The sequence below is a fragment of the Pempheris klunzingeri genome, chromosome 2, assembly GCF_042242105.1.
Source record: "Pempheris klunzingeri isolate RE-2024b chromosome 2, fPemKlu1.hap1, whole genome shotgun sequence".
Classification (NCBI taxonomy): domain Eukaryota; kingdom Metazoa; phylum Chordata; class Actinopteri; order Acropomatiformes; family Pempheridae; genus Pempheris; species Pempheris klunzingeri.
In genome coordinates, this window is record NC_092013.1 from 22,489,934 (window position 1) to 22,634,112 (window position 144,179).

At 41.3% G+C, this 144,179-nt stretch overlaps 4 protein-coding genes across 14 annotated transcripts in view; 3 read left to right on the forward strand and 1 right to left on the reverse strand.

Annotated features, from left to right (window-relative positions):
• The first annotated feature begins 1,396 nt into the window (after positions 1–1,396).
• Positions 1,397–4,794, forward strand: LOC139210371 (uncharacterized). The gene is made up of 5 exons (XM_070840409.1): positions 1,397–1,597; positions 2,396–2,584; positions 3,082–3,383; positions 3,651–3,778; positions 4,327–4,794. Exons 1-5 carry the CDS (start codon positions 1,465–1,467, stop codon positions 4,532–4,534), a joined length of 960 nt encoding a protein of 319 aa, XP_070696510.1. The 5' UTR covers positions 1,397–1,464; the 3' UTR covers positions 4,535–4,794.
• Positions 4,795–11,423: 6,629 nt separating this feature from the next.
• On the reverse strand, positions 11,424–27,563 carry dennd6aa (DENN/MADD domain containing 6Aa). The gene is made up of 19 exons (XM_070840340.1): positions 27,206–27,563; positions 25,640–25,678; positions 25,370–25,412; positions 20,791–20,903; positions 20,572–20,652; positions 19,968–20,073; positions 18,357–18,436; positions 17,862–17,921; positions 17,630–17,685; positions 16,620–16,742; positions 16,378–16,473; positions 15,912–16,006; positions 15,593–15,658; positions 15,172–15,236; positions 14,160–14,249; positions 13,201–13,364; positions 12,883–12,985; positions 12,468–12,542; positions 11,424–11,946 (listed from the first exon to the last, which is right to left on the reverse strand). The coding sequence occupies exons 1-19, from the start codon at positions 27,434–27,436 to the stop codon at positions 11,815–11,817; spliced, it is 1,818 nt and encodes a 605-aa protein (XP_070696441.1). The 5' UTR covers positions 27,437–27,563; the 3' UTR covers positions 11,424–11,814.
• A 4,771-nt stretch (positions 27,564–32,334) lies between these two features.
• slmapa (sarcolemma associated protein a) lies at positions 32,335–87,331 on the forward strand. 10 transcript variants are annotated; one of them, XM_070840246.1, is made up of 26 exons: positions 32,335–34,129; positions 51,721–51,868; positions 53,357–53,429; positions 62,883–62,919; positions 65,074–65,136; positions 65,563–65,658; positions 66,350–66,421; positions 66,555–66,695; positions 66,812–66,949; positions 67,397–67,565; positions 67,798–67,848; positions 69,498–69,644; positions 71,617–71,682; positions 74,087–74,146; positions 74,413–74,487; positions 75,637–75,717; positions 76,259–76,318; positions 76,726–76,851; positions 77,187–77,261; positions 77,372–77,472; positions 78,299–78,503; positions 78,774–78,891; positions 80,570–80,741; positions 80,846–80,980; positions 83,063–83,150; positions 87,067–87,331. In XM_070840246.1, exons 1-25 carry the CDS (start codon positions 33,932–33,934, stop codon positions 83,144–83,146), a joined length of 2,691 nt encoding a protein of 896 aa, XP_070696347.1. In that variant the 5' UTR covers positions 32,335–33,931; the 3' UTR covers positions 83,147–83,150; positions 87,067–87,331. The 10 variants fall into 10 exon arrangements, with proteins under 10 accessions (XP_070696347.1, XP_070696340.1, XP_070696361.1 ...); XM_070840239.1 differs by lacking the exon at positions 83,063–83,150; XM_070840260.1 differs by lacking the exon at positions 83,063–83,150 and having other exon boundaries at positions 69,498–69,614.
• An 8,294-nt stretch (positions 87,332–95,625) lies between these two features.
• Positions 95,626–144,179, forward strand: part of flnbl (filamin B, like) — a 62,701-nt gene continuing 14,147 nt past the window's right edge. For both annotated transcript variants that reach the window (XM_070840207.1, XM_070840217.1), the window contains exons 1-32: positions 95,626–95,945; positions 118,675–118,784; positions 118,921–119,056; positions 119,483–119,580; positions 120,874–121,021; positions 122,288–122,406; positions 122,607–122,681; positions 123,176–123,338; positions 124,470–124,670; positions 124,795–124,932; positions 125,744–125,870; positions 127,779–127,915; positions 128,484–128,677; positions 129,258–129,371; positions 129,656–129,799; positions 134,285–134,408; positions 135,919–136,079; positions 136,251–136,341; positions 136,455–136,609; positions 136,835–136,952; positions 137,192–137,271; positions 137,438–137,623; positions 138,008–138,322; positions 138,521–138,626; positions 139,489–139,689; positions 140,215–140,388; positions 140,534–140,696; positions 140,844–141,004; positions 142,480–142,771; positions 143,094–143,247; positions 143,376–143,565; positions 143,670–143,917. In XM_070840207.1, the coding sequence (XP_070696308.1) occupies positions 95,654–95,945; positions 118,675–118,784; positions 118,921–119,056; positions 119,483–119,580; positions 120,874–121,021; positions 122,288–122,406; positions 122,607–122,681; positions 123,176–123,338; positions 124,470–124,670; positions 124,795–124,932; positions 125,744–125,870; positions 127,779–127,915; positions 128,484–128,677; positions 129,258–129,371; positions 129,656–129,799; positions 134,285–134,408; positions 135,919–136,079; positions 136,251–136,341; positions 136,455–136,609; positions 136,835–136,952; positions 137,192–137,271; positions 137,438–137,623; positions 138,008–138,322; positions 138,521–138,626; positions 139,489–139,689; positions 140,215–140,388; positions 140,534–140,696; positions 140,844–141,004; positions 142,480–142,771; positions 143,094–143,247; positions 143,376–143,565; positions 143,670–143,917 (5,115 nt within the window). In that variant the 5' untranslated portion in view covers positions 95,626–95,653. The remainder of the gene's footprint in view (positions 95,946–118,674; positions 118,785–118,920; positions 119,057–119,482; positions 119,581–120,873; positions 121,022–122,287; positions 122,407–122,606; positions 122,682–123,175; positions 123,339–124,469; positions 124,671–124,794; positions 124,933–125,743; positions 125,871–127,778; positions 127,916–128,483; positions 128,678–129,257; positions 129,372–129,655; positions 129,800–134,284; positions 134,409–135,918; positions 136,080–136,250; positions 136,342–136,454; positions 136,610–136,834; positions 136,953–137,191; positions 137,272–137,437; positions 137,624–138,007; positions 138,323–138,520; positions 138,627–139,488; positions 139,690–140,214; positions 140,389–140,533; positions 140,697–140,843; positions 141,005–142,479; positions 142,772–143,093; positions 143,248–143,375; positions 143,566–143,669; positions 143,918–144,179) is intronic.

The following is a 144,179-nucleotide window of genomic DNA, read 5'->3' on the forward strand; positions in this document are numbered from 1 at the left end:
AATTCAATGTTGAATAAGAGAAAACATTTCATACACGTGGTAGTGGAGGGCTGTTACAAAAGACATTTTTTGGTTTAATTTGGCGGCCATGGGTCCAAATCCAGTTTTAATATTTCTGGTGATAGTCGCTAACATCTACATTCTTAAACATGTGTGTCAAATTATCACAAAGCTCAGTTGACATTTGAAATATGGCAGGTTTTTGGAAGTGAAAGCTGAGATTTACTGACACAGTGAGTTTTTATGTCTATTTAGTTCTGGGTTGTGATTGTGTGTGGTTTCTGTACATGTCTGTAAAAAGGGAAGTGGACACAGCAGCAGGTCATGAATCAAAACCATCCCAATCCCCCACAAACAACATCACTGCATTTTTAAATTCTTTTTAAATTTCCTTCTTTATTTTTTCTCCATTTAACTGTTTAATTCTATTTTGCAAAATGAAAAGTCTCTGGCCCCACAGAGAGCACACTGGTGTGTTTGTGCTTCTGGGAAATCACAGCAGAGTGAGACATCACAAAGCCCTCTTTGCTCCACACATCATTCTTGCTGAGTTGGTTTCCTGCATGTACGTTATTACAACACGGTCAGTGACGATTGTTCAATACTCTGTGAACTGTCTCTGAACTCTCAGTCTACTTCGAAGCTTTGTCTGGTTTATTGATGGGTCATAAATAATATCCACAATAAAAACAAGCAGATACAGTTTACAGCGCTTGTTAGTACATGAGAAACTTAGCTTAGGTATTCTGTGGCACAAAAAAAACCAACCACCCCATCCTCCTCCACGCGCAGACTTTCTCACTCTTTACACCACATTAGCATTTAGCATCTCATACAGGCCGAGAGTTCGCCAAAGGTGGTGACTACCTGGGGAGGAGAGCGGTCTGGTTTTCCTCTCACACTCGTTTACAGAACATGATGTATATACAGTCCATGCTTCAGACCCTCTCCATATATGCACATACACAGTGTGGTCTGAAAGGTCATTTCCCAGCCAGACAGCACAAACCAAACACTGGTTTGTATATGTTAATGTTACACTAGGCATGCTTCCTGTTGACCAAATACAGGTATATATGCAACCAACCTATTTGTATGTGTCTTTTAATACATTTGAAAAAAAAAAAGAATAAATAAAATGATATAAAATGAAATAAAAAAAAGTCACATCCCAGTTCGCACACATACATGTCAGAGAGACAAGTAAAAAATAAAAGTAGGCCATTGCAAGTAGTAGTCCTGCATTCAAAGTCTTACTTAAGTAAAAGCACTGGCCATTACCAGGATTATACGTAATGTAATACAATTCATGTTTTTTGTGTCACCACTAGTGGGTGAGTCATGGAGGAGTGTCTGAACACAGAAACGAAACCTAAAGCGGCTGCTGATCAGGAAGTGAAAGCAGCCTTTATGAGCTGAGGTGCAGCCTGCTCGGACACACAGTGCCTGCAGAGACAGCTGAGGATGAAGACGAGGAGCAAGATGCTTTATGTTGCCATGGTGATGGTATCATTGGCGGTCGCGAATTCAGAACTCGCATTGAGTCCTACCCAAAGACCAGAAAGTACTGCTGCAAAACAATGGCCGAGGACAACAGGTGCGTGCACACACACACACACACACACGCACGCACGCACGCACACACGCACACACACACACACACACACACACACACACACACACATCGCACAAATATCTGAAATAACTTCCTGCTAGAACACCTTTATTCAGAAGAACTCTCATGGTGTAACATGTTCAGCAGTGACACAACAAGTAGTGTGTGTGTGTGTGTGTGTGTGTGACAGATACTTCAATCAAGCTTTTGAGCTCTGGTACACACCGATTGGTTGTTGCAATTGATTGTAAAGGATCAGTTCACCTAAATTATGTAAAAACATCTCTTCAAGCAAGTAGATTTGTCTTTTTTTTTGGTTTGGAGAGAGGCTGTGTCCCACTTCCACACTCCATACTGACTGTATGCTTGTTAAACACTTTCATTATGCCATGCCTTCACCCTGAAAAAAAGACTTGATGGAAACCATTGCCTGACAATTCAAAGCACAAATTTATAAAATAAATTGTGAATGGTGGTAAAGCAGCACTAACACAAATGACTCAGAAGCAAGTTTAAAAAAACACTTAACATACCCTGCTTTGCTTTGCTTTTTGTTCAGCTGCATTCAAATGCTGCAATTTAATGGACGTATATGGATGTTAGTCATGGTTTTCAGTCAGTGTAAAGTGGTAAAGTAGATGGATTTCTCATGCACTAAAAGTGCTAAATGTTACCAGACAATCAACTGGACACAGTTCACTGTAGTCCAATGTTTAGTAGAAATGTGATGCATGAGGATTTTATTTAATGTGTGGTATCATTTCCTCTTTGTTTCTCCAGGACTTCCGGAGCAAAATCTGAGAGGGAAGATGTTCACTTTGTCTTATGATGGTGGAGGAATATCCTTCTTCCCCCCGTATTTTTCTCCTGCCTCATCATCCTCGCCTTACTCTACTTCCTACTACACAACCACCCGACCCTACCCCACCACCACATACCCCCACTGGACCACACCGCCTGTCACTAGAGGTGAGTACATTCACAAACTGCATAACCATAATTTCTTTCCTGTTAAGAGGCGATGCTATTAGTGGATACAATTTAGATTTTGGTAAAACAGGCAGAACAAGAATAGAATTCTGTACATTGTTCACTCAATTTCACATCTCTACAAATCTCTACAATGAGATTCTTTATGTTTTGCATGTGAAATTATTTTGGGTCTTTGTGGTCGACTTAAGTATTTGTGTGGCCATTTTTAAAAAATGTGTTGATTGAATGTGTCTCTGTGGTGATCCATCCTTCAGAAATCCATTCATGCTTCAAGCATCTTTAAAAGGAGACATAGCTGTCTCTCTCTACTAAATGTTTCACTTAACTTTATAATATATTAATATTATTATTGAACATTTATGAAAAATGTAGGCCTATGTCTTTTTTTTAAATTCATGTACCACAACAACCAAACAGCTGCTCATGTATGTGTTTGTTATCAACCTTCCCCATGCGAACGCTGATCCCTGCAGGTGTGTCCGTGTGCGTGCGTTTCCTGACCGACTATCAGCGAATGAACTACCCTACGATCTTCACACTCAGTCCATCCAGCACAAGCTCTCTGAAGCTGGGAATCAGTTTCCCTGGTCCATTTGTTCTGGGTTTAAACAGGTACAGTTACTATGACCTGTATATAAAACCTAACATAAGGTTCTGGTCAAACATTGAACCGGAGATCTGGACCAGAGTGTGCCTCACCGTGGACTCTGTGAAGAGAGTGGCTCAGGTGTTTAACGGCTCCAACATGAGCATCAGGAGGAGGATGCCCTTTCAGGTGAGGACAGAGGAGCAAATGCTGATGCTAATTTTACTTTGATTTGAACAGCTTAGCAAACTGGCGATGTGGGCAGCAATGTGGGCTCACTTAACAGAGAGATGAAGGCTGCAATGTGACATCTTCCATGTCTGAAAAGGGCTGTAATACAGCAAATACTTAAAGTACTTGTTGGATTTTGAATATAATCATCTTTAATCTTCATCATTGTCTCTAATATTGTCCATGTTTGTGTGTGTGTGTGTGTGTGTGTGTTTGTGTGTTCAGTATGTGTGGTCAGGTGACCCTGTGATTGAATTCTCAGGTTTTGATGGTCAGGTGACAGACGTCCAGGTGTGGGATTATCCTCTCAACTACAAAGAAATCTTCAACTACATGACCAACGGCATCTATGCGTATGTGTGTGTGTGTGTGTGTGTGTGTGTGTGTGTGTGAGATAGTTCTTTTACTTATCTATAGTCAGTTGCACCAGTAAGAATCAAGTCTGTTCATAAAGGTGCAACGGAAAAGCAAGTCCAAAAAGTACAGTAACAGTAAAATCTTGCATTTCATTATTTCATCATTTAATTTCCAACAAGTTTCATTCCTGTGTGCAATTTTAGCTCGCCAGCTAATGCAGTTATTAATGAGTCTTAAGTGTGTTGGAAGTGTGGGTCATATAATTTGTATAAATATATTGACATTTTTCAAAAAGGGTCAAAATATGTTTTAAAAAGGGTGACATGCAGTGACCACTACTATTTTTTAATGGATTATTTACATGGACACGCTGAAATTTAGATTCAGCCAGAACTGCACACAGCAATTGAACTTTTGTTTCCTTTGTTTATATTAGCTTTTTGCATCATGAAGTCTGTTTTGGAATGTGTGAATTTTCTATAGGATTAAATCGAGCATCAAATACCCTTTCATGCTGTTGTTGTTGTTGTGCTTGTGTTTTTAGGCCGTACAGAGGCTCCATTCTCACCTGGTCCTCAATCAGCTACTCGGATGGAGGAAACGTACTGTTGGAGGACGTCTATGAGGGGCGGGCTAGACAGCCAATCAGCAGCAGGAGGAGGGGGCGCCAGCCAAAGGGAGAGAAGAACACATGGGAGTTTGCCGATGAGGGGGAAAGGGAGAGGAAGGAGAAAAAGAGAGAGCAGCTTTAAAGGAACATTCAGAGGTATATGTATGAAAAACTGTACCCTCCATTCTTCATTTAATAATGAATGAATAAATGAATGATAAATGAAAATCCAATCACTGATTTACTCCAACCATGTGATTATATTTACTATAAATGAAAAACTAATGCCAGTAACAGAATTCATTTTGCTTTTCACTTTGACTTTATATTCTTCACTTTATTGTACTCGTGTCCTTGGTTTTGTATGTAATTAAAAAAACAATAAAGAGATGACAGACACAATATTGCTATTGATTGTACATTACATACAAATCACAAATTACTTACAAGTCACATAGCTGATTTCAGTTGTTTTGTAAAGATGTGCCGTCACTGATGATGTGGTTTTTATTGCTTTCTAAGGCCTCACTGTTCACAGTTATAACTGTTATAACATTGAGTTCGGTCCAAAATTAGCACTGTTAATTATAGAGGACTAAAGAGTCAAGGAAATAGTTATAAAGTGTTTGATTAATTAATTGGTTAATTGATTAAACTAATTGTAGAATAAGGATAAGCATTCATAAATCTGTTTAAAAATGAATGTATTAATCCATCAATAAATAGGGATCCCCCAACACTACACACAATATGAAATAGTTATTAAGTACATCATTTTGAAATATATTACTGAACTCATAAATAAATAATGGAACTTGAAAACCTATTTGAAAATGCAGTTTAAAAGGAGAAATAACTGGATTCCCAAATTAAATTAAGAGTAAAGATTTGCATTTCCTTTTCCTTTTCCTCATCCTATTAGGTAGTTATCATTTAGCTTTTACATGTAGCCTTGCTGTGACACCACCCAAACATTACTTTCTGTCCAACTACTTATGGTTTTAAAGATTTATTCCACCCAAATAGGACTTTCTGACCATGACTCTCTTCAGCATAGCAAAGCAAGAGTAGCATTTGCAGTCCCTAGATCTAAACCAGAGGTGAGACACAAGGCTATACGTACAGTCCACAGTAGTCTTAGGCAGGTGTGAAGAAATGCTGTAAAGTAAGAATGCTTTCAAAAATATAAAATCTAGTTAAATATCAATTTACAAAAAGTCAAATCAGTATTTAGTGTGACCACCCTTTGCCTTCAAAACAGCATCAAGGTACACTTGACACAAAGTCAATGATTTTGTAGGATCATAGTCAGGTGTATGATTAACCAATTATACCAAACAGGTGCTAAGGATCATCAGTTTCATATGTAGGTTGAAACACAGTCATTAACTGAACCAGAAACAGCTGTAGGAGGCTTAAAACTGGGTGAGGAACAGTCAAACTCTGCTCCAAGGTGTACAGTTCAGTTTCATGTCACTCTGTTGAAACAGATACAGATTAAACTGTTGGCCATTTTGGGAGATGCAGTTTGTGCTGCTGTTGCACTGTGCTGTGATATTGTGGCAGGCATTTGTCTTATTTTGTCTACCCCATTTAAATCAATGAGGGTAGGCTAAGTAACAGAAACACATCTGTATAATGCAGTGCAGTCTAATATCACCACTTTGAGACTCTGACTGACATACAGGCTTTTATCTATCAACCAAGGAAGGAAGGTGTGACTGAAGGCACAGGGGTGACAGAGTCAGCTGCACAGATCCATGGCATTGTTAACTCTGAGGTATCTATTAATTAAAAAGATGCCTAATCCCTAACACCTTTTCTCCATTACTCTGCCTGTAGGATCCCCCAACTTCGTGTTCTTAGGTCCGTCCATCCATCCATTGCATGACCCGGCAGTGACAATGTTTTTATGCAGTAGTGTCAGGCGAGATAGATATATCATCATGGTTTTGGTTAAATTTATATTCCAATTGTCGATTTGAAGTTGAAAATGAAAAAAGAACATAATGGATGGTATATTTGTTTATCCTGTTGTCAAATAAATTGAACCCATCTTTAAAGTGAGGGCAGTTCTCCCTAACTGAATCTACACGGCGTTGGATATACTGTAGAACTGACAGTTTGACGTCTGTGCTATAGTTTTCAGCATAAAAGGTAATAATGGCTGTTTAGCTGTGCACAGATTACATACAATCATGTCCTCTCCACGAAAAAAACCAGGTAAGAGAAGCCATTAAAATAGAAGTTGTTTGTTTAATGACAAAAATAACCAGCGTGGTCAAAGTAATGTCAGCCGTTACCATCAGTGCAGAAAACAGAAAATTATAATTTAAGAATACAATCGAGGACAAAGGCCTCACCAGAACCTGAAATTTAGCATTAAAAAAAATCCCCTCTGACCTTCTTCTCACAGCAGCCTTTTTGAATATGAATTCTTTTTTTATCAGAAACTACAGTAAATATATAAAGCAGGATAAAATGGTGTTATTTTAACTACTAAGAAGCTACTGTAACAACTAGCTGGGAAGCTAACTAGCTCGCTTAGCTTAATACAGCATGAGAACGCAGATAGCTAATGCTAACTCTTCCAAGCTAACACTCGCTAACATTAGCTACGGGCCAAAATATGAAGATATGAACAGATATTCTTTAGGTCTCTTTGTGTGTGACATGTTTTTAAACTTTAAAAACAACACGTGTGGAGTTGTGTGACGCAGACTCAGCTCTTCAGTCTTCTGGACAAAACCTCCCAAATGTTCAAAAAGGCAGCTGTGTGAATTTATTCGTACAATACTGGATCAAGCAAAAGCAAACACTGTCATGAAAGACACTCAGCAGTGAGTATATTCCAAAAAAGGTTCAAGTTACAATAAAGTTAACATAAGACCGTGATAAACTTTAAGCATTTGCTTACAAAAAAAAAAATAAAATAAATCCAACTTCAAGCCATCATATGAAAAAAGATAAATCATTTCCTGGTAATGCTCATCAGTACTTTAGTGAAAACTGTAGTTCTTCAGGCCGTCGGAGTGGTTTTAGTGTAGTGGTTATATGGCTTCAATAGAAACAAACACTGTGATCGTGTCAATGGAGAAAAAGATGTGAAGCTGTGCACCATAATGACTGTATGCTCATGTTTGCCAACGTTGACATTTTGAATTTGTCTTATTTTTCTTCCAGGCACTTATTGTAACGACGGGTCAAATATTTTGGCACTTTAACAGAAACATCTCTTTGCATATGTTTATCTGTCAATGTACTGCTCATCTTTTTTTTTTTTTTCCCCCCCATTCTGGCAGTGTTGGAAACTTACTGAGTTCATTTGTTCAAGTCGCCGTATTTAGTTACAAATTTGAGGTTCTTTCAGGGCCGTAAGTGGACATCTGTCAGATCACATAAATACCTCAGCCACTGGTTATGTACTGGGAGGCCCTCTGCAGAATATTTCTTCATTAAAACCAGTGATTGACAGACGGTAAAAACGCCAGCGAGATGTGTTCAGGGTCATGAATGAGAAATGTTAAAGCTTTCCACTCCCAAAGTGTCTGTTAACAAACAAATTACAAATTCAAAATGTCAAGGTGTTTCATCATCATTGTAATTAGTCAAAGAAATGTATATTATATGGAGTAATTCTTATTCATATATCTGTATTTAGTACATCTGTTGTAATAGCAAAATAATTATTGAACATATCACATCTGGGCCATCATTTCACTTTACACCATTATGTACAAAACTCTTCATTCTCTACAGAGTGGAATATGAGAATAGCCCTCCTTGAAAAAAATAAAAGTTGTTAAAATATATTTTTTTTTTTTTACAAATATAAAACTTACATGGTTGCCCAACAACCAGATGTCACAGGTTTTTCCAACCAGCACACATTTTTGTTATTCTTCTTCAGCATCTATACAACACGTGTTACATGATGGCTGAAAGGAAAATGACCAAAACACCAAAACACAATCCATTATCTGACAACAGGTCCATTTAACGTTTTTCATCAAATATTTGTGCAGTTATGTGTAACCACTAACTGCCACACAATACAAACTACAATAATAAGTTAAATGACCTGTTGTGCTGTTATTGCTGTCGTCATATGTGGTTTTGTGCATTTTTACATTGTTAGGCGTCCAGGTATGTTGTCATTCAACCATTTGACCCCCGCTTTGAGATGAATGCTTTTAATTTGAAGGACCATGCTGGTGACTTTGCATGTTTTGGCCCTTTAACTTTGAAATTTTAAACTTTAGCTGGCTCCTTAAATAGAACTTTTTTTTAAAGCTAATGGCTCTTGGAGGGAGAAAAATCTGTCTGAAGTGGAGTCATGTATTTTAAACACAATTCATAGTTAATGGGCTAAAACATGCAGCAAAACAATGCTTCGATAGGCCCAGCAGTGCTTATTGTCTATTCTAATCTCATTTCATTTTACAGCAGGACTCTGTGACGGTGTAGGTTTTGAGTTCGGCAAAGCATCTGCATCTGCAACAACGAAAACAGACTTCAGTCATGTTATTAGTCTGAAGGCAGCGCAGAGGCTCCTGAGCACGATGCTCTTCAGAGTTCAGAAGTGGTTCTTAAACAGTAAACTGAGTTTAGTGTAAGGTCAATTGTTTAGCCATGAGATGCAGTTAAAAAATAAGCACTGCTGTTATTATGTTTGGAAGAACTAGTCTTCACTCATTCAGACTGAGACCAAGTCAGTGAGTCTATTGTTCTGGTTTCATTCCTCTACAAGACGCCAGCATCGCTTTAACCTAAATCACAACGCTGCCGAAATATCAGTTAAAACGCCGCTAGCTGTAGTGTTGAGAAACACACACACAAACATACCGCCGCCGTCCAGCTTCCTAAACACTACCAGACTGTGAGGCCACCAATCATCTAAAGGAGCTCTCCTAAAAGCACACAGGTTAACACAGGTGTCTGGTTATCAGCTGTTAGCCACTGCTGTGGGACATTATCTGTTTTCATTATCTGTTGTAGAGGTGGGACTAGCATTAGAGCTGGGTTTTCACCGTCATACCCATCACTGAACTATGGAAGCACATTTCTGCCAGGGAAATAAAGTAGCTTAGAATGACAAAAGTCATAATGATAGTCCATAATACAGACTGTTTTAAGGCCTCATTATGACTCCGTAAATTATTTAAACTTGTTAAATTGATACAACAGAAGTCAAACTTATTCTTTTTTCTAAGTCAAAACTGTACAATTTATAAATCTAAATTTTGACATCAAAACTAAAACTAAAATTTGCAATAACTAAATATAACAATACACTATTAAATAGTGACTTTTTATGTCAAAAGTAAAAAAACTACTATGGATATTATGTTACCATTGCTACCTTTCCCCCCCCCTGGCAGAAATGGGCTTCAATACTTAACTTCATATTTGGATTTGCAATGTTTCACTTCTGGTAGATATTTTGAATTTCTACAAATACATTAGTGTTTAACTGTTGTCAGGAACGCACTGTACGAGCCATATTTAACACTTTCTCACTCTGATTACGGTGCAACGCTCACACTTGATTTTGTCACATGATGACATTATTTATGATTTAGCTCAGTCTTTCTGTGGTGACTTGGGGAAACAACGCTGAACCTGTTTGTTAAGCCAAAAAACTGCTGTGCCAGGCAACACAAGTTAGTCAGCAATAGTACCTGCTATTACTAAGCAACCAGAGGACAGGCCCTACCCGTTTGTTCACATTCAGAGGAATACATACCAGCACACATCCAGTCACAGCTGTGGCAGACACATCATGTGTGAGGTTAAGATATCAGTTGCTGACACTCACATGTGTGGATTTAAAATGAAAACTGTTGGCTCTGCATCGTTTATGTCAGGAAGTAGCCTTTACACCAGCCTTTACTCTACTTTGCTTTAGCATCACTGTCCCAAATACACGTACACGTGTTAAAGAGCTGCCCTTGAACTGGGAGTGTGTGGTCGTCTGTGTGCATGAATCGTGTTTTAGTGGCAAAGTTTAGACACCAAAGAAGTTTGACTTTAACCATAAAATCATTCCTCTTCATCTGAAACAAAAACCTCCTTTTACAAACTCACGCACAAAACTAATTATTGTAACTTAAAAGACTTAAAATTTAAATTAATTCAGTTCGATGAGTTTTGCACTGCGGACTGGATTTAGTCATTTAATACTTTAAACTACAAACTGTTACTGTCTAATTTTTACGTAGTATCTCATAACTTTTTGTAATCTTTTCAGCATTTTGAACATTTGTGACTGTTCTTCTTCCTTCCTTGGCAGACACGGGTCTCCACAGATTCACAGTCTAGCGGCTCAAAGACTTTCCTTAACACAGTCACTCAGGTTTTCACACAACAAAAGTCACGTGCGAGTTTTGGATTCAGTCTTGAGAAAATACAAATGCAATGGCAACCCCCGCATCTCAGGACAATAGTGAATGTTTCATTAGACCGTTATGATAGGCTACACAAAGATCACGTCACATGGATACTTGGATGTAAAAGGCTCCTGAGTACGTCAGGTAAGAGCCGTTTACTGCACTGACAGTTGTTACAGGATCACTGGTACTTAATGCTCTGTGTGTGTGTGTGTGTGTTTTATTGAATAACATTATAGTAAAATTTGATTATAAAGCACTGCTTGGCTCTGCTCTTTTCAGTTTGTGGTTTGTTTGCATAAAAGTGTGTGTGTGTGTGTGTGTGTGTGAGAGAGAGAGAAGGGCACACTGGTCCTGTTAGCAATGAAGTGCACTTCTTTTAAAAAGGTTTGTTAAAAATGGATGAAAAACTCCAAAGCCAGTTCCACCGGAGAGCAGCAGTCCATCGTCAAGTTAAAAAAGTAAAAATTAAAAACAGCTAGAGGTAAAAACGCTGAGGGTCAAAGGTCAGCTTGGTTCATCCTTCTGCTCTTTACCTCCGAGGTGATGACAAACCCTTGAGCACACAGGCCAGCACGGGCTCAGGTGCTGAGCTGCATGCTGGAAGAGCAAAGCTGTGCAGAACTGAAGTGTGCATCAACTGCTTCTTTCTTTACTTGAAGAAAAACCTCCTCCATAATTCGCCGTGTGAAACCCACTCTGAGGAGTTCATGTCGGGTAGCTCCGGCCTGCTGGCCTCCGGCTGGTCGTTTGAATACAGCACCATCACCGTTGGTCTGAATGCCACTGAGAACAGTGAAGGTTTGGGGAAAAACAGTAAATATAGCTGAAGTTGGATCAATCTTTTGGGAAATAAAAAAAAATGTGCCATGTGCTTTCCTTGTCAGACCAGATGAGGTCCTCATACTGGAACTTAGTCTGACTAAATGGGCGTCCCCCCATCTGGGGGCCAACTGGAAGGACACCAACTACACCCCCAAACTTTAAAACAAGCTCAAATTGGGGTTGGAGTTGCACACTGAGGGGTTAAAGGTCAGGGCGTGGAAGGCTTGTGGAGGATGCCCTGCAGGTCCTCTGGTAAGGCCAGGATGACGGCCTCGATGTGGGCCCTCAGCTTGGCCAGAGTCCCCGGACGCACTGGGAGCTGCTCCTTCTCCGCCTGATTCTGCACGAGGGAGTAGATTCAGCGTTCACATTTTGCTCGACTTCTGAACTAAGACTTTTTATTAGTTGCTCATGTAAGCCCCCTGTGACACATTCATATGAAGGAATGCATGTCAACATGTTGTGACTAGTAGAAGAAGTGGATTTAAACGATACGTCTTGTTCATTCGACCCTGGGTCATATTTTTGTCCTTCTGTGCAGCTGTACTGTACTGGTACCAGTGCTCCATTTTACTATTAGCAATAGTTGTGGCAGCGTGAGTCGTGATCCACATCACAGTAGCAGAAGAAGTAGCAACAGCAGTTCATAGTGATGGTCGGATCGGTACTCGTAGCAATATAAGTAAAAGTAATAGAAGCAGTATGTTGGTCTAGTAATAGTAACATTAGCGGTAGCAGCAGTATAGATACTAGTAGTTGCAGAGGCAGTATTAGAACAGTCTTCACAGTACTCGCAGTATAAGCAGGAATATTTTCAGGACTGATGCACAGTTTATGAGCCTTGGATGAGTTTGGACTGACCAGTTTGTCTTTCAGCTTCAGAACCAGATCAACTGTCTCCACCTCTGAGTGCTTCTGGACTCTCTGCTGCAGATCCTACAGACACAAACAGACAGACACAAACAAAGGATGAGAGATTTCTGAGCCTCATCATGAACTCTGAATGAAGTAGTTTGTTGTAGTTACTTTTCAGGTCAAGATTTTACATTTTTAAAGAAAGAAAGTTTATAAAATGATCAGTGAAACATCAGTAAAGATGATTTGAATGAAAGTATTTACTTTTGATGGTGCTTTTTTTTTTACTAATAATACTGCGTTTTGATTTAAGTGGGATCTTAAATGCATGACTTTTCCTCGTAATGGCGTGTATTTTCATAGTATTGGTGTTTCAGATTTACAGTCACTCTGACTGTACCCTCCCTCCCTCCCTTCTCACCTCCTCACATAGCGCCTCAAGGTGCAGAGCCTCCAGTTTCTGGGTCATCTCTCTCCTCCTGTTGCGGAACCAGCCGTCAAAGTTGGGGGACTTGAGGAAATGCCTTCAGACGCAGAGAAAGCCACAGGAGAGGCCACATGATGCTCAGAATCATGTGTGTTTTCCGCAACACTGAATCTTAAACTGATTAAGTCCAATCACTGATCTGTTCCTTCTGTTAACTGTTCTATCAATTCCACTTAACATTTCCTGTTGATATTTCCTTTTCTAAGCATACCAGCAGAAGGAAGGAAATGTCCCATTCGTGTGTGTGTGTACCTGTAGAGTCCTATCCAGTCTCCTTTGAGTCTGGATGTGAGCTGAGGTCCAGCTTTCTCCAGTGTCTTCATGAAGTCCTGCTGAATGAACGGTCGCAGTTGAGGAGGACTCTTCCATGGACTGATGGACTTCTGGAGAGGCATCAGACTGGCCACGTACCGCTCCTGTAACACACAATCACACACACACACACACATCCAGTTCAATTATTTCAGTGGCAGACAGATGAAAACATGAAACAGTTGATTTAGAACTGTGCTTCTTTAGAGGCACGGTACACACTAGACTGGGCACAAGTCAGTCAGAGGGATGATGACCTCTCTCACTCACTCTCTCTCGCACACACTCTCTCACACACACTCTCTCACACACTCTCTCACTCTCTCACACACACTCTCACACACACACACACACACTCTCCCACTCTCTCACACACTCTCCCACTCTCTCACACACTCTCTCACACTCTCTCTCACACTCTCTCTCACATACTCTCTCTCTCACACTCTCTCTCACACACACACACTCTCACACACACTCTCACACACACTCTCACACACACTCTCACACACACTCTCTCACACTCTCTCACACTCTCTCACACTCTCTCACACTCTCTCTCTCACATACTCTCTCTCCCACACACACACACACACACACACTCACACACACTCTCTCACACTCTCTCACACTCTCTCACACTCTCTCTCTCTCTCACTCACACACTCTCTCTCTCTCTCACTCACACACTCTCTCTCACACACTCTCTCTCTCACTCACACACTCTCTCTCACTCACACACTCTCTCTCACTCACACACTCTCTCTCACTCACACTCACACACACACTCTCACACACTCATACCCGTCCCTTTACCTCTCATAGTTTTTCAAGCAGATGTCATTGAGACATACAGACAGAATCTTAACAGCATCATGTGACTATCTTAAATAATTTACCAGTGGAATGATGAAGCTCTGTGTAAGCTCTAAGAAGTAGCGTCGAAGAATTGCATTTTGGGCCGCTGAGGGTCTCTTCTGTTGGACACCCTGAAAAACACACAGTCATAATTGAGAAGGACTTTCAAACATTAATCTGCTCTCATATTTGTGGGGGAACATTTTCACACATGTGTAGCAGCCAACCAGCAATGCTGGGGAGTAGCAATGCTAGTAGTTGTTGTTTCTCAATAGTAGTCTGGTGGCCAGCTATTTTCAAAAAACATGTCTTGTTGTCAGGAACGAGCTATTTTTTACAGTCAGAAGCCAGGTATCACAACCAAACGCTACATCACTATATTTTGACTGAAAGCTCACACATTGTATCTTTAAAGCTGCCATAACCCTGGCATGTAGTTCTATTTTTGAGGCTGTTCACTTCACCTATGGCGGCTCAGTAGTTATGCTGAAACTCCTTAATGTACAACTCCTCCAGCTCAACAAGAACCACAAAAGCAATGAAAAGGTCCAAAAACTGATACTAATCTCATATGCAATTTTCTATCACTTCATCGGCGCTGTTCTGAAAATTCAGCCAAGAAGTGGTTTAAAGTAACAATACTGTACATTTTCCTCTTTAATTTGGAACTTCCATACAAACAGAAACACTCGACTCACGTGAGGCAATACTTGAGTTAAAAGACTAAAGCCTCAAAACAGTAAAACGAACATTCTTTCAAAATGGAAACTTTCAGGTTTACAATGAGAATAATTCCAGGAGCCAAGGTTTTTAGGGTCGACAGGTGTAAATGAAGGTCTTCCTGACTTCAGTCAGTGGGATGTCTCCTGCTCCTGCTCTGTGTATTACAATTTCACTCCTGCAGCTGGATTCGGAGGACCGTGTGAGAATCGCGAGATAAAAATACTATGTGTCCTTTTAAGCATTATGGGCTGGAGGACCCAAGTGAGAGGCTCCTATCAGTCAATCAATAAAACAAGATGTGCAGAACATTGAGAGGAGACCCAGTCTTACCTTCTGAAGCTGTTTAATGATTTCTTCATCTTTGTTGAGATACTGCTTATATGCTGTGTACACACCTGCAAGACAGACACACACACACACACACACACACACACACACACACACACACACACACACACACACACACACACACACACACACACACACACACACACACACACACACACACACACACACACACACACACACACACACACACACACACACACACACACACACACACACACACACACACACACACACACTCTGATCAAGAAACAGAAGTTCATCCTGCTGACCATGTACAGCTGGTCAGATGGTGACTAAACAGTTCCCCCTTGTGGACAATCTGCATGAATGTAGTTTTGTCAGGTCTGTGAGGTGATTCACAAAAAAACTGAAATTAACACAAGAATGAGTACAAAACATTTACCAGGTTTAGAGTCCAGAGTTTTGAGGTTTTTCAGTTTCTTTACTTTCATCTGCTTGGCCATCTCTCCTAAGAGGAACAGAGCGATGGAAGGAGGAAAGATCAGATGTACAGTCCCAGCGGGTTCCACTTAAACGTTACCTGATGTTTGACTTACAGCTATAACATAATTCAAACAGACCCAAACCAAAAGTACAGTATGTGGACGGGGGCTTCCACACAGTTCTGGCCATGTAGTGTACACATCTGAGGTCATGACGTCACATTTGACTGAAGTCGAATACTTAAAATCTTCCCGACTAGTAGCAGTACTGTACGGTACCTGCTTGCTTCATGTCTCCGATGCGGATGATGTGTGGCCAGTGCTGCAGGGTTTTAGCAAAGAAGGGATTGGTCACTCCTAGAATGACTGACGGCCTGTAGAAAGAGAGAGACGGACCACATGTGACTTCACTTATCAACTTAAGCAAATACTAACAACTTTACAAAAAGTTACAGGAATGAGGAGCCATGTTCAGAAAGGAAAACTGAAGTTTTCTTGAGCAAGACACTAAATTTCAAACCTTCCCAGACAGCATTGCTGTGAAAACATCCATCAATCAAAAAATGGTTAAAATCCCCAGATCAGCAGAATGTGCCTAAGACACTCCCTCATCCTTTGACCACCACTGAAGTGCTGCTAAGTGAGGCGCTCAACAGGCAACAGATCACGACTGTACATCCAGCAGATGCAGATGGGAAGTCACTGATTTGCACAGTAACCCATGTGCTGCTTCGTCTTTACTCACGGAGCTTGTGTCCTGGTGGTGTACTCCTTAAACTCGCTGTCGTGGATGGTGAAGTATGGCCGGAAGTCGCTGCAGTAACGCAGAGGAGAGATACAGCTGCAGAGAGACCGAGACAGAGAGAGAAATCTTAATGTCAGCAGCCTGAATAACTTCTGCACGTCTATAGAACTGGTGCCGTCATTAAAAGTAAGGCTCCTGTGCCTGCTGGCACAATGAACTACAACCAACTGTCTCCAACTCACCTGACCAATGCCAACACTGTATCCGACGACTCAGCCGGCGACGGTGCCATGACGACAAGTGCCTCCCCTAGCAACACCAACTCCCACAGCATCTGGATGTGGAAGAAGACCGGGTAGAAACACCTAGAGAGAGACAGACAGACAGACAGAATGAGTGTGTAGTAAAGCTTAGGAGTGAATGGTGACATTACTGGAGGTTTTGCAAAGGTTATTTGAATAGATGTTGTTGTTGTGGACCATATTGTTGTTATTCTCTCATTTACCAGCAAAACGACACTGACAGAGCAAATATTTGTAAAAACACAATTTCTCTGCTTTGCTCCTTTTTGGACTGGGGATTGTCTGAAGGCATTAAAGACTGATCAGACTGTCTGAGTGAAAAGCAGAATTTCCTCACTTGTTTTTTTGTTTCCAAATACAGTGCTTTATTCTGCTCTGGTTTTCATTTAATACATCTGCTTTGATTATTTTCTTTCAGTTCTGTTTTTCTGCTCTTAAGAGTCCTCCTAGAGTCATCTGTGATTCCAGACAAAGGACAAAACAAACTAATGAATCTGAACATGAGCAGGAGGCGTTTTTTTGTTCTTTTTTTATCTGTATACAGAATATGCAAATTAACACAACAGGGTGACAGTGCCGCAGCAAAAACAGCAGAACTGACCTTTTAATGTTTACATGACTATTCATGTAGGCCAGACTGACCCTGTGGGTGAGTTCTGTGAATAAGGACGCTGACTGTACAAGTGAGTAATCACGTTTTAGAAACACAAATGGAAGTGAACTAAAGTGAAAGTTTTCTAGGAAAGATCAGTGTTTATTTTGTCCTGCACCAACTATTTCTGGCAGGTAATCTTTTGGGGAGATCGTGATTTTGTTCATCAGGCGTCAGCAGGTGAGAGAGTGCAGAGGAAAACTGCTTCAGTACCATCACTGACCTGCAGGGGGTGACAGTGTGTAACACAAGCATATCTATAGTGAGGGGGGTCAACATCGTGCCCTGCACGGCTCACCTGAAGAGGTCGACTTCATGGATGGTTGGGAGCACGATGGACACCTGACTGTCGCTCTGAAAAACAGACACACTATCCTTCATCCCAACAGTCACATGCTCAACTTATGTTCCTTAATACAAAATAGCAAAGGTTAAAAAAACACCACTATTTTACGTGTGTGTGTGTGTGTGTGTGTGTGTGTGTGTGTGTGTGTGTGTGTGTGTGTGTGTGTGTGTGTGTGTGTGTTTACCTGGGCGGACTGGACCAGCTGTGAGGTTCCCGGTTTGTCGTAACAGGTTGGGATGCGAACCTGCAGCAGCACACAGACTGAACATAGTCACAGTCTGAACACTAAAAACCCAACCCAACTTAATCCAGGTTATTACTCCCAATACGGATGTGCTCTGCTTCTGCTTGCTTTAATCAAAGACTGGACTAGTGTACTCGACATAGCTGGTTTTGTCCAGATGATTATTTGCGATTATTATTATTATTTGTGTGTGTGTCAATCTCAATCAATCAATCAATCTTTATTTATATAGCGCTGATTCATAACAGCATTATCTCAAGACGCTTTACATAAAGAGTAGGTCTAGACCAAACTCTTTAATAAGAGAGACCCAACGAGTCAGGAATTCAAAATTAAGACTTCAAGAATCCCCACATGAGCAAACATCAGATATTATATTAGGCAACAGTGGCAGGAAGAACTCCTGTGTGTGTGTGTGTGTGTGTGTGTGTATACCTTGATGACCACACCCATAATAGGCAGCGTGAGGATTCGTCCAGGATGGGGCGTCGGCCAGCGGTCTATGTCATTACAAGCTGTCGATCAAATGCACAAATAACCACTTTATAGCGAACAAAGAGTTCTCACTGAGGCCACACACAGCTTTACATGAAGTTCATCTAAACTCAGTTGCTGCTTTATTAGGTACACCGAGCTAGAAAGTAATACAGTCTAATACAACTGCCCTGCAATAAATCCTACTTTCATGTTATAATTTAAGCTACAATAGTTGTTTAACCGGAAATAAACAGATTCAGGCTCTGTTGAAAACAGTTTAGAGGTGTTGAGTGATAAAAAAAACCCCATTAAAATCCAAAGTAGAAGCACTTTTTGAGGAGTTTCAAGGTACCTAAACCAAAAATGGCCACACTCTAGTTATTATAATATAGTAGCAATAGTGGGATATATAGTAGTTGCATCATAGTTAATAGTTTATAGAATTCCTTTATACCCACAGCAATCAGTGTGTGATGTCACTTTATTTTACCAGCTGTTCATATTAACTTTGATTGACTGGATCGTTATCATTATCTGGTGTGAGACGGCAGGAGACGAACAAATATGACGACAGGATTGTTTCAATTCAAATATTAAAAGATTTTCAGTTTACATCAGTGATAATCTAGTGTTTCATCTATTCCAACTATGTTGGAAATCAAGTCTTTTTCAATGAGTACATTGAAATTCAGACGTATTCCTAACCTTGAAAACACATTAGTCAAAATGAAGCATTTTACAAACTTTCAAGAGTTTGTAAGAACCCTGCAGATAGTTTGGGTTTTATTTGTCCTGGTTTTGAGAAATCCTCCACCCTGATACAACCGAGGTGAACTGAATTTTTTTGTGCTGCTCGCAGTGTAAAAAAATGTCACCCTAATAACAGAAATACCATCCTTGACAACGATCCACAAAACATACTGGACGGTTTTCAGGGGGACTTTTTCTTCAGCAGAAATGATTTCTCTCATGGTTTGAGTTGCAGGGATTCTTTTTCTGAAAGCCGTGTTGCTGTTGGTTTTTCAGTTAAGTAACTCTTCAAGGCCATGAGCACTAGAAATTTAATTCCTTTCACCTCGATTGTACTGTGGTGGAGACGGAAACCATCAAGACAGATTTCTTAAAACCTGGACAGACAAAAGCAAAACTATCTGCACGGATAGATAACACCAAAGTTAAATAAAAACAAACATACGTTTTGTAATGCGGGTGAACTCTCCCACTGAGATGCTTCTAAAAATATGCACGGAGTCTGTGTTCTGAAGACCTGAGGCACCTATCAGTGGTTAGACGACATGACGCTGTCTGTACAGTGGCTGAGCATGTGATGCCATGTGTGTTAATATCATGATGGAGAGCCAGTGGAGGGAAACTAAAACTGGTGTAAAGTGTGTCCTGAGGCTTGTTTGTGTGATAGAGTTTTCTAAAGGCCTCTGTGCCTTGACTGCAGCTGGTCCAGTCTCTCTATGTGAGCGTTTGCAATACAAAAATTCATATTTTGGCAGTTACATATGGACAGGTGGAGGCAGACAGACAGGCAAACACAGAGAGACAGGTAATCAGACTGACCAGCCTCCAGACAGGGCTCCTGTTTCTCAAAGTATTCTGGAGCCATGATCTTCAACAGGGAGTGGAAGAAGGTCACATAGGGCAGCTTACTGATCAGGACCAGAGACTGGCAAAGAGACAGTGAGACACAGAGAGAGAATTCATATCTTTATATAATTTAATACTATTAAATATGACACCATGACATGTCATATTATTAGGAATATCCTGCACTATATCATTATTGATTAATGTCTTGATTATTTCTTTCAATTAGTCTATATAATGTAAGAAAATGCCAATTAATGTCCATCTCAATTTCCCAGCGCCCAGGGTGATGTCTTCTAATGTCTTATCTTATCCCGCCAAATATATTCAGTTTACAATCATATTAACAGAAAAAAGCAACAAAACCTCACATTTGAGAACCAGAGAACGTTGAGCACTTTTTCCTGATAATGATTTAAATTCATGCCGTTAACAAAAATCATTACAGACTGCACTATTATCTCACACTACTAATAAATGAGCAGATTTATGAGCATCGTGCTGTTCTGCATTGATGGTTCCATGTATGTTGTTAAGTTTTTGGTGCATTGACACTGAACTGCAGTTTGACACTGACCTTCTGGAAGTATCCTCTCTTCAGGGATTTATCTCGCACCTGACGGAAGTACACATAACCGTAGTAGTGGCCCTGTTCCCTCTGTAACACACACACACAATCAGAACTTAAATTCATATTGCTTAACCAGATAATTCAGATGTATATGTGGGTCTGTAGTGCTGTGTGTGTGTGTGTGTGTGTGTGTGTGTGTGTGTGTGTGTGTGTATCAGGCACAACCTTAAGACAGGGCGGGGCATCGCGGTCGGTGGTTTCCAGGAAGCAGCCAAGCGACGACTTCCTGTTAGAACCCTGACGAAAGCGGAAGCAGAACTGGGTGTCGCCGAGGCAACCTGAGAACACAGTAGAGTAATGGTGTGGTTACTATGGGAACACATGACCTGGCTTAGGAACTTTTTGCCCCTTAGCTGTAGCCTACTGTGCTACTGGGTTAGCTCACTGAACGAATCACTCACATGGACTAACATGCAAGCACGTGGCTGTCACGGCAACCAAAACAAAGAATAGAGCAGCTCTGATTACAAGTTAAATTAAATTGAGTTTCTTAAAAATATGGCTGGTATTTTGAGAGAAGTACAGACAGAGTGAACCACAAATATTTATGAACCTCTCAACAGTATCAAGTCCTGCTTGGTAGAAATAATCATTTCTTTAGTCTCATCAGCATCAAACCAGGAGAGCTTGGCTTTGGTCCAGACACTTAAGAGATCTGCTGTCTGAAGAAAGCCAACTGCCATGTCATGTATGTTAAACAAACACAATGACTTTGAACCTCAGCAACCTTAAATATGAAGCAAACCAAACCATTTTGTTGCTCTAGGACACAAACCCAGACAGTCTCCTAAGTAATAAATGAGGAATGTTTTCATGTACATATTCATAAACTAACCCTTTATAATGTTTTACTAACTTTTAATAAACTCTATTGCTACAGTTACTACTGCTACTCCACATGCCTTTAAGTTCTGCTATCGACTCAATCCAAGCTACTGAGTGTTTTTACCAGATGAATTTCAAACATTTTAAGAAACAGAGACTGTGACAGTTTTCAGATTTTCAGTGTGCATCAGTCTAGCTGTTCAGTGTCTTCCTGGTTTTTTGGACAAACAGGAAAAGGAAACGGAAAAAAAAGAGGAAATAGGAAGTGCCTATGAGTCACCGACCAGCCTTTAACCTCCTCATGACCTCCACACATCCTCCAGCAGACATGCCAGAGTGTGAGAGAGAGGATTAGATAATGATAGAAAGGGAGTTTAAGGCATTCAAGGCACACACACTTCAGCTCACACTCACACTTGTCATACTTTATGGAATTCCACTTCACAGGACACACACACACACACACACACACACACACACACACACACTTCCCAGGGCTCAGCCAAGACTCCATGACATCATGCAGTCACGTTGTGTTTGAGACCACCCAGTGTGAAGTGGGCCATTGGCAGCCGAGCCATAACTCTGATTCTCAGTCTGAATGGACTTAAATGAACTTAAACTCTCTTAATTTTGTCTCTATTTGCTTTAATTAGAGTGTGTGAGACGCTACATCTGATCATATGACCCTGTCAGCAGTGTTTGCCATGTTGAGGTTATTAAGAAAATGGAAGTAAAGTGAAGAAGCAATCAAAGGAATTTACTTTATCATCACAAAGTTTGAAAGAACTCTGGCCTGTTTTTCATGAACCATCAGATGTTGGTTTTGTTGTTTGATGTTTGCATTGTACTTTGGTGTCATTACCTGCATATCATTTTATAAATGAATTGATGCTTGATACACCCATTGGCCTTCAAAATGAAAATCACAATTTCCCAGAGCCCACAGTGACGTCTCCAAATGACTTGTTTCATTGTAGAAACAGTCAAAAATAAAAAACCCTGAGGATATTCGGTGTCCTTTCATATATGAATAGCAACACATGTTCACAAATAAGATAATAAGAGACTTTTTTCATGATTTTCATGAAAAAAGATTAGGTGGTTCAGCAAAATGAATTTTCTGTCAATCAAGTATTGATTAATTGATCTAGTTCTAGATACAACACTGATATTTTGCTTTTAAACTCTGACGTATTATCACCTCATGAAGTTGCTACGGCTAACCTGCACTATTTCCACGTACAGCACACACAAAGCAACATTACCGTCCTGTTTCGTGGCTCTGGTTTGGTCTCCACCAAGGAAAGTCTCTGCCACAATAGCAGCTAAATGCTCCCCTTTCTTTACCATCTAGTATCTGACTGTGTCTGTCTGCTGTTTAGTGCTGGGTTGGTCATGTACAATGATTTTTATCAGAGATCGTTTGCTGGAAACAGCTGCAGACTGAATCATACAGTAAATGTGTCGTACAAACAAAACTAGGAACTACATTAAGGCTACAAAGCTCGGTGGAGCTATAGAGTTGGTGAACCATCTGTGGGTTCAGTAGAACAAGCAAAATCTTTCACTTAAGACACAGTCATTTTAACTATTGTTAAAAGTCCATTTGTGCAGTTTAAAGTATTTGTATATTTGAGAAAAGTCTTTTTATATCGCTGATTGTATAGTGTTTAGATGCAACGCAACCGCCGTGTTTTGCTGCAAAAGATGGACAATAATCCAAAAGCAGTAGAAGATACTCATGGTAAAATTGATCTAATTGATTTTAAATGCTGTAGTGGTTCAGGCTCAGTTGGGTCAAAGATGTTCCATGTCTGCTGGCTTGAGACCAATTTAAAGACCTGATGAAAAGCGTGAGAATCCTTAGTTTTCTACTCTAATTCTGTCACTATTTTGCTCCTATTCCAGCCCCTAACACAGCTGCTACAGTTTCTCCACTCTCCATCTGATGTAAACACCGTCAGATTAAAGCTGAGAGACAGCATTTAAACCTCAGTCACTGTTTCACTTTGAATCTGGAGTACAGAGACAACACTACAAATCATGTGCCACTCCTCCTTTCAGAATACAGAGATTTATTATCTTTAATCAGCATCAAAGTGGATTAAATATTGCTAGCTCTGATCAAGATGTGAGACAGAATTTAACCGAGAGAGAGAGAGAGAGAGAGAGAGCTGCAGAGCTACAGAGTAATGCCTCACCCTCTGACACACACCTACAGTATATATATAGAGGCCCTGTAAGCATTTTGTCCTAATCCTGTCGTCATCCTGAGGGCAGCAGGCTCGTCAGCTCTAACGCCTGCTGACTCAGTCAACAAAAACACACACCTGCAGACAAACAACCACACTCGATTCTCACACACACACGCAATTCCACATAAGTGTTCGTATAAACCAATACCTACCCCACTCCATCTAAGGTCAATTTAGATTTTCAGTTCAAAATAGGCTTTATAGGCATGACATTTGATGTGTGTTCCCCAAGCATAACCACGACCATGAAAGACAACGCCAAGGACAGAAATCAAAAAGAAAGATAAGAAATCAACACATTGAATATCTTGAATTTCTTCTGTTTGTCCCACATTGTTAGTGGGGGCAACACAATATATTCCTGACATGACAGACAACAGAAGAAAATCTACTGGTAACAGAATAAAATAAAGAGATGAAAAAGACAAAAGGAGATGGTGGCAGTAAGTAGAATATGTTAAGTTCAGACTAGTGTTACACCAGGGTTCCTGACTGTAGTGAAACTAATGCTTCCAGGTTATGTTTCAGAATCAAAACAATCTTATTCAGAATCACAATGACACTTGTAATATGGCAAATTGCTAAAAATCCAGGCCTCCAGTGTGTCTGGAAAGGAACAGAAACATTTTAAAAATATGTGATACTGTAGTTTCTGTCAGAGTTTCTGTTTTTAGCAGCCTATGATGAACAAGATTTACCATAAGCCCAGGACTCTCAAGAGTTAGAGGTCACCAGCACGTCAGGAATCCAGAAAGGCGACGTACAACCCTCAACGCAGTGATTGGGTGTGGAGGTGTAACAGTAGGTGAGGCTTGAACCTCCCTCTCCAGCTCTTTCCCCATTCTACACACAACTTGTTAGTGACTTTATATATGTACAGTAGACTGAAGCACCATGCATGCCTTTATCCCCTTTTGTAGGCATTCATTTGTATCTCACTCATCTTGATTACAGTAAGTCTTTCGCCTACATGCAGATAAAGCAGAAACACTTTTGCTTTCAGATGCGTTCAGACACACTAGTTCCTTGGGAGCTTAATACAACAGCCCTGAAATAAATCCTACCTACACAAAAGGTTGTAATGCTTTTTTTCTTCTTCTTTTTTTTTTTTTTTAGAAAGGTGTTGATTCAATTTTACCATCATTTTGGAGGCACTAACACACACACATGTTTATGACGTTCACAAAGTTACAGGAATCATCTACTAACTAACAATCCAACATCCACACCCACTTCATGCAGCGACTGGCCAGCTATGTGGAGGTGAGATGGTAAGCAGGGTTTGGACTTCTCTCTCAAGCTCTTTTTTCAGTCCTTACACTATTTCTGCGACTATTTCAACCATTTCCAACATCTGCAACACTATGAATGTCTTCCGGGATGGAAAATAATGTGAACCATTATATCCGTATTCATATGATTAGAACGTCTCCTCCTCTCTGTGATGGCCAAGCTTTTAACTCCATCTCTGGTTGCCCTTTACAGCTATGACCACTTGTAATTTCCCACATAAGACATTGAGGGAAGTAAATCTTTTCTAACATAACCTGAGATTAAATCGGACACATCACCACATACAGTTATTAAGTAAAAGTCTTCACAGTGAGCTGACTGTTCTGCTGCATTTAGGAAAAGTTTAAAAGGCTGACACGGGAACTCACCTGAGTTGGAATCAGGAAAGGAAAGGTAGCAGATGCTCGTTTTCTAAAAAGGAGAAAAGATGTTTTTGTCCTCTTTATCATAAATAGCAAACAGCAAAATGACTATCGTTACAAACACATGAAAAATATTACAAATTCTACCCCACTTTTAGGGTCTTCTAGGATTTAATGTACATCTGATAACTTTATTCCCCCCGAAAATGTTACATATGTTAACATTAGACGCTTCTTTAACTCAGATAATCAAAGGTCAAAGTCAGTCTGACTCACCTCTTTCTCTGACAGTTTGGAATGATGAGGATAAATAACCTGGAAGAGAGATGAACAGAGTTACCACACAGCAGGAGCTCATCATCCCACATCTAATAACTGTGTTCAGCTGCTGGGAAGCAAAACATCAGCACTTGGACGACTTAACCTTAACATTTATCTGGCTCTCTCTAATAACAGTGGGTGCCTTACTTTCTGTGACTGCTATCTGCCACTTTGCTGTACTTGATAGTTAGCGGTCACCGCATTACAATATACACATTTCTTAGTTTCATGATAAATGCTAATAGACTGACTGTAAGTGACTGATGCACTGTACATTTTAGCATTAAAAAGAACATTCACATGTTAACTGAAATGTGTCCATCGATCAAAATATCCCAAACTGTTAAGTACTCAGAGGTCAAATGTCTGGGCAGATTCGTAGTCTTGTTAACTTTTAACTTTTAATTCTTTAAGCAGATTTTGGACACTGTAATACAGAGCTGTCAAACATACGGCCCGCGGGCTATAACCGGCCCACCAGAGGGTCCAATCTGGCCCGCGGGATGACTTTGCAAAGTGTAAAAATTACAGAGAAGACAAATTTCAGATCGTTCATAATGTTTTGTAAAAAGACAGTTCATTAAATGTGAACATTTTCAGATGTTCAGAATTTGGAGTCGTTGTTATTTAAAGGTTTTAATGCTGGGATTTGTACTGTTCCGGTCCACTTGAGATCAAATTGGGCTGTATGTGGCCCCTGAACTAAAATAAGTTTGACACACCGTAATAGGAGTGAATTTTGGAGCAGCAATTACAAGTCGATTAAGCAAAAGAGTCGATCAACAGAAAACTAATCAGCAACAACAGCAATTCTGATAATTATGTAAGTCAATAGTTTTTTTAGCACCTGGCAATTTCTGAATGGTTTTCACCATTTCCACCAGAGATAATCTGCCTGCACAGACTGATGCATCTCCAAAAGCATCATATTGAATCAAGTAAATAAAAAGGACAAATGGCCCCAATAAAAACTAAAAGCTATGTTGCTATACTCATTAGAGAAAGTGAAACATACAGTGCTGCAGGAGTCTAAACTCTACACATCCTTACTGACACCTGCAGTCAGTGTAATCTAAACTTGTGCTCAACTCATTGCTTCTGTATCTCAAAGAAATGTGAGAACAACAGGTGTTTGTTCAGAAGCTCTGGTGAAGTTTGAGGCTTAGAAGGTTCAGTGTGTGTCTCTGTCTGTTGCAGTAAAATGCCTCCATGTGAAATAGTAGACTAGTTGGGTTGTGTTGGGACAGACTAACTCCAAGAGGAAAACACATAACATTACAATACAGCTAACGAACTCGTTCTCCTACAGCGACAAAACCCCGCTGTTTTAGTGCCATTTGTGTGTGAACATGTCAGAACTAAACAAAGACCCCAAAAGGCAGCTTAATGACGAGGAGTGTGTGTCTGTGTCTGTGTGTGTGTCCAGGAATTAGTCTGAGCCTTCGATAAGTGCTAACTTAGGCATTTTCTAGCTACACTATGGAGGAGTTTTACAGGACCCAGCTGATCCTTCTGCCTCACCTCCACCGCCTGTCCCAGCTCCAGGTCGAAGCCGACCACACAGATGCAGTGCAGCCAGGCGGAGAAGCGGTCCCAGGGCAGCAGGAGAGCCTCCTCCGGCTCCTCGTCGCCTCCGGGCCCGGGGGGGAGAGTTATCTCCTCGGCCGGGGAGATGCTACTAGCGTCCTGATCGTCCAGATCCTCCGGCTCTTCGACCTGCTCCCCAAGCTCCTCCGGGCCTTGCAGAGCCATGGCGACGGCCCCACACGGACACTTAGACGCTCTGGAGAATGTTAACGGCTTTATAGATAAGTTTAGTGGAATATGCGGTCGCAATCCCCTCGGGTAACAACAACAGGAGGCGAGTAGCGGTGCAGAAGCTAACCTGTTAGCTAACACAGCAGAGGAGCAGGAGCGTACGCACGTCGTGGTGATAGAACGTGCAACGTCATCGCGTAAGGCCGAGCCTGGCACTGCGTTGTATTCAGGTAAAGATAGAACTCCGTGCTGCAGTGACACAGTACGTACTGTACGCAAACCTTCTTGTTTATACTGACGGCTGTGGAGGAGCGCGTTCAGCTGGAATTGAATAAAGGAGAAGATAGACATCATAAACCTGAAACTAATCAATTAAAATCACGAGAGGCTTAGTTAAACTTGTGACTTTTTAGGTCACACTAATAAAACAACACACACAAGTCAAAGTCAACATTATGAAAAAAAAAAAAAAAAATCGAAATTTGTACACACTATCATTAAAAAAAAGGTAGGTAGGTAGGTCCATTTTTTTTTGTCTTTTCAAGTCAAAACTGTGGAATACTAAATCAATATTTTGTCTTTCCTAATCAAAATTAAGATAGTCACAATTATGTATTCATAGTTTTGAGATATCAAGTAAGAATGGTTCAGCTCAAACTCCATCCACTGATATGTACTTGAAAATAAGTAAGTGGACCTTTTGTCTAACTACATAAAATTCGACGTGGAAACTAGAGTTAATAAGAAAATGGGAAACTTTCTGACAAATGTGCTGCACTTTTCTGCTGTATCTCCACGGTTCCCCTTCAAATCCTCAGCACAGAGTGTAACTCACTGAATGAATTACTTCTTCAATTACAGCCCAACTCTCAGTCTGAGTCAGGAACAAGGAAGTAAATCAGCTTTATCTAAATCCTTTAATAGCTCCATCACTGAGCAAGCAGATGGATAAAATAGAGTGGGGGGTGCTTACAGATGGATGGGAACACCCCAGGTTGACCAAAGTGACAGAAATCTACCTTATTATAGGTAAGCGAATAAAAAAAAACATTGCTTCAATCATTAAGATTTATTTCCATACATGCAACTAATAGTTGCTAAATGATTATTATGTATATATATAATATTATATATACTCTGGTCCTTAGAGCACCAATGTTCCATTTATGGTTGAATTGACAAAATAAGCTTGAACAGTATAAACACAAACATTTATGCATGTATCAATACATTTTAAACAAATGTAAAAAAAAAACTAACCAATAAATATGTAGTCCATATAGCAACTGGTCTGAACCTTTAGATTATGTCACATGATCGCCATTGTCAATGTTCAAATTTCCATTTTTTAAAGCAGTTTAAAGACTTCTGAAGCATTTTGGCGTAAATGTGGAATCAGTGGAACAACAAGCAAAAAAAAACATACTGCCAAATAATGAAATAAATATTAGTTAGAGTGCAATAATCAATGTAACAGAACTGCCCATCGCTTCATTAGGAAATGCCAAATATATCTATTGCCAAACTAATAATAGTAATATCACACCCAAAGAAGCCATGTTACCAAGTACTTTACATAAAGCTGGAACAAATCATTAGATAACAAGAGAGCAACATAAAGCAAACCACAATATTTATAAAGATATAACAAAAGTAGTTTAAGATTTAAATGGAGCTTATCCTTTAGTGCTTCTTACCAACACACAGACTCTCTATAACTGGACACTGTGATGCCAAACTGGGCTAAGAAGCTAAACACAGTAAGATGCTCTTAAATCTCAAATAAAAATCAGACTGTTAGCACAGCGACAGCTGGTCCCCTGCTTGCTCTGTGGGAGGGCTGGGCATGGCTGCATGGGACTTGGACCAGGATCTATACCATGGCCATGACCAAGACCTTGAACCAGGACACGGCTTGTGGTCCTGACACAAAGAGAAGCAACCAACACTCCGAGGCTGTGAAGGTCTGATGTAGTTCATTTACACCTTGGGTTGATCTTGACAGTCTTGTACTTTGTTCAGTCCTTGCTTTGTCCTTCGCTCTGGTATAACTGGAACAGACTGATAATCACCCTGATCTTTAAGTGAACCCTGCATCACTGCTCAGGCCTCTCAGGTCTAAGTCCTGCTAAGACCTCCAGCAGGACTACATGCTCATATGTACTGCGTTAAAGGACCTTGTTTGCACATAAATTGTGATATTATACCAAACCTCAGTGACACAGGATTGTAAACAAAGTACAGTATGAGCGGCACTGAAAAGAAAAAGACATATAATAGTAGTAGTAGTAGTGGCTCTAATGGAATATTTGGACATTTTGGGAAAATGGACTTGCCAATTTGTTCTCTTAGTGAGAGGCTTGATATCAATCTGAAACTACAGACAGCGTCATCTAGAAAGACTGAAAATAGTCCAAATGTAACAAAATCTGCCAACCAGCTCCTCTAATGCAGTAACTTCCCGACATGTTGTCATTACTATAAGGTTGTCAGGCTCCAGGTAACTGTTCACAGCCAAGAAATTGTTCAGCACTTAACTACTCGTAAAACTACAACAGGTATTTTTTTTTAACACTTTGCCCTTTGTATAGATTAAACCAACAAGATCTAACATGTTAATTAGTGAGCTTTAGATGTTCTGGTAGGATGATTTTGCCACAGACTTGCTGTTTCCCCCTGTCTCCACTCTTTATGTTAACTTAAGGTAACCATCTGCTGGCTGTAGCTTCATATTCATATGAAGGTCATATTGATCTTCATATAACTCTTGTCAAGAAAGGGACTATGCGTATTTCCTTTTATCCTTTCTATTTTCTAACTCTTCCTTTAAATGTCCACACACTGGAGAATGACATGGTATGAAGCCCAATATCAGTAAATTCAACTGATATCATTTCATCTATTTTTTGCAAAAATACATACAAATTCAAAACATACATAAATATGGAACCTAAAATATAAAACCAGTCACGTGAAATACATATAAAATGCTTTTAATGGTAATTCCAAACTGACACAGCATTTAATGATTTAAAGAAAAAAAGTGGTGTAGAGAAATTACTTAGATAAGAAAACATAATTCAACCATATGCTGTACCATAAGAATGAAAAAGAAAGTTAATTCACATGTGATTGACTGCACATTTGAATATTTAAATGCATGTTAAGACACAATGTGGATGGGGATTTTACGGCTTTTATTCCCAGGCTTTTTAGCGGTTCCTATGTCTTTTAAAGCAGCCTGTTTGACTCTCTTTAAGAACTGGCTCAATCACTTACTTTTCCATGAAGGAAAAAACTCACTATGGCAGTCATAGCTGGGGACTGTTATTTCTTTAACTTTCCTTCAAATGTCACCAAAATGTCTGCACATTTTCTTAAGACATGGATAAGTAATTGCTCTATTTCATTTGAAAATGAATGCAAAACGTGTGCAAGTCTAATACCACTCCAAACAGTTTTTCTTTATTTTGTCTTCGCTAACTTTGGTTCACCTGTGCATGACTCTACATGCAGTGAGAACAGATTTGGATGGACTAAACTGTACACATTACCAATACATTATAAATATTTGTTTGTTATATCCCCCTGTTAAATGAAGACTGAATTAAACCAAAATGAGCAGCAGTGATGCATTGTGGTGCTTTATCCTCCAGTACTTCACTGCACTACTGTCTCACCCAGCATTGATTTGGTCTCAGCTGTCGGTTCACCAGAACACAGCAGGGACATTTCTGGAGGCTTAAGCAGAATTTGATCTCCACCCACGTCACCGGACCTCACCATGCTGTCCCAGTCTGTAAATCCAGTCACCTGGATGAAACCGTAGGATGGAACTATGGAGTGATGTCATTTGGTGATTTTTTTTATTAATACACTGCAAGTGAGACTGAAAAGTTACAGTAGTGGTGTTACAAATATAGTCTAGAAGAAATAGATAGAAAACCAGTTTAAAGGTGTAATCCCCATGTTTCTTAAAGCAACCAGTGGAGCCCCACCTCTCTAAATGCCCTTTCCTTTAAAACCTTACTATAATCAAACTCACAGAATTTTGCCATCTTGGAGAAAAGAAAAGTATATTTTTTTCTGAATGTATAATTAGAAGTGTTTATTTAAAAACAAAAGTAATATTCCAGTGATATTATAGTATTGCTTTGAAAACGAAACCTTTACATTTGTGTAGCTCTAAGACCATCTGAATTGTCAAGTGTTTTCTACTTTTCATAATAAAGGCCTACTGTCTGTGATAAATGGTGATCTTTCTATATATTGTTGACTAAGTACCTAAATTAGGTTTATTTTCATTTAGGTCTACTATAGTAGGTAAATTGTGGGTGTTTATATAACAAGTTTTTTCATAAAGATGTGACTTACATAACAGTAGTAGTCAGAAGTACCATATTTCATCCAAGATACAACCTGCGCAGGTTTATGACATCCTGAAAAGAACTAATTTTAAAAACAAGTTACTTTCTAAATATCCAGATAAGGCTATATATATTATACTGTGGAACAGAAGTTCCACCATGAATACATGTAATGTTATGAACAACAACATTAAAAAAAAAATAGCCTACATCATAAATATTAATTTGGAGTCATCATTTTGACTGAAAACTTGATCATTTTGACCAAAATCTTGATTAGATAAATCATAATTATGTGTTCTTAACCTCATGCAATCTGCTTTTATTTATCTATTTTTTTAATTTCAAACGTTTCTCTTTTATGACAGAAACTGGCCTCCATAGTATTCTTTTAAAACCCCAAATGAACTGCATATATTTTACTTTGAAATGAAGACTCTTCTTTTCACATTGAACTGCTCTTATGTGCTGAGCGGTGAGCGGAGTTGATGTGAGTCGGGCCGTGAACGCACCCCGCCTGTCTGCTCTCTAGTTACAGTATGGCGGCCAGGACTTGCGGAGGAGGACAACTTCTTCTAGATTCCTTCCAGAAAACTGTAGGAAGGCGACGGCTGTAACTTATAACCATCACGACAAACACGACCTGGACTGAGATACACGACGACAGCGCAACTTGTGGCTTATACCGAGGTTTTTCCTGGAAGATAGTCGGGCCGGTGTGATGCGTGAGGACCCGCAGTCAAGAAACTCCCCTGATTTTTCCGCGTCTGTCTCTGCCCCGACTGTCAGTTAGCCGGCTAGCTGCTTGGTAGCTCACACCACCTTCATGCTAACGTTCGCTTGCAGGGCTCCGTAGTAGCCAAAAGACGGGCTAGCTTGCTGCTTTTATTTGCTCCAGGAGACAGGGATGGCATTTCACCTCCATTCGGTAAGCGAACTGGTTGAGAAGGGCGGGGAGAAAACATTTGAGGACCTGGATGATAAGTTTGTCAGCACTCATTAGCCTAGCCTAGCCTAGCCTGCTGGTACAACGCCAGAAAACGTTGGCCGAGAGTTAGCGGTTGTGCACTAGCGAGCTAGCCAATTAGCATTTTAGTTGCACAAGAAGACCTGCTAATCCCTCGTTCATCCCGGCTGAGTGTTTTGAAGCCTCTGCAGTAACTAATTCAGACGAAGAGTGGAGGCTGAACTGCTTTAGTCTGGCGGACCTACATCGAGCGGTAATTTTTAATAACTCAGGGGTGTTCTTGATGTTCAGTCTTGCTAGGTGTCGATAGCGGTGTTATAGGTGTTCTCTGGAGGGAGTGGTATCGTTAGGCAGCTAGCTAAGGTTTCCCTGTATCAGGGCAACAATGTCACTCAGATTATGACAGGCTGTAAAGGACGACTAAATTACAGATGACACATTACTAATCGCCAAACGTGTTCAAACCGACTGGCGTGTTGCACATTGGGGTGTGTGCCCGTTGTTAGCTTGCTGCAAGACAAGAATTAACACAATTGAAAGCGCGCAATAATGTGGTTTACTGCTCCCGATAGACATTAGATGGATAGCTTCCTTTATTGATAACTCATTCTTTATCAGTGGTTACAGTTATTGACGTTAGTCGCTGCTGTCTTTTGGGACTAAAGATCAAGTCTCTGGTGGTGACTGGGTTCCCTCTCCTGCTTTAGTGCTGGAGTAGTTTGATGGACGTGGGAGGCTGTTTGCCAGACTGTCAGTGCTATACTCAGTCATGTATGTCTTGACACACGGCACCCTGGTCTGTACATAGTGCCTGCTGTCAGATGTAAGGGTCGTTATGTAGCTCTGGTGGACAGTCAGTGAAGGGAATGTCCTGTCTTTTTTTATACCTGTTGGTTTGTTTTTTATTTTCATTTTTTTCAAACACAGGAGAGTCTTGTTGAATCGAAGTGGAAAAGCAATGCAGCCTGGGCTGTGTTCAGTGGACAATGTTTATTAGTTAGTACCTAGAAGCTAAGAGGACTAACAGTTCGGCCTACGTGTAGGCCACAGTTATTGTAGATTATTCTTTGGGGATTGTAACAGAAGCCTGCCACTCTGGATCAAGAAAACCTGTCCCTCGTGTCTGGTTGGAGTAATACTCTCAAGCCAAAATCAATGCCTTCAGCGCTGGCCGTGTTCGCCTGCCGACCCAACTCGCACCCCTTCCAGGAACGGCATGTTTACCTGGATGAGCCAGTCAAGATCGGCAGGTCGGTGGCTCGGTGTCGTCCGGCCCAGAACAATGCCACCTTCGACTGCAAGGTGCTGTCCAGGAATCATGCCCTGGTCTGGTTCGACCACAAGACCGGCAAGGTAGGAGAAGATGATGATAATGAGAAGCTGATTTTATAACTGTATTTCCCCCCTCAGGATAGACGTCACTCCAGGATTTTTGCATTTCTTCAGCTCTAAATAATTCTCAGTCCTATTTGAATTGCCTGCAGTGCTGCCACAAACATGCATGTACTGTTTTGTCCTGAGAGTGAACTCTGCTCAGACCTGAACAGATTCAGTTTGTTTAAGGGTCCGTTCAACACATCAAGCATGTTTGGAGTGAAACGTCAGACTCGGGAGTGTTGCCTCCAGTAGACGTATCCAGCACTCCAAGGGCAATACATTCGCTAATCTCAATTGAGCACAGGAAATGCTCCCAAAACTCGAGGGATTATGGGTAGAAAGACACAGATGCTCTTCCTCATGCAAACAAAGTTTAATAAAAGCAGAATGAAATGAAGTCTGGAAAGGTTATGGATTTGATTTCACCCTCTGCAAAAAATGACAAACGATTGTGCTGTGAGGCTTCTGTGTGCAAAATCTGCAATCTGTAAGTGGGTAGTATGAGCCTGAATGAACAAAATAGAACAAATACTGGCCCTTCTTACCCATGTCAAGGTAAACTGGAACTTTCCATACCTGGAGCCTTTCAGGGCCCGTTTAGGTTATGATCCAGGCTGTTGTTTTCTGTTTCCACTCTACTTAAACAACTGTGAAGTTTAGGGTGTATGTCATAATAAAACCAGTACATCTTGTCTGTTAGGGATATTGTCACAGATTTAAAAGATCAAGCTCCAGTGAAAAATAAAGCAAATTTTATGTTTTACATAAACTCTTATTTTGCTATTGGACATTTGGCTGCCATTTGTACTGAAGACAAGCCCCCATTTAATTATGAGTCCTGATTCATAAAACCCGTCTTGTTAATCTGCGCCATATGATTTCCCATTTTCTTAAACAAAGTCATCATTTAATTTTTGGAAACGCCTTCAAAATCTTAAGTTAAGCTAAAACAACAAAATCAAAGCATATCAAACAGAAATTTTGAAGACAAGGGTTAAACTTAGACTTAACAAAATTCAGTGCAGTGCAGATGTCCAGTGAGGAATGCCATTAGTCCAGGACTAGACTTAATCCTTATCTGGGAAAACTAAGCAGCAATTTCTTTAAAATCCACAGGTCTAAGATCTGAAGCAGATGGATCAAACCTGTGTGCTGTAGCATCTGTCGTTGCAAGGCTTCAGTGTGTCTGTAGTTTCTCTGTAGAACAGGTTGAACAGGCTGAGACAGCTACAGGATTACCCAACTATGTGGCATGTAGGGACTTTGAAATACCCTGTGTGTGTGTGTGTGTGTGTGTGTGTGTGCGCAGCATAAGCTATTTATGACACCAGTAGCGTCATCCTTTCCTTTCTTCAGGGATAAACATAAACACATGGCTTGACCAACATGCACACGCCAACATACAAGGATGCAAGGATAATTTATTATGCTCTCATAGCACGGTGTTATACAACAAGATGCAGTTATAGTCCCCTTTGTGCTGCTGCTGCTGCTGCTGAAGAAGAATAATTATTTTTTGTGGTGGAGAGTGGACGATGAATTAAGGACTCTTGAGGTAAGAAGCTGCTCCGTAGTCTGATTTTATTACAGCGAATACTTCTGTGTTTCTTGAACAGGCTGTGGCTGGGGTGGGAATGTTCTTTTAATATCCTTTGACTCTGTGGAGGCACCTCGCCTCCCCGATATCATTGATGCTCGGTAGATGGACACCAGTGATGAGCCCTCTAGTCCTGGGCAGAGCACATCCCATACCAACTTGTGATGTTTCCAGTTCAGAGTCTTTTTAAAGGTTGCTCTTTTGTAAAAGTTGACAGGAACTTGGCTTAGGACGTTTCCTTAAGAATTGCAGCCATTTCTGTGCTTTCTTAATCATGTTGGAGATGTGTGAAGGCCATGACAGGTTCTCTGGCTTGGTGTTTTGGCCACTTCGTGGTGGCACTTGTTAGCAACTGTTGCTTACTTAAACACTCGGCAGCGACATAGCAAAATACTCGTTCATTTGGAGTCCTTTTTCTGGCCACTTGACTAACACAAGTTCAATATTCAATCTCTTTTTAGTTCTGTTTTTGATCTCTACCGATTCCCAAGGTATATATCTGGCTCTCTAGCTGCTAAATGTTCCACTAGCTAGATGGTAACTTTGTCTGTCTGTTAGGTCCTGATTAGGTTGTGTGCATTGGGTTTTCAGATTTCTGAGGGGAGATGCAGATTCAGCTGATCACCTTTTCACATTGTTTTCACATCATTATATTTCTCCATTTTTTTGTTGCTGTTGTAAGCAGCTCCTTCATTTCTGTTAAGCATCACATTGTTGGGACAGTCATGTCCTTCAAAAAAAAAACTGAGGAATTTTTGTAACATATTGTGTCATTTTTAAGTGAAGCCCAGCTGATACATTGGCTGATCTCATTGGTTGATATTGACTTACTTCAGGTGTCTTGGCATCAGTGTGTTGGTGGATAAACTGATATGACAAAAATTGCAGCACAAAATGTATGTATTTAATTTTTATTCTTGAAAACGTAAAAGGCAGTGGCTCAGTATTCACTCTTTCTCTGTCATGCAAGCAACACACACACACACACACACACACACACACACACACACACACACACACACACACGTATGAAGGAATTAAGCACATAGATGTGGCTTGCCTAACCAATACCTCATAACTGCAGGTTCCTCTTAAGTGCAGTAAGAGCATTGTTTGTCACATGAGTCTGCAGTTTACGTTTGTTCAAAAACCAGCCAGCAGTTTCACTTTGCTTCGATATGCTGAAAAAGGGTTTGATGCAAGATTTCACCTTAATTGTGCTCCACTGTGACCGAGAGCATGGTGATCAGAGTACCACTCAGGAACCAAAAGGTAAAACTGTCAGTGAATACAGTTGTAAAATATGTTTTACTGCACATGCTGACTCTTTGTCTTTCTGACGGTTGTTGCTCAGCAGTTTTCACCTCCATCTTGCCTGTATGTGATAAGTGTGCACTGGAGAGAAACAGGTGTGATTGGTCGCATCCTGTGATTGATTAACCAATCAGTTGACTCAGTGATCCAGCAGATAGCTTCATTATTGATGTTATAGATCTGTACATCAGAGGGTCGGCTCCCACTGTAATACTGGAGGAGATTTCTCAAAGACTCCTCACTCTTCTAAGGGACTGACAGCGGAGCAGTTCAGTCAGTTTTATTGTTTTGCAGCCACACTAAAATGTGATTAAGGACTGAGATGTGTATAACTGTGATCATATGTTATGTTATGTACTGTAGCTTTGCTGATGTCACAGCCTCCCGCTGGGTCTGTTGCCTTGACACTGACTACTGTGAAGGAAGGATAAACTAATTGACAAGAGCACAGCTGGTGGGATGAATATCTGAGGGGCTCTTAGAGAAAATAATGAAGTGTGTTCTTATTATGCGGCAGCCAACATGGGAAGGTCAGATCAGACCCAGCTGCTTCTCTCTTAACCCTGGAGCTCCTGGGACCTCAGTTTAGGAAACTCTGTGCTGGAGGGGCTCAGATTCAACCAATCAGACCACCTGCAGTCCAACTAGGGGAACAGCTAGACAGTTTCCTCCATAACTTGAAAAACTGCTCCTGTGTGTGTGTGTGTGTGTGTGTGTGGTTTTTGTCGACAGGACTCGACTCATCGCATATTTTCCATTTATAGTTCTCTCTTTTGATCATTACGGCTACAGCAACCATATGTCAAGCCCAGCTGAAGTTTGTTTACATTCCATGAAAACAAGACTAAAGCTATATAATGTTGCAGATGTTGGATGCAAGCTTGTTTTTGATAACTTTCTCAACATGGAGACATTGAATGCATGTTGAACTGTACTTTAGGAGCAGGTTTAAAATATTTAGATCTTCAGTAACCAGTGGGCTTGCAGCTGAGAGTCACAGACAGGGTAGAGAAGTACCATATTGTTGATTTTGTCTTTTCATGGATTTCTAAGCAATAAGAAAACTTTACAATGACAGCAGACTGTTTAGAGCTTTGGTTTCTCTCAAGAAAAGGATTTTGTGGAAAAATATGTTCTATGACAATATAGAAAAAAAGTGCCCTTTTGCCATCTGTGCAGTAATGGCAGTAGTATCAACATATTTCAAACACCCAGCCCATCTAGACCTTTTTGATTTCCATTTGTTGTAGTGGCAAAACAATGTGTGGATATAATGACACCAATGAAGGTTTACCAGTTCCAAGGCCATCGTGCTGTGCATAGCAACTCACTCGATACTCATCAGGACACTTAATGAATCTGAGCCATCATTTATGTTATGCCCGTGCTTTTCCTGTAATGACCAGTCAACATGCATATTGTGAAAGTGACTGGAAATCTTACCTAAGAAGCATCCTTATACTTGAGACAGGGCATTCATGTAGCCATGAGTAACTGTCATTAAACTAACCAGGCTTTCAGCAAGCCACTCAGGAACCTCTAAACAGCCTGCCACTCAGTTGGTGGTCTGCTCTGGCAGATTAAAACAGATTAGGACTCTCAGTGGAGATCTCTGTAATACAGCTGTATCACTTAGAGTTATCAGTCATTCATTCATCCAGCGAGTGTGTACACTGAACCATAGCACATGCCAGTTGACTGGATCAGACCAGGTTTTCCTTCTGGAGGATGTGGTTCCAACACATCAGAGCAGTGTGTGGTTACTTCACCTACAGAGCCTGTAGAGAGTCTGTCTGTCTGTAAAAACAACCCTCTTCTGGTTTCTAAGCTACAACCAAGTTTTAGTACATGTTACATTAATTCAAGCTGCTGGGCAAATTCTAGTTTTGTTGAAACATTTGGCTGGGGACCAGGTTAGTATCTGATAGTTGGAAGGTAAAATGTTGGCTTGTCTGCTTTCCTGCTTCATTAATGGTCTGCTAGCGAGTGTCTACTGCTGCATCAGTGCTGCAGCTATGTGTGATTCGATGTTTGAGCTAAATTTGTCTTCTCTCGTCCTGCTTGTTTCCCTGCTGGCGGCCTATATGTCCCATGCAATACCTCACATCAGGATCCGCAGCACTTCTCTGCAGGCCATTGTCACGTTTGGTCAGTGCTCTGTGGAGGATTTAGAGTGTAGAAGTGAAAAGAATGCAGGGGAAACCCAGACTTTAATTATAGTATGAATGAATGGTTTAAGACCTTATCAGCTTGCAGCCTCATGGTTTGAACAGGTGTAAATACCAGAAGGCAAGTAGAAGCCTGTGCTGGGCTCCTCAGAGCGAATATCCCTCCTGCCAGGTAAAAGCAGTTTATACTACTAGTGTTTTTGTCATACTGTATAAAGGTTCTAATGTCAGTTATATGCTCTACTTAGTTGCACAGATGTCAGGATATGGTCTAAATCTTCCATTACGATCGTTGCAATTTTATATCTCAGGAAGTGTATTTATCACAGTAAAGTAATTGTTATATAAATTCAATAAAAAAAAAAACAGCAGTCAAAAAGGTTATCACAACAAGTTACTTGAGCACAAATTAAGGGATGTAGTTCAGAGATTAAGATATGTGGGCTGCATCTAAAATAATTTGGAGGAATTATGTATTGGTAATGAATTATTCAAACTTGATTTGTTGAAAAAGTTTCAGCCCTATTGGTGATAAGGAAACACTTGCCATGTTTTAATCTGCAACAGTTTGGCAGACCTTATTCAGAGTTGATTTCGGTAATAAATTCTGTTCTTGTGCTAACCCCAGGAAACACTTTAGCAGAATACCAAACAATTTCAATTTGTGGTGTGTAAAGCACTTTACAGCCTGATCTAGTAGCATGGGTACATAATTAGGCTTTGTGGATTTAAGGTCGAAGTAAATTTAAGGACTTGAATGGCAATTTGTGCAGCTGTCTGACCTGGGTGTTACAATCTTTTTAAAAGCGCAATTATTTTTCCAGGATGTTTCATCAAATGGATACACAGCAGGTGTTGTTTGTGCTGGGTGAAAGATTGTTATTGCCAGTCTAGTTGATAGGTTATAATGAGAACACATGCACACACACCCATCTGGCAGTAAATGAGTCATTAGATTGCTGTAGGCCTCAGGTGGAGCTAGATATACTCGAAATCCACTCCCTATACCTTTTTAGTGTAACTGCTTGACTACAATGCCCCCCCAAACAGTGGGCAAATCTTCCACAGAAATCACAGAATACATATGTGCATGAACGCACTGACAGTTAAACAAGTAATTTGTTTGGAAAATACAGTGCCACCGCAAACTATACATATTCACTGCTATATTCACACTGCAGCGCTTCGATTACTGTATGATACAGGCCACATCCTGTATCAGCTGGGGTATCGGCTATTCAGGCCAGGGGTTTAATACAGCATCATTCACCAGCCTCTTTAGTCTTTTTCTGCACTGGAGGGTAGGTAGTTTGTGATAAAGACTAACAGGAAGCTAATCAGTTAGTCAACCAGTCAGCCAGTGGAGAGCAGTGCTGACAGCAGAGCAGAGCTGTTGTCTGGTATCAGTATTCCACGGCATGGTAATGGCCTCAATCTGAATGCCAACACAGCACAGGAACGCGGTTATACAGACAGGACACAGCTCTGTAACTCGCCTTATATTTGAGTGTGTGTGAATAGAAGTCTGAAGGAATGAGACCCTGTTGGCAGGAAAGGCGCCCTGGCAAACTCCGCTCTGACATTGTGCATGTGTGTGTTCACTGATAGGAATACTGCATCCAGATCCTGCAGCAGGACACTGTGATGGAGCGTTGGAAGTAAAGGTGTGAGTGTTTGGGAATCTCACAGCTCGATGCGGAATCAATTCGCTATTCAAAACTGATTTTTGATTCAATAGGGAGGTACTATGCTACATTATACAAGAAGGACAAGAAACTATATTTAAAAAAAAGTTGAAGTCTCCAGCAGTTGAGAACAGCCTCTCTGCTGCAATGCTAGTACAGAGGAAAGCCATTGCTACCCACAACACAGTAAGGATGCAGGGCTTTTGAGATGAAACAAACCGTGGGCCTTCCCTCGACCAGAGCTGGCTCAACAGTGCTGAAGTTCAGTGCTCCACTAACCCTAATTATTAAGTTATTAAATCCAAAATGCACCCAAAATGCTCCTTTTTTGAGAACAACTAAATGACAACACTAACATAGAGCCTCACCTTTTTATTTTTTTAATATTACAGCAAAATGTCCTGCTCCTTCTGTGACTTTCAGTGAAGTCAACACAAGAGTGTGCTTCCTATGTGAAGGTCAGAGGTCGCAGTGCCTGGTCAATAGGTGGTGATGGAGGTATTTCAATTATAATGGTATTAATAATGGCATAGTATGTACAGTGAAAACCACTTACAGTGATCAACTGCTTATGTGGATCAAAAAGCTTGGGATAGAATCATTCCAGTACAAAAGCTGTTCAAATAATTCACTTATAATGATCAAGCTTACAGTGTTCATTTTAGGTCTTTTCATTCAGTTACACTTATGACTAACTTTGTCTCACAGTGACTTGTCTGCTATCGGCTGGCTACCTGAGGCTGGTACTGCGTGTCCATTAAAATCATGACGGGAAAAAGAGTCATTTTCTCTCAATGAAGAATGTAGTCCCCATTAAGCTTACGGCAAACTGCCAAAAGGATGCAGCAGGGAAACTTAGTGTTCCTCAGGCTGTCTTGTGTAGCCGACTCAAGCAACGAGAAACTGCCATGACTGCTAGTGATTGGGACAGACAATGAATGCACACAGCGAAAGCACCTGTGGTGGAAACTGCACTTGTTAAGTTGATTATGACGCCCAGTCACATAATGCACAACGTAATAAATAACAAAGCAGTCTATTTCATTTCATATTACTTTTAAAATGATGTAACAAATGTAAAAATGTCAATTAAATGGTAATCATGGAGAGATTTCCACTGTAGCATTGTGGGTCAGTGCCCGGCCCTATGAATGAACACAACTATAATTTTCCATATTACATTAGCCTGATGTGTCTGTGACCAGTTTTTCCTCCATTTTCTGTCCTCCTCTCCACCTCCTGTCAGAGGTGTGAGCGTTTGACCCTGACCCTTTTACTATCTTAAACTTGATACTTGAACTTGCTGAGCTAGAGGCAGGTTTCATAACTTGTTCATACATGATGCAAGTTAGACGTGCTGCTTTTTTTAGAGTGCGGGGGTGTTAAAGCCCATTTACTGTTTGCACATCTGTTGCATCACTCCATTCTACACCATCCATTACATGGAGCTCCATTTCTTCATATCTTGTTGGCTGTTAAATGAATGAAAGTAACCCATAAACCTTGAAAGAGATTAACATACCAGCCACAGCTAAGCATCATCCAGTCTTGAAGGAAGGTTGTCGTCAAAAAGCCACAAGAACTAAGGTGTTGGCTACTCATATTGACCAGGACAAACTCCAGTCGACAGGTGAACCAGTTTGTTCTACTATCAGGTGAAGAAACTCATCCTGAGCCTTCAGCTTTGGAAAACTTCCTCAGTCAGGAAGGAGAATGCTGTCGACACCATCTCCCTTCATGAGCTCATTGTTAAGTCACCACAAGCCACCAGAACACATGATGCTAATTCCTGACATGTGGCTCATATGTTTAGCTTCACTAGTCGAATTATGGCAAAGTTACTTCTCCTGACACTGCAGCATGCTCTTTGTTGTTGAACCGCAGAACACATTTCAAAAAGGCATTTCTTAACAAGCTGTGAGGAGATTCAAAAACCTCTGCATCATTTAATAATACATGTTTAAGTATTTAAAATGTATTAAGTGATTGGTCGTGTTGGCAGTAGGATATTAAATGGACACAGTGGTATATAGTGTTTTAAAAAAGTACCTAGTTTTAAAATAGTAGATGAAAGTCAAACTTCATGCCCAGATTTGAGACGCAGCAGAGAATGAATTGTCCTAGAAAAGGAAACTTTGTGGCCTTCCAAAGAACGCATTTTGTCCTTTATTCAGAGTCAGTCGAGCTGGCACTGAATGATTATTTTGTGGTCAAGTGTTTAGTCACATCTTACATCAGAAGTAAAAATATCAAATATCTTGTTTTGTGTGACCAACAGTCATAAACCCAAGACATTAAGTTTATGATCAGATGCTTTATCAATTACCTTAATCATTAATTGATGATAAATATTGATACATTTTTAGTCTACTGACCAATCTATTAATGAGCAAGTTTGTACTTTCAATAATTAACTCATCTATAAAATGAATGTACTTGACAATAAAATCAGGGATAATTTGTTGACAGGTATGTCTGGCAAGCTGTTAGTAATAATTGAATTAACCAAATAATAGATGGAAGGTGAGCGCCACTGTCCGTTGTGCTCTCTCTCTCTCTCTCTCTCTCTCTCTAGCCCCCTGTCTTCAGTAAAGACCACTGAAGTGACAGAGCTGAAAATAGGCTGCTGAAAATAGGCAGCTGAAATCTGTAGCCGAAACACACGCACACCAACACTCACCTTTCAAGGAAACGCACACACTGCGCTGCAGGAATATGCTCACATGCCGACTGATAAAACCCTCTTTCTGTTTGCCAGTAGCAGTAAACGGCCTCTTTTGGAAGTGGTGGCAGGAGTCCAGCCTTCGGTCCGCTGGCTCTCTGCACCGACACACACCGGGATCAACAAACTCTCCTGCTCTGTTTCTATCCACATAAACTGTAACCTGTAAATGCTCTGCCAGTTTTACGTACCGGTATCATGTATGAAAAACCACAAGAGTAAATGTAAAAAAAAAAAAAAAAATCAGAGACCTGCGCCCTGAGGATGAAGTGCTGAAGATGAAGACCGCTTTAACGGCGCGTCGTACCAAGCGATTCTTCACCATACGCAGTTTACTTAACTTTTTGCTCTGGCTTTGCTCATGTGGAAGCTGCCAAATATCACATAAGCACTGCAGCATTATACGGAGTGGTTCCATTATGTTTGAACTAGATGTCCCGACTGGTTCCTAAGAATTGGTGTTGTTCAATTGATCCATACATGTTTTAATGGATCATTATCGGCTGAAATAAAGTTGATCACCATCGGAGGCTTTCCTTTCTGTTTTTCCACCTCCAGTCTGCTGTTGCAACTCTGCTCTCCTCTACCTCAGCTGGGCTCTACAGTGCCGGCATTTGGCTGCAAATGACACTGAAAAGAGTGTGAGAGTGTGAATGTGAAAAAATATTTGGCTGAAGCGGTGAGTGACTCAGCGCTAATTATCATTGGTAAGGAGCAATGTACAAAACATTCATGCAGCAGCTTCTCATTTTTAACGCTGACCGTCACTTTCACTGGTTAAAATGCCGAATGCTGCAGGTCAGTCAGCGTTAATTCTATGAGCAACTTGAGGCCAAAAATGAACGTATTTGTCGTTGGGTTTGTGTGCTCTCTGCACGCTGATGTCAGTACCTCGCCACAGATCATTTGTGATGTCAGAAGCTCCAATCTGTAAGACCGCTGTACAACCACAGTGGACCGAGTGTCTTTATAGTTCCCAACAAAGTGACCAGGTATTGCTAGATACACCATATTAAAGAACACGGATTTGGAAAAAATACTTGCTTGGGACAAGCCTTGTTTGAACTGTCATCATGGAACTTTTCTAGAACAGAGACGTGTGTACGTGAAAACTAAAAATGCATTGTTTGAACAGATAGAGGAACCCAGCAATACAGCAGATTTCACATGTGAAAGGTGACAGTTATTCACTGCTGTTCTCTTCCTCTATTCTCTCTCTAGCCTAACAAGCCTCTGTCCCTCTTCTTTCTGCTCAACAGAATTATTGGAACAAGTTTATTTTACCAGCTGTGACTCGCGTCCTTCAGCGTGACCGGCTCATTCATTAAGAAAGTATGGAGAAAATCTCACGCCTCAGTTCCAGTCCAGTGGTGTGACCAATCCTTTGACATGCAGCCCCACACAGGGGCCTCTTCATACTTAAACTGTCAGTGATTATTAACACAAATTTCATGGCTTCTTCTTTGTTGACCTTCCACTTGACTTCAGGCTTCTGATGGTGACCCTTAGCTGCTCTTTCATCTGCACAGTACTAAAATATATTGAAATTCCACTACATTGCCTTCCACTATTCATATAGTAGAGTACTGATGCTTTGCTTCAGTGTTTTCAGATGGGACATGAGAGTTCAAAGAACATGTTAATCAAGTTGGTGGAAAATCTATGCTGACTGATTCTCAGCGTAATAGATGTCTGATAAGAATTTTGATAAATATGTTTTATCTTTCCTGACCAAAGGAAATCCTCTCCCTCTCTAAAATGATCTTTTATATGTAGGAGGGCTGCAGAGACAGGTCAGACCAGTTAAGACCTCCCAGTTGGTAATCACTGGTCAAAAATATGCATGTTTTAGTTGAAAAGGAAATACAGGATGTAGTACTTTCTTTAAAGATATTTATCACCTCCCTTAAAGATATTGACTGCCTAAAAGGATAGGAAGTTATTTTTCAAGTCTGTCTTAAACTAATTATTACATGCCCATATGCACATTGAAAGTTTTTGCTTGCTGCTCTTATTCCTCTTGTTCATACTCGCCCCTCCTAACATGCGTCCAGAGTAAATGTTAGGGAAAAGGAATTTTATCTGAGCTCAATATGAGGTTTTAGCAGTTTTAATTAATGATGTACTGTGGTGGAGAGATTGTAACACAGAGGGAATTTCCTTCCAGAAAAATGGTAACTTTGGAAGATGCACACTTGAGTTGTCTAACTCTGGACTGCTGAAGCCTTGTGTTAGCTGCACATAAACTTTGTATTTTTCCACCGAACAAGGACTGTCTTTCTCCAGTATATTAGGAAGGGATCTCATGTGGACAAGAGGATTGATTACAGCAAAGAAAAACAGTTTAAAGTATGGGCACCAGACTATTGTTTTAAGATGGACTTGAAAAATTGTGAACGAATCCTTTAAGGCTTCTTGTGATCGTGATTTTGTCTGTGTTCATTGCCCCACAATACTTTTTGTATTTATATATAATTGGGAGCAAGAAAAGAAACGATTGATTTGAATTCATCAAATCTGATTGTGTTCACTGCAGTAAACACAGTGCTGCTTATATGATTACAAATATTTCACACAAACTGGTGGCTTAATTCCTTATGTCCATCTGTTTAATTATATCCCATTATATCAATACTCCAAGTGCAGATGAGGACATATTCCTGCTAAATCAAAAACACAATGTCTGCACATGTAAGTAGTCATAGATGTATGATCCTTTTACATTTGGGCCAAACGGTCCAGTGAGCCTGATGCACAGATGTGCACCTTGGCAGCAGACCAACGGCAGCGTTGAGAAAAGCTGCTGGATGAAAAAATCCCCAAAGTTATCACAGTTGACCCTGATGGAGACATGAATGTGTGTACTGATGCAGCTAATAGTTCAGTGGATCACTAAAGTTGGTAGGATTCATCCTCTGAGGTCCACAAATGTAATACCTCAATGTTTGGATGGATTGCCATGAAATTTTAAAGTCTGAACCAATGTAGTGGACTACCTAACAAACTGGCATCCTTTCAGCATGGCTAAAAAGCGTACTGGCTAAAAAACAGCTAAACATACAACGTAGAATTTAACTCAACTAGTATCATTTAAAATAACAGATGGGGGAAAAGCACTTGTCTGCAGCCATCAATTTGTCTAGATCAGGCTTAAGTATCATGAATGTGTTGACTTTATGGCATAAGTACTAAAACTAAAAGACTCATTCTGTCATTCATTCTGTTTTTGTCTGAGTGTAGTAAAATAGGGATGCTTCCTCAAATGAGACCTTCTTGAAGAGTGAATGGGCAAAATAATGTCAAGTCTTGCTCTGAGGTGGAAGTATTTTAAGTGGCAGTCAAGCTTTTAGTGCAACTCCTACGAGTGATTCTCAGAGTCTTGATAAACACAGGCAGGTCCACAATTTCTGTCAGCTGACTACTACTATCTGTTTATCAAGAGTGTGTGTGTGCGTGCGTGCGTGTGTGTGCGCAGCATCCACCCAAACTGGTGTCATATGTCGACCTGCTGACTGGTTAAGTGGTTGTCGTGCCTGTTGGCTGCTAGCTGATGGTTTGCACTGTTTTCGGAGGCTGAGGGAAAATTAAAATCCATGGCATTCATTTAAGCTGACTCTAATGAGGGAGGAGAGATGGATAGAGAAAGGGAGGAGGAGGACAGTGAGGGATAAAGGGATGCAGTGTTTCCCCAAGAAATGCTCTGCTGTGGGTGGAAGTGGTGCAGGAATGTCGGTGGTGGCGAACGTCAGTCGAAAGTGGAAGTGGTGGAAAGTGTTGCATTTGTGCGATATTGTATGGAGTGGAACAGTTATCTCCCCATTTCATAATTGTTTTCAGAGCCTTCTTAGTACAAGAAGCTTACAAAATGTTCTTTTTTTTTTTTTTGTCATTCATGAGAGTGACAGTATCAGAGCCTCTCCGTAGCACTTGAACTCAGCATACCAGCATACTTAAAATAATGCATGTTACCATGTGTGCATAATGTATCTCAAACAATGTTGTTTTTCATGAAATTAATAAGAACCACTGGTTTATAGGGTGGTAAGATTATTGCGGTTGCATAATTGTTAATGGGGATGGAGATTAATCACTAATGGCTGTAGTAGAGAAACTGATGAACGTAGAGGCAGAAACACAGATGGACTGGAGAGAGACGGAAAGCAAAATGGACAGAAACAGACCAGTAAATATGTGTAGAGCTGCAAGGATGAATTGATTCATTGATTTACAAAAAGTTAAGGGGCAATTATTTTGATAAATGAATCAAAAATACCAAACATTTGTTGGTTCTGGTTTCTGAAAGATGAGAATTAGGTTTTGTGATGAGCATTTTCTGACATTTTACTGACCAAATGACAGTAGATTGATCAATAATGAATATAATTAGTTGTAGCTCTAAGTAATTTGCATGAGAGTAGTATAGGTAGACGTTGAGGATAAAATCTTCTCTCTAACATGTTCAGGAAGCACCTGTTTTGACCAAATAAATCTTCTGTTTGACGTTCAAACCACCAGCCACAGACTGTTAATGTAGTGTGACTTTTTCCTGCAGTCAGTCCTGAAATGAAACAATGGAGCCTATGAAAAAGGCCTCTTTGCACATCCACACAGTTCCTGTAACTCTAAACTGTAACATATTCATGTTCATAGATTTGTCTATCATTTAAATTGCTTGTGATATCATTATACTTACCAAATTGATGTCTGAGATCTGGACACACAGTGACATCACAAAAACGTCAGATGATCAGAGGAGTTGCAAACAAACTCCCAGCTTAAACAAGCTTATTTGAAAGGGGAAATGAAGGACAATTAGGAAATTATTAGCCAAACTGTCTGTAGGCACACAACGACAGTGAGTGTGGTAGGCCAAAGTAGAAGCAGGAAGTGACTCTGTAAACTGTGATGGATGACAGCAGCGTTCTTGTACAGTAGAGATAATGACAAAAAAAACAACAAAAAGACTTGGAATGAATCAAAATGATTCTTTCAAGAGAAATTGGAAGAATTGTCAAGGAAGAGATGGAAATGGTAGCGAGCTGTCAGATGTTGGTATGTGGCAGCTGACTGAACAGGGAAGGAATCTTTTCCTCTCACCCTGTCTCACATGCAGATAATTTCATTTCCATGTTTAGTGTGTCAGTAAGTCAACCAGTCTGCTCTGCTCTGTTTTTTTTGTGTCTTCGTTTCAGTAAGTAGGATCAAATACATGTCAACTAAACTACCTGTTAATTACTACATTTGTCATTCATGTGTTCACTCTTTTGAGTTAGTAATGAGCTTTTAATCAGAGCACTTACAGAACTGAAGTCTGTCTGTCTACCGTTGATGGACTACCAGTGTGGTTGACTGCTGGGGTTGCTGCACAGTGAGGAAATGACCGGCTGCTGATGGACAATGTCTCCTTCTCATGTCTCTTCATGTTTAGCCAGACCTCTAACTCTGGTAAATGAGGAAATGAAGCAACCGTGACTCAGTGTAAACCTGCGGTTTGTTTGTGGAAAATGAAAGGGACTTCCTGTATGATTCACAAGGTTTAGGTGTTAAAATTTGTTTGGGAGATCAAACTCTGACACCCTGTAGCTGATAAGATACTGAGCAGTCCTCTGGAGGATCGAAGCGGTAGATGCTTTTGCCTGTCGGCTGAATTTATGTATGAGAAATGAAGAGATAATAATGCTGTGAAAACACCAATGTGACGGTGTCAAATAGATGCTTTCATAGATATGACACAGACAGACGATGTTCACTGTGCTGAGACTAAACCAGCAGTCTGCTGCTCACAGGGCAATGACGTCATGTTTTCTGTGTGTGTGTGTTAGAGAGAGAGAGAGAGACACACACACACACACACACACACACACACACACACACACACACACACACACACACACACACACACACAGAGTGACGTAATAGGTATGAGTGTGTGAGAGCCATATGTGATGCATAGTGTGTGTGTGTGTGTGTGTGTTGTTGCTGGGTGAAAAGCTCTATAGTTAGGTCCCTCCCACCCTGTCTCCAGGTTACCATGGGGACATGAGGTAACAGTGTGTGTGTGTGTGTGTGTGTGTGTGTGTGGGTATAGCTATCATGATTTGTGATTTGGTAGCTTCTGGTAGCATACTGCAGTCGGATAAACGGCGAACTCTCTTGTTTCTGCCTTTTCCTCCTCCAGTCCCTCCTACCTCTCCTCAGTGTTCAGTCTCTCCAGTAGATGGTTTTCAGTCATGAAGCAGAGCTGAGGGCTGATGAATGAAACTCCTGGAACGACAGACAGACAGACCTCAGGCATCCAGATCAAATTGTTCTTTGTGTGTGTGTGGTGCAATGTATACCATACCGTGTCTGTGTGTGTTCTTGCATTAGCTGTATGATTGTATGTTAGCTTTTAATCATTGTATTTGTCTGTGTCTGTGCATGTGCAGTTTTTTTGCTTAATGTGTGTTCACTTTCCTGTCTGAGATCTGTGTGTGTGTGTGTGTACACTTCATTTCTATATCTCTGGATATATAATTGCTTTAAGCGTTGTTGTGTTTTCTGTATATGTGAATGAAACAGAGTTGGTGTGATTATTACTGTTTGTATTTTACTGTTGTTAGTGGTTTGTGCTGTCTCCTCATAGATAGTGACCGTCTGTTTTTAGATAAAGTCAAATGTTACCGTCTCACCAGTATCATTGGAAACCTCATGGGCTCAAGATTAAATTATGAACTACTCACACACAACCGAGTACTGACAGGACTCCGCCTGTCAGTAGGAGTGATGAGTTGTGAATGGAGGAACACATGTTTAGAATCCATCAACAAATACAAGTAACTGCTTTATCTATTTTGTATTCATGGATATAATGTGGACCTGGATAGTCAGTCAGCACTGCTGCTGGCCAGGAGTAGTACTGCAACAAAAAACCCCAGAAAGTCCAGAAAGCATTTTCTGCATAGACAACAGGAATGACAGTTGACAGGATATATTGAAAGGTTCAGAGTTCAGTGTTCAAAAACTTTCCCAGTGCACAGAAAAGCTTTTTTTTTAATGTCATCTTGGTAAAAAGTCTATGGAACAAGCCAAGGGGTTCAGGGATAGACACACTAGTGGACATGTTTTGTGTATGTGGCACAATAAGGAGGCAAACTGGGAAAGGAGAATAGATATTGTGACCTATGTGCTTATGGGTGATAAATATCATGTTTGTCACATCAGTATACGGTCAGTGTGTTGGTGCTATATGAGCTGCGTAGCTCTTGGGGTGGTAATGCCAACAGTCCACCACTTTTGGCACAGACTGAAATAGTTCAATGACTCCTAGACGGACTACCATGAAATTTTGAGCAGATGTTCATGGTCTCCCAAGGATGAGACCAACCGCCTTTAGTGATCCTCTGACTTTCCACCTATTCTTTAATCGGTTTGAAATTTTCACTTTTCCACAACTTTAGTTTATCACCAAAAACTAATGGCAGTTTGTGCCCGGGAATAAGAACACTAACACACTAAACTGAGATGGCGAGCATGGTAAACATTATACCTGCGCCACATCAGCATGTTAGCATTGTTATGTGTTCAGCTCACATCGAGCCTCACAGAGCTGCTAGCATGGTTGTAGACTTGTCGTCTTGTTAATCTTGGAACCATGGTTATTTTTTTTTTTTTTTCTACGACAAAGAAGAGTACAGGAAAAGGCTCACACTTATGGCTGTAGTTAACCAGTTCACCTGTATACAACTGCCTACTTACAGCCCTACTAGCTGTAGTGGCTGGCATGTTAATATATCATACAAAGACAGAATCATTATTGTACTCATGAGTGCATGGTCTCCTTCCTGACAGCTGATGACAATCTGGGCAGGGCAGCTCTCGGCTGTTGTCATATGGCACGAGTCCGAGTAGTGTGATGTATAGAGATTGAAAATGACTAGCTGTGGCAGAATGTTTACTGTCATCCTGTATCATATTTTCTCTTACTCTGTGTCTGTAATGACTTATCATGTATTAGCAGTCTGTCCATGCGTGTTGTTTTTGTGACCTTGTTTTATTGATTTCTTCACATGAATCTCACCTGGTGTGTTTGTGTGTTTCAGTTCTACCTGCAGGACACCAAGAGCAGCAACGGGACGTTTATCAACAGCCAGAGGTTGAGTCGCGGCTCGGAGGAGAGTCCGCCCTGCGAGGTTCTCTCTGGCGACATCATTCAGTTTGGAGTCGACGTCACTGAGAACACACGCAAAGGTACATGCAATGTACATGAAGGTATTTCCACACATTAGCATATTGAAATTCTAGTAATTTTAGGACATGTAAACTGTTTACATTGGACACATTTTGTGGTGTGCAGAGACAGACAGACAGACAGAATGGAAAGAATCAAAGAAAGCTGGATAACATTAACAATTTTCCTTCCTCTACCTGCCTTGTACTTTATAATGCACACATGCAATCCTGAAATAATTACAGTTGACTAACCCTCAAGGATACCTTAGGGCTCATTTTGCTGAGGTCATACACTACATGCTGTGTGCAGCAGATATTGAGGTCAAATTTTCAGCTCCACTACCCCTTCTGTAAACCCAATACACATTCAACCTGCCTCGGACCTCATTCATATGTAACTACTAGTAAAGGTTAATCTGAGAACATCACTGTTTCACAATTACTCCAGTCTACAGTTCCAAACGCAACATTGCCAAACCAAATAGAATTGGACAAAATTACATAAAATAAAATAAGCACCAAATTATTAAGTTGTAACTCATTTTGTCAAAGAGAGCATGACAAAACCTTGTGTGTTGGCAGGTTTTTAGCCCTTCAGTTGCAAATCATGTGTACTTTTTGATTACATTTTTGCATTTTTTTAGATGCATTTCCCACTATCCTGGACAGCCAATGTTTTCCATTCATTTACGTTATGAAATGAATTGGCAGGTTCTTGAAAAGTGCGTGTGTTATGTTTAACCATTGCAGTAATGATCAGGTTTGCTGTAACTCTTGTCAAAGTTACCATATTGGTTTGAGCTCATGCAGTGCAGACTTTTTATAACAATCAGCACAATATAGTAACGCAAGTAACGCTATAGTGTAACGCAATATAGATTTGACAAAGTAACATCTATCTTTGATATAAAGACTAGGTGATTTGGTATGGTTCTTTGAATTGTTAAGATCTGAGAATAAAACCCTAGAGTCGCCATGGATTTCAGGATTTGTTTCTAGTTGGAGCTATTTTTAGACAAATTCTGACCTTTCTGTCACTGCAATGGTTTTCAAACATACATGATCTTAGCAAAGAACAAGAAGCGCTTGTAGTTGTGACACATAGGAGACTTACTGGAGTAGTCAGCTCTACCATCTGAGCTACATCCGCCCAACATCTTCCATTTCAAGCTAACGTCCTTAAACAAGACACCGAACGGGGATTCCAGTGTGTGGAAGAAATTAGGTCTCTTTGTCCAAAAGCGTCTTCCCAATGAATATAACATGAACAGGAAAACAGGAAAAGCTGGATGGATGGCAGTAGACACACACGGTGACTCTTTGTGTGTTGACAATCACAGTCATTGTAATAATCTTGTCAGTACACCTTGTGTGAGATCAGTTGTGAAGGTTTTGGACCCCCATATCAGACTGACAACAGTCTGAGACTAAATATGTCTTTGTACTGGAACTGGTAACCAGTACTGAAGTGTTGTACATTCATTTGGTGGTTGTTTGTTTTTCCAGTCACCCATGGCTGCATCGTGTCCACAATCAAACTCTTCCTACCTGATGGGATGGAGGCACGCCGACGAAGCGAGTAAGCACTGTCATTTTTTTTTTTTTTTAACACTAATCCATGAAGTTTTTGTAACAATCACCCACAAAATATATGGCCAGCACAAATTTCAATTTATCCATGGTTGAATCAAAGACTGTGATTTTGTACTGTTAGTCAGTGCTACATTATTCTACATGGCATTATTAATAGTCGTCTGGTAAATGTAAATCGTGCTGTTATTGCCCGTCTGGCTGCTTTTCTAGATGTGCATGCACCGAATTTCTGCTTGCATACTGATGTGATTACTGTCTAGTTGTTGATGAGGACAGCAATTTTGCTAACGAGCTGTGAGGGAAAATAAGCATTTGAAAATGTTTGTTGGTGTTGGTCAAGTGGTCATTTGATGTTCTCTTTAATTCATGCTGAGGGTTGGAGAATGAAGGATATTGTTTTCACTAATTAAAGTACCACAAGTGTATGTGTTTGTGCATAGTTAAATGGGCCATAGCAGACTGGCAGCTGACCCAGCATGGAACTTCCTACTGTACTAGGAGTCCCACCTGTGTGTGTGTGTCTCAGTTTGTAAGTGACTACTGTAGATACCTCTTGGGAATCTGTGTGTGTGTGTGTGTGTGTGTGTGTGTGTGTGTGTGTGTGTGTGTGTGTGTGTGTGTGTGTGTGTGTGTGTGTGTGTGTGTGTGTGTGTGTGTGTGTGTGTGTGTGTGTGTGTGTGTGTGTGTGTGTGTGTGTGTGTGTGTGTGTGTGTGTGTGTGTGTGTGTGTGTGTGTGTGTGTGTGTGTGTGTGTGTGTGTGTGTGTGTGTGTGTGTGTGTGTGTGTGTGTGTGTGTGCGCGCAATGCTGGGGCACAGTGCCATGGTGGGCAGTGCCATCTGCTGCCCTGCTGTCCAGCTTTCAGTCTGGAAAACTCAGGCGAGCATCCTAACCTGCATGAATGTAGACTGAAAGACTGTTCTGTTCTGCTCCTGCTGTCTCTGTTGGCAAACGACTAGTGGTTTTTCCAAAACTCGATGACCACTGCAGGGACAATGTGGAGAAAATGACACAATCATAGGCTTACATGTTACTGATGCTACACACCATCACAAATCCACATACGCCAATAACTTTCTATTTATAGTAACTGGATTGTCATTAGTCACGGACAGCCCTAATTGTCATTGTATTTTAGTGGCTACAGCTCTGCCTCTATAAAGTGCAGCTGGAGAGAGTGATGTGAAGCTAAATCAGACAGATATATTAATAGCTGAAGAATGTTTGCTCTCTGGTGTTGGCATTAGCCAAATGGAACTGTGCCAAATACAGGTTTGTACAGTCGCCCTCTGTGTGAGCAAAGCACTGTAGTTAAACAATAAACTGTAGGTAAGAACCTGAAAACTTAAGACTTTTTTGATTCATTTAAATTTGAGCTCTGTAGTTAAAATGGTGAGAGGAATTAGATGACAAATTGTTTTCTGAAGGGTTAAAGCTATAGTGGGCTGTGGTCTGCCGAGAAAACACACGTGGATGCAGTGTCTCTTAAGTAGCTGCAGCTGGAGTTCCCTACTCCAGCTTCCATTAGACTTTACGTAGAAATACATAGCAACAACTTGACAACAACTGTGTGAATGCACTCTTATTATCGTGTTTTCCATCTAATATAAAACACCTGCTGTGACCGCACTGATTGGGGTGTGGCTAGAAGTTCGAAAACGTGCAGCAGCAGCTTTCTGCTTGCGTGTGATTCAGTGTGGAGTCATTCTTTCATATTATTATTAATGTGATGACACACAGAGGACAAACATGGTGAACAACACAAGCCGAAACACTTTCTGTACACAAAACATGTAACTTTTTTTGATTCTGGTAAAAGAAAATTCTACCAGGTAAAAATATGACTAAAATAATTCTGACCAGTAGATGCAACACTTCCAAATGGTTTCAAGTTTAACCGTTTTTTATCTCCAGTCTCTATTTGTAACAATAGCTCTCCTTTGTTTCCCTTATCAGTCCATTATCACCTGCCATATTTCCTTAAAACACCCACATCTACACACACGCTCATGATCACGTGGTTAGAGAGGATGTTTCATTTTCAGACCCAGTGCGTGCTCTCAGGTAAACGGAGCATTTGAATGTCAGCTTGTAAATGAATGAGAAAATGACTCCACTCCCTCATGCAATGGCAGATTAGTTATCCAGCGCACCTTCAGCCTCCCACAGACCATAAAGGCAGCGAAGAGCTATAGCTGCAGCAGAGAGGGAGTGCCAGGAGGGGTGGAGCTACAGTATCTCACACAAGTTAAAGGAAGAAAATCAGCTGCTTTGCTCAGAGCAAGGGAGGAGCAAAGAGTAGACAGAAAGAAAGAAAGTTTGTGTTATGGGATGACTTCACTCATGCTGTGGAAAAGTAGAGAGGAATCAGCTGCTCTGTCTGAAACTAGGAGAGAGAATGAAGTAAGAAGAAACCATCCATTTTCTCAGGAGTGACTGAGTCAGGCTGAGATAGAGGCCGAACTGTGAACTTTGTCCTGTCACAGATCACCAGCTCAAACACGCAGGAAGAAGACCTGACAGGTAACGTCTCGGTTGTCCAGCATCGGACTCAGGATTTCTAGCCTCAGGCGGTTCTGATCAGGCCAGGACACACTGCTGATTCTTCTTCAGGTTTTATAGCTAAGTATAATTACGACAAAGATTTGTTATAACACACAGTGAGGCTTAAACTCTCAACTGTATCTGTTAACGCGGCACTGAATGATATACATAGTACCATAAAATGAACATGAAAGTCTCAAGTGCTGAGCAGTTGCTAGAGAACATACAACATGTTTTTTGTGCTATGTTCAGATGACCGTTAGGTATGTTGTTCACACTGTGTGCAGGTAAAAAAAAGCAGCAGCAGGTGTCTGGAAAGCATCCTTTCCTGTTCTGTTGTGTCTCTGTTTAGAGTAGTAGTTGTTTAAAAAGCAGGCTAGTTTGTCTGTACAGGTCTGTGAAGTAGGGAGGGCCTCCAGGGTCGGTCCAAGTGTCCTCCAGCACTAAAGCCAGGCATTGCTCGAATTTTTTCGATACTTGAGTCCATATGTTTTGGTATCTTTTGAAATGCATTCAATGATTATTTTCAGTATTGATTTCCTTATCTGTCAGTTGTTTTTATGATGAATCTGTTAATTCTTTGGTCTAAAAGCATTATAGTAAACTTCCAAAAATAAAGATACAAATGTGCTCACACTCAGTATGAGGGATAATATTAAAAGCAAACACACTGTAGTCCAGCATGGGCCGTCACTTACATTTAAGATCTTTACAAAACAAACAAAATAATAATAGATACATGAAATTCAGATTATTAAAGAGGAAGGCTAAGGTTCCCTTACTTTTGTGTTAATGTCATCCGTGTTCATATATTCACATGAAACAGATGACCACACACTATATTTTTACCTCGCCCGCCACATTCACCACATTACTGAAATGTGTTTGCTTTATATATTATGCAAAATGACTCCTTTTAAAAGAGTGATTGTGTACCTTTTGATGATCTAAGTAATCTTTTCCAGAGGTAGATGTGTGGACTGCTACAATTGATTAATTAACTTTGGTCTACCTCCAAGAGAGTGATACAACTAAGATGTAAAGATTTACATCGTAGCACCACACCCTCATTTTGAGAAGATAAAAATTGCAAATGTTCTGCATTTTTCCTCCATTAGTCATTAGTTCAGTAGTTTGATTATCAAAATTATTATTGCTTTTCTGTCAACTGACTAATTGATTGATCCACCAGTGGTTTCAGCACAAGTAGTGATGCCAAAATGAAGTCTAAGCATATTTTTCTGGCATACATCATCTTCTTAATTTAACAAAAATGTTGTCTGACCACAAAAAGCCCCACTTTATCTTAATAAAATAGTATTAAATTAGCATGGTTAGTCGTAATTAAAAGTCTGTGCTGCAGACATATTTTGGTCGGTGCCAAATAAGCATCGAAGTTTGATGCTGAGCCGAATGTGGGTCACAATGTTCTCCGAGGCTGCTTCATGGGTCCTCCACGACAGGTCTGAGTTGCGGAGGGATTGTAAAACCTATTCAGTGGTAGAAATATCTGAGCAAGGCAAAGATGGAAACTACTGCCAGTGTTTTCCATCATCAGTCTCTTCTGGACCGCATGCAAAAGACACTCCACTAGATGTGATGTGGATGACTGATTCCTGTGGACCAGCTGCACTTTGTGTGTGTGTGTGTAGGAGGCTTGATGTTCTTGTGAGGCATAGTTGAAGAGATGTGAATTTGGGTCATGTTATGCTGTGGATTTTTTCCATCTTTTTAAAATGTGTTATTTTGGAGCAGTGCTGGTCTGGCCTTTGGAGCCCGTGTTTGACTCAACATGAGTGATTTGCTTGATGCAGACAGAGCCTGCTGAAGACACCTGCTGTGGAGTCTGAGTTCAGTTTTCCTGGCACCTTGAAGTTTTGGCCTCCATGAAACAAAGATCTGTGGCCAGTTGTGGCCCTTTTCTGTGTAGATTATAAGTGACAGGATCACAAAAGTTATTACAGTTCATCCTGTGAGGAACATGAGGGACAACCCGTCCAATAGTTTGATTTCACTAAAACACTCAATGAAATGAAAGGATCTCCAAAATCATTACTTGTCTGGGAATCGTGAATGTCTGAAATATCTCAAGTGTTAAATTGGTAAGCTCTCATAAGCCTGAGCAGACACTGCCCACCAACCTCTGCATGAGCTCTGCCGTCTCCTGAGCACAGTCTCTGCTCTGAAGCGATGCCACATTAGCTGAGCAACATGCCAAGTTCATCTGACAAACCTGCCAAACAATCAGCAAAACAACATAAAGCACAGCAACACCTACAGCTTCCAAATCTGAAGTCGGATCACGGACAGCTGGTATCGATCCATCCTTCAGAACCGTTTACTGCCCTCGTTCAGAAAGCAGTCCAGATTAAAACAATGTTTCACACACACACACACACACACCAGTCATGTTTTGCAGTGCTATCCCTGTGGGTGTGACGACACATGCAGGGATCAAATCTAACCGGAAGCATTTTCACACATTTACTAAAAGATGGAACAGGGGAAAAAGAGAGAGGATGGTCTATTCTCAAATTTTGTGGGTCTCTAGGTACACCAGGGCACACATTTACGTAGAAAAGACAATTTTCCATAATATGTCCCCTTTAATGGTACAGTTGAGCAGACCGCACATTTAGCTAACACTGGTCTGAACGCAGACTGATACCTGCTCTTTGTAAAATCTACAGCCAACAGTGCAGCCTACCTCTGTGAATCATGGCATGTAAATGAAACAGAGGATATTGAGTAGTACTCACAGTAAGCATATGGCTAACAACACTGTCAGAAGGGGAGTGTACTATAGTGCAGTCATAGACTTTGATTGTTTTTGACAGTAATTGAGAGCGCAAGCTGAGACGGGCCAGGGATGCAGTCAAGTGCAGCAGCATTTGAGAAAGCACAAATCTAAATATACAGCTGTTTTCACACATTTGACTGGAGATATTTAAAACATGGTTTAACTGAATAGTAGTTTCTTAGTCAACAAGTAGGTGCAGCAACATTTAAACGTGTAGTTGTGCTGTAGTGAAATGCCTCTTTAAAAAAAGAATTTAAAGTTTTACATTTTGTATCACAAGACAAGCCCGGGTTACAGGTTGTCAAATTCCTACTGTGCAAAAGGCTGTTTAATTTACGAAAACATTTATGGCAAAAAATGTAATTATGAATGGGGGTGGGGAGGGGGCTGCTGTGATGATGCAGTTTGAGTGACTGAACTGCTGCTGGCAGTAGTGATAAACACAGTGATTTCTGTGGTGATGAAAATCAAAGCGTGACAGACTGCTGTAACTGAATGAAAGCAGCAGAAACAAATAGTTGGAATCACAAAGTAAGATGGAGTCATTAGGACCAGGAGCCCTCTTCAGGAGTCCAATTCTTCCCATCAGAAAGATGGTGGAGCAAAAAAGTGCTACAGAAAAAAGCTTAATGGCTCTTATGCAGGGTCAATGTATTAATTTAACTGCCCTGGAAAAACCATTCAGTCTATCCAGTTCTAATAACTCCTTAGCATAGTATGCTGTATGTCAATATGATTTTTGTAACATTTCTTAATTAAATGTTACCGTGTGAAGTGTAGCTTGAAATTATCTGCTGTCACAGCTCACAAAGACTCATTAAAAAAAGACTAGATGAAAGCAAAAAAGCTTTGTACCGTATGAGACAGTGAAGATTGCTTCGGAGGATTATTTTCTGGAGGGTTCTTGCAGTTCTTCCCCAGTGTCAGGTGACCGACAGGCAGGAGAGCCCAATGTAATGCAGCTCTGATATGAAAGCACTTAACTCAGCACAGTCGAAGTCACAGAAAGTCTCCTGTGTTCGCCGTGATAGATGATGTTTCTCTGTGGAAGTTGTTTGTCACACTGAAGGAGAACAGCCGCAGCAGAAACCCTGATCTCTGCAGCGAATCGGCTCTGTTGGTGCTAAATGAACAAAAGTCCTCTTCAAATTATTGGCTTATCCTTTGAAGTGTCTTTTATCCAATTCAATCACCTAAGCTTTGGCTTTGAGAGAACAGCAGCAGTCACTAATGAAAGTACTCAACCCCCCTTCATTTTCTGTCTACGTTTTCTGCCTGCTCTTTAGATTAAGAAAAACTGCCGGGGTTTTAGTACTTGCAAACTGCTTTTGCTGTACTTAACGTTCAGTTTAGTTGACATGATCTCAGCTGTTTTGTTTAGTCTCCTTCTTGGTCTCTATGGTTTTCTTCCTCAAGTGGGAACTTCTTATGCATTTATAACCAGGATTGGGTCACACCAGCTTTTTGTAAATCCATCAGTTTGCATGTAAAGTCTTTCTTAGGTATTTAGTATCTACCAGCTACAGTGAAATTAGTGATTTACTAAATTTGGTTGTTATTAAAACTTGAATGAATGTCTTGGCGAGTTGAAATCAGTTATATAACTTTCAAAAATAAAGATAATGAGTATATTTAAATCACCTGACAATCCATTGCACTTGTGAGCATGAGTGAGTTTTATGGAAAAAATGCAGTCTTATTTGGTAATTTATTTTGTTATTGGTGTAATGTTTTACAATTGAATGTATGTCATGTTCTTTTATTAAATGTACTTTAGTACTTTTACTTAGCAGTTTACAGATTTGTTGTTTTGCTAAAATCTTTGATCTTGGTTAATCAAGGTTACAGTAGACACTCATTGAGTGAGTGGAGAGTGAAGACTGGAGCCTACATACAATTAAAAAATCACATAAACTGATAGTATTGGAGTTGAATAATATTTTGGTCCCACTTGAGACATTTTATGAATAGAATAACTGAGCCACAGACAGTTGGTGCGACGAGCTCCTGCTATAGGTGGAAAGAGCTCTGACAATATGACCACAGCTGGCACAGTGGTATAGCGATGACACTGTCACCTCACATCAAGAAGCCACTGCTGCCTTTCTGTAGGTGGGTTGTGGGTTTGCTCCGGGTGCTCTGGTTTCCTCCGAGATGACCACAAGTGTGAATGTGAGGTTGGACTGACTGTATTTGTCAACCCAGTGGTAGACTGGTGACCCGCCTTTGACCTATGTGAGCTGGGATAGTTAAGCATAGTTAAATGGTGGACAAAAATAAATCAAAGTAGTGTTATTTCATTAAAGAAGTTGATGCACAAGTATTTCAAATATTTGAAAGTGTTGGGTTTACTGGGCTGTTTTCTCATGATTGTTGCAGGAGCTGTTGGAGTCTCCACCTCTCTGGCTGTTTGGTAGTTACACATTAACAATGTCAGGTTAGATTTTACCCAGAGGCAAGTAGTTTGCCTTCATTCCTGAACTCTTCCCCCACTAAAACAAACCTGTGTGACCTTGTGTTGCTGTAAGATACGATACGTTGGATAAATCTCTCCACCAAATAGCGGAAGTCATGTTCATGCCAGGTAGAATCTAAAGGTGGCCAATCTCCCCGACATTGTGACTCAGATCTGTTGTTGGTTTAGTCTTCCCGTGGATTCTGATTGGTTTTGATGCATTAAATCAGAACTACGTTGACGAAACTTTTTTCACTCTGATTTTTAGACTACTTTGTTATCTAAAACCTGTCTTGTTGCCAGTCTGACAGCCAATGCCACATATGATCAGAATTGCTTTGCACTGGTGCTTTTTTTTAATTTTATAAATTGCACTATGGCTCCAACTGACGATTATTTTCATTATCGATTATCGGCCATTTATTTCCTTGGTTAATTGATTAATCATATGCTCTATAAAACAAATTGCCTTCACAATAACCTAGAGCACTAGAGTATGTAATCAAATATCTTGTTTTGTCAGAGCAACAGTCCAAACCCCCCAAATATTGATCTAATGTAAGACCAAGGTAAGCAGCAAATTTGAGAACCTCTAGTCATTGAACATTTGGTATTTTGTTTGAAAGATGACTTAAATGATGATACAACTATCAAAATAGCTTGTGATTAATTTACTTTTAATCAGCTCATCAGTTAAGTAATTGACACCATTAAATTGCCCCGAAATGAGGAACATAACAATATAACAAAAAACACATTGACAAGACTTATTTATTAGTTAAGTTTGGTTGATCGAATATTTCTTTTTTTGTTTTCCCGTTACTGTAATTTCATGTCAACGATCATGAATCTAGTGAGGTGTGAGCAATATAACTCGAAAGCAGTTTGTGATGTATGAAAAGGACCACAAGGTTTATTGTGACTAAATTCTTCTTAAACATCATGAATGAAGATAATTGTCAGCACCTTTGCAACGGTCGATTTGTTTTTGAAATGTCGCTGCGCTTTTCTTGCTACACTTGATGATGTTAACGGCGACACACTGTGCCTGTGGACCGAGCTCTGCACCCCTCTACTGCGGATCATGTCTAGAGAGCTTTAAGTGTTCTCTTGGCTGCTGATTGACTGGTTCATTGTTGATGTGTTGTTGTGATTGGCTGAGCTAGCTAGAGGCAAACGACTTGTCGTTCATAAAACTGACGAGAGGCTTCAGGCCCGTTAGCCTGAAGCCGGTTCAGTCGGTGGTTCATCTGTGTGCATTCACGACAGCATCTCTTTTTATTAACAGTGGGGTGAACGAAATGACAACAAAAAGGTTATAGTGAGTCAGGAAATTAAACTAGTTGATTACTTAATGAGCTTCAAGGAAAAAAAATCAATGGAGAATGATCATTTTAAACAAAAGAAACCTTCAGATATTAAGTCCTTGAAGCAACATGGAGCTCAGGAAGTTGAGATTTGTGTCTCAGACTTTGATGTTCTGTGATGTGATTTATGTTTAACAAGGAAGTAAAGAAACAAGTGCTACAAGATCTTCAAGGACCATTTTTTTCCCTTCTGTCGCCTTGGTTACTCCGTGTGCCTTCCCTCCCTGCTGTTTCCATGGTGATAAACTGTTTTCTCCCCTCTCTTCCTCTTTCAGTGTCATCCAGGCTCCGTTACCACTACCTGTAGACAAGGTAAGAGCAGAATGTGTGTGCTGTTGTCCCGTCCCATATATGAGTTGGTTTAGCTCGCTCTCAGATTTGCATGTATGCATGCCCCCCTGATGGAGCTTTTGTGTGTGTGTTGGGTTGTTTTCACATGCATACGTTCTCTCTCACACAGAAAGTACACACACACGCACGCTCAGTGTGGAGTAGTCAGCTGATAGAGGAATGCAGGGATTGCTGCCAGTTTATTCTGCCGCACTACTGAAGTCTTTCATGTGAATCAGTGGCAAAGTTTTTTTTCCCACCATTCACTAAGCGCTTCATGTCTTTAGGTGTCTTCAAGTCCAACTGAAATTACACTGCATCCTTTACATTTTATCCATGTCTGCTCTATTAATCGCTTACTACTACTTTAAGAAAAAAATCAGAAACCAAAAAGGAGAAATTGTATGTTATATTTATTTTGGTTTCATGATGGTGTCCCCTGGTTTTGCATTGATTTAAGATAATACTGTTCGAGAATGCTTCCACATAGATGGAGCCCTTGGAGCGATACATCATAGACAGAACGGACAGTCACGCTGAGCCAATCAGCTGCCTGCTGCACAACACAGAGAGCCACAGACGCTGGATAACAAACACCCACTTTTCCCTCTAAACTCTCCGTATATAACTTACAAACACACGCTCTGCACCTTCTTGTTGGAAGAGCAACCAAGCATTCACTGGGCACTGTTAACTTCAGTGTGCAGGCTAATGCTAATGTCTCTAATTGCTAATAACATGCAGGTTACAACCCAAGTTTGTGTATTCTGTCTCTCGCTCCACCGACACTCCAGCCGCTTGAGACAAAAAGGAGCAGTTTAGATACATGTTGAAATAAATTTGTCTACAAAACGGAATGATTAATGTGATTTCAGTTTGGCTTTAAATGTTTGTTCATGGTCCATTTGTCTTGTTCTCTGTCCGGAGCTGAAACTGGGTGCTGCAGGAGATGTGATGTTCCCTATTGATTGGATTCTTGTTACTTTGGGGTAGCAAGAATCAGATTTGATGTCTATTTAATTCAGACAAAGTTCTTGCATGGCTGTGTGCTGTATCATTTTGTGTCATTCTGTCGAGTGCGAGGCTCATTGTTAAAGTCCATTCTGTACTTTAGCATAGCGTACCATGTTAGCTCTCTCTGCTGCCTCACCCTGTTCTGTGTCTCCCTTCAACAGTGAGAACAACAGGGCCTCAGTGTAACCTGTCTGAGGAATGTAGGCTGGAGCTGACAGTGTGTGTGTGTGTGAGAGAGAGTGTGTGTGTGTGTCAATGACGAGCTGTGATTAGATTTAAACCACTTCTCTAACATAATTAAGTGTCCGAAAGCAAGATACTTGCACCTTCCCGGGTCTCAAAAGACTCACACACACACTGAATCACATGCTCAGAAACACACACACACACACATACACCCAGGCTGTCACATTGACTTAAGGTGGAAATGTACCGAATGCACAGACAGCATTTGTGGTTTTTGGACACGAGTACATTTAGCTGTGGTTTCAGTTGTGGTTTCACCCCAGTGTGCTCAGAATCAGTGTCTGGTCAGTGTCTGGTGCTTAACGGGTCATGACACGTCTGATTTCACCACCATCAGAGTATTTCTGTACCATCAGGTGAGGAATAATTCTACGTGAAATACACTTAGATGTTCACATGGTTATCAGTCTCATGTCTGTGTGATAAGTACATACTGTTGCTGGAGTCAGGACTTGGTTAGCTAGCCTGGCTCTGTCCTAAGTTTAAAAGATAACTAAGGAACATTGTTGTCTCTTTTTATTTGATCAGAGATGTGATCAGAGTTGTGTACAGGAACTACTGTTGAACTATTCCTTTAAGATGAACACATACTTGGGGCAGATGACTGCTGTGTTGTCGTGTATAACTGCCTCACCGGTTTACTCATTGACACAGTTTCATACTGTACACTGACTGTTTGTGCGTGTTCGCGTGCGTGAGAAATTTAAAGACATCCTTGTCCATGTGTTGTGTGTTAGTACAGTGCACGGTTTTGACCTCTGTGGTTTTTCATCGGTTTGCTCACCTTCAGTTCAAACACAAAGCTGAATGAATTCAAGGCAACTGTCAACATGTTACCATGGTGTGTGTGTGTGTGTGTGTGTGTGTGTTTTCCAGGTTGCAGCCAACACTCCCAGTATGTATTCTCAGGAACTGTTCCAGCTCTCCCAGTATCTACAGGTAACACAGTGACACCTACTGGTCACACTGACGCCACACAAATACTGCAAAACTGGTTGATGTTTAAATGGTTTGGAAAATCATGACACTAACAGACGAGGAGCAGAGGTCAATTCAAATCACTACAAGTAAGCAGGAGGAAATTGACAGTCATATGCAGCAATTAGCAGGTTGACAGATGCAGCTCTTGGATGTGTAACTAATATAATTAGTTAGAGGTAACACATTGTACGACTTAATAATTATAAATTAATTTACAAATTCAAGTCCTTTTAGTTAAACGTTTACAGAAGCACATATTTTAAATAAAACTCCAGACGTGGTTCACCTCACTAGAAATCATCCTGTTGCTTTTTTTTTTTCTCTTTCTCTTATTTGAGTCATTGATCACCCACCTCTCTCCCTCCCTCTGTCTCTGTCTGCCAGGAGGCCTTACACAGAGAGCAGATGTTGGAGCAGAAGCTAGCCACTCTGCAGCGTCTGTTAGCCACCACTCAGGAGGCCTCAGAGAACAGCTGGCAGGTAGGAATCACCAGCACCATGCTTTAGCCCTGTACTTGTGACAGAGAGGTACAAATGTCAGGATACGTCCCCTGAGTTGTAACTCCACCAGTTGCCACTCTTTCTGGTAGTTTAGCCCTTGGTTATTTTCTCTGTCAGATGGCACCTGTGTACGTATAGCTGTTATTCTCTACATTAATCACTGGATGAATGAAGTATGTAATTGGTTTCCAGCTTTCTGATTTTGCCATTTTAGCTGTTTCCTGTAGTTACACAGAACGTGTTGTATCTTAAATAGTATTGTATTCTGATTTCCCACCTCTGATTGAATCCCTTACATATTTATCTTTCATAGTTAGTCTACAGTTAGCCTCTAATCTCTCAGAAGTACACAGCACTGTAATGTATAGCTGTGGGGACATCCTAGGAAAATGATGAATATTTTGTACAGTTTGTAGTTACCATAATCTCAAAATCAAAGTGATCAGTACAACTGGGGATTTTATTTTCAGTGATAAAGTGTCTGTAGAGCAAACAGTTCAGTGCAAATCTATTGTGTAAGATACCCAACGTTTGCTATTTCAGTCAGGTACTCTGTAATTTACCACCTCATTAGCAACTTTGCATCAGAGGTTTTCCCATCATCACCTTTTATCTCATATGATATTAAAGAATATGTCTAACTGCTGTAAAACATGTGCTTCTTCAATAGGCTCTGATTGATGAAGACCGTCTGCTCTCCAGACTGGAGGTGATGGGCAGTCAGCTACAGGCTTACTCAAAGGTAATACACACACCCATATGGCTCTGTCAGAACGCCTCATGATAGAAATAGCAGATCATCCTGCAATAAATGGATTAAAATTAAATACTGAATCCTCTCTCTCCCTCTCCCTCCCTCTCCTCTGTTCCCACAGTCCCAGACGGAGGAAGGGATCCGTAAGGAGCTCTTGGCTCTTCAGGAGGACAAACACAACTATGAGACGACGGCTAAAGAGTCTCTGAGGAGGGTCCTGCAGGAGAAGATCGAGGTGGTCAGGAAGCTGTCGGAGGTGGAGGTAGGACACACATAAACACACTGTATACACACTCCCTGACAGTCATTTGTCATTTTGAGGCATGGGGCCCTTGTGTTGGTGCAACCTTAAAGTGTTTTGTTCCTGCTGCCCTGCAGCGTTCACTCAGTAACACGGAGGATGAGTGCACCCACCTGAAGGAGATGTCTGAGAGGGGTCAGGAGGAGCTGAGGGAACTCGCCAACAAGTACAACGCCGCCGTCAACGAGATCAAAGAACTCACAGACAAAATTAAGGTACCTGCACTGATCCTGGGACATAGTCTGTGATGTTACTATGACTATTACTATTATTGTTACTATGACGCAGGATTTCATTTCCCTCCAATAACATTTGATTTAATGCTGAATATATTAAAACTTTGAGACTGTTTGGAGTAAAATGTATAATTTATGTTTATTTTCTCTCTCTGGTCTACCCTTTTTCATCATTATGGCCTTTTCCTCTCCTTCCTTTCCTTTTTGCTTCCTTACTTTGCATTCTGTCCTCCTTTCTCCCCTCCTGTCCCTGTTTTCACTTCTCCTCTCCTCCTTTAATCCTCCTCCACTGCTCATCTTTTCTATTTACTTGCTCCTCATTCCCCCTTTCTCCTCCCTGTCCTCTGCCTTATTCCCCTATCCCGGTTCGTTGTCGTTCCCGTTCGTCTTCCCCCTCCCAACCCCCCTCCCCTTCTCCTCCTCTAGGCGGCGGAGGGCCGACAGGAGGAGCTGACCCAGCGGGGGGCAACGGAGAAGAAGGAGTTGGAGCTGCGGATCGAGGAGATGGAGGAGAAGGAGCAGGTTCTCCAGGCTCGCATCGAAGCTCTGCAGGCTGACAACGACTTCACCAATGAGCGGCTCGCAGCCCTGCAGGGTATATACACACACACACACACACACACACACACCTGCCCTAACTTTTAACAAGCTGGCTGACACACTGCACCCTGCAAAATAATCACTGTAGCTCTCACCACATCATCACATGAGTTACCATAGCAGCCAGTGGCTGGGTCAGAACACTTCTTTGACCAATCAGGAGGCTCGGCTGGGACTTCCTGTCAGTCAACGCTTCTCTCTGCTGTTGTTGTTGTTGTTGTTTACAGTGCGGTTAGAACAGCTACAAGAGAAAAGCATTAAAGAGAACAACAGTCTGGGTGAGTCCACACTTCTCTGTTCTCCTCTGGGACACTCTTCGTCTCCGCCACCGTTTGTCTTCTGTGGCCGCTAACTTCACGTCCTCATCCTGCACTAATGATGCATGACAAGTTCCTGCATGATTTCTACATAACTTCCTGTTGCTCGCTGCTCTCTTCGCTCTTTTTGTTCATCTGTCTTTCATAGTGGAAGTCCAAGTCTTCCTCTGTTTTCGTCAACCTCTGGTAGTTTAAAGGGAAATGTCAATTTACATTTAGTCGATATTTTTCTGATTGCAAAATCCACAAGAACTGAATGTTCCTCATAGGTCCTCATTTAAGTACTGTCACTATCTGGTTTTCATTCAGAAAACTCACCACAGTCACACTGGCTACTGACTGTTACAGGAGGTCTGCTGTTCTTGGCAAAATAAATCATCAGTCCCTCTCTGTTTTGGATCAGGTGTCAGTACTATAAAAAAAACCCCCAAAAAACAGGTAACTGGAGATTAAAGACATTCATTAATGCACATTATGTTATATTCCAATATAGAAATAGAATAAACAGGTATATAATAGAGCCCCCCCCCCCTAATACTGGCTTTTTTTCATTTTGATACACAGATAATAATATACTGTCCAATGCTTAACATGAAAATGTAGTGGAAACAAATATTTTTGATAATGATCTCTTAAATTTAATTGCGATCAAGATAAGATATGCTGACTGCTTTGACTGTCAGGCTTTGATGTTTACAAGTGAATTTACAAGCAAAGTGAGGTTTCATTAAATGCATTACATTCACAGTGTGCAAAGATACCAAGGAATGTTGAGGGATTTATTCAGTGCAGGAATGGTGGGTCCACTAAAATGTGTTTAGGGGGTGTATAGTGTGCAGAAGTAGAGGGAATGGTAAGAGATCCAGCCAGTGCAATAGGTGATTTGGATCAACTGTGCATAACGTGCAGAAGTACTGATTCAGTACAGGAGTCACTGAAATGCAGTATCTCACTGTTTTCAATAAGCACCAGTAGCTGTAATTAAAGACACACACGGCATACAGGCGTCTTGTTTAGGGACAACAACTGGACTCCTTGTTCCACCATAGCATCCCATTCATTGCATTGAATATTGCTCACTGATGAATGCTGAACAAGTTCCTTAGACTTGTATGAATTTGGCATCATAGTTCATGAGAGTTAATTCTCTGGCTGAAAATACTGTACTGATACAGCTCGTTGGACCAAACTCACCAGCCAAGCCCCCAGAATTAACACCAGTATGAAGATTCCAACCTCTGATCTATGAATAATGGTTATCTAACCACAGGGTGTGGCTGTGTCAGATGAGACGGGTTGTCTCAGGGACTCTGTTGAGCCTGAACAGGGTTTGTTTGGCTTTCTGGATAATGTGGGGTGTTTCCAACTGTCCACTGCTTTGTTTTTCTTCTCCTGGGGAAAAAGAGGTTTTGGTCACTGATTGACTTCTGGTGATTGAATGACAGCACTGAATATGAATGCTAAAGGTGACTGGCTCACTGCTCACTTCGCCACAGTCGCTACCTTGTGAGGGAACCTGCCATCATTTGGACTCTCACTCTGCTCTGAACATCTGTTTGGCTGCTAGAGTTTCAACAAAATCGTATATATCTGATCTGGTCACATGACAGATGTCGACATTGTCTCCCACGGACCAGTAGAGGAGCCTGTCGAGGACAAACAGAGCCTGCAGACAACTGAGAGCCAGGAGGGAGAAGAGGATGAGGAGGATACAGATACCGATGATGGTGCAGTTGGTGAAGATGAAAATATCCATGGTAGTTAGTTTGATTATCATATTAACAGACAGTTTGATTTCTATATGGCACTGTGTAGTACAGCAGGCTTTGCAAAGTGCTGTACGAAATAAAAGTCGTTAGAATAAACTGCAGTTAAGAATAATCTGTGTAAGTTTAAAATCCAATTCAGTGAACAGATAAAATAATATAAAATTCAAACCCATAGAATCAGTTTTTACAAAAGAAAATATGGACTTTGTGAACGTGTGAGGTGATTCCAGACATTATAGTTCATCTAACTTTTTTTTTTTTTACTGAAATGTTTTCTTGTTTTTCAACAACAAAATCACTGTCGACAATTCTGAGGGTCTTTTTTTTTTTTAATCATTATTTGGAGCATCAGAAACTCTCCTGGGACTCTTCTCAGGCTTCTCTACTATACTCCTATACAAGAGCTGCAGTTGCCCACGCCTTTGCTGTGGTTGCCCCCCCCCCCCGTTCAGCACTGACAAACCAATCATTGCTGCATCCCATTCTGCTATGCCAGTGCGGGAATGCCACACCAGATTTAGAAACTCTGGTATACTGCGAAATAAAGAGATTTGCCTGGCGGTGATGGGCTTAATCAGCATTGTGTAAACTCCTAAGCTTGAATGTAACGGACATTCATTCATATGTAAAAGTCCCACTCTTGAGCTTTAAATACACTGTTATTTAAGAGTTGGTGGTTAATGTGCATTAGGCAACCAGTATGGTAGGACTGACCTGGATCATGCTTAAGAAATGACCTACCTAGACCTCCAATGTTTGTTTGCCTTAAATCAGCAAATGAATGAATAGAAAATAGATGAGATACCACTTCAAAGATGACTTTACACTAGATTTGTCTTCTAGGCACGCTGTGGTGCTGATTGAGGTTGAGCATTTGTTTAAACGTCACCCTACTTGACGTCACCCTTTGTTTTGGTCACAGCTTGTGTGGATCAGATTTCCTAAAAGTTTCCATTCTGACAACTGATTGTAATCTGTAAAGACGGACGTTTTAGTGGATGGAGTTGTGAGTCTGCGCTCTGAAGCAGAAACTCCTCAGGAAGATGTAGTGCAGTTCATTTTAAACTATTGGACTGGTTAATTGCACGTTGTGTATGTAAGAGGTTTACGCCTTAGCTGTTTGTCTGCTGTCTGCCTGTCCACATCCTGCCTGTTGTTACTGTGTTGTGGTATCTGCCCAGCACTACTATACTATACCTTTATTTGTCTGAAAACTCCTGCCATCTATGGCTTTGATTTATGCCCTATCTCTTTGTTTCTAGAGCATTTATTTGTTGGCATAGTAATCAGCCTCTTTGTAACCTGTTACAGTAGGTCTGCCATGCTCTCAACCTGCTTGTATCTGTCTGTCCTTTCTCCGTCATGACTTCTGTCTTCTCTGTCTGTCTTTGGCTATTTTTATTTCGTCATCTCTAATACAAGGTTGGGTAATGTGAGCAGATTCTGACTTGGAACAAGTTCATTAAGAAACATAGTTTTTGATTCTGCTTATCGTTTTAGAATTTTGACCATCTGCTCTTCATTCACAATGTGGCTAAACATGCGTCAGCATATGTTAATTGTCACAAAATGGCGTGAGTAGTGAAACTGTTAATTATTACAGTGAAATGATTTCAGAGAAGAAGTCCATCCAACATGAATGAGCATTTCCTGTTGTTTTGACATCACAATGCCTCAAAATCAGCTAATGTCAGAACTAAACACTGAACTTAGGCGTGGTAAGATGGAGTATATTAACATTTCTTATTACATCTCTTATCAGAGATTATCCCAAAAATGACTGTTGGCAACCTCAGTCTGCTTCAAAACGGTTTGCCCCCCAACATATTTTGTTTCCATTTTTAAATTCAGAAAAAGAAAATTCAGTCAGATGTGGCGCTGATAAGCAGAATCAATAAAGTCTGAGATAAATGCCGACTGTAGTCCTCTAAGTAATGTCAGTGCTCTGTCTTTCTATCAGACAACTGTCATGTTAACAACAGTGGAGGAGACTCGACTAGAATCCAACAGTTGATTGAGTGTCCGCGTGAGTACAAACATCGGCTGCTGCTATATACTGCCATACACACACACACACACACACACACACACACACACACACACACACACACACACACACACACACACACACACACACACACACACGTACAGATGCCATTTCCTGCCATGAAAAGGCAAAAAAATCATGTTAAATAGATCTTACATTCTCTAAAATTCCTCAATTTTCACTTACTGTCGGACGATTCTGACATCAGTTGACTTACCATGATAACTTTTAGAACTTTTTTAATTAATTAATTTATTTTTTTACATTTTTTTACATTTACATGCCATTTTCTTTACCTGGTGGTAATGTGCCTCCAAACACACATTCTCCATGCTTCCAGTGCTCTTTCTCTTTGATAGAGCAGGCTGTGGATCTTGATTGAAGAAGAATTGACTGTAGTTAAATCTGATGTACTCTTGGTGGAAGAATGTCACAAGTTTACTTTCACTTTTTTCCCACACTATCTTGACGTCTTGGCAGAACAAGTTTCTCATCAAGCAGGAAAATTGGTTCTTGACAGAAGTAGCATTAGTATCTTTTTGTCAGTATACTTTGTTTCTGCAGAATGTATAGACAGTCTGGAGGTGAGGTAGTACAGATAAACATGTCACAAGATAGATGTTATGTTACACAATTGCTTTCTCACCTGCCTCCTATAGTGTCCACCCAAGCATGTCGTTTTAATTTATGCAGGTTTTGCCTCTTAGATGTCTGCTTCCACTTGAACACAGTGAACAAGAATTAATTTTTTTTTGAGAATCTTGAGCCAGAAACAATGTTCCCATTATTCAGAATAACTTGACTTCAGTGTCAACAGTTTACATTGGAAACTGTTTTTTTATTTGAGCGAACTGACCCTTTAAACAAACATACTTGAAGTTGTACAGTCTTCTTCTTACTTGCAAATTAAATTTATTTTCAACTATGTTGGTTTTTCATTGCTGGCTGAACTGTCTTGCTGGAGACGCACATATTGTTCCACCACATGAGCTTATTGAGCCTCTTGTCTGGTAGTAATGGCTTTTACTGCTGCTTTGGTCATTTTACTGCTACGTTGTATTTTTAACCATAGCCTCGCCCGACTGGTTCTCAGCTTCTCGCACACTTTTCTTCTTCTTTAGCAGATCTTTTGCATTTTTTTTTTCTCTGCATGTGGCCTTTGTAGCTTTACACCAGATTAGTTCACTAATCTCCTTGTTTCTCTCTTTTTGTCTTTCTGCTCTCGTCCTTCTCTTTTTTTCTTTCTTGACTGCCTCCATGTCTGATACCAGTCAAACATCAGACAATGTTGATCCCTTTTCACTTCTCTTCTTTGTTTGCTGGCTGCAGTGACATTTGCTATCAGCTGCCAGTTACATACAAGTGTTGCCAGCAGTTTCTGCGACACTGTTTTCAGTGTCACTTGCTGCCATTGTGGTGGGGTGCAGTAGTAGTTGTAGAAGTCCTCCATCGGTGGTAGAAATTTTTGAAGTGGATGTTGTTATAGACTAATCTGCTGGTTGAAATACGTGTGGCACAGCCGAACTGAACACCATTTCACTGACACTGAAAGTTGTGAAAGAAGACTTTAGGTGGATTTCATAGAGATTAATTTACAATGACGTGAGTTGATTTTTGTGGTTTATTGTGGGAGAACCGTGATATGTGCAGATGAAAAGACATTGAGGTGTCTGGGCAAAATGTTGTTGAAAAGTTCAGATGATTATATAGGTGACATTTCATTGACTGTAGTTCAATATATAGTAGGTTTCACACGTTAGCCTTAACTTATTTCTTCCTGTACAAATGTGGCAAAAAAAGATTTACATTATAGTGTTCTTGTGCAGATATGCAGGTGAGATACCACCAAAGTGATGCTGGATTGTTTACTTGCACCTTGATAAGTCTATATCAGTCATTTATTTAATTTCCCTGCACAGAGTAACTACACAACTTTCAGGTACAGTACGGTAAATAAAACAAAAAATGAATTCTCTGTGCGGTGGTAGTCACACTAGAAGTTCTTTTTCACTTAATACTTGAAGCCAATCCTTTAATATGATAAACAAGATAAGTGTCACTTATCACTGATTCTTTTATGCGCAAAGTTGAAAAATGAGCACAGCCTCACTTTTTTGAACAACTTCAGTAGCTAAAGTGAAACATTAGTTCCACACATAACATCTGTACTAACCAGCCACTAACCCAGCTGGTACCTCCCCCCCAGTCGGTGTAAAAGGCTGAATAACTGCTGGTTATTGTATTAACAGGATGTTAAGTTGGCCTGTTGGCCGTTTGCAGAGCTTGGGACATATTTGAATTGATTCAAATTCAGTGTTTTCTTACAAATTTTAAGTGTCTTTCTTCACTGATTCCCTCGTTTTCTTTTTTTTTCTCCCTACAGCGGTCAAACAGCTGAAGGAAACTGTAAGTTCTTCAATCCACAAACTGGCCAACTTTGATGGTAAGAGCTCAACCGAACTTCAAGTAAAAAATACTTAATGAATAATTTCTTTAAGTCCTGGTTCAGTCTGTGAAAAAGCTAAGAAATGAGAGAGAAAACAAACTCAGAATCTGATGTAAAGTCAGTTTTTACATAAACAGTGGATTGGCGGCTGAAGCTCAGTAAAAGTGTTTGTTCATTCAAACTCTGTTCTATCCACACTATTATTCTGTTGACATGTATGAACTGAAAATTAAGCCCTCGTGTTTGTATATGTGTGTTTGTAGAAGTGATGGACGCCCACTTACAGAACAACCAGACGGCAGAGGATGACATCCTGGCCAGTCCTGATCGACTCAAAGGTAGACACACACACACACACACACACACACACACACACACACACACACACACACACACACACAATCCAGTTTTACACTCTCCATGTCCCAGCTGCTAAATATACATTAGTTATGATTGATTTGAGTTTTTCAGTCTCAGGACAACATGAGGCTCCAAACATCCCTTGATAGCCTTTTTTCTGAAATGATACATTTTCACCTTTGTTATAGAATAACCATCAGAAACTTCTCAGTAGATATATTTTGGGCCAGTACTTTATTCATTCTTGTGTTGGTATTATTGAATGCTGGAGAATATCGTGACGGATTTCTTTAGAGCGCTTGTTCATTTATCAAATTTCCGAAGTTTTAGTTGTTTTCAACAGTTTGACTTTTCGACCGACTTTCTGTGAAGTAGTCCTCACAAAGGGCAAAACTGCTGACTAGGAGACACCCTACCATAGAGACCCTTTGACCTGTGACCTGTGTGTTTGCTGTTATGAGAGGTCTGACTGTTTGTCATCCTGTGGATTCTCTGTGGACACACACAAAGCTCAGACTCATCAGCAGCCATGTGTGGGGGCTTTACAGTGCTGAAATACCTTTTCTCTGGACACTTATTTTTATATTTCTGCACTTCATTGCATATTTATATATAATAATTGCAGTATTTTACCTGTGTACTATGAGCTACACCCTTGGGATGTAGACTGCCTCTCTTTTAATCTAACCTCCTTCTAAACTAGATTCTAACCTCACCCCTAAAATCAATCTTGACCTTAAAGCAGAAAGAACAGACAAAATGTTCTTGCTCCAAATGTCTAAAGGTCTGATTGGATCCAAAAAACACACACACACACACACACACACGCACAGTAACAGTGAATGGTACTAAAGCGGCTTTTGTTGTTTCAGTTTCACCACCTGCACCCTGCTGTGCCTCAAACACTATAATCCAGTCATTCCACTACATGTACTACATGTGCCTTTCTATTTTGGTGTAATGTTTTTTTTCTCACCCTCATTTTGTCTGCTGGTTTTGTCTCTTTTGAGAGATCTCTTTTTACATCTCTTTTTATCTTTATATCTCTTTGGTTCACGCTCATTCTGTCCCCACCTGGCTAACCTTTTTGTGTGTGTGTGTGTGTGTGTGTGTGTGTGTGTTCATAGGGAGTCAGATGGATGCCAAAGAGTCGGACATGTCAGACACTCTGAGTCCCAGCAAAGACCGCAGCAGTGACGACACGTCAGGTTAGTAAAACACACACAGTCATGTTTACCAGAATTCATTTCTCATATTTGTCTTTTGCAAATGTGATTCTATTTCCGCTTCGTCACTGATTCGTCATTCATCAGTTATAATTTCAAGTTTTTTTTTTCCTTTTCATTTCAATTGCTTTTGACTTTTATTTGAATATTGTTGAAATGTGTTTTCTCATCAGTGTGCATCTGTTACATGTAGAGCATCTAGACTGTAATGAATTCATCATGGAATACATTTTAAGTCACTGAGAACAGAATAACATTTTGAATTATTTACTGTTTTTATTGATATTTCAGAAAAGCACATAAATCAACTTTGTAGGACAAGACAACACTGGTGAAAATGCTGTTATGTGTCTTTGTTAGAAAATATTAATATTTATTTATACATATATGTATATATATCTTCAATTGACATATCTGGTTGTTTACCTTGTAGCTGTGTAAGGTACTTTGTACGTTTGAATATTATAAAGTCCCTTTTATAAATTTGTGTTTTTAGAAATGTGTGTCTTTGTGCGTGTTTCAGACGGCAACATGGACGACCAGGAGCTGAATGAGCCACAGAACAGAGTAGCTCTGCTCAAAGGTAACTACGGCAGCTTGTCCCTGATCTGTAGTTCAGACTCAAACCTAGGTTATAAGCCAAGTGACAATTTACTGGCCAATTTCAGTAATGCTGCTAACTGTCCATTTGGGGGAGCTGTTCAGTTGTGTTGGCAGCTGCAGCTCCTTTTAAAAGCTTTCCTCCTTCAGTCTTTATCAACTTTATTAATTTGTATGACATGACCATTACATGACACAATGAAAAATAAAAAAATAAAATAAAAAAGAATAAAACGTTAGGTTACTGATTTTGTGTGTGTGTGTGTGTGTGTGTGTGTGTGTGTGTGTGTGTGTGTGTGTGTGTGTGTGTGTGTGTGTGTGTGTGTGTGTGTGTGTGTGTGTGTGTGTGTGTGTGTGTGTGTGTGTGTGTGTGTGTGTGTGTGTGTGCAGCTGAGTTGCATCGGGCTGGGCTAGAGCCTGGAGACACGGAGCAGATCATCCACCATCTCCACAGAGAGCTTCTGGAGGCCCAGGAATTAGCCAACACTGGCAAGCAGAGATGTCTGGAGCTACAAGGTAATTAACAGTATACAATAATCCCACTGCAATTAACCACAGATATTACGGGGGCTGTGACTAAATACCAGCTTCGTTTAGGACCCACTACTTCTTTCTTTTCCTCCCATTTCACTCGATGGTTTGAAAATCAAATGCGAACTGATAAATTTCCTAGCTGAGCAGGTTCTCCAGAAATGTTCGCTCTGTGGACTGATTTTCCCTTCAGTCTTTGACTGTAGAGTTGCTGGCATTGTTTTGAGGAAATTTGATTTCACTCTCCTTGTATGTCACATGACATCATAGCAGATTAGTGAGACCAAGATGACCATATGACCTTCTGTGTCTGTCTGTAGCTCTGCTGGAGGAGGAGAGGAGGAGTAACTCTCAGCAGACTGAAGAGTCGACCAAACAGATCCAATACCTGCAGAGTTAGTACACATACACACACACACACACACACACACACACATTATACACTTGTATGTGTTGTAATCTACCTTGCTCCCATCTCACTCCCTGTGTGTATTTGTGTGTTTAGCTCAGCTCGGGAAGCTGCAGGCTGACATGGAGGCACTGAGGGAGCAGAGGGAGAGCACCATCTGCACCACCAGAGAAGAGCTCTACTCTGCCCAGGAGGAGGTACCACTGCTGCCTATTACTCTCTGACTCCCTCTCATTTCTCCAGGCACATCTGATGCCTGATGGCTCTTGGTGCACTTTACTCCTTACGCTCTCCGACTGACACAACTTCTCCTGAAAGCCCTCTAATTCCTCCCAACTCCCCTCTGACACACGGTTACTGTTATCTGGTAATTACCAGAGTTTTTATTCAATCTTTTTTATTAGTGTGTAAGAAATGGCCTATAGTGAACTGAATTTATTTGATTTCAGGTTAAAATGTTATGAGACAGATAGACATGTATTGTACGGGCAGGCTACATTGAGCATGTTTTATTTAGAAGTGTAAAAGTGTAAAAGCCATGCACACGCCATTTGTGTTCTGCAGGTGTAAGCGCCTGCACATCAGCTTTGAGACTTATTTTAATTAGAATAAAGTAATGTGTTTTTTAATAAAATACATTAAGAATCTATATGCCTTGAATATATATATATTTTTTTATACAGCCTGCCCATCACTTGTTTATAAGCTCAATAAACACAGATAATATTTGACTGGAACTTTTTTTGTACAGGACATTGAAATCTTCCAGCACACATGAAGCGGCACTGATTTTCTTTTTCTATTGGAGACCCTCTCTGACACCCCTGTGAATCCTCCTAATGCCTCTCTGACTCTTTCCAGACTCTGAGCTTATTCCTCCTAGCCTCTGGCAACCCCCCGACTCCACTCTTCTCTTCACTGACTCCTTTCCCACTCTTTTGGACTCCTCCCTACACACACAGTCAGTTCACAATAAATCCCAGTCATCACTGACCAACGGATGGATTGTGTTTCTGCTGTCAGATTCTCGTCCTGCGGCACGCCATGGAGGCGGCCACAGCGGAGCGGGAGCGTGAGATCGCCGGCCTGCAGGCCGACCTAGGCAGCGTGCGATCTGAGTTGGAGCATTGGAGGGACACGGCTGCCAAGTACGAGGAGGAGATCAGCCGACTGCAGGAGGCCTTCACTCAGCAGCAGCAGCATCAGAACACCGCCAAACAGCTGCAGGGTGAGCAGGGAGAGAGAGAGAGCATTGTGTGGGAGCCTCAGAAATGCCATATCTGCCATATTCAGTGTCTTTCTGAACCATTAACAGTATGAAAATTATATTATAACTAAACTTCCTCTGTCTCTCTGTCTCTCTGTCTCTCTGTCTCTCTCTCTGTCTCTCTGTCTCTCTCTCTCTCTCTCTCTCTCTCTCTCTCTCTCTCTCTCTCTCTCTCTCTCTCTCTCTCTCTCTCTCTCTCTCTCTCTCTCTCTCTCTGTCTGTCTCTCTCAGTGGAGTGTGATTCGTTGCAGCAGCGGTGTTTGTGTCTGCAGCAGGACTGTGACAGCCTGAGAGTTGAACGGAAGACTCTGACAGACAAACTGCACCGCCTGGAGACTGAGCTGAGCAGGTACACACACACACAAGCACACACACACACAAGCACACACACACACAAGCACACACACAAACTTTAAATCACAGACCATCAAGGCTTTGTCCTTCATGTACAAAAACACCATTACTGTTAAATATAGCGATGTTAAATGTTACAGAACAGATCATGAGAGATATTAAGCCGCACTAGCATCTCACAGGAATGTAAAATGACGTCTCTCATCAACACCTGTCTGTCACACAAACACATTCACTCATCCACACTAGAGTACTCATAAAGGAAGGTGAAATAAATTGTCCCTTAAAGTGTAACTCTCTTGTCAGGAGGTTCAAAGCATTTTCTGAAGCCCGGATTATCAAAATAACATGGATACTCACATTTCAACCATAAATTAAGCATTTCTTTGATGGTTTAAAACAAGGTGTGCCTTTTTTTAAAATAAGTGTTCAAGCACAAATCCCTCACATAACAAGTTCTACAAACTTTGTTCTGCAGGTGTTAATTTCATGTCCAACAATGAACTCAAGTGAACATATCAGACTTTAAACTTTAAAAGTCTATACTGAAAGGTCCCCAAACTCTTCTGAATGTGAAGCTGAGGGTTAAGCCGTAACATATCAGGAATGCATGTCAAACTGCGAGGGTGGACATTAAAAAAGGACCTAAAAGTCTTTGTGACAGCCGTGATTGAGTTGCTGAATTCTGGCTCAGGATGGCTGACAGGAGCGCTGCCAAGTCCACAGGTCTTGATAGATCCAGAGTTTGGAGTCAGCATTAAAAAAAAGGACTTAGGACAAGAAGGACAGTAGATAATGTGGCGTCCAGCTGATTCAGGCACAACAGGATGAGGAGACGACAGCTGACTGAACCAGCCTGAGCAGTCAGCAGGTTTACAGACTGCAGCTCTGTTAAACATTGCTGCATGTTATCATCGGAGCTGAGAGCTCAGCAGGATTTCATCTGAGCTTCAGCTGTGCTTTCACTGCATTCCAATAGACTCTAGGTGCCACAGGCAGCACTTCCCATCAATATCTGTAACGCACCACTCCAGTACAACGGCACATGATCAGATGCAGCCTTTCTCATCTCTATTGAATTCAACGGTGTCTTGTTTTACTTCAAATATTTGCATTAACAGCTCAAAACAAAAGTTAAAAGCGAGCAGAGGGCATTTTTTCCCAGCAAAATGTGTCCTAACTGTTCACCAAACATGTAGCAGTGTTGCCTGATACAGGAACATGCATTAAAAGCCAAAACGAAGAACAAGTGATTATACCTTAATGAAATTTAAAATTAACCTACTGGATCTATTGCATAGTGAAGGCCACATATTTAATGAGTGAGGCAACTGTTAATGACGCAATGAGATGTGATGATTCATCATGTTTGCTTGGTAGTAATAAATCACAGCAGTGATGCAATGTTGGAAAAAAAGAAACGGCAGCTAGTAGAAGTTGTGAGTAGTGAACTCCATCAGTCACAACCAGGTGTGGTCTGCAGTGTTTGTCAGGATGAAGTCAGCCTTAAGCTAGATATTGACCAGAGCAGACTGTCTCCACACTTGTTACAGTGAAGTGTGTACAGTGAAGGTTGAGACCAGATTTGTGTTTGACTTTAGCGTCCAAATATTGTTCAAGACTGAGTGTCTATATATGTGTGTGTGTGTGTGTGTGTGTTTGTGCGCGCACAGCACCAGGGAGAAGAGTATGGTCCTCAGCAACAGTCTGGAGTCCCTAGAGAAGCGGGAGGAGGTTCTACAGGACAAGCTGGGTTCTCTGGAGAATCAACACCTACAAGATGCCGACAGGCTGAAGACCCAGCTGGACCAGGCTCAGGCTCACACACACACACTGCAGAGAGAGGTACACAATCCCTTGAAGTCGCATTTTAAGGATATTTATGATGACTTTTTACAGAAATGATACTATCGCGGTGTGTGTGTGTGTTATTATGTGTGCACATGCAGTATGAAGACACACAGTTGCAGCTGTTGGACCTCCGTCAGCGCTATGAGAAAACGGAGCAGGAGAAGCTGAACATCCACCAGGAGCTGGAGCAGTGCAGGAGCACTCTGAAGCTGCTGCAGGACAAGACCAGCTCTGTGAGTACACACAGACACACACACACGCACGCACGCACAAAGACCAAAGACTATGTTGACTTTTTGTGCTCTGACCTTTATTTGTATTTGCTCAGCTTTAAATCCAGATGTTATTGTTGTCCTGATGTTTACAGGTTTATTCCACAGTTTTTTTTCTTGCTTACAATATTGATGCAGGAGAAGCACCACACTTGCTTATAGACACCGTGGCCGTCTTGGACTTGTTAGTCGTAACCCACCCAGCACTTAAGTTTCACAGCGTCTCTGCTCACTGTCTTCTTGCTAACTCACAAAAACCTTACCAACCAGTGTCGTTTGTATCTCTAAATCAATCTTGAATCAGACCTTCGGTCCTGCTAACTAACACAGAGGACTGATAAGAACCTCTGTGGTGGAGGTAAACAGAATAAATAATAACTAAATAAACAGCAAGTGTGATTCCAACAGATCTATGCAGCTCAATTGATACAAAAATGAACATAGAAATAGATTTAATATTTTTTTTTACTATTTAACTACACTGACAGTAAAAGGTGACATCCTGTGACATCATCATCATTTCTGCCTTTTCAACTGTAGTTGATGAATAACAGCTGCTAGTTTGTCTCTGAAGACAGTCAGAAGATGACAGCGAGACGGAGCAGCCTCCTCCTCCTCTGTTACCCCCTTCTTCCTCTCCTCTTCTTTCTCATCTACCTGTCTTCAACTCTTCCTCCTCTTTCAGTCTTTTGTTGATGTGACAGTAGATCTTTTTCCCCAGGTTTTGCTTCCCCAGAGCTTTTCAGAGTAAGAGTCCTGATCCAGATTCACAGGACTAGACCAACAAACTTTTTTATTTTGAAAGGATGATTCCTGTTTGTTACAACTTTGGTCTTATTTTCATAGTTTTGTACATCATTGCTTTCAGTTCACTCTATGTGCCCTGAGAGTTAATCACTGAGATTTTGGTGGCATGACTAAACAGACAGAAGAAAGACAAGCAGTCAAATGATCGGACTAGAATAGAAACAAATCTACAGGTTGGACGAAGTTATTTGAAAGAGAGAATGAAGGTGAATGGTAAAATGATTCCCCAAAATACATATTGTAATTATCCATCAGAGAAGACATACCTGTTTCCATCTTCTTCCTGTCCTACTGTACTTACAGTAATTGAGACCGTTTTCCTGTGTAATGAGGGATTCAGTGGGATTCAGTCACATCACTTGAGGCACATTCTGCTGCTCATTCTGGAGACACAAAAGGCTTTATACAATTTGTCCCATATGCAGTAGCACTCCCCAAGACATATAAACAGGCTTTGATGTGTAAAAATGGTCTAGTTCCCCCTTAAGAAGCTGCCCGTGTGGACTTTGATAGAAAACAATAGGTTAGATTGTTTTGACAGGCATTATCCGCCACCGGTGTGCATTCTTTGCCTTGTTGTGCTCCCAGATCTCAGCAGCTACTGACCCTATTAGAAATGATTGATCAGACTTTGAAAATAAAACTCAACTTTTGATAATCCAGATTTATCCTTTAAGTTATTTATCTCCACCAGGCACAGCATGTCATGTATTGTTACACTAGTTTACGGGAAATGTGTGAACCTGTCTAGCATTTTGTGATATCAGCTGTGCTACTTGTTTAGTTTTTTGTTAAAGATATGATCAGATCCGACTCCACACACTTCCCTTACAAAACCAGTGGACTGTTATCTCTGCTGATGGGACGTCCTGGTGCAGAAAATGAATGAGCTGAAATCTAACAGGAAAATGTTGCTGTTTAAAAGAGCTTGGTGGCGGCTGGTGTTTGGTGAATGTGGCTGTTGAATGTGTAGAGATGGTGGTGTTGCTTTGTAGAAACAGCTGATTAGATACAAACCTGCTTTCCTACATTACCCCCCCCCTTCTCTCTTTATCTGTCTTTCTGTGTCTCTCTCTCTCTCTCTCTCTCTCTCTCTCTCTCTCTCTCTCTCTCTCTCTCTCTACCCCCCCCCCCCCTTGCTGTAGCTGCTCCATCCTCCATGTTGGTTTTGGTTGATTTGCCGGCTGATTTCTTCTTATCCCTCTCCCCCCCCCTCCCTCCTTCCCTCCCCTCTAGCCATCCATATTGCAGCCTGTCCAAGCCATATTCATTGGCCTTGTCCTGGCTCTGCTCTACTGGTGTTTCGGCCAGTTGTGGTAGAAAGGTACACACCGACATGACATCAGTCTGTCTCTCTGTCTGTCTCCTTTACCTCCATCTGTCCATCGTCTGTGGAAGGAAAGGTGAACGAGGTGAAAACATTGTCCTGATCTTTGAGGAATTCAGGGTCACATGACCAGAAGAATAAGCTAAAAACACCATACACTGGTATACCAACATTTTAATAGCATTTAATGGCATAGCATAACATTTTGACCCCACACAGTCTTCCTTTGGCTAAAATGATTATTTTCTCCAAATCTAAACCAGCATCATGAGCTTTAACCTTTCATGCACCTATAAAAGTAGTTGTCATTTCATGTGTATTTACAACAGAGTTGCAGTTAGGCAGGCAAATGTTAGGACAAGTACGTAATTATAATAAACAGTGTAAAATAAAAAAAAAAAGAAACAAATGAAAGGAAAAATGAAAAGTGATACCAGCACATCAGTGTTGCTGGCTAAAGTTATTGAAGCCACTTCTGGACACACATGGTGTTTAATATGAAATGAATTACCACCCTTAAATGCCAGGAATGTACCCAGCTCAGTTTTAGATGAACTCAGGAGGCGCCATAGTCCGCTCTCAAACCATCAACATTGTGTCAGGGGGAAGCTGGGCTGGGTACCGCTTGAAATGCTTTTATGGTAGTGTTGATATGATACCTGAGTTCTGGTGTGAACCTCACTCTCAGCAGTATTTTTTTAACAAAAGAAGCCCAAGTCTGATTTCAATCAGAAATGATCTCATTAAAGGCACATAATGTTCAGTGCAGTCACTGGTCAGTGCCAGTAACGTGTACGAGTTAAAAACCCAGCACCAGACATTGTTATGGTAGGCAAAGTTGGTGTTTGGACGAACATGCAACAGGGTTTTGTTTTACACAAGTAGCACATCTGGAAAAAAACATTTACATTAGTGTTCACCCAAATACATAAACATTAACAGATGAGAAGGAAGACGAGTTTGGGGTCTTTTTGTTTCAGCTGTGTTAAGTTATGATCTTAAGTTTTAGTATTTTGCAATTAAATCCATGATGTTTTAAACTGTTACATAAAGGTAACCAGACCGTTAGTGTTGAACCCTGAATTCTGATGAGCAGTACGCTCTCTTCACCTCCAGCACTTCCCTTTTTAAGATCATCATCATCATCATCGTCATCATCAGCAGCATCACGGTGGTCTGTCTTTCTCTTGTGGTCTGAGCAGCTCTAACTGCATGGGTATCAGTCCGCCTGCCTGTCAGTCCCACTCCTGCTTCTGCTCTGCTGCAGCTAACACTAAACTCGGCTCTTTAAAGGGATGGGCACCACCAACCAAGCCTTTTGTAGTTTCCTCAGTGACCTGTTTCAGTTTTCTTTTCGCCTTCAAATTAACATTAGACCCCAGTGTCTCAGAAGAAAAGCCCTCTGGCTTTTTTAGCATGTAGCACGGCACTGAGTATATATCATGGTTCCTTCTACAGATCGAGTAATAAGCTGTTACTGTCTGTTGGCAGCTAAATTAAAACACTTGAATGATCAGTGATCTGGCTCTCACACAGCCTGATGGATTTCTAGCAAATTTGGTCAACTGTCTTGCAGTTTGAGCAGTTCCACTGTTGGACTTCCTTCATGGCTGATGTCAGATGGCCAGTTATGAACAAGTGAGCTTGTTTTAACATTATTGGAAGAATATTTTACATGTTGTGGCTAAAACTGAATTGAGATTATCACTGGACAAAATCAATTGCTCCGCACAGTGTGAGTACACGCTAAAGTTTGATTATTTCATTTGAAAAAGGGCGGACGATAGTATATTTGATTCTTCCAGCTTAATCTTGATAATCTCTTGTTCTCCCAAAAGACAAAATTACAAGCTCTCGCAAGTGATACAGAATTCTTTTCATTTGTATTATTAAAAGCAAAACCCTTCTGGTGTCTCAGCAGTCCAAACACCAAGAAGCTGGAATAAGAAAAGTTTACTTTCACTACAGTTTTAATATGGAGACGGATCCCTTTAAAGAGACGAGCCTTCATATCTGATCTCCTCTCTATGAGAATCCATCACTAACACTTTCCTCCAGCTTCATTCATGTGCTGTCTCACTTTCAGGGTGCTGGTGCTTGTGTCTTTTTTTTTTCTTTTAATTTTATTTCATGTTATGCATCATTTTCTCAATCTCAACAGGATTTGTTTCTTCTTTAATTCTCCTCTTATTTCATCCAGTCTGCTGCTTAATCCGTTATTTTTTCATTTTATTCTCTCTTACTTTTCCTGCTCCCAGGTTTGGTCTTTAGTTTACACTGACTCATTCATCTTTTTGTCTTCTTTTGGACTCACTGCAGTTTTTTTTCCTCATTTTCAAATCATCCATCATTGTGTCCGACATGTTCGTCCTGTGTTGTGCTGATTGTGTTTGCTGCTTGTCTGATTATTTGGGAATGTCTGACCAGTGTTTCCAGTCATTTGCTGTAAAGGAAAACTGGTCTGTAACTTTTCTGTTTTTCTACCCAGGTAACCTCCTCGGCCTTCTTTACTTAACTGCATCCAGCTATGTTTTTTATTTTACCTCCTGTTTTTTACTTTCCACTACCTCTCCTGAAGTTCCAAAAGATTATATTTTTAACATATTTTTTGTTTATCTTTTGTGCAATGATTTGTGGCAACAAGATCATTTACTATGAACCCATATGCTTCTCTTCCATGCAGCTTTCTCATATTTTATGCACATGTAGAAATTCTTGCAGCTCAAAAACAAACGCTGACTGTTCTCAGCTGAAACCATCTGTAGTGTATTTTAACAGACAACAGGCCCCGCTGATAAAAGGACTACACAGATTTTGGACCTTGTTGATGACTTCATCTGTAATCACTTACATGCGCTTTGAAACATGCAGATGTTTATGAAAGGAAATGCCAGGAACGTTTAAAAAAAAAAAAAGACCAATCTATATTTGGCACATCAAGCTAAAAAAAAAAAAAAAGTCAAATAACGTTCTCCAGGTAGTTATCACACTGATGTATGTTAAAGTGTTCATTTGATGCTGTAAAAAAAGGGGGCGCGGCATCATAATTGACAGCTAATCCTAATCCACGATTGGGTCGGGTGGGTGTGTGGGTGGGACCTCGATACTGTGGCTCCACTCCCCGATCACTACCGTGCACACTCTGACTCCAAATGCGGTATTGTGGTATTTATGTAGTTAGTCTCATGAAAAAGCATGTGGCTGAATGTCTGCACATGAAGTTATTTTCGATGAGGAAGCTGTCCCAAACCTTCATCTACCTCTACATGATGCAAAACTTGACAGTACTTGTATGCAATCATTGTCATACACTACAGCTACAGAGCTGATAACTCGCCCTGTAAACAAGCAGTTAAAGTGTGTGACTAAGATGCAGTTATTATCAGAATAGTCATGTCAAACACGACTGTATTAACTGTATTCAGGTGTCGGCGCTTGTATCGTGTTTTAATGTTTACGTTTTTAACATTTATGTTTCCCCTCTTATTTTGTTGCCCCGTGTGAAGAGTTGTACCCGTTCTGTCAGTGCAGGTGTCTGTGTGGACCACAGGCCCAAACATTGAGCCCATACATTGATGTTTTCCAAACGACAGTGATGATTAATGCGCATTGTCCTCTATAGATGAAGTGTGCACTCTTTTAGATAACCTTTCCCAATTAGATCAATAACTGAAGTGTATAAAAACAAAAAAAATATAATGTTTTGGACTTCATAGGCTTGTTTTTTTTTTAAATCATCTTTTTTTCTATGTCCATCCTCTTTACTTTGTCTCTCTCTCTCTGCTCCTCTTCATCCTCTCTCTTCTCATCTTTATTCTCTCTCCTGTTTTCAGTCTTTAGTCCACTCTGAGTCAAAGCGCTCGGACATGACGATGCAGACTAACCGGATGTTCTCTCTCTCTCTCTTGGACAGAGCGGCTGGAGCCCCTGGATGCCGGTCATCGCAGTGATGGTCGCCGTGACGGCAGCCGTCCTCTACCCCAACCTCTCCAAGAGCAGCTCCACCTAGGACACACACACACACGCACACACACACAGACACACACACGCACACACACACACAGACACAGACACACACACACACGGCGCTGTGAGGAGAGCATCACTGCTTTACTTGTATAAAGTCTAATTGTACATAATTGTAGAGGGAATATAAAGGTTGTGGTTTCTACAGAGGATTCAGATGCTTCTTGGTTTATTTTGTTTTTGTGTGTTTTTTTTGTTTTTTTTCTGCAGCGGGGGACTTTTGTTGTCGTTTTTATTCTCTGCTCTCTCTCAGCTGTGGTGGGGGCTTTTTGGTTTTCGTCTCTCTGCTGATTTCCGGGTAACAAAGCGTTCTCCAGCAGGCCGAGCTTCCACACGAAAAAAACCTGCCAAAGGTGACGTTCACACCCGTCCCGTCGAAAGCGAGCGGGACGGAGGCGCACGCAACGCTTTCCAGCAGCCTCAGTCCAGTCTGGGGAACATGATCCATATTCACCACTGCAAAACTGGCAGGTCTGCATTTGCTGGAAGGAGCATCTGCACACCTTCTGATAGATTTCATCGGCTATTGGAGTCTGTTAGCAGGCAGTGTTCGCCTGTAGCTGTGTCAGAACTGGTTCGAAGCGTTGGGGCGGCCTGGGCTGCAGCCGTCCGTCCGACGGTTTCACCTTCAACACATCGTTTCTGAGGAGAGATCTACAACGTGCTCATCCTACCTTAGAACCATCTCATATTCAACTTTAATTTTACTCATTAAATTCTTCAAACCAGCTCAGTGCTTTTACCTGCCTCCTTAAAATGTCCTTTTGACATCTCCTGTCGCTTTCTTAAAATCATTGATTACTTTGGATATTAGCTGCTGATATTTGGTGCCAGTGTACTCTAATCCTGTTACTTAAGCATATTTCCTATTTTTTCCAAAGTAGGCAACTGCTTCAGACCCATAGTGGCCCCAAAGGCCCCAGTTAGTCAGTGTGGTACTATTTCTACTTTGAGGTAATTTTATTAGATGCAAATTTGTTTGGTAATATGCATGACCAAAGCACAGTAAAAACTGTTAGAATGGTAATATCACCAGTGTTTTCTACCTAATCTTTAGGCTCTGTTGTACAAGATCACGTTTTTCTAACTCTCATATTCCAGTTGACATTACACCTCCATGGTGCATATTCTCAAACAAATGTGTGTTTAGTCAAATTATTGCAAACTAACGGACATACAGCAAACCTACAGGGCAGGAAGTGTTTAGGGCTGTCGCTTTTTCTTCAGAATTCAAACCGGTTGAATGAAATCCAGCTTGACTGCAGCCACAGTGTATTTTAGGATCGGTTACATGTTCAAAGTCATTCGAACTGATAACATGTTATCTTGAATGTGTTCAAAGTAAATTTTTTTTTTTTTCAAAAAAGTGACAGCCCTAGTAACAGAACTTGGACTCTTGGGAGGAGTTCAGTAAACCCACATTAAAATACCGTGTCAGTACATGATGAAAATAAAATCTCCCTCATAGTAAATGTACCACCAGGCTGTTAGCGCACATCTGAGTGCCTCAGTTCACCCTGCTAAGTGTTGTAGTAAACAGCCAACCTGGGTCTGTTGGAAAGTGTTCACACACAGGCGGTTTCAGGAAGTCCTGCTCTCTTCTGTTCTGGTTTTAGTCGGCCATGTTGGATGTCTAACACGGCGTTTTCTCTGTGTTTTGTTTTTTTCTTTTCAGGGGAGTTCGGGTCGGGGTTGAAACTTGAAGCCAAATTATTAAAGTTCTAATCAGATTTATTTTTTATTTTTTTTATTTTCCGGGCACAGAAAAGGGGGTCAAAGTGCCTCTGATGTAACTAACACCACAGTTTGTGTATGTGTGGGGCCAGACCCACACACACACGCACACACACACACACACTTTCTCTGATAAACACACATGCGAACACACACACACTCGGTTTACATGACTGCCAGAGAGCTGCCAGTGTTAAGAGTGTGGAGGGAAGCTGGAGGCGATCTGCAATGTCTTACTAGCTTTTTTTCAGAGCTTTCAGCTGCTGCTTCTGGCTTTCTTCAGACGATGGCATTAGCTTAGTTGTCATAGTGTTGGCTCAGAAGCAGTGAGCGGAGATGGGGGGTTAAAAGCTCTTACAATAGCTAGTGAGTGGACCTTGAGTTGATTACTTTGTCGGATTCTTTACTGTGGCTTCACCTCAACAGGCTCCATCGGCTGGCTGATGATTTGTAGCCACGTTGACGGCTCTTTGTGGGTCTGTTGGCCCAACACTTTGTTCTTTGGTCAAATATTTCTGAATGGATTCAAAGTTCATAAGATCCACTCGTCCAGTCCTGTCACATCATGACAGAACGACTGAATTCTCATCAGTAAATCCGTTGTTACCGTTAATACGTTCCCGTTAGCTTTAGCATCAGAGTAATGGAGTAGGAACCATTGCTGGCTTCATCTATCTATAAAAACTTCTTGTCAGTCAGACGTACTATGTAAAACACAATAATTCAGGCTTTTCTCACAGTGAATCTACCATTTGCTCTTTTCGTCTTGATCTATAAGTTGAAATGAGATTTCAAAAATGATCATTTTTTACAGGCCATAATGTTACAAGCTGCATGTTTAATCTCCTTCTGTACATGTTCACACTTATGCTGCAGCAGCCATTGGGTTGATCCAGACTTGTGACTTGTCAGAGCAGATAACCTTTCTGTCAGACTACAGCCTCGACTTTATCCAGAAGTGACCAGGTTTCTTATCTGACGTGTTACACTTCCATCAGATTAACAGAAAAAAAGTTAGCATGTGGTTTGCTAAACACTAGCATGTGTCAGGCGGTACTTTAACAGGCATGTTAAAGGACCCCTGTGGAGTTTGTTTTTAGTTCAGTGTTTCTGACCAAAACGCATTAAAATAAACACGGTAAATTGGAAATCCTGCATTGTTTACATCCACGATGGCGCGCTGCCAGTCTTCTGGCTGTCAGCTGACAATTAGCAGAATGGAACACCACGTGCATATGCACATGCATGACGCACAAACAAAAAGGGGACCCACTTGTGCCAAAGCATTGCGTCAGTATCGCCCATAGTGGTCAAATCCCCCACAGGGTTCATTTTAAGCGTTTAAATTAGAGCTGAGTCCCAAAGTCCTGCTCAGACCGATGAGACAATCCACCAGCTGAGTCTGAGATGTGCTAAAACTCCCAGCATACAGCAGATAATGAGGCGTTTGTCTGATCTGAGTTACTGTAACTACTATTTTTCCAACTTTCAGAAGTTAAATATGGACTCCAAAGAGTTCTAAATGAGATACCGTCTCTTTAACTTAGGGAACAACATGGCCTCTCTTCTTTCTTTGTAACGTTTTCTTCCTGTTGGGCAACGAGAGCCTCTCAGAGCTGCTAACATGGCTACAGAGTTAAAAGCTTCAGCTCAAGCAGATGTTAAACCGAGGTGTGTGTGTGTGTGTGTGTGTGTTTGCATGTGTGCGTGTGCTGGTGAACCGGGGTGTGTGTGTGGTGGTTCTCACCCTGGACTCTTGAGCAGCCTTTGTCATCGTTCGTGTACTCTGTCTTGTCTCCGTGTTTAAACAAAAAAAAAAAAAAAAAAAAAAGTAAAGAAAACAACGAACAAATATTCCTGATGTTTAAAGAGAAAAACACTACAGAGAGAGAATTGTAAAATAAAATGTTATTGAATGATGTGCTACTAGACTTATTTTGTTAAAATTGTTTAGAGATATGAGAGGGAGCTATGTAGAGGACACAGTATGATGATGATGACGATGATGATGTATTGAATATGCAGAGCAATGTTTGGATTAAAGTTGTAGCAAGCTGACCCACCAAACCAGCTTCTGTTTGCTCTTTTCATTCACAAACTCAAACACAACGAGAGCTGAACTCTGCAGGACATGTGGAGCCAGAAAACACCTGGTTACTGGTCCTATGACCTGGTTTCAACTAATCCAAGCTGATGTGACGTTATCAGGTTTGGTTTTTCAAAGGACGCTAGGGATCGACTAGACACCTAATAATTACTAAAATAGAATCTCAAATGTCGAGATTTTGACATTTGGGGTCATGAGATGATTAAGACTCTTCTGGTTTATGTGTCTGCTCACTACATCTGTGAGCTAAACTGACAGCTTTAGTTACTTTCAGTGAAATCTCCAGGTTTTGTTTTTTCTTTTCTGCTAAATGAATGTTGAAGTAGCTGGGATTGGCTCCAGCTCCCCCACGACCCTGACAGATAAGCAGTACAGACGATGGATGGATGGATGGATGAACGTTGAAGTGCTCCTTTGTGAGTTGAGTAAATTCTTCTACTTTTTTACCACCATTTATTCGAACCGTCTTTTGGATCAGCTGGAGAATGCCTCGTCACAGAGCTGAAAACGGCCTGTTTGTCAGAGATACTTGGTTCTGACAGGACAGCACAATATGATGATCTCATAGACCATGATGCATTGCTGTAGATTAGCATAAAAGTAGGTGAAATTACCTCAGACAAATGCAGCAGTGATACTATTTGCTCAGAGAATGGCATAGCCAGTGTGGTTATCTACACCACAGTTTGCTTTCTGTTTATTGTAGCTCATCTTTTAAACTTGTATCCCACATCGGCACCTCCAGCCCTGACGCGTGGAGCTGACATATGGGAGCAGTCTGCTTTCAGGGCTTTTTGCCAGAAAGCAGCTGTTCCTGTCCTGTCTGGAAGCAGAAGTTTGACTTATTCTAACCCAAAGCACCTTTTCCTAAACCTAACCAAGTAGGTGCTGTGTCTAAACCCCATCAAACCGTGACTGTAAACTGAATATCCATGTTTTTAAGGAATAAGTAAACCTAAGGCTAGACAATGAAAGTGATGTGGACTCCTTTCCTGTCTGGGTGTAAATAACCACTGGGGGCAACCCACAAACATCAGATGTGGAGATGAGTACTTTTACTTTTAATACTGAAGTACTTTTTGCTCATAATACTTCAATACTTTTTTTTTAACTTGTAGTGGGGTGTTTTCACAGTGTGGTACTTCTACTCCAGTACAGGATCTGAGTACTTGTTCCACCACCCCTGGTCTCTAACAAAGTGTTATATCTTGTAAGTTTGTCATGCTTTAAGAGCCTTAGTCTGAAACAGAGTGAAAGAGACTTAACTTGTTACTGTCTGTCACATAAATGAGGCGGAGTAGAAGTTTAAATTGACACGAAATGGAAATACTCCAAGTACATTTAGCTCCGATTAAAACACAGAGAGGAGGCGTGTGTGACGTAAAACAGACAGAGAGCCCAAGACCGCACCATTAAACAGGCCTCGACCTGTGTGTGTGTGTGTGTGTGTGTGTGTGTGTGTGTGTGTGTGTGTGTGTGTGTGTGTGTGTGTGTGTGTGTGTGTGTGTGTGTGTGTGTGTGTGTGTGTGTGTGTGTGTGTGTGTGTGTGTGTGTGTGTGTGTGTGTGTGTGTGTGTGTGTGTGTGTGTGTGTAGTCTGATATTAGCTGGATGTCTTTACACGACAAACACGCATCAATCATCCAGCAGGAGCGTGATGTCATCTTTAACAGACAGTTGAGACATGTAGAAGGAATTAACAGCTCGGCACACAGACTGTGTCTTCACGCAGAGTCTTCATGTCGAAGCAGAAAAGTGGAAAGAGAGTCTGATATTTCCGAAAAGTTTTTCATGTTGGGGGGGGGAAAGTTTAAAAACTAGTCTGGAGTGTTTTCTGATGGCAATGGACGGGTAGACAATAGAGACAAGTGTGTGTAGATCTGTTATTAAATGTTGTTAATATATCGGACAGTTTGATGTTGAGGGTTACATTCTAACAACATAAAGTCACAGATACTTGAATGTGTAAGACTCCATTTTAACCTGCGGGTTGTTTTTAAGACTCTGAATCTAAACCCATTTTCTCCAGAGAACAGAAACATTAGGTTAATAAAGATGTTAAGTTACAATTATGAGTATTTTTTAGGTCTTTAATTCAACCTTCAAATTCTGGCCTCCAAAACCTTAAAAGTCTCTAAAAGTTTAGTTAAGCATTTTAATGACGTATTTCATAGTTCTGTCCCTAAAGGTAAGAGACTTTGTGTCTCATCATTTTGTTCTACGTAGTTAAAATGTTGACTCAGGACTTAATAATTGCCTTTGGGGGTGAATTTCTTCCTCTTCGTCATCGTTTCTGGTTGTTCTACTTGTTGGATCAAACGTGTTAAGGCTTCCGTGAAACACAGAGATGGTATTTTTACTGTCAAACTGGAGTGAACACAGTCATCAGAGCTGAAATCTTATTAAAAGGGGAATGAGGTGAAGATCTGAACAGTTGCAGACGCTGACACATCCCCAGACATTAGACAGTGATTCACGGAAACCAGTTCCAACAGAGGACACTGGTGTGTAAACTCAGTGTGCAGACGTCACTGATCGTCACCTTGTGAAGGCTGATCTTTCAGACGTCTGGTTGGTGTCACGCAGCATGTTTGGCTTCAGCGAATCACATGAGTGTTTATCATGTCCTTACTTTCTTCTCTGTCTTCTGAGAAAACACAGCTACAGGGTCAGCACAGAGGTGTGTGTGTGTGTGTGTGTGTGTGTCTGTGTGTGTGTGTGTGTGTGTGTGTTGCTCTGTCTGAACAGCAGATTAAATCAAAGCTCTGACTAGAAACAAACACACACTCAGTTTGTTCCCTGTACAAATCTGAAAGTGTAAAACTGATCAGATCAACTTTATTGATCACTAACAGACAAAGTTACAGAGCAGATCAATAATCCACCTTGACAGATTCGAGATGCATCACTCTGACTCTTTTTTTTCCCAGGAGAACCAACCAAACAGCAAAATCTGAACTCTGGAACTGTCACCTTCATCCTCTGGTCTCGGACAGCGTGGTTTTGTTTATCTGCTCTCGCACATAGACGATCTTTGAGGAGGTGAATCCGGCGTCATGTCAGACTGATGCTGCATTCACGGCTTCCGGAAATTTAGATGTTAGAAATCGTTCAAATTCAGCACTGAATTCATTCTAGTACTGTGATTCTATAATGGAGAAACATTCAAAAAAGGAAATAAAACAGACAAAAACAAACCTGCCTATAGTTCACTCTGTTATGTTTCACTGTTGATCAGTGATTAACGTGTGCATGTTTTACAGAGTGTAGACCCTTGTTAAAATGAAAAATACAATAATACAATACAAACAATGTAGATATAATCAGAGGGATACAACCCTAGTACACACATAAACATAAACTATATAAAAATAAGGGCTGAGATTTTATCAAAACATACTAGACAATAATTACAAGACTGATGGATTATTAGATCATAATTTAAATAGAAGATACCCTCATCATCCTCATCATCCTCATCATTATGTTTTGTTGATTTTAGTTTGTTTTCCTGTTTGATTTGAGTTTTTACTGTATCACATTTGACTACATGTGTGCACGTGTGTTTATCTACACACACATATTTGCTTACTTCTTTTCTTTCTTTCTTTTTCTTATTTACGTTTTAGGAAACACTTTGAAATCATTTCTGTATTTCTGATCATTTATTCTATTTATCTAACAATCTGTCCCGTGTACAAGTAAACAGATGGACTTACATTCTTATGCTATTGTTCCTTTTTCAAAGATGAATTAAATGCAAAGGGACTGTAGATCTGTGGAGGATGAGGGGGTCGCCGGTTCTCCCACTCGGTATTCCAACTGTTCTCAGAACGATTACTGGAGAAAATAACAAGCAGATTATTATAATAATGAAGATGATCATTCATGCAGTTCTACACACAATAGTTCAAAATGAGCTCCACCTCAACCAGCAATAACATTAGAATTCTGCTTTTACATTCATGAGAAATAGTAATTTGGTGATAGGATAGAATAGAATAAAAGTCACATGGGACATTTTACTGCTATGAAAATCTTACTTTTAACACTTTAGGCACATTTTCAGGACTTTTACCTGTAACAGAGTGACAAAGAAACTGTAATTAGAGGATATAGAAAAAGGTTATGCTGTGTGTGTATATATATATATATATATATATATATATATATATATATATATATATATATATATATATATATAATTAATGAGTCAGTTTTGATGTGATATTGTATAAATCAATAAACCAACAACCAATCAACAAACCAATAAAGGCAACTTAATTTAACTGAACTGTTAAAAGTATATTAGAGTGTGGAGGGAAGAAATGGTTATTAGATTTTATGAGACCAAACGCACGACTTTAAAGGGAATGGACAGTGAGGAAGATCAGATCCGGAAGGAGGCGGTAATGTAATCTTTAAGATGCCGACTGCCGCAAAACCTCACAGAAGAAGTTGCAGAAGTCCGAGCAGCACGTGAAGGCAGCAGCGGCCACTCAGTCCCGGTGAGGCTTCAGAAAAAGCTCAAACCAGCTCCAGCCTGCTCCGAGGAAACACGCTCCCACCAAACACTTCCCACCAAACTCCGGACAAGAAGCGCCCCCAGAGAAGACAGAAGAAGAGGCGTTGAAGATGCCGGCCACAGAGAAGGACCTGGCTGAGGACGCTCCGTGGAAGAAGATCCAGCAGAACACCTTCACCCGATGGATCAACGAGCACCTGAAGTGTGTCAACAAGCGGATCGTCGACCTGCAGCTGGACCTGGGCGACGGCCTGAGGCTCATCGCCCTGCTGGAGGTCCTCAGCCACAAGAAGATGTACAAGAAGTACCACCCGAGGCCCAACTTCAGGCAGATGAAGCTGGAGAACGTGTCGGTGGCTCTGGAGTTCCTGGACAAGGAGAACATTAAGCTCGTCTCCATAGGTGAGTGACGGCGGCCCATTCATTCGTCCTGCCGCCTCTCTGAGGCTCCAAAACCACCAAACACGGACCCCAGAGTTAGTTTGCCTGTTAAAGAGGAGTCTATACAGGGTCTTACTAATATTACTGATCCCTGTGAAGTTTTTCCTACAGTTTACCAAGTTCATAGCCCTTTTCTACCGTGGAATGTCCGAACTGCCATTAATAATGTAGCGTTTTAAAGTCTTAACTGATTTTCCTCAGAAATTACTATATCAATCATATCATTGTTAATGTTTTTGTCGAATTAGTTGGACCCGCTCTTCTATTCGGCATACATGTAATATACAAAGCAACAAGTATACCTTGTAAAATCTCCGGTTTTTCCCAGTGGTTCACTCCGCCGCTGCCGCCCACCTGGCTGCTGTTAGCTAAGACCAGACGTCGCTGGGAACCAGCAGGAAAACACGTTTAAAAGTTGATATTTAATTGACTTTAGCACCAATGAGTGTGTAATGTGATATTAAAGTAAAGAACGGCTTTGGACGCCTCTGAAAACCTTTTTAATTGTATTTCAGAATGTTGTTTGGGCGCTTTTGCCGGAGAAGTTGACTCCGTACCTTTGTCCTTTGGGTTGTGTGCTGTTTTCCCGGGATTCCCAGATTTCCCAACACAACGTTAACAAAAATGATCCCAAGTCCTCACGTGGCAGAAGGAATAATTTCACTTTAATGACACGTTTTGATAAGATTTACTCCCATTGTAGTTTGTTTGCGTCCCGTTAGTTCCCGCAAATGCAGCCCATACGGTGCGACAAGACCTCCTCGCCAAACTGCATTTAAGAATCTTGCAGTTTAATGGGTCCTTGTCTGCTTGCGACAATTAAGTAACTGTAAATTACTTTGGAAGAATATTACTATTCACGTGAACTCATCTTCAGATCGGCACACATATAAAGTCTAATAAAGCCAATATTTGTTTTTTTTTAACTAAAACCATGCTCGCTGAAAGAACGAGTCATATCTGCAGCTACAGACTGGGCCCCACAGTAATTACTGATGAAATGCATCGTTTTGTCAACAGTAGCCTTAAACCGACAGATTTCTGAATGGAGTTTGGCATGTTGTGGCTGCAGAGTGTGTGTTAATGAGCATACACACACACACACACACACACACCTGTATTAATGAGCCTGGCTCATGTATGACAACACTTCACCCTAATGTGACCAAGACCAGAGCAGACTGGTGTTAATGTGGTTTGTCAGCTGTATCACAGTGAAGGTGGACTTCCTCCTCCTCCTCCTCCTCCTCCTCCTCCTGCTGCTGCTCCGTTATTCTGCTTCATATTTCTCTTTAACAAGCTCCTTGTTGTTGTGTCCCAAACCTAATTACCACAGGTCTGATTTTAATTAGTGTGTGGCCTCCACCCAGGCAGCGCAACACGCACAGATAATTAAAATGCAGTGATTTTGCTGAATATTTGCTAAATAACAGCATCCAGACAAATAAATCTCACAGTTTTTAGCGAACGAGGAGCGCTTTTTAATGAGCTGATGTGTTGTTGCTTGTCTGAAACAATTAGATTTCTATCAGTCCCAGCAGTAGAGCATTATGCCAAGAAGCTGTCCCTGGCACACGAGCAGACAGAAAATGAATTGATGTTTCTGTTTATTTCTTTTAAGTTCCTTTTTGCTCAGCTTTCATGACAACTATGGTGTGTTTTTAGCCTGATGAAGAAAGACATATCTGGGTTTCCTTCCTTTGTCTTTGCTGGTGTTGAGTGTTGCAGACCGGCAGAAACTGTGCAAAGACTAAAATCAGTGTATGTCTGTCACACTGATGTGAGATGTGAAAGTGCGAGAAAAGTATTTTCCTTGTGGTCGGTTGTGACTCTGTGCTGTAAAGCTTTGGATATATTTTTGTAAAAGACAAACGAAATGAAAGAATAAGGTTTCAGGGGTGAAGCGGTGTGACAGCGTTGTAATGAAACAGTGGGTTGTTGTCAGTCCAACTCTACAGTAACGCCTCACTGTGTGTGTGTGTGTGTGTGAAAAGGACTTCTTGGGTTTAACTGGAGGACCATCAATCTCTTTGGCTGCTTGTCGCACAGAATACTCATTAGGAATTCCTTTAAGTTGCCTTCACACAGCGGGAATACAGAGATCAGACAGTCGGCTCCGGTGCTGCCATATTGCATGATGAATGTCTGGTGAATGTTTGTGCCACGATGGGAAAGCTTTATTGCTTCCTACGGCAAACACAAATGTATCCATGTCTACTCCACGTGGACGCCGAACGTCTCATCAGCCAGCACATTACAATTCTTCTCATGCTGCATTCAGGGTACTTGATTTGTAGACTTGGGCCATAGCAGCAGTCACACACACAGTTTTTGAGATTGGCTGTTCTTGGTCTCCGAAGCTCTGAATTGTCAGAAAATCTTACCGTCCAGGGCAACCCAACAGGTCAGCTGATGGGGAAATTGGCGTGTGATTGTCCATCCAGGTGTTTTTATATACAAGAGTGAAAAAACGGTAAATGTGCTAACTGGTGTGTTTCCTCCTTGTTGTTGCTGAGTGTGCCCACAGTATTGAACGCTGGCTCCTTTGTTACCTTTTGTGTGTTTGGATATTTGTGATGACATCAGAATTTTTGTTAATTCGGCACCGTAGTCAGTCACTTTGCTTTAGGTAGTCTGACAATTAAGAGGAAATGCTGATCTGCATTAATTAATTAATTCATTCACATAATAATCAATAATATTGTGGTGTTTTACTTGAGTGCTAAACATGTTTGCTTGAATCTGATTCTAGTCTTGTTAATGTCAGCGTGACTCTTCTTCTTGTGGTGTTTTTTTTTTTTTTTTCTTTTTTTACCAGTCCAAGTGTCCAAACATGACAAGCTTCAGCCATCTTCTCTTCACCCATAATCCCTTTTTGTTTGTCTCGCTAGAGGAGGCTTTATCAGGAGTGTCTCTGCTGCAGACGGAGCATCTTCCTCGAAGCAGCACTTCCTTCCTGGGTCGGTTCCTGGTTTTAGTCTTTTCATGGCATCTGTATGCACACTAACGCACCCTTGTACTCGAGGAACAACCGCTGAAAGTATCCTCTAGAAGTCTGTACGTCTGATTCAAGCTGAACTGAGTTCATGATGGGAGTGAGCCGAGGTCGGAGCGCGTGCAGTGATGTAAAACTGTGGAGGTTTGATTTTCCACAGTAGAAAGGAAGTGACTGACTGGGTGGGACGGACACACACACACACACACAGAGACACACACACACACACACACTCACCATAATGAAGGAGCCCTGTTATGTTTCTGCTCTCAGAACCTTCCAATCAGACAGATCAGAGGTCGCTGATGTGGCTCGTTTTTTTTTTTTAAGAAAACGAGCCACATTTGCATTAGTTGGAATCTGAATCTGTGAAGCCAGAGTGTGGAAACACTGGAAAAGATCCAGTGTGGTTCCACAGGTAGCGCTAGTTTGTCAGATACCTCGCCTCCATGGCAGGAAGCACGTACCAGACAAGCGGAGGGAGCGTGGGAAGACACGTTTGCTGTTGTCTCCTTTTTCAGTTATTTGTGTTGTCTGTTTGTTACTAGTTAGCCGTGGTGTGGGGCCCCTCAGGGAGGCCCCCAGGCTTTTGTCTGAAGCCCCACTGAGCCAGATGGAGGAATATTTTTCACCATGTGTCCAGTCAGAGATTCATAATGTTTTTAGTTCATTGTCCAGTCTTTACATGATGTTGTTGTTCCTCGAGTTTCCGTCAGACCAGTTGTTCCTCGATGGTGCTTTCGCTGTCCGCTGGGAGATTTAACTCACAGGAATTTGCAAGTAGTCCTCAACATTTCACTGTTTAGTTTGCTTAACATTGGCTTTAATTCACCATTGAAGCAGAGTTCTCCGTAAACATAACAATTAGAAAAGTTTTTTCCTATTTAACTTAATTCCTTTATTTTCTTCTGACTTATAAAAACTCAATCTCTAGGAAAGTATTGAAGTGACAACACTTTCTTCAGCCACAAACTACATTTAATGAGAACAATGTAAAGTGATGTACAGTTATCGACCATGTGAACTTGTATAATGATTATGTGTTTGGAGATAAAGCTAATCTCGGAGTTTTGAAAGGTAATGTTGTATAAAAAAAGAGTGTCACCACCAACCAGAGATAGAAAAGATGAAAATCTCTAACATTTAAGCCTGTTTCACAGCCGAGGATTCTGGGAGCCCAAACAGACGTAATGAGTAAGAAGATTTCTGAAACATTTCGTCAGTTCAAAATCATTACGTATCAAGTTGACCCCGAACAGAACTTAAGGTTTAGATAATGGGAATCAACACTTCTCAGTCTCTTCATGAATGAATAACCTGTGTGTGTGTGTGTGTGTGTGTGTGTGTGTGTGTGTGTGTGTGTGTGTGTGTGTGTGTGTGTGTGTGTGTGTGTGTGTGTGTGTGTGTGTGTGTGTGTGTGTGTGTCTCTGTGTGTGTGTGTGTCTCTGTGTGTGTGTGTGTCTCTGTGTGTGTGTGTGTCTCTGTGTGTGTGTGTGTGTGTGTCTCTGTGTGTGTGTCTCTGTGTGTGTGTGTCTGTGTGTCCCAGCTTCATATCCACCAGCTGTGGTTTGTTCCTGATGTAACTGTAGCTGAGGATCTGTCATCTTCCGTCCTTTGTCCGATAACGCTGCGAAGTTTCTTATCAGATGTTTCACGTTTTCTTAATGCTTTTCTCAAAAATTGTGTCTAAGTTTAACTTTTGCTGTCGTCGGTGAGGTTTTGGTGTCCTGTACTTAAAATGCCCTGTTGCAGCAGAGAAAGGAGGATCTTCAACCTCCTTTAGCAGTTGCAGTATTTTGTCTGTGCATGTAAGTCGATATGTCAATATGTGAATCGATATTCAAGTGACAGGCTAAGGCCTGCAAAATCTCTGGAGAGATTGCAAAACTCTGTGTGTGTGTGTTTTACCTGCCTGGACATTGGCCAATGTATGTGTGTATGAAAAGGGTGTTGGCCATCCACTTGTGCAGGCAGGTGTGTTGCATCATGGCGGAGGGATTTCAGCCTCTTTGTGTAGGTTTGACTTATTAGTCATTTAATCAGTCAACAGAACATTTAGGTTTTTTTGTTCATTCATTTATTTATCACTTATTTGTAGTCTGAGGAGGCACCAGAAGGATTTGGAAGTGCAGCCCCACATTCCCTTTGAAACAAGCTGTAAACGCAACATTGACATCAAGTTTTACAGTTGTTGGTTTCAGACGTGCTTAAAATGAGCAGCAGCTTGACACTAGTAGTACAGTAGTACGTGAAGTGATCTGATCACAAGGACGTTACAGTATCCAAGCACTGGACGCCAATCTGCCATTATGGGTTATGGTGTTGTAATGAGTACTGCATTGCATTGTGGGATATTTATGTCAAACAGCGACTGATGTAATATCAGTGACACCTTCAGTGTGAGTAGAAGGTTTCTCTTGATAGAGGTGAAGTGTATTGTAAAAGCTGTTGGAAATCTGTGCCAACGAAGATGAGAAATACCGTAAACCAAGTTAATATCACCTTTGCTGGACCATGATGCTGAACTTGGCCTGCTAAAGCATGCAGAAGGCTGACGGACCCTAACGAAGTACCAACCACCGAGCCGTCGCACAGCTTTCCAACTTCGAAGCTGTCTGAAGGGCGGTTTACCTGCTGCTGTATCCATAAGATCGCTGTCCTACATCTGTGAGAGGAACCGAACAGGGAACAGGCCTAACGGGATCTGTAGGTTTCAGTTGTGACCTTAATCACACACACACAGACACAGACAGTTAAACTACGGTGCCTTCAGGCTGTGTTTTTGAGGAGAAACATTACCTCATGGAGAAGTGACCTGTGTTTACAGCTCAGACGCAGACAGAAGCTGCAGTTGCAAATCTGATTCTGTGTTTTAACCTGGAGGACATTCATGCATGTATAAACATATCTGTTACATTTTAACATGCAGTGGTGATTCAGCCTATTTCCACTTCATTAGAAGCAACAGACACAGACGCGCTCTCTCGCTGTTTATTCCTGCTGCGCAGGAAATGATGCGTCTTTAACTTTTCCAGGCTGCATTGAGACTGACATCAGCACTGCACGAATACCTCACAAAAAACTGCCCTCTGACAAAAGACTTTTTCTGCAGCACAGTGGCTGACTAACTACATGACAGAACACACTCCTGGTAGATCACTTTGTACCATGAGCGATGGATGGATAGATAAACCGACTGGACCGTGATAACGTTCTACAGTTAGCAAACCCTGGAGGATTGTAAAGCTTAGTTATAATTGATACAAATAAAAATTCCCTGGACAACATGAAACTGACCGTTAGTCAGACCTGACTGTGGAAGTTTCTTACATTTTATTAAGAACAATAACAAAGATCAGATCAGACAGTTCATGACTCTGTCACATATTAACCAACTGACTGGCAGAGACTACTCCTGTCCTGGACCAGAAACCAACCACACACACACTCTCGCTTTCACTCTCTCTCTTTCTACTTCGAGCACTCTGTTGCCATGGCGCTGTGTGTCAACAATAGTCGTCAGCCAGCTCGGCTCACTGAACTCTGACAGCTGATAGATGTTTGGTTTCAGTCTAACAGGATCACGCTCTGTGTGGGTGTCAGGTCTTGGTTTAAAAGCACAGGTGTACAGTTTCTTTTGTCATTTTTGTGTCATGGATTTTTTTCTTTTATTGTTTACTCTGTTTCTTTTATCACCACATAACCCAGCACAAAAGCTAAGCCTGAAAAATTCCAAAGTGTGGCACCGGTGAAGCAGAATTCACAAACTTTAACTTTTAAATGGGGAAGCCATCACTTGTTTCTGTCGTTTCTGCTCCTGTGTTGCAGTCAGTTAATTCGTCGAGTCGTCTGATTCCCACGTTGCTGAATGCTGTTTTGTTCTCTTCATGTCCTGGTTTTCGTGTTTCGTAGCAGGTGCTCAGTCCATTTTGTCTTGGTATCTCGCGTCTTCTCTTCCAAAAAGAGGATACATGTAGCCAATAAAGTTATTAATGACAACTTTACATTCAGCTGGTTTAATGCACAGTAGACACACAGAGATTGCCAACATGAAAGCTATGAAACTCCTTCAGGTAACAAGTTCAGGAAAAGATTCGGCTGAAACTCATTTTGGCAGTTGGTATCGAAACACACACCCACACGCGAGTCATTGACAATGCGTGTATAAAAGTGTCCCAAGGTCAGCACGGGATGAGGGGACATTCCACCTGTTCCCCTGGCAACCATAGCAAACAATGGCAGTGATTGGCTGGATTTGACTGGGAAGGGCGGTGGAGGGAAGGGCGGTGGAGGGGATGGCGGGGGAGGGATGTGTCTTTGAAGAGGAAGTGTCACATACCTTGGATGCCCCGGAGCTACTTAATGCTGAGTTCAGGTTCGTGTGAGAAAGATGAGAGAACAGAGAATATCTGAATGCTCAGCAGCCTGGAAAAACGATCAACACCTCGGGTTAACACCACTGCGAACAAGTCTTCTGGTCCACACTTGGTGGTGGGGCTGTTTCCAACATGCTTTATATATGTTGTTTCAATGAAAGATGCTTACAGAGATAAAAGGTCTTGTCTGCCTTATAAATCGAGCATGCAGAGTATGCTAACACGCTGATGTTATGCAGGCATAAAGTTTGCCATATTGGCTTTCGCACAATTGCAAATTAGTAGAAAATACAAAAAAACAACCATTTGACAGGTTTTCGGTCACAAAAACTACTTAACCAAATGAATATTTGGCCTGATGATGGCGCTAGATAGGGGGAGCACCTCAAAGTTGCTATTGTTAATCATGAGAGGAGTGTGTATGCCAAATTTCATGGCAATCCATCCAACAGTTGTTGGCATTTTACTCAAAACCACTAATGTGAACCTCGTGGTGGCGCTACAGGAGAAGTCAGAGGTTCTCTGAAGTCAGTAGGGTTCATCCTCTGGGAACCATAAGTATATGTGCAAAAAGTTTTATGTTAATCTATCCAATAGTTTTTACGGTATGTCAGTCTGACTTTCTATCTAAGGACGGGGGAACTTTCCAGTGAAGTAAAGCAAAAATTTGAAACAATAATATTGCAGTGAACTAAGGTGCAGAGATGAGGAAGTTCTTGAATCGTGTTCATTTCCTTTGGAAATAGGAGCCATAAAGACTCTAATGTGCTCTTACATGCAGAGGTCTCCCGTGTCTCTAAGTCATAGCTGGCAGGAGTGTTTGCATTGGCCATGTTCTCACTCACTAACACACAGAAACCTCAAAGCTCCTTGACTCTCGCACTAACCCGTTGCTTCTCGGCTGTTTTTTTTTCACATTCTGTTTCAGTTTGTCTGTTTCATTCCTCCAGGAGAGGGGAAAAAAAACCCCAGACACGCTGTCATATTTATGGCTCCGGCCTTTGCACTCTCATCTTCGGTTTTCTCTGCACACGTAGCTGCTGCAGCTCAAGCAAAGTGTGTCAGCTGGTAGAAAACCATAAACATGGACCTGTCCAGTGGTGCCAAATGTCCAAATTCTCAGATTCGGCTCCCTGGTTACAGCTTCCGTCGAGATGAACCACGATAATAATTGTAACCAGATCACGGTCAAAAATTGGAAAAGTATTAGTTGATACACGCAGGCCTAGATTGATGTTTTGATTCTCCACCATGAAGGATGGTTTTGGATGAATTAAAGAAGCGTGACTTGTGGTGTTGGAACAAAAAGCACATCTCTAGGGGAAGAACAAAACCTGCACTGTAAGTAACGGCTTAAGTCAAGGCACTCTATAAAACCGTGAGTGCAGTAAACGCCAGCTAATTCCCTTCATCCTCCTCGTATTTGGTCAATGAGATGTTTCCTGCAGAATCCCAAATGTAAAACCAGACTAACAAAGAGATCCTGTGAGCTGAGGTTATTGTGCTAATGAGGCTACTTTGAACACATAAACATTTAACGTTAAAAGTTTATTCACAGCACTCGAGCTGTATTGTAAATGTACCGCCTCCGCTATAGAGAAGAAGCCATTTAGAGAAATCAGAATGCTTCTTCTGTTTATTTGTGAACAAGACGGGGTCGCCATAGTTACTGAATTCATCCAGAAAAGACTTTTTCCAACAGTATAATGTTTAGTCTCCACCTGCTCGTAGCGACCCCTGAGACAGAATCCTTCCCCAACGTTTTTATGCAAATTATCTTTGGACTTTTTCCTCCAAAGAATTCCACATTTTCAAATGCAGTTGTTAACTTTGGTCATAATAACTCAACTAGAAGAATTTCATGCCCCTCTGACGCTTGAAGCACTCCAAACGTGAGTCATGTAACATTGTCTTTAGTGAAAGTTAAGTAGGGCTTTACTGGTGGACCCGGGGGTGCCTGAAACAGACGGATATTTCTCCCCACTGTGCTAGCACGTTAGTCAGCTGTAATCACTGTTAGTTCTGGGAACTTCCTGGAACATGAGAATAACTCTGTAGCCTAGCTTATCCTGAAAATAGCAACATATGACATGCTCAGCTAAGACATGTAGTGACACTGCCAAAAGCCTCATTCAGGTGTGACTAAACCATAAAGCAGCATGTGAGGATTTGGAAAAAAAAGAGCTGGTGAAAACACATGAGGGGCATCACATCCATGAGCCCCCATCAGCTTCTCAGAGCAGGTCAGTCAGTGCACACTTTGATTGGACAGTTGGCTCACCTACAAATCATGAAGCTTCGGCAAGAAGGGTGTCCCAGACCTGCAGCTCAGTGCTCCTCAGACAGGGAGGAAGACACCATACGAAAGCACGAAGAAATTCCTGTAGTCCCAGCACTGCCTGATGGCATTTGTTTCAGTTTGGTGTTGACCTTGAAGATGTTTCATATAGACACAGAAATGAAGGGTTGTGGTGTTAATCTGTTCACTGTATCAGCCCTTGTCCCATGCTGGAAGGCTGTAGTGTGAGAGACACACAGAGCCTCTGTGTTACTGCAGTAAAGGTAACATGAGAGTGGCAGGGATATAGACTTTCACTCACACACACACACACACACACACACACACACCTCCTCTCTGCAGAGAAAGCTCCTTTGTTGGGTTAAGGTAGCAGCTTTGTGTTGGATTTTCAATGGAGAAAGAAATGTCACTAAAATCCACTTTGAGAGACATTTAAAGTAGTCGGTGACTCCATGTTTATTTATGATGAAAGTGATGAACACACTGGTTCAATGGGATTTTTTTTTTTCTCAATGTGTAGTTCACATTTTTTGTCATTTTTGTTTACTACCCCTTTTCCCCTCAGTCTTCAAAACGCTGACACCACTCTCGTATCTGTCTGTGAAATATCAGGCCACAGCTAGCAGCCGGTTAGCTTTGCACCGGAAATGGGGCGGCTGGCCTGGCTCTGTCCAAAGGTAACAAAATCCTCCTACCAGCACCAGTATAGCTCACTAATTAACACTTTTAAACACACAGCAAAGAAATAGTCTGACACCTAACTGCCTGTAAAACGTCAAATGGTTTTTTTGTACCAATGAACCAAACAAGGCATAACATGCTTGTTGAGCTTCTGATGAACTAGTAGGTGATGAACAGAGTTGTTGTTCGCACGGTTTCCAGCGAACATCACTGTTCAGCAGTGTCGGAATGGGCGGGGCTTAATATAAACCCTTTAAAAAGGTCGTCCCTTTAAAAAGTCAGTGCCTAGTGGTTGTTTTTGGTCCTGCCAAGGTTTTAAGCTGCTGAACTGTGGATGCCAACCTAATACAACAGAAATTCATGGGAATTTGTTTTGTGGTGCCAAAAAAAACATCCAAACACACACACACTCTTTGTGTCCTTGTCACCACCAGTCACCCTGTTGTCTCACAGCAGATGTTCATGTCTGTATGAAGCTGAGTCATCACGTCACTGGTGTCATTGTGTTGTGGTGCTCATCTTTTGATGTGAGCGATGTAATTACACGGACGGACGCACTCACACACAGGTGTATGTGTGTGTGTCTGGAATTGAGATGCAGCAGACGTGATGCAGAGTTACAGTCACTGTACACCAAATATTTGGTTGATGATGATGATGATGATGATGATGATCTGACAGGAAGATGACAGACATTTTACTCCATCAAAAAAGTTATTCCTCTTTATACACACACATAGATGAAACCCTAAACCTCTAAATTAAAAGCCCCTACCCTTCAACTTGCCCAACACACCCTCTCTGTGTGTGTGTGTGTGTGGTTGTGGTGGCTTACTGCAGATTATTCAGTGATAATCACTGTGGTGAACCTCCTGCAGCTTGGCTCAACTACAAACATCTCAAACTCTGTCCCTCTTACTCACTCTTGTTCCATCTCTTCCTCTCTTCATTTCCTTTTCTTTGTTCTCTTTTCAACTTTATTCCTTTGAATAGATTGTATTGTACCTAATATGTAAATCCTCTGTGCTTGTATAGTGCCTTTCTAGTCTTTTTGACCACTGAAAGCACTTTTACACTACATTCATCCATACACACACACACACACACACACACACACACTGATGGGAGCCATCAGGAGGAAACTAATTCACTCACATTCACACACCGAAGGAGCAATTTGCCCACGGACACTGTGACATGGGGACCAGGAATCAAAGGGCTGATCTTCTGAATGTCTGACCGTCTGAATCCCCTAGTATTGAAATTCTGGTTTGTCAGATTGGTAATCTTGTTTATTAATTCTGATTAGACCGTTATTAATATAAATCAATTATCTGACCATTTTAGGCTGCAGTCAACAATTATTGTTAAACATCTGGTCTATAAAAATGATGGAGAATAGTGAAAATAGCCCGTCACGATTTCCAAAACCCAAAGGTGACATCTATTGTATTTCTGTTGTATGCCGGACCAAACAAAAAACAGAGTCAGTTTACCATCACATTAAAACATCACAAGACCATATCTTGTTTCAATGATGGCTTCAGAATAATTTAACATTTTAATATGTTTGACTTGCCAAAAGTCTCACCTCAGGGTCTGAGTGGCCTTCGTGGAGCTTTTGAACCTGCAGCTGTTTGTGTGTTTCCATTGACTTTGTATGCAATCTTGTGGGCTCTAAAATTTCCTTCATGTTCTTCCTTAACCGCACCTTCATTCTTTTCATTCTTTTTCTCTTCGAAGGCTATTTTTTTTTCATTTTTTTTGTTGTCTAGTCTTCTATATCAGTCTGTCTCATTTTTCTCATGTTCATTTTCTCCTCTCTCCATCATTATCTCCTTTCGTCTCTTCATCCTCCTCTTCCTCACCACATGGCCGGTCTGGTTCTGATGACATCATAGCCTGGGAACCAGCAGGGTGAGGTCACGCCAGGCTAAACGCTGCAGTGTGTTTGTCAGTGTGTGTCCTGTTTATGCATGCAGACGTAATGCCAGATGTGTGTGTATGTGTGTGTTAATGACAGGGCTGCACTGTGCTGGTTACTCAGCTCTCTTGTGGTTCTCATGTTTTCATGTTCCTTCTGCTGTTTGTTCGTATGAAACGTCTTCTAGTTCTGTCTTCCTAGTTTATTATTCATGCAGTTATTACCAGCCTCGACAACACGGCTGGTATTGTTTTCACCTTGTGAATGTGAATGTGTCATCATTGCAAAATGGGGTCCTGAAAACAACCATTGTAGCGGGAATTACTACAGAAGTGGTTTTGAGTACTTTGCCAGGCGCCAATATGATTTTGTCAACTCGATGGTGTCACAACTGTGCAAGATGCACTCACAAAACTCTACAGGTGTTCAGCTGAGATCACAATGAATGCCAAGTTCAGCGATGAGTGTGGTCCAAGGAAGGGTAGTAGGAAGTGGAGAAGGAGCCATTTGCACCCATGTTTTATGCCCCTAGCCAACATTGTTTTGAGTCGCAGATCACTGTATCCCAGTTTCAATCATCATTCCCTCCACTGAGCCAGTGCAGTCTAGATACCATTCAACCCTTATTACAACTAACATGATGCATCTCTCACAGTTCACTAATAATAACATGGTATTTTGCCTGTTAACAACCATTACATCCTTGATAAATGGTAAATGGTCTGTTTTTGTATAGCGCTTTTCTAGTCATTTCAACTACTCAAAGCGCTTTACGTTACATCCTCATTCACCCATTCACACATCATTCATACAGGAGGAATCTAAGGTGGAGGAGACTGTTCTGACACTTCGACATGCTGACTTAGATCAAACTGAGGGGATTGAACAGCGACCTTCCGATTGTTGGACAACCCACTTTACCTCTGAACCACAATATTTTCTAAGGAGAAGGTGCATTAAACTTTTCTATCCATGCCAGGATTGTTAGTTGTGCCATTTAAATCAAACTGTCTGTGTTGCCAGTCTTGCTTCTGTCATGTCATGTGCACAGAACACACCAGCGTCGCAGCTCATGTGATTTCATTGCAGGATGGTCTATAGTTTTATATTTAACTTTATTATACTGCTCATTGTTGATGATGTTTCACTCAGACCTTGGCCTTACATTTGACAGAGGAGAGTGAACCTAAACTGGTTTCATTGTCTCGAGAAACTTGTCAACATCGCTGATGATGTTCAAATCCAACATGAAACCATGAAACGGCCTGAAACTCTTTGGGATGCTTTCGCCTCCACTGCCCATTTCAATTTTAGGCCCACTATTGTTTTTCAAAATAAGTGCTGTGGCAAAAAAATGTCAAAACTTACTAGAGTGATGGTGGTTGACAGTGGAGGAGACAATGTTCCAGTTTATTTTTGTGTATTTAGGGGACCCATGAGGTTGAGGTCTGGTTGGAGTTTGTGTAATTCTTGTTCTGTCTTGGGGCGGATGATTTCTCTAGAGAGTGGCCAGTAAGTCTCTATTATGACAGGACCTGTCACTCCAAGGCGGGTTAATGCTGACAAAGACTGTCTGCATGACTGACTTCACAGTTTGTGTAAATATCCGTGGTTGTAAATAGTTTCAGATTTGTGACTTATTGTTTTGAGCCGCTTCACATTAGTTTTTTTTCCCGCTTTCTTGTCTGAGCTGTCAGTAAATCTCAGAGTGGAATTTTGAGTGAGTGAATTGATCTGAGGCTTTATTTTTGGTTAGAATACCTGAAACAGGCTTTTTGGTTGCTTTTTTCATTCACATTCACCCCATGAACTCCTCAAGTCACTCATCAACATGATGAGCAATTGTTGTGATTGAAGTCTATTTCTTATGTATGAAATACATTTGTTTGTTTGTTCTTTGCTCTGATTTCTGACTGTCAGATTCCAAACTTACTCTGACCACAGAGACTGCAAAGGGCCATCAAAAAGGGGTGGAGAACATGTGCAATTCATTAAAACACCTGAGTGTACACGTTTACAGTCCCATCCCTACTATAAAATGGCTACAACTCTACAACAAGGAGAAATTATTCTCAAATATAATCCTAATTTTCATTTATATGCAGACGACGCTACGCTTAGCAAAGGTGTTGAGTGGATTTATTTCCTCAAAACATACAACATTTCTTCATATTTTTACTTGTGTTATTTACATTCATGTTTGCTTTCTTGCAATGTTCCTCTTTATTGTTGCATTGTTATGTTTCTTTGTGCATGCTTGCCACCAACTATTGAACCACAGAATACTTGCTGAAGGAATCCTGTCTATGTGCTTGCATGGATACATGTTGTCCCTCATGCACAATACAAACCAAATAGGGAGCAATCTGTAAAAATACAATGTTGCTCCATAGTGCTGCTTGTGGTCAAATCTCCACAGAGTATTTTTTAAATATGTACATCTAAAATTAAGTCTGTGCTATGTTCTGCTGCCCTGGAGAAAGTTTGGACTTTGACTATTAGATTTGGTCCTATTTGAGACACAGTTTTCTGTCTTGCCTACAGTTTGTTTAAAATGCAGTAGCAGGGATCTCAAGCGATTAACACTCAAGGCTAATCTAAGTCTGGCCCCTAACCAAGCCTGTGAACTTCAGACCCCTTTTCAGCGAGGTTTCGGCTTGAGGTCTTAAGGTTCTCCTGGCTGTTGGCTGTTAGCAAACTCGCTACAGATTCACTTCCTTAACATCAGTGCAAGTCTTTTTTTTCGTTCATTCTCTTCTTTGATTCCTTGTGAATAAGTCTGAAAGACATGAGGAAGGTTTTCATAGTCTTTGATCTTTCTCTCTCTTCATCTCTGCAGCTGTTTGAGCCCAGCCAGTGACCAGATTAAAGAGGGAGAGAGAGACAGAATGACACAGGCTCTGTATCTCGCTCGCCCCTTATTAACCAAATCAAAGACATTACAAGCCTCTTGCCTCCTTCTCTCTCTGTCTGTAATCTGGGTTTTTGGTGGGATCACCCCCTCTGAGCTGCTGGTGCATGACTCATGTGACTCTTATTAAGCAGCGCCGTTATTACAGCAATGCATCATGTGGTGATGTCATCAGTGGGTGCCACAATTTGGGAGTGCCGACATGATGCTATGGGGGAAGACTGCCGACTTTTTTGGATACGGTTCAGATGTTGGACATTGAAAGTAGATTTTAAGTAATCAGTCATTTTAAAACAACTTAAAACCCAATGGAGTCCCAAAGGGTTCGTTCACCCAAATTATCGGAAACCTACTTTTTCACTTACCTCCTGTCATACTAGACCATGTGATCAAATTTCTTTATCCACACAACACAAGGGTGGTGAAGTTTTGGTGCTCTGAGCATTGAAAATTGTCTTTACCCATTACTCTTGATAATTATTGGAACCTATTTCTTCAGAAGAAGACAGTTCCCTCCATTCGCCTCTGTTTAAGGGGCCACTTCTACATGATCACATGTTCTTTCTGTAAGCCCACAAACCAGCAGCATCTTGAAGTGAAAGCTCCTCATTTTGGGAAATAGACTTAGCCAGGCCGGCGGTTTTCAGTGGCATAGAGTGTTCATATGCTAGGTTACTCTGTAGAGTGAAATTTCAAAGCCACCAATGATGTTGTGTTTATGAAATAAAAGCTTTAGCAACTGGAAATGTGGAAATGGACACTGAAGAGCTCAGTTCATATGAGGTTTGTGGTTGCAGGCTGTAACTAACCAAGACTATTCATTGTAAAAGCTTCCATTTAGAGTTGCAGTGAGGACATAAAATAAACCCACATTTCATTAAAGCATATGTAGGGTAGTGTTTAGTTTAAGCATGTTCACTGGCATTGCATTTAGATAAAAGGCTTTTCTTTCCTTAGTGTGTGTGTGTGTGTGTGTGTGTTGAGTAAAAGATTCTAGTAACTGACCTGACCGTAGTTTGAAGAGGGTACTCGGTGTGTGTGTGGTTGTGTTTAAATTGATTGTTTCTTGAATAGAGTGTGAAGGATATGGAGAGAAACCAGTGGCTCTGTGTGTGTGTGGCTTTTGTTCCTTTGCCACCATCCATTTGGTCCTCAGAGGGGAGGGGTTGAAGTGTGTGTGTGTGTGTGTGTGTGTGTGTGTGTGTCTGGGGTGAACTGGGGGGTGGATAGGGGTGGTCATGATCTCACCAATGAGGAATCTGTGTGTACCATGGGTCACACACACACACACACACACACACACACACGGTAGCTCTACATCCTGTTTACCACTGCAGGTACCTCCTGTCCTCCTTTTTTTTTTAAAGGGCATTTCCACCTTAAATTCCCTTCCAGACTTTTACATTGTTTCTTCCCCCTCAGTGAATTCCTCATTCCAATTTAATGACACTCAATTGCCATACCATATCACCAAGGACCGTTCCTGTGCAATGGCTGTGCAGCTTTTTAGCTATGGCCATCTAGGAAAATGTTTGTTAAAGGGAATGAAATTGACATATCTATAATGCAATATATCAAATTTGATAAAGCCCCTTGACTTTAGAGGTTCATACTGAGTTTCAGCTTATTGTTTGCTGTTTGGAGCAGAGTAGGCCGTGTAGGGTGACTTTTTAGAGCCTGAGAGCGGTGAAAGTAAATCAAAACGGTAACATTCAGGGCCAGACAGCCAAACGGACATAACTGGGGACATAACTGAGCATAGTGGAGCATTTAGCAGCTAAAGGGCCAGAAATTTTCCTCTAGAATTGGTGGTGACCAAAAACAAAGCTAAAAGTGAGTGAATATCAGACTTATCTTCATCACGTTGTAATGCTGTTACACTGGAATTGCTGGATATGTGAATAAGCAACTGTTTTCTCACAAGTTCGCCACATGAATGCTTCCCCCTGAGTGGTCAAAACATCGTCTGTTGCACGTTTAAGTGGCCCAACCAATTAATAGATGTATATTTGTGTAGTTTGCTTTGTGCACGACTAGTTTTCTTATGTGAATAGTAACTAAAAACTCGTATTAACTGGAAATAGTTGTAAGAATCTGTCTGTAGGTACACTGATGCATCATTAGCTCTCACTTCAGTGTCCATTTGCTATTATACGTGTCTATAATGTAAGAGATGCTAGTTAAATGAAGAACACAAGGTTTTATTTCATTTTGAATTCATCTATAGAACAAGCTTTTCTGAAAGAGTATGTGTTGTATTATTAAACAGATTAATAACTGAAGATGGGATGTCCTCACTCCGACTGCTGCTGTGAGACGGTGCATTTTTTGTGGGAGTGTGCTGGCTGACATCAGTGTGATGATCTGCCTCAGGCGTCGACTGTTCTGTAGTGCTCAGCTGTAAATTGTTGGTTAGGAAGCTGAACATGTGTGTGTGTGTGGGGCAGCGATGTAGTCATCGTGTGAAGGAACAGCTGTTGTAAGTGGGACAGCAGTTGTGCCTCTGAGGGCGAGAGACATGGAGAGACACATAGTGAGGGAAAGAGATATTAAACTGTCACAGAATGAACTACAGTTACCTGACGGAAACAGTTCCAGGTATCTCACCTGAGGATAGGGTGTGACTGGACTTCACAGATATATGTGTGTGTGTGTGTTTACAGTGGATTGATAGAATAAAAGAATCTTTATGCAACAAAGTTTTACAAACAATTACTATTTACTTCAAACTTATTTGTAATGGAAATGTGGTGAAAGGGGACAACTTCTCTAGAAAGGAGGGGAGGGGCAAGGTGTAGGGGTTTTCCAAGACTTTTCAACCATTCAGCAAACCGTTCTAAAGGAACATAACGGCATCAGTAGGTCGACACTTTTGTTTTTATGCTGCCACGCCGGTCAGAAGCGTCATGTTTTCCGGTTGGCCGTCCGTCAGCCCGTCTCATTCTCGTGATATTCTTGAGATATCTCAGGAATGCCCCAAAAGACTTTCTTCAAATTTGGCAGGAACGTCCACTTGAACTTAAGTATCAAAGGTCAAATCAAAGGTCACCTCACAAAACACTTTTTTGGCCAAAACTCAAGAATTCATACATTACTTATGACAATATTTCAAACTGATGCCTAATAGGGTAAAATTATAGAGTGATGACAATTTATATCTAAAAGGTGAAAGGTCAGCTTCACTATGACATCATAATGTTCTGCAAAAACACTTTTCTGGCCATTATTCAACATCATAACTTGGGAACAGACGTAGAAGAGACGTAATTAGCGACACTAATCTTGGGTCTGGACAGACATGACTGTACGCTGAAGTTCATTCAGACTAGTTGATGGAGGCGAACAACCGCAGGTGCTAATTGTAGTTCTTTCTGGAGCCACTTCACTTGTCAGTTGATAGATCAGTTAGTTGCGTAGGTTAGTCATTGGGTTATTATTTCAACTAATTATTATTATCGTTATTATTGTTTCAACTGGACTATCAGACTGTTGGGATTATTGAGCAGATATTTCTGGAGTCTGCTGTTGGCTCATTATGCAACTTCCTGCACCAGAAAGGGTGTGCCATGCTGATAAGAGAGGCATTTTGTTCCAGCCAACCCAATTCACCTTTATACACACACACACACACACACACACTTTATCGCTCTCCTTCACTTTCCGTTTCTCCTTGCGCACATTCTTTGTCTCTCCTAATACAAACCTAAACCCTCCCAGCCCCCACTTCTCCATTAATGTCCTTGTTGCCTTGGTGTTGTTGAGTCTCCATAGCGATGGGTCAACAAATCAGCAGGTATCAGCAGCGATAGTGGCTGGCTGAGAGGCTCAAACACTGTTTAGCTGACGCAGATCCGGGCCGAATTAAACGGGGATCTTTTGTGAATGGGTTTTTTGGACAGACAAATCTCTGAATGAAAGAGGAAGAGACTGTTGTGTATAATATTGCTGAGAGGGCGGGCGGTCGTGTCAAACCTCTCATGCGAGCCTTTAATGATTTTCATGTCAACAAACGGTACTATATTAAGTGTAAGTCCGTAGATAAGGGGGGGGGTACTAGTTGTTTAGTCGTCACCTGGACCATCCATGAAAAAAGTGCAAGGGCTAAAGAAAGTGTTGACTAAATAAAAGCCCTAAGAAAGCACAGCCGTACAAGGCCACAATCTCCGGACATGTCTAGTACTCTAACCGATACATAGGATTGTTTTAATCTTGCTTGTTGGGGTCTTCATCCAGTCCTGAGAGCCACTGCTCCAGGGGCCGGGTTCACCAGTGATCTTCACTTTGTTTGTTTTTGCCAGGGTGGGGTCAAATACTTTCACCCTCCCATTGGCATGATTGTGTTTAACAAGAACAATGAATTATGTGAAGCCATGAAGGATATGATTTAGAGCGTTTGGCATTGCCTGTCCAGGTGTGTGCGTTGGCTGCGCTCCTGGAGTATTCGTCGTTGTTTACTGAGATCTCACTGTGTAGACAGTAGTTTAAGGTTTGTCTCTTTGTTTAGAGGATGGCTTTTGTTACTTTGGGGCCCAGATATGCAGAATGTTGAGTGCTTTCAGGTCCCCAGACCTGTGAGTCAGTCACATGAGGAGGATGAGAGACGGAGAGAGGAAGGAGAGATCAGGCTTTAAGCAACAGGAAACAATGCAGCAGATTATTAGAGCTCTTAAAACCCCCCCTGTAACACACTATTTCTGTGGTACACACACACACACCTACCTACCTAACCCTGGAGCTTGAATCTGTGGATTCCACAAATATTCCTGTATGTTTTTGTTGTTTTCCTCCTCTTCAATCATTGTTTTGAGTCTCTTTTTATACCCCCCCCCTTCTCTCCCTTTGTCTCTCCTAGTCTCGTCCTTCATGTGAACAATAGGCTACCATGGCGATAGCCTCGTTACTCACAAAACTGTCTCCACATACACACACACACACACACACACACACACACACACTGTTCCCAGTATAATGTTCTGAGCTGTTTTAATGAAATCAAATTCACAGGCAAAAAATAACAATTTAGGGTTTAAAAAGTAATATTTCCAATGACAAACATTAACATTTGACCCAAACTACATACCTTTTTAAACAAATAGAACTGCTGTCAATATGGTTAGATGGCTCTAAAGCAGTGGTTCTCAGCCTCAGTGTCCAAACGGTCTAAAAAAATGAAAAATGTCACAACGATTAGCAGGAGAGGAAAGCAGACTAAAAAACATGTACTGCACACAATTGTAATTATGCTCCGTGTGTTGTGTCCTAATTAATGAATAAATGTCATGCTTTAACATGGACATGAGTTTATTTGATTTTGACTTTTTAAGGGAGTGACAGCCCCCCCCCATACTAAAGTTCTCATTTATGAGATAAAGTATAATCTTAATCCCTTTGTCACACATTAACAAAGCAACCATGTTGTAACTTTAACAGTTTCTTACTACTTCACCTGGTTTCAATAAAAAAAAAAGAGTCCCAGTTGGTGTGACTGATAAGCGTTGAGCTGAGTGAGCAAGCTCAGCTTTGGGTGGAGCTCTCTGTGTGTGTGTGTGTGTGTGTGTGTGTGTATATATGTGTGTGTGTGTGGAGGGTAAAGGCTGCTGACTAGTGCTGCTCACTGACAGGATGTTTGCCTGTGGTGACACACACGTACACACAGGTGTGGCAGATCAACCTGAGTGGAAAAAGAAAGGAGGGACGAAAGAGGGAAAGCTGCAAAGAGACATTTGTGAGAAATTAGATGCTAAAAAAACAAACAGGTGGAGAGAGTGAAAGGGTTGGAGGTGGGACGAGAGGAAAAACTAAGTTGAAAAAGTTAAAAGAGACAAAGAAAAAGAGACAGAAACGGAGATAACCGAGTGTGTTGAGTCTGGCAAAGATTAGGAATGTAGAAAGCAGGATGTCGCAACCTTGAGTGTGTGTGTGTGTGTGTTGAAGAATCCTCAGTCATTAACAGTATTGTGTCACCCGTGGGTGAGGCAGCACTCTCCCAGAGCTCCACCTAAACCTGAGTAGCTGAAACATGTTTGGACCACAGCTGCTCTGCTGATGGTGAAATGGAGCTGGAGATTCATCAGGTGGATCAGAGGAACACACACACACACACACACACTGTGGGGACACGGCTCACATCTGCTGAACACACCGAAACGGTGTCGAAAGTCTGCCTACAGCAACAGAGTTGCATAAGTAAGCAGAGACAAATGCATACAGTAACTGTGAAGGTGTGAAGGCTCTAACATGAGCTGGTCCACTGATGTGTGCTGTGACAGAATTAGAATTCCAATGAAGTGTTTAGTTATAAGTTGATACAGGTAGTGTTAAATGCACACATGCAGTACAAAGCAGTATTTTCCCCACAATGTTCTGTAGTGGAAGAGCTCCGCCTTGCCTGAAATAATGGGTGCCTCTGCTTATGTCAGATGTCTTTATTTATTTATTTATTTTTTAAACAAACATCGAGTATAAAAAGCCTAACAAGATTAACCCTATCGTACTCTCTGATTTACCTGTGTCCTTGACATAATGGCACGCTGCCCTTGTTTCTTTGCCAGCCTTGAAACAAAATTCTTATGAGCAAATGACCATGAATGTCACTTTAACGAATAAGTTGTTGTTATGGGAGAGAGGAATGGAGAGATTAAAAATGACTGGAATGTTTTGTCTGCTTCACTCTGAACGCTCTGTGCTGCAGCCAAAGATTAGCCAACACTACTGTGTGTGTGTGTGTGTGTGTGTGTGAGAGAGAGAGAGGGATGGTGTGAGGTACCACCTGGTACAGTGAGGTCTGATTAATGAGAAACTTTACCCAGCAGCACTCTGTTTGGAGTAAGTAAGTTGGGAGCAGGTTTGTCACTGGTTTGTATTCAGATCTTGCGCTCCACAGGTCGGCCCAGGTGTTACACAATTATTTTCATCCCTGAGTAAAATTAACTGTGATTCTGTGATGGGGGGTGTCAAAGAAGTTGGTCAGAAGCATCAGCAGCAAATTAACACTGACATAAAACTGCATGTTTGCAGTTAAATCTTACTGGCTTGATATCTATCTTTTTCCGCCTCTCATCTTATTGGGTCGCATTGAATTAGATTTAATTCAGTTAAGCAGATAAACATACTAGTTTGAAATGGATTTTTCCTACCTTCTGGGTGTCTGTAGATTTCTTTTTGATTTCATAGTTTGGAAAATGAACTTGGTGACACTTAAAATGTTCATGAGTCATGTTGGGTTTAATTATCGTTAAAGCTACGGTATCACTCACAGATTGCTAGAATGGGGCTTTGAAGTTTTGGTTTCGGATCTCATTCAGTTTTATTTTTTTCTTCTGCTTTGTAGTGGTAATTAGTGGTGCTATTGTAGTGGCTTAGTTGTTGGTGTATTGGTAATTAAAAAAAGTAGTCATAAGAATTTACAGCAAAACGGAGCACCAACAACTTCAGAGTTCGCTGAAGTTCTGCAGATTATCCCCAGATGGAAAGCTGACCTCAGTTCTGTCTTTCTCTCCTTCAGACTCTAAAGCTATTGTCGATGGGAACCTGAAGCTGATCCTGGGTCTGGTGTGGACTCTGATCCTGCACTACTCTATCTCCATGCCAGTCTGGGAGGGCGAGGAGGAAGAGGTAACATCCAGCTGAGTTTTTGAGCAACTTCTATTAATCTCATGTTCTGTGTCCCTGAATCTGATTTAAAAATGAAATGAAAAACAGCAAATACTGCTGGAAAGCTGTCTGAACATGTTGTTCCTTTTCTCTTCAGACAGAGTCAAAGACACCGAAGCAGCGTCTGCTGGGCTGGATCCAACACAAAGTCCCTGATCTGCCAATTACCAACTTCAGCCAGGACTGGAGGAACGGCAAGGCACTGGGAGCCCTGGTAGACAGCTGTGCACCAGGTACTGTGTGTGTGTGTGTGTGTGTTGTTTCAAGGCTGTAGAGCGGACTGTATGTGTGTCCAATGTTTCATATTGTCATGTATAGTGATTTCGATCAATTTAACAGTAAAGATCTGGGAATGTTTTGATGAGTTCAGTGAGTTTATAGAACCACTGAGAGTCTGAACTCTTCTACTGCAAGAGCTTTCCAGGGGGAAAAAGAACCTTTCTAGGAACGTTTGACCAAAGGAAACAGGATCTAAATTTAGTTCTTGTCGGATTTTTAAATGTGTCCAACAAAGTCACTGCTCTGGGGAACTTAAGGGGTCGACTTTGCATAGCCGAACACAGCAGATTGGTCAAATATAGACACCGTGGCAACTACAGTATGTGCACATCTTCATTCATAACCGCTGACTTGAGTGTGTGTGTGTGTGTTGTTTGCAGGCCTGTGTCCAGACTGGGAGACCTGGGATCCAGTGAAACCAGTGGAGAATGCCACTGAGGCCATGCAGCTGGCTGATGACTGGCTGGGCATCCCGCAGGTTAGAGGCGTCTCTGAGTGCTTTTGCTGTAAAGCAGCTGCAGGGATGATGCGTACATTTTACTGTTTGCTGTAGCCTGGGGCTGCTGACAATGCTAGCCAATAGATTTACACGGGCGCAGTGACATTTAACTGTTTGCTTCGCATTTTATGTCTCCCATGCAAATATCCTGTATGTTCTCATGCAGCCCAGGAGAGGCAGAATTTGCTGTGCTGTGATTTGTCAGAGGTCAGAGGTCACCAGCAGGGTCTCACACAGATGCTGTTTGCTTTCCTGATTGCTCACAGCAGAGAAAACTCACTGAACCCCAGTTTGTTTTTTACACACTTTTGTTTGAAGCTGAGAGGATGCAATGCTCAGATTCTACAATAATGATTTATGTAACAAATGCATCTTCCTGTCATCTTAAACAGGGGCAGCCTTTTGAATAATTACTTTTTTTTTTTTTTAAACAAATGGTAATAGTCTCTCTCTCTCTCTCTCTGCATCACATTGTGCTCTGCTTCCTGTCTGTCGGCTGACACCCACAGGAAGTCTTCTCCAGAAGAAAAAATACATAGCTTGCAAACATCACTGTCACACCCATGACATTAATTTAGGGCGTCCTTTTTGCTGGAAAGTAGTTTATTCCAAACAAGGATTTTAGAGAAGTGAAACGGAGTGACTTCAGGCAAACGTTGATCATGATGTGAGCAGGAACAAAAGACCGGTGATTGTTAATGACACCAGTGTGACACAGAGTTCAGTGTCCTGGACTGAACCAAGTTCACTTACTCCTCCTTAAATCATCACTCATCTTCCTTCTCTTCCTCTGCCTTGGTCTGTGAGTTCAGCTCAGAGGTCAGACTCACTGATGATGATTTACTTTTGTTTTCGAACATCCTGAATGCTCACTGCTTTTGTTAAAAAAAAAAAAAAAAAAAAGGGGGTTTGTACCCTCTAAATACCCATTCACCTCTTCACTTGTGTAAAAAGAGTTTTAGTCGTTATGGCCAAAACTTTTTGGAAGGGGAATCTTAATGCTAAAGCAAACAATGACACTTTATACAATAATGCTCTTTTGACTTTATGGCAACATTTTGGGGAGGACCCATTCCTGTTCTAGTGTGAAAGGCTTTTCCCAGTTTGGTGTGGAAGAACTTGCTTGCTCTGCACAGAGCCCTGACCTCAACCCCATCCAACACCAACAAACATGAACTGGGACACCATTTCCCAGACTGATGTAAGTATATACAAACCTAAACCGTGTGTGTGTGTGTGTGTGTGTGTGTGTGTGCATATGCAAACTTGCAGGTGATTGCGCCAGAGGAGATCATTGATCCCAGTGCGGACGAACAGTCGGTGATGACCTACCTTTCTCAGTTCCCCAAAGGCAAACTAAAGCCAGGAGCTCCACTCAAACCCAAACTCAACCCCAAGAAGGCCCGTGCATACGGACCAGGTACACACACACACACACACACACACACACACACACACACACACACACACACACTAACACAATTATTTAAACACAATTTATTAGATGCAGTAAAATCTGATTCACTTAATTTGTGGGAAGGTTTGGTTGTTGCAGCAGCAACCGTCAACAAGATACAAAACAAAAACTAAAAAAATGTTGAATGTTATCACGTATATATTTAAAAAAAAAAAAAAGTCCAATTACATTAAAAAAAAGACTTAATCTAGTTGTTGAATAACACATGACCTTCTGTGTTTTTTTTGTGACCTGTTCCTCCCACTGTGTGTGGGCTAATGGAAACACTGGACACACTGGTGTGTCTGACAATATGAGGAAGTGGGCAGCTGTTAGTCTGAACAAAAGACTACACTGATATCACACACACACACACACACACACACACACACACACAGTGTACCCAAGCAGGAAATACCTGGAAATAGCTCCAGAGGCAGAAAGACATGAAGGACACACACTAAACACACTCACAGCAGCTTGCAGCTCTGCTTCCATTAGGCCGAGGTAGCATCCTGGTGTAGTGACCTTCAGCAAAAAGAATCAAAGGGTGGACCAGCAAAAAATTTGGGCTGGCCTAACTAATCAAAGATGTGTAAAGTTGCAAAATCCTGTCTTGAAGCATTTAAACTGGTGTGTTTTGGTGTCTTCACCAACCAACCTTCAGACTCACAGATGTATAACTCAAACTGGACTGAATGAAGCTTTATGGGTGTTATACGAGATGTGATATTTATAGGGCTGTGGCTAACACATTTTATTTTATTAGCAAATAAAATAATTCATTTTGTGTTGCAAGACCTTTCGTCTCGCATCTTACATCTTGCCAAATCACATGCAACACATACAAAAATGATACACAAAATGTTAACAGATCTAGTTACTGAGGAGTCTTAATCATGTGAGAAATCCACAATCGGAATAAAATAAGTCACGTAAAATATGTCAATAAGCTAATTTCAGGAAGCTCGCCTTGTTTATAAAAGGGAAAGGAAACATTTTTGTCTTTTATATTTTCACTGATTCTGTTTCACACCAGGAACAGAACTGATTTTCCTGTCGGCACTTTGTGTAGTTCATGATCATCAGTGATCACTAACGGTGTTGAATTTGTGGGTGCACAGGGTTGCAATTTACTCAAATATGCAGATAGTTGAAACTGTCTTTGAAGTCACTGATAGCATTCAAGTTTTTCACCTGCCCGAATCTGTCGCTTCTCTCCATCTGTAGGTATTGAACCAACAGGGAACCGTGTGCTGCGTCCTGCTGTGTTCACAGTGGACACGTTCAGTGCTGGTCAGGGTCAAGTCACCATCTACCTGGACCATCCGGACGGCACCAGAGAGGAGGTGTGCACCAAGTCCTCTCTGTCCTCTTTCTCACACTTGACTTCTGAGAGACTACAGTGTCACTCCATCTGTTTAATGCTGTGATTTTATATTTTTGTATACGATTTGATGAACCATGGCCTCTACCTGACACATAAGTAGTCCTTTAACCTAATATCTGTGTGTGTGTGTGTGTGTGTGTGTGTGTGTGTTTGGATCAGCTGAAAGCAGAGCCTAATGATGGCAAGAAGACATTCAGTGTCACCTACATCCCTCAAGTCATGGGACCTCACAAGGTAAACTTTATTTTTTTCTGTAAACATGTAGCGTTGAATACTTTCCATGTATGGTTTCTAAGAAGGCAATTCCATACATGTCTTTAGATTCTTAGCAAGGGAAGGATCATAATGTAGAGTTTCCTTTGACAGTTGAAGCCTGGACTCAAAGGCCACATTCTACATTACACTCCTCTTTACTTGATTTGAACCTTGCACCCTTAATCCAATGAGATTCTGTAGAGACTGAACACATTCTCACTACAGGTGTCAAAGGTGATTAATCAAAACTTCAATTTCATTGCTGTACAATAAAAAACATTTTATCGCATTCTTAAATTTAAAGTTGTAAAGGCATCACTTCAATCCAAAACTTTCTTTTACTGAATCTTTGATTATTTCTATTAGTGAAAGGAAAAAGTCAGTAAGAAGGGAGAAAAAAACATCTTTATTGATCTATCAGAAGCCCTTATTTTGGCTATGGCTAACTGTGGATAATTGTCTTTGTTTCCTAGGTGACGGTGTTGTTTGCAGGTCAGCCTATTCCCAAGAGTCCATTTGAGGTCAACGTGGACAAGGCGCTGGGCGACGCCTCCAAGGTGTCGGTCAAAGGTCCGGGAGTCGAACCTGTGGGCAACATCGCCAACAAACCTACCTACTTTGACATCTACACTGCAGGTCAGAGAAATCAGAGTCACCTTTGAGGGTGTTTTACACACAGAAGCACAGATATGGTTACAGGGAAAAGGTAAATTACCCCTCAGTCAAACAAAAACTCAAACTGTAAACCATTTCTAAAAGTGAAGCCGCAGATTATATTGAGGTTGTGTGAAGGACAATAGGTAGTGGCGGATTGTGACTTGCCTAAAACACCCACGCCCTTTTCCTATGTAAGCACACACACCAGAGGCCTCATGACCTGCATCAGCTTACTCATATTACTCACTGAAGAAGTAAAAACAGTATTAATTAATTACTCAACCGCAAAAGCAATTTCTTACATGTTACAATAGTTGTTACTCACCTGTTAAACAACTCTTAAGCTTCAATGCAGTGTGAACCTGCAGGGTTCCCACACTCCCTCCATCTGAACAAAGTGAGCGGGTTTCTTAATGTGCATCACTATTTCTGTTGGCTGACGGTGGGAGTTCTCAGATCAAAGTTGAACAAAGGTGAACTCTGACCCACTGAAATGAGAAACATCTCTGCGAATGCATCATTCATTAGAGTTGACTATGAGAGAATATAGAGTGTATTATGATTGTACTTTAAAGGTTGTTCATACGACATTATGAGCAATAGTATGGCATTAAACAACTATTTACGATGTGAAAATATAGTGCAGCACACTAAATCTGTGTGTGTGTGTGTTGTAATTGGAGCTTCTCTGTCTGTCTTGGTTACACCTTTGCTGTAAACTAAGAGGCTGAGATATCAGAGAACCATCAAGGCTCTATGAAGTGATAGATTTGATATTCACATGCGTGTGTTGCTTGTAGTGCTGAACCTGCTTAGATTTAATGCTAACTTTGCATGTGCAACTCCACAGCTGTATTATTTAGCATGTTGTCGCTCAAAGTTTTACTCAAGCTGCACTTACCACTGTGTGGTTGAAGCCTTCAGGATTCACAAACTACATAAGCAATGAAAAGCAGTTTCTTAATTGATCAGTCTTTTCAACATGGAGGGTGTGTGTTTCATGTTCACAATGTCAGAAATTCAGTTTTTTTTTTTACTCGTATGTGTTCCCTGGAAGCAAAGACTGAAACTGAGGACTAATTTGCTTAAGTTTTGTTGTCTTCTCTGTAGGAGCTGGTACAGGAGATGTGACGGCCATGATCAAAGACCCTCAGGGCCGCCAGAACAGTGTTGAGGTGATGATGGAGGATAAGGGAGACAGCGTCTATCGCTGCACCTACCGGCCCACCCAGGCCGGCCCGCACACAGTTACCGTCACCTTCGGGGGGGTGGGGATCCCCAGGAGCCCCTTCAGTGTGGACGTGGGGCCTGGTGAGTCGTCTTTAACCGCATCACATCACTAAATTGTTCAAATGCACTCATAAACATGGTAATCATGACCCAGCTTAAACACAGCGTAATACAACTCATCACCCCCTGCATGTGTGTTTTCCAGCCTGCGTTCCGGGGGCCTGCAGGGCGACAGGTCGTGGTCTCCAGCCGTCTGGCATGAGGGTGAAACAGGTTGGTGACTTGAAGGTGGACACCAGAAATGCTGGCAGTGGGGACCTGAAGGTGCTCGTCAAAGGACCCAGTGAGTAGAGTTCACACTGTGGGGGCTTTGTCAACCAGTGAGGCTGAAATTGGTAGTTTTGAGTGAAATGTCTTATTAACAAACAACAAGTCATAGTTACTTTATGGTGCAGTGTGACTGTCCAGCATACAGTTATTAAATGCGGGGTCTGCAATGTTGGAGAAGCTAGCAAGTGTAGCGATTTTTTTTTTTCAAAGTATCCAACTAAAAATATCCCAGCCCCTCCCCTCAGGCTTTCCGCCAAAGCCACTCCCCCGCAACACGTTCTCCGCTGACTGACAGCCTCTTATCAGACCAGAATCGTATAAACACAAGTAAAACGGGCATAAAACATTACCTTCAGGTCATAATATTTGCTCACTAGACTGTGCTTTGTGCTGTTGGCTCACTCTCATTCTCCGGCTCAGTGTGTGTGTGCTTCGTGCTGGTAGCTGTTGCTGAACCGTAATTTAATTTTGCCACCTCTGCTATTCTTGTGCGATTGGCTTGCTAACTTTAACCTTGTGGAAGACTCCAGTCAAGTGCAATGAGTGCACTTGCAGTGCAGGTATGCCGGTACGTAGGCAGACAGGCATGTCGGTCAATGTGACAAGTTTATTACAGTCCTGTGACAGCCACTGCAGTTCATTGATTACAATATAAGAAAAAATAGGTTATCAGTGCCGAAGAAGAGGCTGGCTTGGACTAGTTGTAGCTCATCTACCCTTGCCTGTGAAGGCAAATAAGAGTATTTTCCAGAATGTTCTTTTATCTCAGATGTAATTTCAGATTATTTCTCTGTCTGATCATATATGTGTGTTTGTGCGTTCAGAGGGTGTCGAAGAGCCAGTGAAGCAGATCTCCAGTCAGGATGGTGTGTTCTCCTATGAGTATTATCCCAACAGTCCTGGCAAATACACAGTCTCCATCACCTGGGGGGGTCAGCACATCCCAAAGAGGTGAGCCATACTCTGTGTGTGTGTGTGTGTGCGTGCGCGCTTTTCAAAGAATTACCTCAGCACATTACCTCATGTGATCTGAATGGTTGGATCCGCAGGGGAAATGAAGACTTTCAGCCTGGGCCTCATGTTCTCTTTGTCACCTCTCTGTAGAGCAGATTGAGTGTTTTGTTGTATGAATATTAGCATTAGTGCAGGGACTTCCCCAAATTCCTGAGCCACCAGCCACACGGGAAGAAAAGCCAACTAAGGGATTCTTGGTGGTAAAACACACTGAAGAGTAGCCAGACTTGGACAAAGAAGAGGTGTGCATGTAAGGGAAATACCTGGAATGACATAATCACATGAAACAAGCAGGCATAGCCACAGGTCAAACTGGGTCAAAACGTTCCCACACAGAAGAAGCCGACTTCGGTGGCTGGGATGGCAGATGGGTGAAGGAGGGAGTGTAGAAGCTGCCCTTCAGCAGGTTTCTGTTTTATTTCTCCAGCACTGACTGCTAGCTCATCAGGCTAATATAACAAACACAAAACACTCTCTGGTTTTTCCACTGGACAGAAGGAGAGAGAGAAAGATATTAGAGAAACACCAGGCTGAAAAGCTTTGTTTTGCTGCCCTCTCTGGTTCAAAGGTTCATTTGTTTAAACTATGGCCACACCCAACAGTGATGTCACAGTGTACTCAAGTACACCTCCACATCACTGCGGCATGGTTAGACATGAAACCACCAGTTTTTAGGGGGTTTTAAGCTACTCTTTAGAGTCAAACTGAGTCTTAACTGATCGAAATATAACTTCATAATAATATTACTGCAGCTGTTGTGGAGCCGATGTTTTGGGGTTATGTTTGTAGAAAGGGCATCTATGCCTTGAGTCACCATAGTGACTTCATGGATCCAGATGTGGTGGTGGTAAATGTCCAGACTGTCAAAACGGACAACAACGGGTAGTCCGGTGAGCTCAACACTCCATACATCACAGATGTTTTGAGTCAGGACACAAAATAACTTCTAGAGGGCTGGGATCACACACACGAGGCTGAATAGCGTGTCACAGCTTTGGCCCAAAGCTGGTTCAAACCTGTACAGCTGTGTGTGTGTTGGAAGGGAACAAACCATCTTTAGCGCTCTCCCACACAGATACTGCACCAATTAAATTACTGAACAAACATCATTGCTGGTAGTAAAAACTGAAAATTAAATGTATTCTTTTTGGTAATTACAATTTTGACCAAAATAAATCTGTTTGAGTAACACTTCTAATTGCTGATAATTATCTATAATGATAATGTCATTATTTTGTTATGGCCGGGCTCTGAGACCATATCAAATAAGGGAAGCACATGTCAAAGATTAACTAAAAAAAGGAATTTTATTTGACATAGATTAATATAGTAGCAAATGTGACAAATGTCAACTCTAACAAATGAAACTGTGCTGCCAGGGTAACTAAGACGATGCCAAATAAACTATACGACACTGATAACACTGATAGTGAAAACGAAGCAAAGTAAAGGTCCTCTGTTGGGATTTACTGTCGTCATTACACATACACAGTTTTATTTGGCGTGAAGTTAGTTTCCATCTGAAAATGCATAAAGAACGAACGCACACACACACACACACCAAAAACCTCAGTGCCTCACAGGACTGTAATCCAACCTTCAGCAGTTACTGGCTTTATATATGTGTGTTCGCAGCCTCACAGGTGATCTCATTCAGTGTGCATGACCCTTCCCCACACACACACACACACACACACACACACACACACACACACGGAAAGTCGCATAATGTTTTTCACACATATGCTGCAACCGTACCACAACAACGGCCACAGAGCATGTGGAGCAGTGGATTGTGTGATTTTACTCATTTTGACAGTTCTGCTCTCTCACCCTCTTTTTCAGTCCTTTCGAAGTTGTGGTGGGTCCGAAGGCAGGGCCTCAGCAGATCAGAGCCTGGGGTCCTGGCCTAGAGGGCGGCATTGTGGGTAAACCTGCCACGTTTGTAGTGGAGTCTGTCGGCACTGATGTTGGTGTGCTGGGTGAGTCTCTGATTTCACTTCTTTTATACCAGGTTTACTTTTGGTTTACAAATATTTACCACCAACAGACTCTGAGTTTTTCATGGTTCTGTATGAGGAAATCCAGTATTTTGGATCAAAATGCAGGTGAAAAAAAGTCAGCTGTTACCTCAATGATTCATTGATTCATCTTTTTTTAATCAACATTTCACATCTGCTCATGTCTATGATGGGCCATCAAACGGTCACAAGCACTGTCTTCTTCTCTTCTTCTCTTCTCAATTATTTGTATAGCCACAAATCACAATTCAGTGTACAAAGAGCTTAAGATAACTCGTGAAGAAGAGCTTGATGTGGGCTAATTCAGACTCCCACTAACACGGTCTCTGCCTTGTTTGCCAATGAATAAAGAAAACATTTGAGTTTTAGTCATACTTATGCTACCAGTGTTGAAGGCTGAGCCCAAATGGATTTCATAAGGGACTGGAAAGGATTGAGATTAGACTTGAGGGTTTGAAACTGGAATCGGATTACATTAAATGTTGTCAAACTGCAACCCCACTTTTCATCCAATCGAATCTGTCTTCAGGTTTTGCCATTGAGGGACCTTCGCAGGCTAAAATTGAGTGCGAGGACCAGAACGATGGGTCATGTGACGTCCGTTACTGGCCGACGGAGCCCGGAGAATATGCCGTCCACGTGACCTGCGACGAGGAGGACATCGAACACAGCCCCTTCATGGCCCACTTCGTCCCAGACAACAACGCCAGTGACGCAGATACGGTCAGTATGACACAAAACCAGGGTGTTGGACCACCAAACTTGGGCTCAGGCACACGATGACCTGCTGATAGGAGACTTGAGATACTTAAGTTTAGGTCTAAAGTCGTAAATAATCTGTAGTGCCGTCCTGATACTGTTGTTTTTGGCCTGGTCCTGATCCGAGGCCTTTAATAACGGCTACTATAAATCTGACACACCTTTTTACAATCTACTTAAACGGTTCTAGATCAAAACAATTTTTTTTCCGAAGATTGAATTATTGATCTGATATTGATAAAAGGTTAACTGGGAGAATGTGACTCCTTAAATTGACTCTGTTGGAGTTGCTGAGCTACACAAACACTCTGTAACAACGCTGAACAATCAGAGTGGAGCTTCCTCCCTCACAAATGATCTTTGACAAGTCCCAATTTTGGCTTATTATGAAGCTACTCACCCAGTTAACATTAATTAGCGACAGCTGGTGTGTTTGTAGTTTTAACCCGTGAAAGTGACTGTTGGCTAAAAACGAGCTGCTACTGTAAACGGATCTTCTGGCTCCTGACGTCTTTAATGATTAGCTCTGGTATTGGGGTCGTAGGTCCAGGCTTTCGGGCCAGGGCTTGAGAAGACCGGCTGCCTGGTCAACCAACCTGCTGAGTTCACCGTCAGCGCTAAGGATGCTGGGAAAGGACCGCTGAAGGTCATGGCTCAGGTAAAATACAGAATGCCTCAATACAGATATATATGAAGCACAGATATATCTGTGCTTCATAACCACTTTTGTATCAACAGTTTTCTGTCTAAGTGAGATTGTGAGATTTTATTATATTTCTGCCAATGCCATTTAAAATTTCCTGCTTTTCATTTTCCCCCTCATAACTGTGACCCCCAAACCAACATTTGCATGCCGCTATGTTTGGACTTTTGTGTCTTATTTAGCTTTGACCACCTTCTTAACTGTCTTCCTGTCCTCACATCTGTCGGTCTGTCTGTCAGGATGCAGAGGGACTCCCTGTGGAGGTGAAGGTGAGGAGTAAAGGTGACGGGCTCTACTCCTGCTCCTACACGCCCGCCTCCCCTCTCAAACACACCGTGGCAGTCGCCTGGGGAGGAGTCAGCATCCCTAACAGCCCCTTCAGGGTAAGCAGCCAATTGCAGCACCCTGTTAAAACAGGAAGTGCTACTGAACCCAAATGTGAGGTTCTGATTGAGGTTGTCCGGTCAGAGCCCCTAGTTAAGGCAGAAAGAATCAAAGTTGTCAAATCAGAGCCGACTGTTCAAGATGAAAGATTCAAGATGGTGAAGTCAAAATGTAAAGGTGTGAGCAGTAAAATTAAGAAGCCTCTGATCATCATCACTACATATACTGAGGAGAGGTACACCTTTTAGTTTAGTTACACAGAGATAAAATCAGAGGTAAATTGTACATTTTAAAAAAAGCATACATTAGTAAAACAAAAAAAAAAAAATTGGTATGTGAAATCTGTGTTTAAATACCTTAATAAGAGAGAAACTGCTGTGGCTGTGGCCACTCAAGTGACATGAAGCCATTAGTTTCAGTGAACACAGGTTGGTTGATTAGGCACTAAAGTGGCTTTACATCTAATTTTTTTTCCCCCTAAATCTATGAACTGTAAATTTGACTCATAATTTTGTCAGACTTTCATTTAAAAGCATTTTGATATGAAAACTCACACTAAAATATCAATAACACCATAGACGTGTTTTGTTGTTGCCTGAAAATATGAGGATCAAAAAGCAAGTGAGACTTGTATGTTTAACAAACCCTATAGTATTTTGATTCATTTTCACATTTTCTACATTTTATTCACCATGCTCATTAACGTACTGTAACCCCTGTCTGTGCACTGTAACAACCTGTGGTTTGTCTACTAAACCTGTTCTCATCTAGACTCTACTGGAGATGTTTTAATCACTACATTTTCTGCACTGTAACTCACTTTGGTTTTTGTATTCTTTCAACACTTTTTTGTTTGACCTACACTAGAACTTCACTAATCTGAACCTTTCTGATTGAATCCTTAAGAAGAGAACATTAGTAAAAGTAGGCACCATCAATACTACTAAAACAATCAATATCTATTAGATACTTTAAATTAGGGCTGATTAAGCTTTTGTCCCCAACGGCCTCAATTACACATGTTGCAATTGGCTGTTAAAGAAACGGGCACAGTGTGTTTTGCTACAGTAGACAGACATTAAACTCTTTTAGCCACTGCAGCAAAACAACGAACACTAACTGCTCAATCTAAGAAAACGCAAGCACATGAAGATGACCTCTGTACCTCTTTGAGAACGCATGAATGTGGCACTTAAAACACTGCAGGTTAAAATAACACATGCACATTTAAAAACCTTTACCAATTAGACAACATATATGACATGCAGAAATGTGCTTAAAATACAGGAAACGCACATGAAAACAAAATTGGTGAATAGCTGAAATCAAATTCCTCACTGACTCTAATTAGGTTGTTTGCCCCAACTAACACAATTATCAGTCTGTGCTGGTGGGAAGCCAGTGAAGGATCATGCTCTTGTTGCTGCACTAGCGACACTTACTGGTTGGCACCTGCACAGAAGAGGCGAGGTGGGATCTGTTGAGATACCATAACGTGCCAAGCATTCTGCCCTCTAGGTGAAGCTAGTTAAAAGGATCTTATGAAACAAACTTGTCTGCAGTGATTTCTGTTTCATCCTGTAAGTTGGGAAGTGAGAGAGGTTCAGATAAGTGAAGGTCTGCTGTCTTTATCACAGCATGCAAATTTTTTTTTTTTTATGAAACACATTTTGCTCCACTTGAATGAAAACCTTTTCACTTCATATGTATCTCAGGAAGCAAAAAGATATAAGCTATTAGAATGGAGTTGGAGGTATTGATGAGTGAAACCTCTAATATCCAAGTCAAGTATGATCCTTTTTTTTTTTTTTAATTCACGTCTACTGAGTTCAAAACAATTCAATTAAATGATATAAATAAACAAAAACAGAGTGAAAAGGTTTTTTTCATTTTACAGTTGAGTTATGCACTAACCAGTCTTATTTGCACTTTTAATTTGGTTTAATTAAAAAAAAATTGTAATCACAGTTTGAGAGATATGTTTGCCAGGTGTTGCTGTTAGGTTTCTTTACTTTATTTATCAGCCGTCTTCCCCTCTCCCTGTTCTTATAACCTGTTTACAGTTTCACCCGCAGGGCAAATAAGCCTCATGAGAAACTTACAATGGGCTGTAGATATGTCTAGATATGCATTTGTGTCCTGTTCAAGTATTTATGGCGTTGCCAAAGTCTTCAGGGGATGGAAAAGACTACAGGATTACAAAGTCCAAAAGTTACAGCATAGAAGAACAAGACAAGTTGATGCAGATTTGAAGAGATTTGAAAATGTAATTGTGCAATCGTAAGGAAATGATCCAACAAGAGTTCTGGACATTGCTTTACAACATTTGTACAAAGCTTTTCTTAGCCTTCATACTACAAAAAGAAGTGTTAAATTGTTTCTTCTGGCTCTGATGGGTTAGAAGTGTGTATATGTACTGGTCCACAGAACATTTCAGCTGGTCCAGGGAAGTTTGCACATGTCTAAGAAGTATTATTCCAGGTTTAGAGTTGATGTCATGGGATGGGATATTTCAGCAGGCTTGTCTTGAGCTGCAGCAGCCTGCAGGCTGCTTGGCCTTGCCTTTCTCCAACTTAATGTTGATACAGGAGATGGATAGAGAGTAAACAGTCACACCCAGCTCACAGCACTGCTGAGAACACACGGCAGTGACACGTTTCCATTAGAAATGGGAAGGTAAAAGAAGCCAGTGTGGAAGAGAGATTAATGACAGACATCTGAACCCACCTGACTTGACCCTACCTGTTGCTAATATCCATGGCTGTGATGGGAAGACAACATAGAACTGCAGTTTTTGCACTGAATACAGAATACTTACCTTTGCTGACGAGGTTTGATACAGTGTAAATTGTAAAGGTAACGATCAGTTGTGGTTGTAAGAAAACCCGTCCAAACCACTGTGACTGAAGCAAGAAGGACTTCACTGGACTTGATCTGTTAAATGATACTATGATTTGGTAACTTACAACTAAAAGCTTTTAGAGGAAATCATTTTGTCTTCCAGTGGCAAATTCAGTCAACTCATTCATTATTATTATTTTTTTTTTTGCACAATGACTACTTTCTTTTGTCTAAAGATGTAACCAACATGTTGACTGAAACTCAACATAATCATCAGCTGTACTAAAATCCGGAGTAATTTATATTTACTTAAATCACAAATCAAATCAGACTGGTTTCAAAATAAATTCTGATATTTCATTTAAATGTTTTACTGTGTTGTTTGGCTCATTTCTATTAGTTTGCTGACTTTTAATGATATGATGGTTTTTAACTTCCATATTCATAAGTAGTATTTTTTTCAATCATTTGAAGGTGTATATTTACATATTTGGAGTTTTAGTATGATGCTAACTGTTTTACAATCCTATAACATACTTTTAATAGCTAAAATAAACATATAGATGTAGATACACTTGAAAAACTCTTGCATGAACTCTTACTTTCTTTGTTTAGAATTATTGTTGTTACTTTGTATTGTATTCCCTAATATTATACTATTATCAATAGGCTCTCATAACAGAAAAGAGCTAGTTGACTTTCACTAAACACACACCACTATGATGATAAATATCATCACGTGTACTTAGTAAACTAATGTAAGCATATCCAAGACTGAGCTTAATTGATTGACTCCACCTGGCAGGATTTGTGAGTACATGAAGTCTCTGGTTTTTAAAATGGTTAGATAATCTCTTTCTGCGCAGACATTCTGTAAAACATGCCCTGGGCAGCTATAAAAGAATAAACTAGAGCACAGTCTTTTAAAACTGTATTGATGTGATGTTTTTAGCATTTTTGGTTAATTATTTTGCTTCTTGTTTTTTAATTGACTGTAGATGTGGTCTTATATACATACACAGAATTTTGCCTCTTAAGTTTGACCAAGTTTACCTCTGCCTCTGAAGCTGCAGCTGGAAAGTGAGCTAATATAGCATAGTTTATTGCCAGATTATAAACCTAAAGAGAAATATCTTAACACCAACCTGGTATCATCAGTTTTTTCATTTCATATCTAAAGTTCTGATGTACACATCATTCCAGTGTCACATTTTGGAGCACTGGTGAGTTGTAAATCAACATTAAAGAAAAAATAAAATGGAAAAACTTCTATGGCAGATGATATGAGTATTAAGGTGTAATGATTTTCTCAGCTGTCTGTGCCAACAACCTTATTGTTTTAGAACCATTCTTGCCTAACTGCAGTAACATGGCACTTCTATATCTAGAAAGTTTAGTGAAATTAAGCCATCTGATTTCTTGGAATCTGTTGAAGTACATAATGTATAAAAAGAATATGACTACATGAAAAGTAGTGGATTCAAGATGGAGCCCTGTTGCACTCCATGTTTAGTGTTCCATGTTTTGTAATAATAAGGATAAACACTTAACTGTCGTGTTGTTTAAACATTGCAGGTTCTGAAGGTGGAAATCTCCTTAAACTACCGTTTTGAAATGAAAATAAGTGTCATTTTGTGTTGTAGGTGAATGTGGGTAAAGGCAGCCACCCCAACATGGTGAAGGTGTTTGGTCCTGGAGTGGAGAGAACTGGACTGAAGGCTAATGAGCCCACGCATTTCACTGTGGACTGTTCAGGAGCTGGAGACGGTAAGAAAGACACACACACACACACACTAATAATTAAGACAGGAAATCCCAACAGACAGTTTTATTTGGTGTGACAGCAGTTTTCCATATGTGTCAGAACAACACACACAAAAAGAGTCACACACTTAAAGACGTCTACACTCTGCATGTACACACAAACCTTTACCTTTTTTATATTGTCGTTGAATGGTTCTCGAACACACACTTCTTTCTCTGGTGTGTCCTGGTCGCTGGTGATGATCTCAAGGTAGAAAAATCCTGACAGGAAATTCATCAGGTTTACCTTCCTGAATAGAGCAGCGCATGCATACACAAGATCACCTACCAGCACAAACAAACCAAGTACAAAAAAAACCATTAAAGAACACCTTAAAGCTCGAGAGCAGGACTTTGACACATGTTCACGTCAAATGTATTGACACAGTTGCTGATCACTGAATCACTGTGAAGTAAAACTCTCTGTAACTTCAGTACACTAGAGTTTTAAATCTGATGTCTGGCAACATTCATGTGCTACGTCAGTCAGAAATGATTGGTTTGCCAGAGCTGAAGGAGGGAGCAACCGCAACGGCCGAGTAGACAACAGCAACTAGGAGTCAGCGCCCAAGACACATGTCAGCCGCGTGTACTTACACTCACTGCCAGAATGGGAAGAGTAAAGTTCAAACAAAGCCTTTTTAGTTTATTCAAAAGATGCATTCAAAACCCGACATATTTTAGCTACGGTAATGCTTAGATAATATATATTGTTTCATGCATTATTCATACAACAGCAGTTACATAGTTTCTCTTTGAAAGAGCCAGGGATAGAAACCTGATCTTCTGACTGGTGGATGACCTGCTGTACCTCTGAGCCACAGCCTCTGAATAAAAGATCTCAGTACATTTTCTTTCCTCAATCAAGCATTTGGAGTGACTTGCAGGCAATTAGTATTTTAAACTGAGACACACTGCCTGCAGATCATTCATTTCATGATCTAAATGAATGATATTGCATCACCTGAATTTTTTCTTTTCCCTGTTGTAGAGCGTGGGAAGGTGAGAGATGTTTTTGAGATTGCCAGTGGTTGAGGAATCTGATCTGTTTCTGTTGCCTGGTTTCCTGCTTCATTCCTCTCATATCTTGAATTCCTCTGCTGTGATTGACAGTTCTGGTGCACCGTTAGATCACCGTTTACATTAAAGACTATGACAATGCAGCTTCCTGTCGACAGAGTGTTTCTGTCATGAGTTAATAGAATGAATGAACAGGAAACACTCTAGTACCCCCTTTTGGCAGCTTAAAGAAAGACCCTGCTCATCGGCTGTTTAAACTGAAACCAATATGGGTCTAATTTCTCTGAAATGCTTGTTTTCAAAGTAGTGAAGTGAAGAAGAATGAATATTTTGCACCTTCAAATCCGACACTGGTAGACACTTGTATTTTGCTCCAACTCTGCTGTTCTATTAAAATAGTAAATTTACCGTGTTAAAACTGTCTGTGTGTGTGTATGTTTATTTATTCATTCAGGTGACGTCAGTGTGGGCATCAAGTGTGAAGCCAATATGGTTGGAGACAAAGAGGCCGATGTGGACTTTGACATCATCCCCAATGCCAACGACACCTTCACCGTCAAATACGTGCCTCCTGCTGCAGGAAGACTCACAGTTAAAGTCCTGTTCACCGACAAGGTAGACATACAGACGCAAATACACACACACACACACACACACACACAATCAGTCAGTCACTCACAGCCGAAAGGTTTCCAGGTTTTAGTCTCTGGATAGATCTGTGAAGGTGTTAGTGGAGATGATGAACATCTAATGTGCTTTGTTCTGATGGTGAATTTTTCCACACAGGAAGTCCCACAGAGCCCCTTTAATGTCAAAGTTGATCCTTCCCATGATGCATCTAAGGTTAAAGCAGACGGCCCCGGATTGGCTCGCACTGGTGAGACACACACACACAATCAGTTAATCAGAGTTAGTTTATTTGTAATTCTATTAAAGTGTCCATGCCTGCGTGTGTTCCTGGCTGACTGTTGTCTCTCTCTACCTGTCCAGGTATTGAAAGCGGTAAGCCGACTCATTTCACAGTGTTGACGAAAGGAGCTGGAAAAGCACCGCTGGATGTTTCCTTCTCCTCCCCCGTCAAAGACTTTGACATCATTGACAACTACGACTACTCCCAGACTGTCAAATACACACCTGCACAACAGGTATGTCAAATATGCACCCATTCAAAAGGTGCACGATTCAGATGTGCATCAAATGAACAGCAGTGCGTGAAGTTGGTTAACAGATAGGCAATAAATATGCACCTGTTCAATAGGTACGTTAAATTCTCTCCACAGGGCAGAGCTGTCAACATAGTCAGTGACTCATCTCCAGTCTTCTTACCAAGTACTAAATGGATAACCATTGATTCTGCATATTGTCTGCAGGGGGAGATGACGATTGTGGTGAAGTTTGGAGGAGATCCAATCGCCAAGAGCCCATTCACAGTCGGAGTTGCTGCCCCGCTGGATCTGAACAAAGTCACCGTGGACAACTTGGAAGGAAGTAAGAAATCCTCTGTGTCCAGTCAGCTTTCTGTCCAACTGTGAAGTGACTTGTTCACGCTTTTCAACAATTTAAACGTTTAAGTTTCTCTCAGTGAATACATTTTCATGACAACAACTATCCACCAGGAAAGAAGAAACTCTTCATCATTTACAAAATTTAGTTTGGTTTGAGTCCTCTCCAGGACTTTGGAAGTGCATTGATATCACATTACTGTTAAATTGATAAATGTCTTTCAGGGGCAGAAGTCCATCAGGAACAACAATTTATGGTGGACACCAAAGGTGCAGGAGGTCAAGGTCAGCTGGAGGTGGCAGTGGTGAGTGTCAGGGAATATTTTTTTTATTTCTTACATTTCTCTCTTTGATCATTGTAAGCTTGTTTGTAGGATTGCTGATTTGTTGGTTGTTGGTTTGTTTTTCACAGGATTAATTTACTAAATGAAAAAGACAGAATATGATTTATGTAAGTGTGTGTGTTACTAGCTGAGTCCCAGCCAGAGGGCGGTACCCTGTAAAGTGGAGCCTCAGCCTGGTAAAGCAGGCGTCAGTCTTGTCCGTTACACCCCCACGGAGGAGGGAGTCCACGCTGTCAATGTGTCTTACGACGGACACCCCGTCCCTGGGAGCCCCTTCCCTGTTGAGGCCCAGCTGCCTCCAGATCCAAGCAAGGTAACATTGGTATACATTGGATACTTCAGGTGGTCTTAAGAAGGTATTGAAACAGGGTTGTAAAGAACTTAATATATCTATTATTTTCTGTTCAGTATAGTTGTTGCTCCTTTTGGTTTCTTTTTTTAAATATTTTTTTTTTATTGAGTGGCAACAGGTAGTCTTACAAAAACAAAAGATGCTCGGACAACTAAGGCCTATGTGTATATGAGTCTTGATGGCAATTATTTATGAAGACAAGCATGGAAATAGAAAAACAAAAAATGAGGAACATGAAATTAATGAAAATAACAACATCAACAAAAAACATGAAAGTAATAACTGAAAATACAGTAAAAGTGGCCGCATGGCAACATTATCCTCCCCTGTCGCTCCCCCCACCAGGTGAAGGCGTTCGGTCCCGGTCTGAAGGGAGGTTTGGTGGGAAACCCGGCAGAGTTCACCATTGACACCAAGGGCGCCGGCACCGGAGGTTTAGGGCTGACGGTGGAGGGGCCGACCGAGGCCAAGATCGAGTGTTCGGATAACGGTGACGGGACGTGTTCTGTCTCCTACCTGCCCACTGAGCCTGGAGACTACCTGGTTAACATCCTGTTTGAGGAGGTCCACATTCCAGGTTCACCGTTCAAAGCCGACATCCAGATGCCCTTTGACCCCACTAAGGTGGTGGCATCGGGGTCAGGCCTGAAAAGAGCCAAGGTGAAGTTCTGTAGAGGAAGGAGCTGAAGCTACAAATTACACTTTTTAGAAACCTGATGACACATAAAGCAGTTTAAATCAGTTCCCTGATGGATTTTAATGTTGATGTGTTTTGTTTCGCTGCGACAACTAAACTTTGCAGGTTAAATGTGTCCATTTTTAATTTAAAGACTGATCCAGCTTGTTGTGCCTGTGCAGGTCGGAGAGACCAGTGTGGTGAATGTGGACTGTTCACGGGCTGGACCAGGACAACTCAGCCTGGAAGCCATACCAGAAACCCCCCCGACCAGTCCCACTGGCTCAGGTAACACCACAGTGTAGACATTATTAGCTGCAAATAAACATACTGCTGGTTGTGCATCTTTTAGCCCATTGACTGCCAGTGACATACTCATACACCTTTCAAATTATCCATTAGTTTTTAGCTGTATTTCATTTGTTTCATGCAGAGACTTGAAACATGATGCCAATAGATAGTCCACCAGTCAACATCAAAATCTTTACAGACCGCACTTGTATCTGCCCATCAAATAAAAGGCTTCAACAATTTTGGTTGCTTCTGTTCCACATTACAAAACACCTACCAGCAGCTGTAAAGCTCACTAAGTAACAAGGTTGTATGTTTGTTTGATTTGTTCAAAAACCAAAGTGTAAAATCGATTTTCATTTTACGAGGGGCTGTGTGATGGACTATTTCTTGGCCAGGTTGTAACATTTTGTGGTCTGACAGTCTGACAAACAACCCCTGTAAACCCCTGTTTTTTGTGCTTCCAGCAGAAGGATTAAACAAACACAACATGTTAATTCATGAGTTTGTGAGGTGGCAGAACTGTAGGTGGATTTTGTTACTGTTGTTCACAGCGAACCGAGCTGTTTCCTCTTGTGTCCAGTCTTTATGTTAAACTAAGTGGCTGTTTTATGTGGACAGATATGACACATCTTCCACACTGAAATGCTACTAATAAGTAAAAAAGGTGGATTTAATTGTCTGACTGCACATGATTTTCATTATAATCAAGTCTGGAAAGGTCTTGTAGTTTTCCTGCAGGTCTCACAAAGCACTGAGGATATATGAACGGTGTGCACAAAGAAGGGCTCACATTCACGATAATCAGACAATGTCCAGTTCCGTGATGGAAATGTAAAATGTAGATTGATTGTTTCAGGTCTGAAAGCGAAGACAGAGGTGGTGGACAACAAAGACGGGACTTACACAGTGACCTACGTCCCCCTGACCTCCGGCATGTACACCCTGCTGCTGAAGTATGGTGGCAAGGCCGTCCCTGGATTTCCTGCCAAGGTGATGGTGGATCCTGCCGTCGACACCTCCAAGGTCAAAGTGTTTGGACCTGGGGTGGAGGGACAAGGTGCGGTATGGTCCATCAGTGTTAAAAATATTGCTTAATGTTACATTTCGTTTATTTGAACACCAGTTTTAACATTTTAACACTTGTTTAAGGAAAGACAGAACAACATTGTTTAACAATCCAGAGTATATCCACGTATCATTAGAAAAGCACTAAATCCAACTGGCTCATTTAGATTATTTAACTCTAGGTCATGCAACATAACATTCACATATCATAGCCTTTTAAGTTTATAGAATGAGGTACTCTGGGTTAGTATTGCACTTCCATAGAATTAGCTTACAATGATTTATGAGAGACAGATTACAAAAAAGAATGGTCAAACCCAGAGGCGGCGCAATGTAGGATTTCTGTTATAAATCCACATTCTCAAAGCCCCAAGCCGAGGATACCCTCAATGACATGACTATGGCATCACCAGTTTTATTTTCACAGAAGACGAGCAATGACACAATGACCAGTAAAGTGTTCTCTTTGCTAAAAATGTCCCTTTAAACATGCGTTCCTTCTCCGTCTCTCCTCCAGCTGTTTTCAGAGAAGCTACCACGGCGTTCACGGTGGACGCCCGTCCTCTGACCCGACGAGGAGGAGACCACGTGAAGGCGGAGGTCAGGAACCCGTCCGGGGCGCTGACGGACTGTGAGGTTACCGACAATGCCGACGGGACGTACGGCGTCGAGTACACTCCTTTCGAGAACGGTAACAGAACGGCTTCATCTGTGTGTTTTAAGATGTAAAAACACGAATCATAAAGGTGTAACCAAACTACTTTACTGCAGTCCACAACTGCATGCTGTGTTATCCTGTCACTTTCATCAGCCGCCGTCTGTCTTGTGTATTTCAGGTGTCCACAGTGTCCAGGTTCTGTATGACGACACACCGGTCCCTAAGAGCCCTTTCAGGGTTTCTGTGTCAGAGGGATGTGACCCCAGCAGGGTGGTGGCTTCTGGCCCCGGGCTCCAACAAGCCCTGACTGACAAGCCCAACAATTTCAACATCATCACCAGGTAGTGTTGGTTGCAAAAGGCGGTGACTGTTTGAAGGCAATTACTCTGCAGATGAATGTCAGTTCGTGTCACATTTTGTTGCAATGAAAAATATTCTGACTTCATTCAAAACTATTGCTGATTTTGGGTGTATTGCTCCTTTACCAGAGGGGCAGGTATTGGTGGACTGGGCATCACTGTGGAGGGTCCATCAGAGTCGAAGATGTCTTGCAAAGACAACAAAGATGGCAGCTGCAGCGTGGAGTACGTTCCCTACACCCCCGGCCTCTATGACGTCAACATCACCTACGGAGGAGAGCACATCCCTGGTGAGATGAGAGTTTTTATTTTAATGCAGTTTTTAATCCGTGTCTTGCTCCCGATTTATGGCATTACAAGGCTTTATGATTGGCAGGATTGTTTGGTCGGTTGTTTGATCTGTTGGAGCAGTCAGCTCCAAGCCCATTGACAAATCTTTAAAAATGTCTCACAAATAGTTTCATTTTGAAAAAGGTGTGTTCAGTTCAGTAAACATGTGATCCAGTGCAACAGTGTGGCTCATTGATGTGTTTAATGACACCATGAGAATGAATTCTAATTATAGCAAGATTTAGTAATAATCTAATCAACTGATTGTCATCAGCAACAGAGATCCATACACACATCCTCACGTCTGTTTATTTCCTAAAGGCTAAAACCAGTAATGTTAATTTCCTCATAACATTTTGTTGCCTTCACTCTCATTTCCGCCTATAAAAAAAACACTGATGTTAAAGATGTGGTTAATGTTTTTCACTTATTGTTAAGATTTTATTGGCTGATAAAAGACGGGCCGAATGTTTTAGTTTAATGCTTTAAAGATGTGGTCGAAGTTAAAAAGCTGCAGCGCAGTTTAATGGACTTTGCTAAGGAAAAGCTCAGCATGTTTCCTTGTTTGACACCTTTCATAGGCGTCAGTTGAAGGCACAGAAAGATTATTAAGAGGGTAACACCAGGATAAGCTTTATAGAGCTGTTGCAGTCAGCCAATCGTTTGGCTTCATGCGTTAGTAAGAAAGAGTTTGAGGATCAGAGGTCAGTGATACATAGGCAGATTAAGGCAGACACTAGCAACACGTGATTATTTTCATTATTGATTGTTCTGTCAGTTATCTAATCAATAGAACAGATCGAGCACTACATGATAGAAATATCTAAATGTTTTTTAGTTTCTTGTGGCAACAATTTGACAAATTCTTCCCCAAGTTACCTTGTTTGAGGATATGGATCTTGGAATGATCTTTGGATGGAAGTGCTTTCTTTGAACAGTTAAATTTAGTTAGTCTTTGTTAGAGGGAGAGGGGACGACTGGAGCTCGCTAATCAGCAAATATCTGCAACTTTTTCACAAATGTACTTTACCTAATTTAGCCGTTTTTGTCTGCCAAATCAAAACGCTTTGTTAGACAGCTGTGGAAACACAAGATTCTGTTCAAAGACAAACTTTTGCTGTTATTTTTACTATGTTTATGACCAAACTGAACCTGGTGGCCTGGTGGGAGGATCAAAGGTCAGGAAAGGTCAGGGGATCAAAGTCGGTGGGATTCATCCACTGGGGACCATGAATGTCTGTATATTTCATGGCCATCCATCCAATAATTGTTGAGATATTTTGGTCTGGATCACAGAGGTGGACCAACCAGTGTTGTCACCTCTAAAACCACAACACTGGTGTGACCAAGATTAGATGAAAATCTTAATATTAAAACACTAAATAAAAAAAAAAAAATCAACAAAATGTATTCCTTTTGTTTTTGTGACTTCCAGGAAGTCCTTTCAAGGTCCCAGTGAAGGATGTGGTGGACGCCAGTAAGGTCAAGGTGTCTGGTCCGGGTGTGGGGTCAGGTGTCCGGGCTAATATCCCACAATCCTTCACGGTGGACTGTCAGAAGGCGGGCGTGGCCCCGCTGGCCGTGGCCATCACTGCGCCTAAAGGCGTAGCAGTGCCTGTGGAGGTGACGGACAACGGGGACGGGACTCATTTGGTGTCCTACACTCCGTCTGTGGAGGGACCACACACTGTAGCTGTCAAGTACGCAGAGGAGGACGTCCCCCGCAGGTACAGGGCAGCACTGCTAATGTCTCCTTCAGGAGTCAGCTGATCATTGTTGAGGCAAAATCAAATCAAATTTAAAATTTTGTCGAAAAATAAATGTCTAGTTTTTGCTCTTACTAACTTCTTTTGACACAGCAGAGGGAGTCTCAGCAATTCTTTGTGTTGTAGCATAATAATCTCTAAAATCTGAATATTTCCCCAAATGTAATTTGAAATTTGAAGTGTCAATGTCAGTCTGTAATGATAATTGAATTCAAAACTCACCGTTTTAAATGCATGAAAATTCGAGCAGCGTGTGTAATAAGTGTGTCTGTGGTCTCTTTAGTCCCTTCAAGTTTCGGGTTCTGCCCACTCACGATGCCAGTAAAGTGCGAGCCAGCGGCCCTGGGCTCACCAGTGGCGTTCCTGCCAGCTTCCCAGTCGAGTTCAACATCGACGCCAAGGACGCTGGCCAGGGCCAACTGAGCGTGCTCATCACCGTCAGTAACACACACACACACACACACACACACACACATTCATAATTATACGCACACCTGGATGAAAACATTACACTTAAACGATCTGTCCTGTCTTTCTTCCTCTCTGTCCTCTCCTTCTACTTCAGGACCAGGATGGTAAACCTAAGCAGCCCAGTATCCATGACAACGGTGACGGTACATACCGGGTGTCTTATATCCCAGACCGTGCAGGCCGCTATACCATCGTTATAAAGTACGGTGGTGACGACATCCCCACCTCGCCTTATAGGGTCCGCGCCACGGCAACCGGAGATGCCAGCAAGTGCACCGTCACCGGTATGTGACCACTGATGAAACGTCTCACAGAAAACATGAATGAATAAAAATGTAAACATTTAAAACAGCATTATACCAACTCTAATAAAATGTCCTCCACTCAGGTCCTGGTGTGGGCCCCACGGTGGCCATTGGTGAGGAACTGGGCCTGGTGGTGAACGCTAAAGGTGCTGGGAAGGGGAAGGTGAGCTGCGTGGTGGTTCAGCCCGACGGCAGCGAGGTGGAGGCCGAGGTGCTGGAGAACGAGGATGGCACCTTCGACATCTTCTACACCGCCCCGGCACCTGGGAACTACGTCATCTACGTCCGCTTTGGAGGGGAAAACATCCCACGAAGTCCCTTCAAAGTCATGGTGAGGGAAGGAGGCAGACTGATTAGGAATCCTATATGGGTTCCCATAGGCCCAGTTGTTCATCTGCTGCAGGTTTGCGCAGAAGAGCATCCCAAAGGCATGGTGACAGATGGAGATCTCATTTCATCTCCTCATCTACACATCTTGTATATGCAGCTTCATATTCTTGTCATTCCAGGCCACCGTAGTTTATGTCAGCATCAACACATCTGTTATATGTATGTGTGTGTGTGTGTTTGTATGTTGGACTTTACCAAACTCA

Excerpts from the sequence above, each read along its gene's own strand:
- LOC139210371 (XM_070840409.1), top strand. The coding sequence starts at position 1,465 with ATGAAGACGAGGAGCAAGATGCTTTATGTTGCCATGGTGATGGTATCA. Across the intron at positions 1,598-2,395 it reads ACAATGGCCGAGGACAACAG|GACTTCCGGAGCAAAATCTG; the intron begins GTGCGTGCACAC and ends TTGTTTCTCCAG. Across the intron at positions 3,779-4,326 it reads ATGACCAACGGCATCTATGC|GCCGTACAGAGGCTCCATTC; the intron begins GTATGTGTGTGT and ends TTGTGTTTTTAG.
- dennd6aa (XM_070840340.1), bottom strand. The coding sequence starts at position 27,436 with ATGGCTCTGCAAGGCCCGGAGGAGCTTGGGGAGCAGGTCGAAGAGCCG. Across the intron at positions 20,653-20,790 it reads ATGCCCCGCCCTGTCTTAAG|AGGGAACAGGGCCACTACTA; the intron begins GTTGTGCCTGAT and ends TGTGTGTTACAG. Across the intron at positions 17,686-17,861 it reads AGCTGGTCCAGTCCGCCCAG|AGCGACAGTCAGGTGTCCAT; the intron begins GTAAACACACAC and ends TCTGTTTTTCAG.
- slmapa (XM_070840239.1), top strand. The coding sequence starts at position 33,932 with ATGCCTTCAGCGCTGGCCGTGTTCGCCTGCCGACCCAACTCGCACCCC. Across the intron at positions 77,473-78,298 it reads TCTACTCTGCCCAGGAGGAG|ATTCTCGTCCTGCGGCACGC; the intron begins GTACCACTGCTG and ends TTCTGCTGTCAG. Across the intron at positions 80,981-87,066 it reads TGCAGGACAAGACCAGCTCT|AGCGGCTGGAGCCCCTGGAT; the intron begins GTGAGTACACAC and ends TCTCTTGGACAG.